Source organism: Patagioenas fasciata, chromosome 7, assembly GCF_037038585.1.
Source record: "Patagioenas fasciata isolate bPatFas1 chromosome 7, bPatFas1.hap1, whole genome shotgun sequence".
NCBI classification, from domain to species: Eukaryota; Metazoa; Chordata; class Aves; order Columbiformes; family Columbidae; genus Patagioenas; species Patagioenas fasciata.
The window spans coordinates 23,405,501-23,523,386 of record NC_092526.1 but is presented as its reverse complement, the minus strand read 5'-3'; the positions used below and the strand labels follow the sequence as shown (position 1 = coordinate 23,523,386).

The 117,886-nt window shown below is 41.5% G+C and overlaps 1 protein-coding gene across 2 annotated transcripts; it reads left to right on the top strand.

Moving 5' to 3' along the window:
* The first annotated feature begins 13,921 nt into the window (after positions 1-13,921).
* CHN1 (chimerin 1) lies at positions 13,922-114,239 on the top strand. 2 transcript variants are annotated; one of them, XM_065841197.2, is made up of 14 exons: positions 13,922-14,006; positions 14,213-14,328; positions 34,675-34,713; positions 38,871-38,926; positions 46,282-46,313; positions 47,160-47,273; positions 63,228-63,516; positions 84,661-84,738; positions 96,143-96,227; positions 107,584-107,757; positions 108,449-108,526; positions 109,686-109,823; positions 110,849-110,954; positions 113,306-114,239. In XM_065841197.2, the coding sequence occupies exons 2-14, from the start codon at positions 14,229-14,231 to the stop codon at positions 113,475-113,477; spliced, it is 1,461 nt and encodes a 486-aa protein (XP_065697269.1). In that variant the 5' UTR covers positions 13,922-14,006; positions 14,213-14,228; the 3' UTR covers positions 113,478-114,239. The 2 variants fall into 2 exon arrangements, with proteins under 2 accessions (XP_065697269.1, XP_071667214.1); XM_071811113.1 differs by lacking the exons at positions 13,922-14,006; positions 14,213-14,328; positions 34,675-34,713; ... (2 more) ...; positions 47,160-47,273; positions 63,228-63,516 and adding an exon at positions 75,289-75,405.
* Positions 114,240-117,886: the final 3,647 nt, after the last annotated feature.

Here is a 117,886-nt window from a genome sequence, read left to right as displayed (position 1 = left end):
TTTTCCATTACTGTTTTTATAATGATGATGTATGTTGTTCCAAGCATTTCTTTCCCATTCATTTTTAGGGAAGAAGGGTGAGGAAGGGAGAGAAGGTTCTTAAATTTTAAATAAGCTACCTATAACAGAATTTATTATGGGAATGAATACTTAACCAGAAACATGCTGTGGAATCATGCTGCAGACAAAATTATTATTTTTAATCCATAGGTAAAGAGACAGGAGCATAAGCTGCATAGACTGATTGGAAATGGTAACAAGCATAAAAGGTACAAACCAGCTTGAAGCATAGAAAAGGAGTCATGCTTCTAGGAATGCTTGGTTGGTTGGTTGGTTTTAATACCAGTATCGGAAACAGAGTAGGAAGTGAGCAGTATTTGTAATTCCTTTGGACAGCAGGGCCTGGTGATTCTGCAGTTTACAATTCGGAGTCGAAAGGACATGACTCGGCAGCCTGGGGAGATGTGTCAGTGCCGCACTGAGCAGATGAGCTTCAGGAACAGGCGCGCTGCTGTCACACAGAGAGCTGCAGAGAACAGCAGGGCAGGTAGCGGTCTTCCTCGCCCAACTCCTGCCTAGGGCCAGCTTAAAACATCAAAGTACAAACATGAGCTATAGCAATTCCATTTCACACCGTCTGTCCTCAGGTGGAATGAGTGCAATGAATGCAAGTCTGAGGGTGTATTTAACTACCTGTAAGACAAAAGTTAAGGTCTATTTTTTTTCCCCACTGCCTAAAAAGTCCTCGCTCTTGTTTCCCTGCAAGCTGGTATTGGCATATTACATAAATAGTATTTCTCTCCCTTTAGCAGAATTACTTGTTCTAGGCCATTACAGAAGACAAAAATACTGTCCTTGGTAAATCACTAGACTAATGCATTTTAGAAACTCAGTGATTTCAAAAAGCCTACTAATTTATGTTTAAAAATAAAATGGGAAATTACATCCACATCCTGCATCTAAGAACCTAATTGGGGAAAAGGGAGACAAAGAGAGTACGAGCACGCTGCTTCAGCAGCAAACAAAATAGATTGCCTTTCTGGATAAACTGAGAAAACAAAATGGAGACAAAAATAGTCTGTATCATTTGCTCACTATTTCCTCTGAACAAGAAGGTGCCATGTTTCATGTCTCAATCATTCCAGCCCTCTTTACTGACATGAAGATGTGTTTTGTGATGATCTATTTCTTCAGAATGTTTACAGGGATGTTAGAAATGTTTTGATCTCACTTGAGGTAAGTAGTGTAAACATCCTGTTATTCATCACTGCATATTGCAAAAGATACTCTTAAAGGCCATATAATGTATAGTACAGTCATTCCAGTTGTCCATAAAATGCCAATGAACTTTATAGTCAGCATGGTTATGATTTCAAAACAAGTTAAGGGCTAATATTTCCATTTTCTTATTTTCTGCCCTCTCTTTCAGCAGAATTGCTTTAAAGGGCTAATGATTTTTGCTGGAAAAAAAAAAAGATAATCCTTGTAAATGCTGAACAGATGCTGTATATTCCACTGGAAGAGAGGAATGTTTTGAACACTTGATAATTTTTTTCAATAGTTAATGAATCTCAAGCTAGTAAATTCACTATTTATGACTTTTGCATATGTGTGAATATATAAAAGATATTATTATTATGCTGTCTCTGCCAGTTCACCCAAATTTTTTAGAGGTCTGGTTCTAACAGGACTTAACGTTTTTTTTCCTGTACAAATTACGGAGCACTCTTGCGTGCTGTGCAAGGTGGCTGCTGGCCACAGGCCTTAGATCTTCGCTTCCCACTGTCACCCGGCTGGAATATTGGTTCTGAGTCGTCAGCACAGTTCTGTTTGTCACTTTTGCCTATCATATGGCACAGCATTTGTTTCCTTGGGATGGGAATGCATTATACTGACTTATATGCTTCCCTTCTATGGTCTCTTAAATCGTAAGTACCAGTTTGTTAGAAGCTCTGGCCTTTTGCTTGTTCCAAAGGTCTGACAAAGTCATTCTGTTTCAGGAAAGCAATGCATGATCTTTACCTTCTCTTGTAATTCACACCTAGTTCAGATTTTGTTGTTGTTTTCACTTCCCAGATAAGGGCAGACACCCCCACAGAATGTAACTGTCCTCTGTCACGTTCCAGGCACCCAGACATGTTCCTGAGGGTGCATAAAACCCCATGGGTCTTGTCTACTTAAGAAAATGTCACCCCTTTGGCAGAGTTAAATTCTTATAATCACGAACTTTTTGAGATGCTGAAGTTTTGTTTGGACATGGCTATTGATTTTTTCAGTCCAGCTCATGTTGCTGGAGAACAGCATTAAGCTAACTTTAAAAAAAAAAAAAAAGGCACATGTATACTCACTAAACCAATAAAAAGCCACTTAACATTTTACAGTGTAGCTGTTCTTACAATCTTTGATTTAAACCGAAGCAGTTTTTCTACAATGACAATTTCAGATAAACCTGTGCCTGTTTTATGAAGAGGTGAGGATTAATTTCACCCTGGTGAAGTTAGATTCCTTCTCTAATGAGGCTTTCCTGAGCAAGTATGAGAGCAAGCTGCTAGTCACCATCAGTGTTTCTGTCACTAAACTTAATTTAGACAGAGAACATGTGAGCGATGCACAGACATTCTCTGGATCGTGAGCCAGCAATTATATTTTTTTTTTCCTTTTAAATCAATATTACATTTCTTTCTAAGCCCCACAGTTACTTCTCAGAAGTCACTGTCATACCTAGAGCCTTACAGTAGCTTAGTATAAGCAGGGAAGCTTTTTTTCCTGGAAGTTTTCTCAATTCTACTCTTCAAGTGCTCAGAAATCAATGACATTAGTGTTTATGGGTTATTTGAATGCTGCCATAAGCCCCCACCCAGAAAGATTTTGATAGTTCGTCCATGCGGGCCTGCCCTGCCCAGCTCAGACCCGTCAACAGCCAGAGACCCCGGCGGGAGACCTGGGCTCCAGCTACAGCCAGTGTACATTAAAGAATGTGTGAAAGTGAAGTATTTCTGAGGCACGCTGCTATGCGGTTTCAGACCACACACACAAAAATCATTTTTCAAAGAGCATACTTGGAATATCTTTTGGGTTCTGTTTAGGGGTTTTTGATTATTCTTTTTTCTTTCAGAATCTGTGTGGAAAATAAAGGCATATCTATATTCTGATTGCTGAATTTTGCTGTGATGAACTGTTAAACAGGCTTCTGTATGCTCAGAGCAGCAGTACTTATGATGACCTGACAAAAAAAATCCTCGTAATATTGTATTTTTGCATACATGCAAGATTAAGTACATTTATTGAAGGTGTTTTGACTTCAGTAAGAGTTAGCTGTGCTTTAGTCTCTTTTAAGGAAAAAGTTACTAGTTGACTCCTCAGTCTTCTGTTTTGCTGCAGAGTGAGGGAAATCCTCTGGTTTTAATCAGGTATTGAGAGGCTTATGGACATGAAACAAATCACCTACATGTCACCCCTGGATGCTCCCAGCAGAACTTCATTGCGTTTCTGGGTATGATACATTGTACCCTGAAAATATTACGAATGGAAATGTCATCTAGTGCATCACAAGCTGAAATTAAAATGAACTGGCACAAAGTATAATATTAATAAGTGAATACTACGAAATTATTTTTTCATAATAATCAAATTGTGACCACTCTGTTAATGAATGGGAATTATTTCTTGTATTGAAATCTGTATTAAGGGCTTATCCAAAAATAACACAGGAAAAACTGTGCATAGTTACTGGAGCAAGGCATTTCTGGCAGATTTCCATGGCATCCTCAAAGTCTGTGCATTGGCCTACATTTGTCTTTCATTTAAAAATGTGGAAAATATTTTTGATAAGTGCTGACGACAGCAAAAGGCTCTGCCTTCTGAGTAGAGGGCTGAAGAACAGAGTCACAAGCTATACCTAAATAAAAGAGATTTTAAAATTTGCAAGAAAAAGGCTCTTATGTTAGTGATGTCTTGCTTATACAAGACAATGGATAATAAATTATTAACCGAATGAGGTAAGTAATTCCATTTCCTACTGTTTCCTGCCATCTGTAACAAGTAATTTGAAACCTGGGAGCTTCTAATTTCTCAGGAACAAAATGCCATCTAGTGGTAACCACTACGTAGTTTCAACCAGATACGTTCTTGATATTGTCACAAAGTTGTTCTCCCCCACCCCCCCGCCTTGATATTCTACATGTTACAGTGCATCAAGCTCTTGAGAGAGGAGGACAGAGGCTGGGACCAGCTTCCCCACTCGCAGGCTACCAGGGCTGGGATGCTGCACCACCTGTCCCAGGGCTGCCACCGCGGGCAGGGAGGGGACTTGGACCCTGCCAAGGGGTCGATAAACTGTCACACCAAGCTGGCACGCTTCACCTTCCTATACTTGGTAATGAAACACAAAAAATATTCATTTGGTTGGTGCTGTACGAAGAGAAGCTGAAAGGCACCTCTGTTTCACTGAGTCTTCATCTGTCTCCTTGTTCATCATTCTCCAAGGAGATAAGGGGAAACCATTCCCTCTGCTCTTCTGGGGAAATAACAGGGAATGAAACAAGCCTCTTCGTAGCACAGTGTGCCTGCCCAACTCCTTAGAGAAGAATGTAAGCTTTTAAAAAATATCAAAATTAAAATTTGGCCTCTATGATGGACTCTTGAACAAGTAACTGCCATAAACCAGCTTCTAGAATTGAAACTACAGGCTTCGCTTGTACAGCAAAACCAAAAAATTTTTAAAAATGCACTGAGACTATATTTTAAAGCATTCATCAATGTAATCTTTCTATATTTTTGCACTCTGCTGTGATAGGGGTGTTGTTCTTTATGGGTCTCTTTTTCTGTGCACTATTTGAATTTCTCCATCTCCTGCTCTAGGTTATCCTGTTCTACTGCAGGATGCTCACAGTAGCTGTCACCAGGGCTGGAATTAGGCCAAGGGTCACAAAGGCATTCTGTAGGCTGGTGCAGAAATCTAATCTGCCCTGCTGTTGTTATGGCAGAAGTCAATGAAGACGGCATGACATCGGTTTGATGGGCTGTGAAGGAGTCTGTGGATGGATAAAAAAATCCTTCATTTTGATTCTCGGTTTGTACATTGGAAGTAAACTGCAGCCAACTGAAGAGTCTGATGAGGAAGGGCACTGTCAGCACAGCTCGCTGAGAGTCACCCACGAGGTCGCACTGCTGTGGGCTCACGGCCCTTGCTGTGACGCCAACACCGGCACTCATGCCCTCACCTGGCCCTCTGGGACGCTGCTGTCACCGGCCCAGGCCATGGCATGACCAGCAACGGTCAACACAGCTGCAAAGATAGAGAAGGGAGCAGGAACGGGAGTGGAGCAGCACTGGATTAGGTGGGGGCAAATTGCCATGGAAGCACGTTTTGGGAGGCAGAGCAGGAAGACTTTTGGGAGTGTCAGCAAGCGCAGCCTTAAAGGCATCAAGAAACCTGTCTTGTTTGTTGTACCTAAAAATACATGAGGAAATCCCTAGATCTGGGACAATTTCTTAAAGCTAGAATAGCGGCTTCCTCTGAGTAACAACTGTGGTCTTACAGGTGATGTGGCTGCATCTGCCCTTCACTTGCAAGTTTTCAGAGCAGTAAGATGCTTTGAAGGGGATAAGATTCTTCACAGGCAGGAGGAGGGTGTTTTGTTGCATGCATAGGAAATAAAATAGATCTTAAAAGCAAATGGCCATGCCATCAAACCTTGAAATAGAGGGAAAAGAATAGTGAAAACAATCAGATTAGTAACGATCCATCTGAACTTTGCATCTATGTCTTCTGAAGTTATCTGGCTATCAAGCTAAATACAAATGTCAGTGAATCCATATATAGTGCTGAGACAACATTTTTCATTCTTTCAAAGGAACCAAATTTTGGAAGGATTAAACCAGGAATTAATTTCATATATACACACACACATATATATATATATATAGATGTTTGATTGGAGATCTCATGAGCTTGTAATTGAATGCACAAAGTTGAATTTCAGGTCTGAGGTTGGTGTGATGATGTGCAAGTCAGATTGTGAGATCAGTTGCGTGATCCCTGATCTTGTTTAAAACTAAACTGCTGAACGCACAGCTGAAAAGTTGCCAAGTCTTAGTAATTGTCTCTGGCATTGTCAATTTAGGACCTGGATATCTGCTAATTTAGTTTTGCTTTGTTGAGAGGCTTTCCACATGTCTTGGTTAACAATAAGGAAAATGTGCACAACCATGGGATGTAATGATTTTATTATTAAAGAAAGCGGAAATACCACTTTTTTCCTTCCTTTCCCTTTCCTCCTTCCCCAAGAAAAAACAGTGAGATCAGGTACAGAAATGAGAAATCTCTCTGTGGGGATCACATAATAGATTATGCTTTTTGGTACAGATTAAAGGGTTCAGAAGGGATCAGATAATTTTGTCCCTTCATGAGGAATCTTATTGTTGTAAATGTATAGTTCACTAAAACTACTGTGAGACTGACAGATCAATTAATGAATAGTGAAAATCTCAAATCCTAATTAAATCCCACTACTACTTTTAGGATTGGTTTATCTCCTCTCCAGGAATACTTGATTTAAACAGCTCATTTAACAGGAAAAGCTATTGATCCCTTCAATGACACTTCAGAATCATTAAGAAGAAAAACTTTAATCTCCTTCAGCTCTTTGAAGTTGCTTTGGTTAATGTCATCTTTCTGCAATCCTGAAAAACTAATGCTGGTCTTCAAAGATATTTCCAACATTATTCTGTGCTGCTTTTTGCACCCCGTGCCGTGACCTGCCTGCTTGCAGCGTCAGCTGCACTGAGCGCAGTGAAGCGGAGAGGTCCCACGAGTGCGTGTGCTTCCTTCCTCGCTTTGGGAGGTTTTATATTGTCTTCCAAAAGTATTCCTGGTTGAAGAAAACACACCACTCTCAGAGATTCATTGAGCTGCAAAGTAGTTATCCAGGGCTTCTGCTATCTCAACACTTTAAAACTGGACACATTAATAGCAGCATCTTCAGGTCATTAAAGTTCATTTTACAGAGGCACTTGATAGCTAGATTGGAAATGTTTTGAGAATTTCGTGCTGTACAGACAAACACAAAGTTCACTTCTTTTTCAGATAGTCCATTTTCTAAACTTAAAATTTGAGGCAGTTTGCCTTACCAAGGCCCATACATCCCTGTTCATATAAAGCACATTATTGAGCTTTAAAACACCCTTAAATGTTTCAAGTGCCCTAAACTTGGACATTCTTTCAATGAACCCTACGTGTCCTGGAAGATGCAACTCTGAGAAGCAAGTTGCACTGGATAACTAATAGCCTAATTTAAAAAAAAAAATGCTTTTGAATGCCTTCAGTAACATGTACATTGGCTTCTCTAAGAACGTATAAATCACTTCAAGGACTCTAGTATTAGAAAATGAAATAATCACACTAAGAGCATGTACATTCCATGTAGCACTTCAGAACTGCATGTTTAGGTTGCTTGTGAGAAGGTTTAATTTCTTTAGCAATTCCTCAAAGCTGTCTAGTAGATCTAGAGGGGGATCCACTGGATCTAGAAGTCTGGATTGCATGAAGAACCACTGCCAATTCTGTGGCACAGCTTATGGTTTCAAGTAGGAGATCATCTGCTCAGGGTTAAAGACATTTTGAAAGTTGGGACTAGAAGTATCTTTGCAGATCTTTTTTGCTGGATAGCTTGTTCTTAGTTTATAGGGGTTATAGATGAAATTATGCTCAGAACGGTTTATTCCTAAGACTATTTCGCCAATGGCTTGCCTTCTGTTTTTTTACTTGCAATTTCCAATTATTTTTTTTCAAATATATACAGGCACTACTTCAACTAATGCCTTAATATGTATTTCTAAGCATGGTATAAAAAAGGAAATATTATGAAAGTTAAATAGAAGCTGTAAGCTGCATTTTACAGCCAGTATAAACACACTTAGATGTTTTATAGCCATCAGTATTATCTCCTTTGACACTTGAGGCTTGTCCCTAGGAGACAGAAAGCAGAAACTTCCTGGAATTTCTTTAATTAGCCTGTTCATTTCACTCAATAAAACAAGCAATCAAAAACATATTGTGTTTCATATGCAGGACTCTTAAAAACGTAACTTAGACTAAGTAGCTCTTACATTTCGACAAGAGTGCAAGAAATGTTGAAATTTCCTAATATTTTAATAATTTTATTGATAGCTGATCTCACATTAGAAGTCTGTGCTGATGGAATATGCTAGTAAGTGTGCACATGAGCAATAAGAAAGCTCATAAAAACTCTGGTGTTAAAGTCTATTCAAATCATCTGCAAATAAAAATGCCGTTTCACAGTTATAAATAGTTTAGTCACTCACCTATCTTGATACTTCTCTCTCTAAACATCACTGGGAACCTGCTGTGAGAGGGAAGCTCCAAGTGTCAGCATAAGCCCCAACACGGTGAGCAACAACAAGCCACAGTGAACGTGAGGGCGACCAGCACCTTGTTTGTGTGCTCACACCCTGCAGGAAGGTAAGGCTCACTCCGTTGTGGTCAAATCTAGCAATTTCAGTGATTGTGATTATAAAAGGAATTTGGGTAGCTCTGGATTTCCCCTTTCCACGTAGCTCGCTTCATTTTCTAATCCTTTTCCAGCCTCCATCCCTAGACACGTGGGAGGCAGGAAGAACTGCCCTTCCTCCACACAACTCTAGTGCTGGAAGTAGCTGTAAATGTGTTTGAAGGTATTAGAGGAGCTCGTCAAGGTCTATTAAAGAAATAATAAAGGTGAAAGCTTGGAAGAAAATAGGAATGACGCAGTTCTTGACATGAAAGACAGGGCAGGATACCTGTCAGAAAACCTGAAAGTAGCCGGCTAATTCAGGTGGTGCGCCTCACAGGTACCTAGTCCAGAATCTTCTGTTCTCCAGCCCATGTACATGAGCAGAGTGAGAGCAGAGATGTTACTGAGGGGGACAAAGGTGGATGCTCTTGCAAAGTGCTGCTAGTTTTATTTGTGGCATGGGAAAAGCTGGCTGTGAAGAGTAATTCAGATGCAGGTTTTCTTTTCAATGGAAATTACATAAAAGATTAAGTTAATATGATTTTTGCCAAGATACACAGATAATATCCACTATACCCTACCCATAGTACCTGTTTGTGGTGTAATTCTCATCATGTTCAAGCGTACTTCTTGGTAATCTAATTAAGTGGGAGCCATAATGGAAAGTCCTGAGGAATCATTTTAGAAAGGACTTTACTCAGGAAACAGAGGCAAGATAAAGCTTTTTTCCTTCGATGCAGTTTCATTCAAAAATGGCATAATGTCTTATAACATCAGTCTAAACCCAGCAAATTCTTTAGATGTTAAGCAAACAGCTTTAGTTTAAGATTGTATTCCTGTGCTGCTTCCCCTTAGATCTTGTGGCATTCACTTCCTAGTGTAACCAGAAAAAAAATTGAGCTCTAAAGGTTGTCCTTGTTACGTCTGTCTCTTAAACATTTTTTCATGTCCTGGAGAGCCCAAAGCAGTCACGTTAAGCCCATATTTCCTTCCACTGATGTACATCACCTACTGCGTATTAAACTGCTCTGAGTTGTTTTGGGATATAGTGCAATTCCTATGACCAGGATAGGATGCCAAATGTGAGTTTATAACGGGGTAGCTGTGATTTAAAACAGAAGGTACGGTGGATATGTTACACGTATCTCACATTCTTTGGCAATTCTCATCAAACTCAACATCTAAGTTCCTCCTAGGAACTGTTACTTTGCTATTCTGTACCCTGTAGATAAATGAAAAAAAAAAAAAAATTAATTACCACCAAAACCTATGGACTGGCACAAATTCCAGTAAAACACTGGGTATGTCTGGTTTGCAAAGGCTGCTCATAGATGCTGTACTTGCTGCAGGGATTCTGTCTCCCTCTCTCCCTGTGCAGTGTTGGGTAACATTGTGGTTAAATGACTTTACCATTAATAATGAATAACAGCAGTGTCCAAAAGATGAGCTCAAATGACAGTTCTCTCATCAAAGGGAGAAAGATTATCCAAAAGCTGGTAATGTGCAATGACAATTCTGGGTTTGGTGATAGGCTTGATGTTATGTTCAAATAGCTGTCATCTCTATAAACAATAATTTTAACTAGCCAGTTTGGTAGTCAAGTCTTCAAACTTTTTATTGATGACTCTTAAGTGAGATAGAAAAATTGAATTTATCTTACTGGACAAGGTGTAGGAATCTGCCTTGCTGTTTTGCAAGGAATAAATGTTCTGTTGCAAATAGTGTGAATCTGCTCAGTAATGCAGCCCTTGCCCACCCCCCGCTTGTCCCACAAACCCCCACCAATTACACATTAGAAGCAAAATTAAATCCTGCACACGACAAGGCTTTGCCAGTGCTGCTTTCCTGCTGTCAGAGGGCTCTTTTGCAGGAAGACACTAACTGTGATAAGATGCTACCCCTATTCATCAGGTAGCATCTTAGCATGTCTTCACTTTTACTGCTTCCCATTAATACAGGACAGCTTTAATTTATGTTTGTTGTGGGGTTCTTTGTTTGCTTGTGGTGGTTTTGTTTGTTTGTTTTTCTTCACACATTATATTTACTAGCTGGGAATCTTTCTTTACAGTTGTGCATAAATCTTTAAAAATGTCAGTGATAAATTTAAAAATCTCATTTATCAATATATGACTACTGAATTATTTAAGGTTTGAAGAATAAATGTCAGGTAATTAGAAGCAATTTTGTACCACATCCTCAGACAAGGTAATGGATCAAAGAAAGGCCAGTGTGGAAAATGGGCCACTGCTCCCACAGTGCTCAGCACCCAGAGTGAGGGGGCAAAGGAGAGGGGCCAAAATAAAAAACAGAGCAAACAAAAAACATACACACACACTCACACACACAAAAAAAAAATCCCCAAAGCAACCCAAACAAAACTACCAACAAACAAAAAAACCCCATAACCTAACCACAGGAAACCAGCCCCAAAATTCCAAAATGAAATTTTACATGAAGAATTAATCAGTAATAACTGGCTTTAGTGTTTAAAGAGTCTGCAAGAAACTGAGGGACAATGAGTAGGCCAGAAAATAGCATTTTACGTACGTATTTATCTTCTGGAGACTTTATTCTTAGAGCACAGCTATCATGTGTCAAGTATAATAGTGTTTTTTCTACAGAATATGATGCTAATAGACCAATTTTGAAAAGGAAGACCTTTCAAGGGCTAAAGAGCCAGGGGAACAAGGCACCGAGCTCATCCTTGATGCCATTTAAATCAATGGCAAATGACCTCAGTCGTGCAGATGGGGTCTTCTTTTGTGCTCTCCCCTGCAAAAGAGCAAACGTACACGCTGGGGTCTCTCTGCAGAGCAGGGCCAGGCTGAGGCGATGGGCCAGCTGCTCCAGGACACCCCCCTTTCCTCCCCTCGCCCCTGCGCAACGTGACGGGGGTCAGTGCTCCACAGGCTCCAGCTCCCTTCTACCGGAATTCCCAGCGTTGCAGTTAAATCATTGTTATTGCTGGAGCGCTCAGATGTGCTGACCTGATAAGGCATTATGTAATTTTAAGATCACGCTGCTGTTAAACAGAAGGTGCCATGAGGACTTCAGGTCCTATCAAAACACAGGTGTGAGGGAAGGGATCTTTGCTGAGTGAACTTTGGGCTGTTTCTTTTTTCTTTCTGATTTGCAGCTTTGATTTCTTCCTGCTGTGTCAAGGCTCCCAGTGCTCGCAAAGCCAGAGGAGCCGCTGGGTAAGGCAGTACGTACCGTGTGCGGCCCCTCTCCTTGCCGCCCCCAGCACCTTTCTCGTACCCGTGCCTGCGAGGGCAGGTCAGGAGCTCTGGGTAGGAGCCCCTCAGTGAAATCCTTCCCAAAGCTACTGCTGCTGCTCTCTGCTGGCTGCTGGAGCCTGGGCCAAAAACACCCTCCCAAACCAAGCAAATAATCTAATCAGAAACAATGATTGAGCTCAATTTGTTTTGATAGCTCAGATCAGCTGCAGAACTCTTCCTGGCACAGTAAAATACAACTCTGGTAACTTGCTGTGAAATGGCCACCATGCTGCCCAAGGTTTTAGCCCTAACAGTGTTAACAGCAAAGGCATTAAGAGAGAAATTAAGTGACTAATCAAACCATTCAGACTGATCTTAACAACTCCAGCATTGATAATGCCTATAATGAAAAATAGTATTACTCGATCTGGACAGGAAAACATTTCTGATGTACACATGCAGTTCAGTAGATAGCAAAAAAGGCTTTGGAGTAGTGGAAAAGTAAAAGCTGGCTATTTAATTGAAGGAAATTGGAGTGAAAGCTTGGGATTTGATTCCAGGAAATGTAAGAGAAAAAAAAATCTGTATGAAGGTCCAAATTATTTCCAAAAAGCAAAGCAAAACCCTCTGTGCACACAAAGGTCAAACAATGTACGCAGATTTTCTGAAGTTGCTTTTTTTCAAACCGTTTTTCATCTAGTTCCAACTTCTTTTAGCCCTGCAATTAAAATATTATTTCTCAGGAGTCTAGCTGCTCAATCAACTTTTGCACTTTACACATGCAAAACGAAAATGCTTTGTGAAATCAGGTCCATCATGCTAGAATTCATTTGGGGAGGAATAAAATGGAGGAAATGATCACTCTGGGATAAAATGTTTATTTTTTTAACTTGCACAATAAGCAAAATGTATCAACATGAAACCCTGTGTTTTGCAATATTTGACAGACATAACAAACCCCCATGTTTTTCTTGTTGCATTAAACAAGATTTAAAGATACTGAAAACTTTCCCACACAATCTTTCCCCTTTGTTTTCTATAAAAAGACTAGGGAGAATTCAGAGTATAAAAAGCCATGTGCAACTAAATACATAAACCAGACAATTTTCAGACGGATCTTTACATTTTAGCTGCCTTGGTCAAAGAAATGTAATTTTTGTTCTTGCTGACCCTGACCTGTATTCACACAACTGGGACCTTTAAGTGCAGTGGCTGCAGATGCACTGTGTGTACACGATTTTCCTCCTTCAGACTCTCCTATAGCAAAAACCTTATCCCGAACACATTCCTCCCACTGCCACCCGCTGTGGGAGCCACCGCGGTGTCCCAGGTGCGGGTGGGACAGGCTGTGTGACGCTCAGAACAACACCTGCGCAATCTGCCTGCCCCAGCTCATGTCTCTGAAGCTCCTGCTGAAGGCTGTGAATTTGCACAGCTGTAATGGATTAAATCTGAGTAAACAATTTGTGTCAGTCGCGCTCAGGCTGGATTTGAATTCTCGGCACACACAGCTTGCATCTGAGAGGCAAAACAATGCTTGCAAGTAAGAAACTACTGTATCACTAAACAGAGCAGGTCTGATTAGCCTGTGTACACTGAGGAAGATTTGGTGAGTAGCAAATGACCTCTGCTTCAAATACCTATTTTCAGGTTAAAAATGTGAATTGCATAAATGAGTTACACCAGGCACAATGCTGGGGTTCTTTTCAATCAACTGCTTTTAGCTCCAAAATCTACAGTTCCAGACAGCAAAAATATAACAGCAGCTGGGCTGGCTGAAATTTCTCATATCGAAACGTTTTGAGGGGAATCCCACAGTTTTGCTCTCTTTGTGCTTGCTGGCATTCAAGCGGAAATTTTCACCTCGCTTTACAAAGTCATGTTTCTCCCGGGACCGGTGGTTCTCCTCCCGCACCAGGTATGCACAGCCCTGCCGCGGCTGAAGAGGCGCAGGCCGGCGCTCCGAGGCCGCTCCCCGGTACCTTGAGGGTGATCTCAGCGGAGAGGAGCCGTCCGGGCTGACCCTGGCGGGTGCCCGAGGGACGGGACGGGCGCGGCCGGTGCCTTGTACGTGTGAGGGGATAGGGGGCCAGGGCGGACGGCCGTGCTTCCCCCCCGCGGGAGGGGCCGGCCGCCCCACATGAGGAGACGGCGCGTCCCTTTGTGCCCCGGCGGGCCGGCCGCGTTGCCATGGGAACCGTCCCGCCGGCTGCGGCGGGAGGAAGGCGGGTCGTGTGGCGGCGCAAGATGGCTCCCCGAGGCGGCGGGCCGCAGCGTGAGCGCGGGCGGGGGGCGGGAGGAGCGGGAGCGGGGAGCTACCCGCCGCTACCGCGCGTCTCCGGCCGTCTCCCCCCACCCTGCCCGGGGCCCTGCCCTCCCTTCTGCCGCGGGCTGCGGCCGCCCCGCCCCGCGGCAGCAAGTGGCAGTGGCCGCCGGTGCCGCGGGGCGCCCTGACAGCCCCGCGCCCAACTTGTGTTGCAGGCGCGCCCCGCCGCTGATGCGAGAGCTGCCGCGCCAATGCCCGCCCCGCGCCGCCCGGCCAGCCCCCGCCGCCCCCCGGGCCCGCCCCGCCGCCGCGATGGCTCTGACCTTGTTCGGTGAGTAACCGCCGCCTCAGCCCGACGGGCGCGGGGCTGCCGGCCCTCATTGTCTGCCGCACGGCAGCGCCTGGGCGTGGGCGCCGGCCCGGAGCGCTGCCGCAGGCCGGGGCCGCCGCACCGCCCCGCGCCCGGGGTGGCGGGAGGATGAGGCGTCCCCGGGGGAGCCCCCGGTACTGGCCGCGGCTGCGGGGCGCGATGGGCGCGTGAAAGTTACGGTGTCTCCGCAAGCCCGAGGAGCAGCGCGGCGGAGCCGTGGGCCGGCGAACGAGAGACCCCCGGGAGCCTCGGGGTGTGGGGCTGGATTGCCTGTAGCCGTTAGATGCGTTCCTGTAATTGTGTTTAATAGCAGCAGTTAATGAAAGGACGGGTTTGGGAGAACGCGAGTGTTGGCTTCGGTTGGCTTCCCAGCCTGAGACGGCATAGTGGGAAGCAGCATGTGAAAACTGTAGTTTTAACTGTTGGAACATGTGGATTCTCTCAAGTAAGGTTATTAAGCTTGCTTATGCTTAGTATGCTTAATTTTACAGTGGGGAAAATAAAGCTACAAACTGCTTCAAGCATCATTAGGTAAATGCAACAAAGCAAAGGGAAGCAGAAATTAATATGACTAACATCAGTGCAGCATTGACTGGATAATCGAGAGACTTTCGTTTGAGAAGCTTGTACACCAGAAGTGATTTCTAGTGAATAAGTGATGATACGAAGTTTGTCTATTGTGTTTAGACTGTGGATTTTACTTCCTGTGTAAACAAATTATTTGCTTTCATTCGTCTCATGGATCTTAGGCTTGTACAATTTCCTAAAGAAATAAAAACTCTTTCCTGGGTTTTAATAAACTTTGACACCTGTTATATTATTGTGGCTTTTAAGCTCTGTCTAAAAACAAATTTAGCGTATGTTGCAAAATAGTTCTCTGTAGATAAAATCTATGTGGTATTGGATTTAGTTACAGTGCTGTCACTTAAGTTTATATTTCCTGCCTGAGTTTTTCAGGATGCAAAAAGTGGTAATTCATAGTTCACAGTGGAGTAAGCCGTCTGTCATTATAGGCCTGGTCTTGTCACTGAGTTTACGTGAACCCTTGGACTTCTGGAGGAGTTGGTGCAGGTGTGGGGGCCCTGCACGTTGCCAGGTGCAGGGTGGGCATTAAGCGCTTTAATTTACAACCACAAGTGAATATAGAGAGTGCTGAAATGGCAGATTGGCTTTTGTAAAATAGCCTACTGTGTATATTGTGTTGTAACATTGTAACTTCAGCTTGCTAAGAATGGTGCAGGTTGTTCCACAGGCACTGGAGATGGTAACCAAAAGTCAAAATATTAGGCTATTGAAAATACATGCTTTTTCCATGGTGAGTACATATTGTGTCATTACCAGCTTTGGCTGCAAAATTAAGAATATTTTAACTTAAGCTTTTAAATAAAGTGGCATTCCTAAGTCAGGCACCTGTATTTTAAACTCTTGACTTTCTCAGTTATTTTAATATTCTTTTCTTCATCTTGTCATGTTCTCCCAGTCATGACCTTCCAAGGTATCCTGTGCTGACTCTTGTCTGTTTGGAAGGTGGCGGGGGGCTGCCCATGTTCCCACAGCGCAGTCGTACAGCTGATGAGTCAGTGTGTGTTGTGGGTTATGAAGGAGGGGTGGTCAAGTGCTCCACAGAGATGTAGAGGAAGAACAGCCCCTGTCGGAAGCAATCAGGGATGGGAGAGCATGGAAGTTGTTGGCTGAAAACATACTTCTGTTACTTTTCAACCACTACCATGGGCAAGACTGTCATCCTGAAAGGGTTCATACTTACACAGAATTATGGTGGCAGAAATGGCCTGTTGTGACCATAGGCAGTCATTGGTATGTGACTTGGCATTTTGTGACACTAGTAGAAAGTAGGTTTTGCCTGTCCATTGAATTTATGTTCTAGTGGCCAAACACCTACAGTGTGGATTTGATTTAGCACAGGAAAGCAAGTTCTGTACTAGGACCACGTCAGTAGAAGACTGGAAGACAGTCAATGTATCTGAGAACTGAAAAAATGCTGGCTGAGCGTGTTTGTTGCAAATAATGGGTGTGATTAATTTTATATCCATATTCATGAATTACCTACCAAGAGCTGTCTGGGATTTTAAAAATGCCTTTGTCTACAAAACAGTGCAGACGTTCATAGCCAGTGTGTATAAATATCTGGAACTTGACCAGATGTCCGATTCTAGTGCTGGTTTTTGTCCTACAGCAGATTCACCTTCCCTTGCAGGAGGTGGTGGTGATTGACAGTGTAGCCTCTCTCCTCTCTAAGCATTTCTTCCTGCCCACTGCAGCAACTGGAATGGTGGATAAGCCGATGTCCTTCTCTGCTGTTTCAGCACAAAATCAGTGGCTTCGTGCCCAGCCTTGATGGAGCTGGGCTGAAGTGACTCGCCAGGTTTAGCAGGGAAGCAGCTCAAGGATACCCACTGATTCTGCTCTGCGTCCCTCTGAGGGGCAGCAGCTTCGCAGGGACAGGAAGAGCAATCAGTACTGTCTCTGTGGGTAGGCTTCCTAGAGCCCATCTGTTAATGTCCTGAGCTGTGAGATCTCCAGTGACAGGGCTGAGGTGTGTGCTGTCATTCCACTTGGATGACTCAAGTGCGGGGAAGATAACAAACAATATAGAGGAAAAAGGAGAGGAAATGTTAAGTTATCCCATTGCTGCTGCTGCTTGGTTGTGTCTCTGGATGTACTGAGAAGGGTTTCAGGAAAGTCAGTGCTGTACTTTGAAAGAAAAACATTTTTACGTTAAGTTTTAGTGCCATTGGGTTGTCTGTATGTTTTATGAATTCCCTTTGTGTTCATTTGTTTGCTCATCAACTGGTTTGTGTGAACAAAGGAAGACATTTCAAAACGGACAGGAGAATCTTCATGGACATATTTGTCATTAGTTATTCATGCCCTTGCCTTCTTGCTGAGAGCCTGCCAATGGATTAAAAGTCACCCTCCTGGATATTAGTGGTTAAGAAATAAGAAGTGAAGCAATTTTCTTTTAATCTTTGAAGTGCTTGCACTCTGATGAGGGGCTGCAGTTGAATGGGATTAGAGATAGAGCTGTAGTCAGCATGACAGATCTGGTTATTTAAGGAAATAATGAACAAGGGCAGTTTTTAGAGGAATATATAGGGAAAATATGAGATGAAACAAGCAAAACATTGCTACAGACAGGGAGGGTAGGGACAAAGAAACCAATTATACCTCCATTTCAGGTGTCCGTACATTGTTGAAAGAGCACGCAAATATTAATTTGCCCGCTTAACATAATTCCTTTCCACAGCTGTGAGCTCTGGTGTTGTAAATGCACAGGAGGAATTTTCTGTGAATTTATTTACCACTACAGGCATGAAGTAAACCTTTACAAATAAGTTCTTCCTTACTTGAAATGCTAATTAACAAATGACTGGTTTAAGTTCTACGCACTTGCAATTACTGTTTTCCATGCAAACTGTGCTTACTGTCTCACAGCTGCTTTGAAAGGTAGGGTGTGCTTATGTTGGTACAAGCACATATTTTCTAATGTGACAATTGTAAAGAGAGAAATGAAATCAGTTAATTGTTCGCTAAATAAAATGTTTTGTTGCTTAGGGAAGGCTTTTAAATTTTAGAGTGTTTGGTTAGCTTAGTCACAGGTGCATAGAAAGTGAATGTCTCTTTAAAAATGGTTCATAACATGTAATGCCTGTGGATTCCCTGCAGGATAGGAAATACTCAAAAATTAATCTGCTTTTTTCTTGTATTATGTGTGGAGCCTTATAGGAACAGGAAGTAAAGAGATCACCTACAATTCAAGTTGTTCTCCTCTGTATTTTTATACATGGCCCTGAACTACACTTAAAACTTGTGGCTAGCTCTGATGGTGTCAACTTTTGCTTACAGGCAGAGCCCCTTAACTGAAGAGTCACTTAGTGTCAGAAAAGTGCTCTTTGAATCTGTTCCTTAATTGAACTAGGTAATGGAAGTTTGTTCATGGAATTGAGGCATTTCGTCACTACAGGCAGCATAAATGCGAAGGGCTATAGGAATGGTACCCAGCACTGATGCTTCTAGGCAAACAAACAAACAAAACAACCAACCAACCAAACCCACCAAACGTAAAGAATTTCATTGCTCATCTTACACTCTTGAAGCAGTTTTCAGAGTGAACACAAACCGCACATTACACTGCCTATACTGGATTTTTCTCACCAGTAAAGCAGTGAATTCAAATTGGTCTTTTTAACGCAGTTACAGTAGATGCTCTTGAAGTGTTTAGCCCTTGTTTGAAACATGTAGACTTCATTCAATATAGACTGACACAGGCTAATTTTAAAGGAGATTAAAGCAATTCAGCATCTAGTCACAACAGGAAGTTCAAATAGTTTAATTAGACAAAACAATTTAGGGACATTAGTACAATGTTTGGTGGGGTTTTTTTAACAAGCTGTAAAACAGAAGGTGATTTGTTAAAAATGGAAACCATGTTAGAGAGAAACTCAGTCTTCCAACTCCCATTCATGTGTCTTGAGGGGAAAGTGTCCAAGTGCTGAGAATCATAAGATTATTTTCTACTTGGTGCTGTGCTAACCTTGTCTAATTTGTAGAACCTAATCAAGCAAATAAGGAGAGCAACCTTGAAAAGGTTTTGCTGGCAATTCATTCTCAAGAAAAAATTGAAAGGGAAACCTGCGTAGGAACTGGGAAAAGAAGATGGATCTATTAACTAGTAAATTGGTATCAATTGATCAGAATATCAGAGAAGTGACACTAACACTTATAAATGAGGATGAGAAAAAAATCAGTCATGACTCCTCAGCTTAGTGCTCAGAAGTGTGCTTCATGCACTGACTGGTATAAAATTGTATTTTCTATTAATTGTGAATTTGTGTAAGAATCTTAAAAAAATCAGAGGTTTGAGGACTGTTGCTGAAGCTGAAAAGGGCAGGTCCAGCTGTGTGCACAAGTAAATGAATTAAGATGAAATTCTGGAATCTTCTCCAGAGAAACTCTGTTGTGATACTGCCCAGCACTGAGCAGTGACATCCCTTTCCTCCTTGGCACCAAGCGACCTGCTGGGGAGCAGCGGCAGTCTGCACATCGCAGAATCTCCTCCGGCGGTGTTGAAATGAAATGCACTTGGATCTGAGGATCCAGGAAGAGTTCCCAGGCTTTGCTGGTGCACACTCCATGTCAGCCAAGGACTGATGTTTCAGGTGTAAATCTAGGTGGTGTTCTATTTGTTTTGGAATCAGCTGATCCTTTCCGCCTTGTTGGGTTTGGGGACTTTATTCTCTTAGTAACTTGCTCGAAGAGTTCTTGTTTTTTTCAGATGTACTAAAAGATTTCCATGTGATGGAAACCATATCTCAGTGTAAAGAAAAGAATGTGTTTACATACAGTGGCAGTACCACAGTTTCGACTTAAATGCTACGGTAATCAGTAAACCCAAGGCATAAACCTAATACAATCTTGTTGGAAGACTATGTTATTTTTGCCAAATAAAAGCACGTGAATCAGGATCCCCTAAAGGTGCAGGCATAGGTGACTGCTCTGTGCAGTCTAACAGTCAACTGTGCGTTGTTAGACAATTCATTTTCCTTTTTCTGAACCTGGGGCTTAGCATCCACATCTCAGGCTCCTTAGCTGCTCCACCTTGTGGATAGAGCTCGTACAGTTCTACAGGAACACGTCTTCAGATTAAACAAAACAGACCCAAGACTTGGTCAAGGGCAGTTTTGTAGTTTTTATCAGAATATGAGATGCTTCCTGCTACCTCATAAAATTATAATGTCTTAGTGGTCATTTCAGTGGGGTGGATTGTATCTGCCTTGTACATCTTCATAAACGATGGAAGAAAATTAAGAACCCTCTAGATTTTCCTTTTTTTGAGTCTGTCTTGAAACAAGAAAAAGTGTCACTTAAAGTCACTGAAAGATTTGGTCTTCTAAAGCATTTACCGATACTGTAATTGTATCGCATCTGGGTCTTGAGCACCCACGCTGGCCAGACCTGAGAAGATGCTGGGAGGAGTTCCCGCAGTTCTCCACACTGCTCCCAAGGGTTTAGCTGTACTGTGGAGTGGTGGGTCAATGTCCCAGTTCTCAATGGGGGAGGACGGTTGATCAGAGGAGTATTCGCTGTGTGTGCAACAGCCTCTATGAATCTAAAAGAGCTGATGGACATCTACCATTTCTAGCACTCAAAGTATTTGTTTATGCTCTGTCTGAATGAAAAAGGTGACATTCTGAAGTGATTTCATAGTTACTGGAAAATGTGCTCATAAAATCTTATTTATTCCTGCAGGAGTCTGATTTCCAAGATATATTTTGATACATTCATTCCCAAATGTATTTTCGTGACTTTGCTAGCAGCTTCGTGATGAGCATTGCGGAGAGACTGTCAGGGCTGATTAGCTTTTAGTTAAAATTTTTAGTGCTGATAGGATGTGATAATGTGGTCTGTTTTTTCACATGACCAAATCTTGGTCCCTGGGAGAATGCCTTAGGAAAACTGCATCCTCTGGTTGTGGACCATCATTGAAGTTGCAAGCTGGAGCTTGCTGCTCACAGTGAACAGGTGACTGTGCTTTCGGTCTTGCTCGTCTCTGTGAGGAAGCCCATGTCACATTTGTCTTTGGTGCAGGTGGCAGAATGTGGCTCTGTTGAATACAGAGTGTGGTTGGGATGAGTGTTCCTGGTGGCGATGGAGGGTGGGGGTTTCCACTCCCCTGCACTTCTGCCATTGCTGTTGTCTTCCTGATTCCTTGGTTGCAAGAGCAGCTGCTTATAGGTAGCCTTGCCCTTTAAGAAGCTGAAATGAAAACATGGCTTCTGACCTGGACCAGAAATGGAATGTCCTGGGGCAGCTTGTTTGCAGGGAAATTTCTTCTCCAAAAGTAAAGGTAAAACACTGTTTCCTACATGTTGGAATTGGTTTGTTGCCCACTGCATGGTGGTGTGTCACAGTGGCCAGCGGAGCTGCAGCTGTTAAAATTACAGTAAATGCAAGTACCACAGAGCATCATGTAGCAAAGTCTTTGAGTACCTGCTGCAGCAGTGGAGAAGGAGGTATGGAATTATTCCTTGAGCAGAGTAAATGGGGCACTGTGAAAAATGCAATAATAGTACAGTTCTGAAAAACAAACCCAGTGCTTTAGTACAGTAACTAACCATTCCTTGTTCTCACATTGTCAGGGTACGAGTCAGTGTCCTCAGTGCTGAAATAGTATCTGATAAGTATACAATCCAGAGCAGACTATAAAAGTAGCTGATAATTATTTGGTAGGGCCAGTCTTCCATACTTTTTCATCTGCATTTTATGGTTTCCATATGAATCTGGACACAATGCTTCAGTGCAATCTTGGATCACTTTTTATTAAAAAACAAACAAACAACCTGCAAAAACCCCTCCATACAGGATGTAGCTCTTCCTCACCTCTGCCTTACTGGCAGAACATGCACAGATGGGTGTATCCTTCCAATAAACGAAGCATGGTTTTGACACGGCAATTAATTTTACTGATTTCCTTTTCAGGTTTTTCAAAGAGTATATTTATAAATGGAACTTGAAAGTGCTGAAAAAATCAACACCAGAAAAGCAGGGAGGCATTTGAAGAATAAAATAGTGATTCTCCTTCCTCATGAGAAAGCATTCAGAAACTTGATGTTACATATTATCTCAATGCCAACATTTACGTGGTAGAGAGATTATGTCAGGTACTTCCTTATTGAGAAATAACATTTGTAGTATATCAAGGTAAATATTTGCATGTATGTAAAGGAAAATTACCACCCCAAAAATACAAGAGAAGGAGGGGAAACTGATCCTGGCATTTCCAACAGTGAGCTCATGTGCATATAGCGGTGCTGCTGCTTTACTGTGGTTCTCAGGGAGCTCCTGGCTGCACTGCATATCTGCCCACTTCCACATGGTGTCAAAGCAAGCTGTGCTCACAGCCCTGGCCCAGCACCCTGCCCTGCCCATCTGGGGTGGCAGAGCAGCAACCTCATCAGTAACTCCATGGAGCATCTCTGACTCCTTAGCTTCTACTGAAACTGTGCTATATAGAAAGAAGAAGACTCTGATCCACATCTGACTGTATCAGACCGAAGCAAGGGGATGGTTCTGTCCTGACTTGCTCTGCTGCAGGTTTAGAATTTGCAGGAGGTGAAATGCAGCCCCAGTGTCACTGCTGCTCTCCTGCATGGTGAGCTCCGGTATGGGACAGTGTGCTGCACTCCTGGGCTGGTAACTCAGGGAGATGCCTTCAAAAAATGCCCGAGATGAGTGAGCTGCAGACTGCTTTGTCTGAGGGAGAGCTCACACTGGCTAACTCAGCTGCTGAGCTTGTTGGCATTTTTTTCTACTTAGTAGAAAGGTCTATGAGAAGCAGGAAGAGCTTTTTTTCTGCTTAGATGCTTTGTTGGTGGGGTAGCTCCACTGCTAGTCATGACTCTCAAATGTAAAAACTCTGCCTTTTTTGGCAGGCATCTTCCTTCTCCCATGGCTGTGCAAGAGCAGCTGTGGAAGACACAGGCAGGGCTTGCCGTGTCTCAGAACTGTATTAGCATCTTCCCTCATTTCTGTATGGAAATCCTGTGTATCACAATCTCTGACAGTTGCTTGCAGCATTCTGCTTCCTGGCAGTTCCCATCTAGCCACCTAGATAGGCCAGGATCATTTTAAAACTATGAAGTGGATTTTTGATCTCTCACATCCTACAGCTCTCCCTGTGTCTGGGTGTGTTTTCCCATGCTGCCAGTTTCCATTATAGGGTTCTTTTTATAAAGTGGAGCTAAAGACACCAAAAAGGCTGTTATCCAGAGAGGCAGCGCTGACTGGGAGGTTATTGCGTTGTCAAGACTTAGGAATAGAGATACGGATCTTTTCTCTGTAGGATGACTTCATCTACATGGATCTCTGCTGCTCTCTCCAGCAACTGTTCCTATTTTCTGTTCATATGTCATGTTTTGTAGGACAAAGTCTGCTTTTCACTTGTGGACATTCCTGCAGGGTCTTAGTTCCAGTAAGGATGCATCAGTATCCCAGAAATGCAGCTAATAATTGTTGAAAACCTGTTTAACACAGTGCCATGATAAAGTGAGAGGTAATAAACCTAAGTTTCCATTATTTGCAGACCAATTTGTCTGTCTTGTAATTAGTGGAAAAAAGGAGAAAGAACTTCAAAACAGAGACAAGAAAACCATCTGAATTGATTTCCTGGACAGGGCAAAAAAAATGTATGGAGTTACCCAGGAACGGACATGGAGGTTATCTCTGAGCACTGATCATATCGAGCTTTCTGGCCAACTCTCCTGTTCCTGCTGGGCAGTGGCAAACCCTTGTGTTCAGTTCTCTTTCCAGCAGCCCACTCCCAGCCCCCACCTGCCAAGCTCTGCTGTCATCCTCCCAAAGAGAGGGAACTGAGAACAAATGGTGGGCCTCTGCAGAAAAACCTCTCAGTGTTGGCAGAGCTGCTAAACTGCCTTTGAGATGGTCATTTGGTGTTGCTCCAGCCTGACAACGTGCTCGGTGGCACAGGAGTAGACCCAGAGCACAGCTTCTCCACAGACTGGGCCTCACACCTGCTCTCTCTCCTTGCGTTGGTTCTTGCTAGCACAGGAGATGAACCTGCAGAGGAGGAAGAGAGTTATGAAAAAAGATGGTTTTAATGCTATAGACAAGGAGAGGCTGATGGGTAAATATTTTTGCCATGGTTCTTTGACTACAGTTATAATGTTGAACTATGGAATTGCCTAAAAAGAACGCAGTTTTCGGCTTTCCTACCTGTAGCCTCCTACTTTGTGCCTTTGGAGGCCTTGTGGAGGTTTTATATGAGAACAAGAAGAAGTAAGGAATGACACTTCCAGCTCTCAGATTGGAGAAAAGCTCACAGCAACTGGAGTAAAAGCCTAGTTCCAATTCAAGAAAAGGCATCTCACCACATTGTGTCGATTTCCCTTTCTCTGACCCTGCCAATAATGTTTTTTAGGAGTTTCCTTCATTGCACTATATAAAACAATCATGGTTTCAGGCAAGGGTACTTTATGTGGTAGTTTGTTCTCCTCCTTCCAACTGCGAATGTTGATGTATTGCATCTGTTCTGGAAACAGGGGCGTAAATACAAGACATATTTTTGCATGAGCAATGGCGCGTGTTACTGACGACTACTTCAGAAAATTAAAAATCTGTTTGTAATAAGAATCTTAATAGGTTTGTTATAACTGATGGTCTAGGAATTTACATGGGTCAAGTTTGGGGAAGGAGAGGCAACAGCATCTATTGGACCACCTGACATAGTTAAAGAGAGAGCCATGCTTTGGAACATGTGAGTCTGGCTTGAGGCCGGTTAAAACAGCAGTGAGAAATCAGATCTGCTCTTAATTTTCTCCGGGTGACTATGATTTTTGCCTGGGCTGCGAATGGGTGGGTTGGATTGTTTGTTTGTTGTTTTCCCCAGGAGGCTAATGAATGCACAGCAGCTATTTCAGTCTAAAATGCCAGGGAGGACAAGTTCTCGGCAGGTTTTCACCAACAGATAGGGAGACAGGGTCGGTGTTGTGCTCTTTTGTTGTGGTTCAGCTTTTGGTAAAACCACAACGGTCTATTTAAAAGTGGATTTTGGAGCAGGAAGGTGAATTTAAGTTTGTTATCTCAGTGCTGGGGGGGGGGGGGGGGGGGAAATCAAAGCAACCAAGCAAATTGTGGTAAAACATGCCTCCCCATTCAGCAAATTAGGGCATTATGCAGTGGATGGAGGAGTTGTATTTCAAAAGTGCCTGAAAGCTTGACCTTTATCTAGGGTCTCTTCTGTCCAACCTCGACCAGGCTTCTTACTCAGGGGAAGGGATCAATTTACAGCTAGAAGACACTTTTATGCCATATCATATTGTTCTTTTTCATTATTAGGCTGACTGCTCAGAATATTTGTGTAATCAAGTTCTAATGAATATTCCCTGTTGGATATGTTAGAGAAATCCAGACAAAAAGTATTTTCGTGAATGCCTTGAGGCTGTGGCTGTAACACTTGTCACTGGCTAGAAGTTATAGCAAAACTGATGTGCCCTTGTTGATGCTAATTAGGTTTGGAAGAAACAAAACAAGTGATGGGAAATGAATTTGGTCTCTGTGCAGGTAGACTTTTAAAATAGGAGACAAAGAAGGATTTGTGGCAAAAAAAATAGGAAAGGAAATGTCGAAGGGCTTTTTCTTCTGTATAATCTTTTGCCATGCTTGGAATGGGAGCAGTGTGAGACCAATAGCCTCAACAGGTATTTCTCTTGGCTTCCAAACGAACTTTACCAACCATAATCAAAACAGTATCTCCAATGAAGATTAGTCTGGCATTAAACTAGGGCAGTTTGATTACAGCGTTCAAGCTTATGTTTACCTGATATTACTCTGAATTGCTCCAAGACTTTACTGTACTGATATAGAAGATACTTGGACAAATTAACTGCCAAATCTAAAAGATGCAATTCATCCAATAAAGGTATATTTCTGTCAATTTTGAACTTTTAAAATAAGTTTGCAAAAGATGTTCCCAATAACCCTGAGGGAGGATGGGAAATTCCCTAACTCACTGATGCAGCACTTTGAGGCTGCAGCCAGCCTTGGTCAGTTTTGCCATAATTAGTTTAAAAAAAAAATGACAGATTGCTTTCCTTTGAAATAGATAAATTAAAGAGGAATATTTGATTTTGACAGCATTTTTGGTTGGAAGTTGTTTACTGTGTAAACCAGACATTTTGGGATACCCATAGAGCTGTGGAGCCATCCTAGCTCCTATGGCGAGATAAATCAGAGGGTTACAGCCAGCTGACAGCCTGGCTCTTGTTGCACCTACAGGCAGCCAGCAGAGCCGCGTCAGGTGGCAATTCCCATCGTGTCTGTCTTTTCTCAGGAAGCAAAGATGGTATTCCCAGAAATGCTGAAAATTGGCTGCAGGCTGTTGTCTGGAGGCTGAGATACCCTGCTAGAAACAGAAAGCAACATTAAATTCTTCATTAAATGCCCACAAGGTGGCACTTGTGGCATCTTTTTACCTCTCTGAGGTCTAAATTTTTATACTTGCAGCAACACTAAGAAATAATTTTGGAGGTTTTGAAACTTTTCTTAAACAGTAAGCTAACTGTGCTTTCATGGGAGGGGTATTGCCCACCTCTCCATTAAACTACACTCAAGAGAAAGAGGACCACAGCTGTGTTTTGCTTATCATTACACATGTGCAAATTCCAGTGTAAAATGAATCTTTTTTGTTGTTATAAGGGATTTTAAAAAATTTTATTTGTCATCATCTCATAGTCAGATGCCACTATTTATCTGGCAAAGAGCAGGAAAAATGAGTACTTGCTTCCCTTGGTTTGGTTAAATGAAAATGTAGAAACAGATCATTTGCAACCTAGTCTAATCACTTAGATGAATTTATTTAGCAGCAGTAGTGCCTGTGATACACGAAATATTGCTCATTAGAGTTTTCCCATCATTCATACAGAAGCAGTAATAGACCTGGTAATAAAAGGCATTGATCTCTAGCTGGTTTTGGTGGGTCTCTCATTCAACCCCATTAGAATCATTCCCGACGAATTTTTTATTGCCAGATCAGACATTTGTAGAAACCAGGATGGCAGAGTGGTCTTTTTTTCTCCTCTCTCCCTCAAGACCAATGCAGTTATTCAGAGCATGCCCTTATTTAAGCCTTTTCACTTTTGCTGAGAATACTCTCTTGTCTCCCACTTGGTTACATCAGAGAAATGGCAGCAGCCCTTGCAGCTTTCTGGGGCACGCTGGCTTTCTCTTACTCATTTTTGCTCTAGTATGAATTAGAAACCTAATTGTACTTGTTTGGAGGGGTATAAGCAAGACTACATGAGGACAAAAGAGCAGGCAAAAATAAGTTTTGCCCCATTAAAAAATTCCTGGGGCACAGTGTGTGTGATGTGGCATCCTGCAGCCAAAGGGATGCTTTCCTTTTCAGTGCCAGCTTTCGCTGATTTGCATCTTTCCCTTGGATTGTTTTGTACTCTTATTCTCCTCCTAGGTGGGAATGCCTTTGGAAAATGTGAAGAAAATACATTCAACTGGTTTTGTTTTCTGTTTAAGTACAGCAAATATGGTTTAATGGTAAAAGTCTGAGGCTGCCTGGGTGTATGGGGTTTATGTGCATTAGAGAGTGTAGCTACCTGCACCAAAGGTCACAGTAGAACTTTGTGTAAGGAATCACAGAATGTTAGGGATTGGAAGGGACCTCAAAGATCATCCAGTCCATTCCCCCCGCCGGAGCCGGAACACCCAGATGAGGTTACGCAGGAATGTGTCCAGGTGGGCACAGTGGCACAGTGCTGGCTCATGGTCATTCTGCTGTCCACCATGACCCCCAGGTCCCTTTCCCCTACACTGCTCTCTAATAGGTCATTCCCCAACCTATACTGGAACCTGGGGTTGTTCCTACCCAGATGCAAGACCCTATGCTTTCCCTTGTTATATTTCATCAAATTTTTCCCCGCCCAACTCTCTAGCCTGTCCAGGTCTCGCTGGATGGTAGCACAGCCTTCTGGCGTGTCAGCCACTCCTCCCAGTTTGGTGTCATCAGGAAACTTGCTGATAGTACACTCTAGTCCCTCATCCAAATCATCGATGAATATATTGAATCAAACCGGCCCCTGAGGCACTCCGCTAGATACAGGCCTACAGCTAGACTCTGCCCCATTGACCATGACTCTCTGGCTTCTTCCCTTCAGCCAGTTTGCAGTCCGCCTCACTACCCGATTGTCCAGACCACGCTCCCTCAGTTTAGGAGAGCTGCATTTGATGACTGTCCCCTCTGTCCACAGGCTCGGGCATGTCCCTGTAGATGGATGGCTTTCGCCATGGAGTGACTTTCTGGTGCACCAGCTTCTCCAGGGCTGGCCTGGCCACAGCTGGGCGCAGTCAGGCTGGCAACCTCTGCCTGTCAGCTGCCCTTCCTGGGCATGAAGTGGCTGCCTAAGCTGGTGACAGGACCTCTTTCCACCTATAAATGGTTTGTGTTTGATCAGACGGGGCTTTAGTTCACACTGAGCAGGTTGTGTGGGCAGCACAGCAGGCTCTGAGCAGGGGACGCTCTGCCATCCACATGCAGCCAGACACGTGCCGAGCTCTTACAGCTGCCCACATGTTGAAGCAGATGCCTGTCTGGTGTCTTTACTCGGAGAAGGTGGTGGTTTGTTTGGTGGCTTTTTTACTGAAGCACCTTGCAGCATGTAGTGGTGTCTGCCTGCCTGAGGAAGAGCCTTGACGTGTCTAAAAGTTTTGAAAGCTTTTTCTTTTTTCTTAATTCAGAGGAAATCATGTGTCAAGGATAACATTAAAGTAGCATTAAACACTTGATTACAGTCTAGAAGTATCAGTCATTGTTGCTGAGTATCATACAGTATATTGCATATTTGGGAATTGGGAGAAAACACGGTGCTCGCTGCCTGGGGTGTTCTCAGCCCTGCAGGTATCTTGCCATAAACAAAGGAAATTTTGTGATGCCCTACTTGTGAAACCCCACATGTTTTCCACGTGGGCCCAGGCCATGTGTGCCATCAGGTCCTTGTCATTAATCTCTTTGTTTTCAGGAACTAACAGAACAATATTATTTTTGGATTAACATTTATTCATTACTTTTAAACTCCAATGTTTTTTGTAATGTAAAAGTAAAATAGTTTTTATTAAAGAGAAAGGGAATATACCCCAAAAATGATATCTTTAAAAAATGTGATGTAAGCCCGTGCAAGGTATTTTGGTCAGAAATGATTTGTTACCCTTGTGCTATTGAATGGCAAAGACAAGACTAAGCCAGAGGATCATTTCCCTTTTTATATTCAAGTGGAGGACCCAAATGCTGAAGAAGTGTTTGTTCCCAAGAAAACATTTCATGCAAGGCAAGAAAGGTTGACCACGGCTTTCTCTTTTGTTTACCACGCACCGGCTGAAATGAGCTTCCCTGCAGGCTTTGTCCGCAGTGTGCGCGGTGCCGGGCCTGCCGGGGCAGGGCGGCGGTGGCTGCTGCAGGACCTGCTGTGAGGGGCAGTGACCGTGCACAGCGCTTCTTGCTCTTCACATCAAGACTCTGCCCACGACCCTTTTCCAGTTTCCATTTAACTTCCTGGCTGCTGATGGCAGAGGTGTAGCAGAGAAGGGGAGAGAGGCTTTGTGGAAAAAATGTGACTCCCAAGGTCTCACCTAGGAGTGACAAAGAACCTTCTGGTGGGGTAAAGGGGGAGTGTGGCCTTCCTACTGCAGAGCATGTGCAATAGACAGGAATATTTTGGCTGTTCTCTGCACCCTCCGCCCTGTCTCTTGGGAGCCGTCTGCCATCACCATCCCCTCCTCCTGCCATCACCGGCAGCACAGGGACTTCCCACGCTGCTGGGTGCTGCCGTGGCCAGGAATCAGCTGTTTACCCTGAAACCACAGGATTGTGGCCCATCTGTTTTACTGCCGCTGCCTAGGGCAGTGACTGGATTCATCCTCTAATTACCTTAATGCTGTTTGAGTTTTATTTTGGTTGGAGTGTACAAAAGCCCTCACTTCTAAGCCCTGCTTGGCTGATGCTTAAAATGGTTTGTGATGGCTTGAGCTTAGTTTCTGAAATGCTGTTGGCACTTGTACTCTGAAAAACAGAGATGAAATAACGTTTTTCTGTTCAACTGCACTGTTTTTGTGGCTCGAGAATCTCGCCAGCAAATAAATTGTGGCTTTATTTCTGTGAGTCGAGTGATTTTTATGTGCATCCTTTGGGCACAGAGAAAATGCTAATAAGGAAGATTTTGAGACTGAGGAGGAATTTTCTAGAAGTTGTTTTTCGGGCACAAAAAGGAGTCTGTTGTATGGGTCAGCAAATGGTCACATCCACTTGTGCATCTCTCTAGGAGTTAAATTTTGACACATGCTGCTGCCAAAGCAAGCAAGATTAGCATCTTAAAACACATGCTAATGCTTAGTGGTTAGTACTTAGGCCTTAGCTTACAGAAGAATGTTTTATATTTTCTTGCATCTTTTAATATTTATGGTTTAGACTGTTCTTTGGTCATAGATCACTTCAGAAAACACAAAAATATATATTTTATTTTCCTTATGCTGTTGATGGTTGGTCCACATGGCCAAGAGCTGGCCTCATCTGCAAGGTTTACCACCTGAGGCCTCACCTGCATTCAATGGGGCTATTGCCAAATAAAATCGAAGTTTGGGGCAAGAGCTGCTATGTCAGCAGATAGCTGATTGTTTCCTCCCAGGCGGTGTTAAACTAATCTCCAGCATGATGTTACAGATCATTGTGCTGCAGGGAGTGACATACAGTAAAAGAAAAACAAAACTGAATTCTCAGTTAGTGCTAAATTGCTTTATGGAGTTACCATGTGTAGTTAAGCTGCCGCTGCTCTGTGCTAGACATGGCTTATCTTCAGTGGCAAGAGAGAAGGAACCATTTCAAGCAAAGGTAAACATTTTTATTCTTTCTATAAAAGGAATACACAGAGACAAGCAGTCTAAACAGTTTGAGGCAATAGTAACAGTTCTCGTATCTGCAGTTAAAATGTACACTCTGGAAGTACTACAGTTGTCCAGATTTATATAAGGGATAAAATCGAAATGGGCGAGAAAGAAGGAAAATAACCAAGGGAAATGCTGTGTTGTAATGTCACAATTAGTCACGTTTGTGTTTGTGGAAAAATCTGAGATGCTCTTGTGGCGCTTGTGTTTGTGTCTGAGCTTCTCTTAAATGGCTGCTTGACTTTCTGTTGGCAGAGCCCTCTTCCGTGCAAGCATATATTTCTGACGATCACTCTGTGCTTGTCACTTAATTGCAGATGGTTCATGCCCAAGTAGGTCCGTGCCTGGACTAGAGGCGCTAGCTGTTATGGGCCTGTTGTAAGGTGCTTGCTTTGAAGAGGAGTTTGATTTTTACTATTGGTTCAGGGGCAAAAAACTGATTCTACTGGATGAAGGACTGTAAATGTATTTTCACATGTCCTGGATTCCTCCCACCCCTTTACTTTGCGTATAATTTTTGGTCTCAAGTGATGTGTAAGTTTAAGATATTCTTCATGTTTTCCTTACACGTACATATTTATACTATGACAGGTCCATTTAGGAGCTTAAAAGTACAGTTTTGGGCATGCAGCTGTTTCTTTTCTAATCTATTCCAGGCTGGAAAGTTATTAGATATCTGTATGGATTCAGGGTAGAGAATTTGAATAAGTCACATTTTACTGTGAAAAAAATAAAATCTTAAACATGTACCCTTCCAACCAGATCAAAATTCTGAAGAATGAAAAAACTGTCATTGCCTGGAATAGTGGGACATTACCGAACATTTTCACTTTTAAAGGTTAGGAAGAGTATTCAGCACCAGCATCTGTCAGTTTGAAACTGGACTGAGTTTGAAATTGCAATTTGTGAGCATGGACAGTGCACTTGATCTAAACTGCACCTACCGAGGAGGTGCCTTCGTGCTGGCGAAAGGCTCACCAACACTGATAGGATCAGTTTATGGATTTATGTTTTCTGTAGTGCTCCAGACCTTTGGAGAAGAGCAGCTTTAAGCTGAATTGCATCTCATTTAAGCAGAAAATAATAGTTAAGATAAAACATGATGCACAGATTGTAGAAAATTATTTTATCATGGAAACAGCAGAGCCGAGATACTGCGCTGATGGGAACTGTAGAAAATCTGAGAACTGACAGCATAGAGTTTATTGCATTAATTAGAAAGTGGTGCAGTGTTAGTGAGAAAATGTATTTTGGGTTCAGCATTTTCTGTGGGTTTTTTATCATGCCTTACAGTGCTTTTTGAGTGCTTTGGATGCCTGATTGGAGATGCTGTATGTGGAAGCCCACGTTATCCAAAAGTCCAGCCCTTTTCCTAATAATGCATCTCAAAATACTGATGATATGTTAAATGGGACCACATTGATTAGTCCTTAAAAAGAGATAACTAAAAGACCAGTGTGATATTTAGCTCATTCTATTTTGTCTTTGTGTAGTGGAGTGGTTTTAGCAGCAGAAACGTTCTCCCACAGAAACAAGCACTGCAGACGCTCTGATTCACCGTTGTTACTGTGCTGTACTTGCTGCTACAGTGTTTTGTATCAGATAACTTTTTTTTTTTTAATCATAATAGAAATGACCTTTTGTTTTTTCATTACCTCATGTGGGATGGCCGGAGGGTATTCTCACAGTGTAAAGGCAGTAAAACTCACTGACAGATTTTTTTCTAACAAAAACCTTTTGCACAGCTGCGTAACATAAATCATTCCTTCCAATTTCTGAAAGTTAAATGTTTGTTGTATGAAAGTTACTGCTGTTCTTGCCTGACTTTAACAAGGCTTGGAGTTTTTTGTTTTTCACTTTTACAATCATACTGCCCTTAGTTGTAACAATTATATGTCTTGAGTGTGAGCAAGTATAGGTTAGGCTGCCAAGATATTTGTATTTTCATAACAGTCAGCTCATAGTTTGCAAATACAGTGTGTTGTCAATTTACAAATTACTTATTTGTAAATTCAACTGGTGCATATGTTGCCAAAAAAACAGACCATAGCAAAAGAAAATTCAGCGAGTGGGGTAAGAGTTGTCTTCTGGAATTGAGCTCATTAGTTTTACTTACAGTTTTGTCCTTTGTCCAAGTGACATTGCAGTGCTAAGGATCACATTACAATGCTTCTGGAATGAATCGACTTGCACTGCCTTAATTAAAGGCATCAAAGTAGGAATGAATAACCATTGCTGCATCTGTTGCTGCTGATTTTCTTTCAGCGCCGTAGTGCAGTGCAGCCTGGGCTGCTGAAGGTCTGTGTGCAGATTTGAGGGGCTCTGGCCGATCCGCAGGACATGGTAGTGCATCTGCAGAACCTTTCAAAGATCAAACCCCATCATATTCTGGGGCATGGTAGTTGGAATAAGTGCTGCTTTAATAATAGAGTCATAATGAATCGTGTTTATAAAACCTGCTAGCACCGAGGTAGTCCGTAAGAACTGCGCTGTCTGCATGCGTAGTGCTAAAGTACAGGGTGAAAAACTGAGCAAAATGATAGCTCAGGCAGGGCAGGGAGCCTGCTGGGTGGGTCTGGCCAGTCTGTGCCAATTAGGCTAGAAAATATCTCATTCCACTAAGCTCTAATTTAGGAGATATTTTGACATGACTGTAGGTGGCAGAGATGGACTAAAGCAAATGTCTGAAGGAGGCAGATTGCTTATCATAAGGGGAGGCAAAACATAATCCTTTCTCAGCTTCAGGCTTGGTTTTGGAGGCCTTAAGGACTCTCAAGTGGAGATGCCGCACAGGCCAAAATTGAAGGAACAGGTTCCCAGATTGCTTGAATTTGACATAACCTCATAATAAAAACTAGAAATGAGGGATTTGCTGGGTGCAGCACGTAGTTCCAGTGAGCAGACAACTGCAAACGGAGCTCAGAAATGGATGCTGCGCTGCGAAGCAGCTTCAGACAGCAAGGTTGGCTGTGCAGCTGCCTGGGCATCCCGGCTCGTCACCCTGCGGGGTGAGGAGTCCTGAGCCCCTCACCAGCTCCGGCGCGGGTCAGCACGGCACCTTGCAGAGCACCGCGGTGCCCGGCAGCGTCAGAACTGGCGCTGGTCAGAGTGGAAAAGCAGGGGATCAGAGATGACGTTTGCAACAGAGCCCTGAGCTCAAAATGTCAGATCAGTTGTCAGCAAGTCATAAGGGAGACAGTACTTAGAATACGTTTGGATTATTTATCTATTTATTTTCTTTGATAATTAAAATTTGAAATTAGAAATATGCTGTTGCTTTTAATACATACTGACTACTTCCAAGCAGAGGTTGTACTCAGTATGAAAAACCCCTTGCTTTCCTACAAAATATTTCACAGTACTTTCATACTCTGATTTTATTTTAGGAGTTGTTAATTGCTATCCTGAAGAGGAAAAAGCTAATGGCAGGAATAAATTGGATGAAAGCTGATTTATCGCTGTATAAATTGACATTAAAAAAAAAAAAAAAAATCCTTGTAGTGTAATTTAAAAGGGAACTTACAGATACATACATAGTAAAATAATATACCTTTCCCCACCCCAGGTATTTGGGCTTCTAATTTGCATGTTTGCTATTTTGCAATTGTATCTCTATAGTTTTTATTCTATCTAGCTAAAGAAAATACTTTTTCATATTTTCAGTTTAAGTAAAGGGAGAACTTTTAACAGTTTGTTCTATACTGTGATAAAAAAAATAATTTGGAGTCTAGCTGCAATATTTATCTTAATCTGCAAATGCTTCTGCAGGGTTATTTCTGTGTTAAAATGTTTCCAACAGAACATTAAGATTTGTCATTTTTCTTTCAGATACTGATGAATACAGACCACCTGTTTGGAAATCTTACTGTAAGTATCTCAATGGATTTTTTTTTTTTTTTTCGAAGTCAGAGCTGAAAATGTTTCATTTGGGTGCTTTAAAAGACTAATTTTTCTTTTCATCAGAATGTGAGTTAAGAAGCGTCAAGGGGTCCATTACTCTTCAGAGACAGGTACAGTTGTTTATCCTCAAGGACAAGTGAATGCAGATTATTTAGAGAAGTAGCTTCTCTGCACTTTACTCTAACTTAAGTGCTCCCACTCCGATGTGGGTCTGGCTTATGTTGGTTTGGCTGCCTAGACTGGGGGTTGCATAAACTCTGTGCCTTAAAGCTGGTATCACTTGCACAATTTTAGGGCTCCTGTGCATCACTGGAGCTGAGACTTGAGCTGGTTAGAAAAACTCAAAATAAATAGTTTCCCTCCAGAATTTTCTGATGTAGTAAAATGAGAGCATTTGTTTGGCCTGGCATGCCAAATCACAAATAGGTTTTTTTGCAGCCCTAACTAGAAGGAGCTGGTTTCCTGCCAGCCTGCCCAGGCTCTGCAGCTCTTTGGTGTCAGTGATGTGCAGGGCAGCGATCCCGGCCCCGTGCCCTGAGATCGGGGTGCCACTCCCTTGGGCATTTCATCACTTGCTGGTTTTCATTCCTAATTAAAAACAAACAAACACACACAAAAAAAACACAAAACCAAAACAAATGAAGCAACAAACAACAACAACAAAAAAGCCAGAACACGACACACAAAACCAACACCACCACTACAAACAACAACCACCACCATACTTACACGGACATTTTTTGTATTTCAAAATTTAAAGGGATAACCTGTTGTCTGTAATTGTTGATGGAGGTTCAGGGAGATTGAATGGAACAAGAGACAAACGACACCATGACAAAGCATCGTAGCTTCCCACAGTGTCTCATTTCTAAATTCTAATTTGTTGTGGAGAGAAGAGCTAAGGTGCAAGACATTTTGAGGCTTAAGGAACCACAGAAAGGAGACAACTCTTCTGTTAAAAGCAGATTTTGAAAGCAGAATGTTTGTGTATTTAACACTCTTAACAGTTTAGGGATGTCAAACTTACATTTGCATTTTCTTTTGTATATATTCCCAGGCTTGGTGTCTTCAGGCTGGCTAAAGGGATTTGCCCAAGCAGCATTTCACATGATGAAACTGTGGCTCTACAAAGTTTGTGGAGAATTAGCAGCTGAATAAAATATAATTATTTCAGAATGTTTTCCATCCTTCATGTGGATATTCTTTACAATTAGAGACACTGGGTTTGTCTTAAAGTCTTGGTGAAAACGAGGGTTAGAAAGAAAGTACGTATAAAAGAGCAGATTAAATTGTTTTTTTCAGCTAAAGCATATATAGTAGAATTAAATGAGCACTAGAAAAACAGCTTTTCTATCAGCTACTTTTCTGGTAATAGCTCACAGAGGTTGGTTGTTTCTGTTCTGTCCCTGCCATTGCCAACCTGACATGTTAAAAAATCAGTGTTAGGCCTTACAACTCATAAGTCAGCCTTGTTTGGGTTAGGTTTCCAATTTTTGAGTTGTTAAAGTAATCGTGAGTTACACGATTCTGTGATCTTCTGTGCAATATGACCATTAGATAACTTCTGTAAATGAGAACATCTCATAATAAATTTCAGAAAGCTTAGGCTGTAAGTGAATAGTCAGATATTGTAAAATTTGTAGGAAAAATTACAGGAGTTGGCAAAACCGTATGTGCCTTAACAGTCTAGGAATGTCAGTGTTTCTTAAAATACAGTTATGTTAACTGAAGAAAATAGAAAGGCAACAAGTCTAAAAAAAGGCTGAGGACTTTTAATTTGTCCGCCTTCAGTGTTTTCTTTAAATGGATGATTTCGAACAGTTTCTAACAATTGCCAACATATGCAATTGCTGTCATGTAATTGAGATGGTTGGGACCTTGGTCTGCTTGTGGATCTGGTGGCAAAGCCTGTCTGTGCCTTTTGAGTCATCACTTATTTTGCCAGTAGCTTGTCATGTGCCAAGTCAGACACTTACTATTAAAGAATTTTCACACAGAATGATTTGAACAAACTTTTTTCTTGCAGCAGAGGGCTAAAAGATAAAACTGAGACCATTTGGTCCTCGGTATTAAACATTGTTAGTCATTATTGCAATACTTGTTACTGAGATCTGTGCATTTTGCTCTCAGTTGTCAGCATTGCAAGTAAATCACAGCTCTGTACCTTCTGTGAACTCGGGGAAAGCTGATGCTTTGTTCAGTTTATTCCGTGCCACCATATATAACAGGGCGATCTAACCTCTCCAATGCCAAATGCTTGTTGCAGCTTGCCAGGAGCTGAAGGCTCAGCTGCATGCAAATGTACGTGTGGCCTCTGCACCATCACGGGTCACCATGGTGAACCCTTCCCATGGGTCAGAATTAAGCACAGGGTCATGGGGTTTGATTATTATATATTTCTGTCTCATGGCAGATGAAGAAGGATGTCTTGTTTAACTTCCTTGGCAATAATTACAGCACGGAAACTGGTGTGAACAGTTTGAATTGTATGCATCAATTAGAGGAGGAGGAATAGGCATCCTGGTTTGTAACTTAATTAGTCTGCCTGCTGTGCTTTTGACTGGAAGAGGAGAAAGATGCTGCCTTTGGAGAAGAGGAACTGCCTTCCAGAAAGTCTTTTCAACCTAGCCTGAAGTAAGGTGGGAGGCAGTCTTGGTTTTTAGCCATTTCTGCAGAGCATGCTGATTGCAAGTCACCACTGATCTTCCGTGAAATTCAGAGAAATCCTTATTTGCTATGTAATTTGTTTTTCTTCTTTCGAAGTTGACTCTACAGTTCTCAGACTTAGACATGGACAAGGCCCAGTGCCATCAAATGTGACTTTTACAGCAGAAGCTAGGGAGTCTGTATGCTGGTGAAATAAATGGTCATGCAATGCTTGAAATGAAAATTATTGTTTTATATACTAGCGTGCGATTCTTCATCACTTGCAAAAATCATTTTTGTAGTACCAATACAGAAAGGTAAGGATTGATTTTAGTAATGTCAGGAAAAAAACATTAGTTTTTTTTCTTTGGAACAAAGGGAGTGAATTTTTCCATTTTTATCTTATGATTGCCATATCATTGAGCATCTCGCTATTTTCTCTATTCCCATGTAACTTAGCATATAAATACAGCATTTGTCAATAGAACAGGCTCATGATCAAAGAATAAGTGTAATGAAGTCAAATCTTACAGGTTAAATCAATGTATGGTTTTATAACCTGAAGAAGGTGACAGCACATGTTATTAGACCTTGGTGTTTAGTACTAATGATTGAAACGTAATTTAATTTTAACACATTACAATTCAAAATGTCCATTTGTTTCAGTTCTGAAGTACTTTTCAAATACTAACTTAGTGTTGATAGTCTCATTTTGAAGGTGACTTGCCAAACCAAACTCCTTTTGGGATAGAAATTGAGAATCACTCCTTTGGTATTATATTAGAATGTCTGCACATTAGTACCACTAAATTTGCAACTGACTCCTTAAATTTATTCTGACTTGATGAGGCTAATTTTAAAGAAAGAAAAAAAGGAGAAGGGAAAGTGCTAGTAAGTGTGTGTGTGTCATAACTTGGACCTTAACTGTTACACTCTGCTGCACAACTCCTGATGTCTTTAGATCCGCAAATGCAGAGACCATTTTTCTCCTTGTTCAGAAAGGTCATCGCTGACCTTCTGCAAAAGCAGGGGGTTTGATTCTGCAAAGTTCTGAATGATTCTTGTAAAGTCTTGACATGTTTCAGGTGACCGAATGTGTGCCCTGCATAGTAGTGTGGGACTCCATCTGCTTACTGAAGGAAGTCTGAAAGCAGCCTGATTTGACATACAATAAAGTTTAATTTGCATTTATCATTAATCCTTTTCTGATCTGCCTGATGGAAACTTGACTGGTCTCACCTAGTTCCTCCCTTGTACTTGCTCGATTAATTGTAAAGATAATCAATAATTCTGTTTTAGCTAGCAACATTCTTTTTCGTGATCTCTTGTAAGTAATTTTTGAGACCTTGACATATGTATTCTTGCACTGTCTTACAGAAAGTCATCTTTAAACAGCAATATTTAATGTTAAAATGCGTAACTTCTAACTTATACAATGATTCTGTATTAATCAGAATTTAACTTCTGCCTTCTCCCAGTGTACCAGTTGCAACAGGAAGCTCCCCATCCCAGAAGGATAACCTGCACTCGTGAGGTGGGTATTATAAAGGTTCAATTTTATAGAGTCCAGTAATTCGAAGTCTGTACTTCATAGTGTGCAACCCAGTCTGTGGTTCCTTGGGACACTTGGTGCTGTGATTGTAGTAAGTAACCTTGGGGGCACTGGTACCTGGAAATCCCTTTGATCTAAAAGATTAATTAAAAAGCATTTTGTGTACAGTGTTTTCACCTGAGGATCATTTATTGGCTAAATTTTCTTAGATACACAGAAACATGCCTTTTCTCCTCCTTTTTGGGTCATAAATTCACAGAAGGAAGAGCAGAGCTGGAGAGGGGAACTGTGCACCTGTTTGTACACGTTGCTGCTTAGATGCGTGCAATAAATCCACAGAGGCAAGGCTGAAACCTTCCTTGGTGCTGTTATTGGTATTGTAGTACTTAAGACTCATTAATACTAGCAGCTAAGCTATGCAAAGCCACAGATTTTTAATGACTCAAAGAGTAACAATGGGATCCCATTGATACACAGTGATACAGAAGCGCCTGCTCACAGGGTTGGTTGTTGAGGCACTGAATTGCCAGCATGCCCTGAGCTGCCGTCCAGCCGAGCAGCACCTCTCCAGAGCTGCCGTGCTGCAGGTTTCACTGATACCAAACGTCCCTGCCAGCAAGACTTTACTCATGACTGCATCTCTCTTGCAGCTTTGGTTAGGAACCTGGGAAACATTAATTTCAATTTCAAAAATGCTGAAATGTTAAGCTTGTCTTACAAAACACAGCTCTTGCTGAATAACCACTGAAAGTTATGACATTGCTGCAATAAAACTTCAGCATTTTTATCATGTGCCAAGAGAAAGGAAATTAATCTTTGAAGTATGTTAGTCACTTTGACATAGTATTAAATACAGAGGGACGTAGCACTGTCAGGAACATTAATAGCTTACAGTCTAGATCACAAGGAGAATTACTTTACAGAATTAAACAGATGTTTCTCTGTCGTCTTTTCAAATGCCCAGTTGTGATTCTGCAAAGTAGTCTGTCAAGTTTTAAGATAAAAAGTAGAGATTTAACACAAGTGAAATATTGCATTTAGTGGAAGCACCCTTGTTTTCCTTTGTTAATCCGATAGATTTGTATTTTTATTAAAGGTATAGCTGTAGCTGGTTGCACTTAAGCAAGACATAGCTGCAGGAAAGAACAATACATGAATTTTTCAAGAAGCATACTAGCAAAAGGTTTTAACCAGTGTTTCTACTGTTAATGAGTGTCCAAGCAGGGGTATTCTTGTTAAGGTTGTTGTGCATATATCTTGTGTATATCAAAGAAGGTGGGATGGAGATTTGCAGAAGAGATCGATAGAAGATCTGAGCTGTGAAAAATTGGGAGGTTTTCCAATTTTTTATCCCCATTGCAGCATTATTAGGAAGATTCTCTTCTATGTTGTGTGTTCTCTTCCATTAGATTAATATACAAAATATCTGAAGTCTTGTAGGAGCTTAGTCTTTTAATAGAGGTTTGTGATTTTACGGCAATTGTACAGAGTGCTCATCTGGATTGGATGAAGTATTTTATTCCATGCCTCCAGTGAATTGTGTTTATTGTTGTTAATTGCTGTTGAATAGTTGTTTTTTCCTTCCTCTCCTCAAAAGTGTTTCACTGGTGGAAGAAGTGCTAGCATGTGTGTGGGTATATGTGTATATTGTGGAATGTGTGTGGGGGTTTTGGTAGCATTCTGACACTGTTTGCTGAGGTGCTGACACTGCCTGTACAATCACTGTAGTCTTTTATTTGCTGGGTCTCATCTGAGAGCCCTGCTATGGTTTACTTTTGTAATGACAGACTTTCTGATGTTGTGTGCTTATAAAGTTGCTTGGCAGTTGTGGTGATGTGTGACAATTCTTCAGTTTCTTCAGTTAGATACTTCAAGAACCTCAGTTGTGAATGTTTGTCACCATTTAATTGCACTAAGAAAAGGCAACAGGAGAGCAAAGAGAGGCAAAGAGAGGACTTGCAAGTTGGAAAAAGTTAAAAATGTTTTACTAATGCTACTAATAAAATAGAGAAAATAGTATAAAATATACAAAACCAATATTGAATTTTCCAGGCTGCACTGCTCCAGCAGCTGCAGGGTAGGCACCCAGAAGTCCTGAGTTGCACTCTACAGCAAACTGGAACTGGATTCAAGGATCCAGGGTCTGTCACTAGGCCTTCAGATTGCAGGGACTGCAGGCAGAGTCCTCCCCAGATGCCGGCCATAGTTGAAGAGAGCGAGACCCTTGTGATCTCCCACCTTTATATGATGTATGACATGGATGGGATGGAATACTTAGTTGGTCAGTTTTAATCACCTGTTCAGTTTGCTCCTCCTTGCAAATACGTGACGTGTATTCTTATCAGCGACCTTGCATTCCCTTGCTATGTCTACCAAAATATGTATCCAACTTCAGAAAAGGGCAGTTACTAAGAAGAACTTAGCTGAAAGGAAAATTCACTGAAAGAGAAACTTGTCTTGTTTTTAGCAAAACCAGGACAATGTTTTAGTTCTTATAGAATTAGAACCTTCATTTTTTCTATTTACCTTTTGGTTTCTTTAAACAACAACAACAACCACAACAGAACATAACAGAAATGAACAGAAATGTAAGGAGTGGGAAAGTACCAGCACAGTTAAGGAAATCCTACAGCAGATAACATAATGATTGTTGACTACACAGTGCATAGGTACCCTGTAGCCAGGGAGAAACTGTAAACTGATAAAGGGGTCCAACTTAGTCAGTAAGATCTGTTGGCATTATATGTCGTGCTAGTTTAACTGCAGAGAAGTGCTTTGGGGTCTTTTTGCCCCAGGTGGTAAGAAGTCACAAGCAAATTTTATACTAAGTTCTCCTTTGTTGTATTTCTCAGAATACCATTAGCCTATCCAGTCATATAAAGCAGAGATATAAAGGTGTATACAGTATCTGAAAATGGAAAATGTCTCCTGCCTCTGGAACGCTGGTAATTCTTCAGCTATTGATCAGATCCAGATTGCATTCTCTTTAGAACCAGAGACCTACTTTTGCCAGCCAAATGTAAAAACATTTGTGTAAAACTGCTTCAAATACAAATCACACTGGCCACTATAATTTTCTTATCCTTGTTATCACTGAATTTTAATACTGATAATTATAGACTTTTATTAGCTATTATACAGGTGGCAAATTGAAAAGTTGGACTGTTTTAGGGAAGAAAATTTGCTGTGGGTGAGTGGTGTGTCCTGCATGAACTTATCATTTAAGAACTTTGGGAGGGTACCTGAGCGTATTGCATCTCTATAGAGAGAGGTGCTCCTCTGTCTGTTAATGGGGGATTGGCAAAAGTACCACAAGCTATCAAAACACTCTGCTATGTTCTGTCATCATTGAAGAAAGAAATGAAACACATTAGTGCCTATAACATCATATTTCTATGAATTTATTCCAAAACAAGATTATAACAGATGACAAACTTTAAGTATAAAACTTTCCCTGTGCCAGAGGGAACAAAAAAAGAAGAGAGAAATTCTGGGTTTTAAAATAGCTTCATTCCAGCCTCTGAGCTGCAGAATAAACCTGTTTCTGCACCATGAAACTTTGTTGTAGAAACTGAGAAATAAAATCTGCAGGTTTTAGAAACTAGTGAGAATTGAACTAAATAAAATAGAGCTATGAAAGAATCGGTTAGTTGCAGGTATTTAGCTGTGGAACAGAACATATTAAATACACATTTTCTCATTAAAGAATCCATTTGCCCAAGAAAACCTCTTTGAAGCGTATTTTTACCTAATAAAGGTAGAATTGAAAGAATACATTATCAGTGTGCATTTTCCTGCTTCTGCATTAATTCATTATAATGCAGGTAAGTGTTTTTCATTCTGAGTATTGAACAACTCATGCAGCTGAGCCAGTTTTAAAGTGAAAATACATTCAGCAGGCAGTAACATGTTTAACCTTTCTCTCTGATCTCAGCCTCTTCTGCTATTGTTGAGCTTTGTGATCTGCTCACTCTCAGCTGGGTTTCTATTAGCAGCCGTGCGTGAGTCAGTGGGGAGCAAAATCTTTTCCTAAGTGGTTGAATTATTCAGCTGTATAAACAAATTCATAAATATTAGGAAGAGGATTTTGGTCCACAGGACATCAGAGAGGTCAGTAGGAGGGAACAACATGTAATTCAGTAAGGTATTAGCACGTAATGTGCTCCTCTTGCCTTGTTAAATTCCACTTGTTGACATAAGCAAGAGTGATGATTAGGGGAGAAAGCACTTGTTAAAGAATAATTGGAAATCACACTGTAAAAAACCCAACCTTTTATTTGAGGTGCAAAGGCACGTGTTGTACAAGTTCTGATACTGAGAGGTGTATTCAACACAATGACCTACTTAACATGAAATGCTTCTCAAATACAGAGAATTTCTGCTCTGTTACACTAGTTTCATATCAGAGCAACGCACAAATTAGTGAAGCTACCCTGATGTAAAAAAAGTGTTGCATTCATTCGGGATTTTTTTATTGTGAAGGTGCAGCAGAGCCGAGGTTTTTAACACTGTTATGATGTTCATTTGTAAAGCTGATGATTCCATAACATTTTAAGGATGTTTGACTTCTGCATGAGGCTTAGGTTAAAATTGTAATATTGTTTGTCCGATTTTATTGTATTACCTTCCTGGAATTTGTATTTGTTGTGCACATAATCTTTTATATACGCATGTGCACATGCAGGCATGTTTAGGGCATCCTTGACTGCTATATGAAGGCACTCAATGATAAATTTGAAATAACTGTGTATGAAAAATATCAAACAGACATATGATGGAGATATTTAAAATCACGGGCCTTTTCTGTCCTGTTACAAAATTTCATCCTAATGCAGTGCTAGCCGTTAACAAGCCTGTTAACGACCTCTCTCTGTAGTCTTGTGAAAATGGCCTCTGTGAGTGGCCAAGAAACAGAGCATGGACTGGGCACATAGAATGCATGTCCTTGTTAGAGCTGTTGTCAAAGATGGCTTTATCTGTATGATATTCAACCAGAATGATTTCACAACTTCCATTGTAAATAACCTCTTTTCTGAAGGAATAGCTACAGTAAGGCACTTGCCACCTCTGTCCCATTTATCTCTTTGTAAATTTGGTTTCATTGGCTTCACACCTTAGTTTGAAAAAAATCGGAAATGAAGTAACGGTGCATATCTCACTGACTTTTGTGTTTCTTGCAGATGTAATAGTGACACCTGAATCTTTCCTGTGGCCTCTCCATAAGTGCTATACAAATAAGAACATTGAAAACAAATACCTCACAATTATTTTTCTTTTTTTTTTTCTTTTTCTAAGTTAAAAACGGTTTTAAAACTGAGCCAAACATAGGCTAAACAAACAGCAACAGGAAATTTTTCCCTTAAATAAAAAGTCCTGGGAAGTCACAAGACAGCATTCAGCTGATCTTTGCTTGATATAGAGAATATGAAGTAACTAAGGCTGCCTTTACTCGTACTCAACGATACTTTGGTCCAAAAATACTGCCAGATCAGAAAGACACAAGCAAACGGTGTTACACATTGACGTTAATACTGAAGTATTGTGAGTTGGCAAAACTGATCAGTAGAGACTCAGTGTTAACAGAAGTGGTTATTTTCCTCTCTAACTCCACGTCCACTGAGATGAGCTGCAAACCCAGTTACAACTGCCTGAAAGTCCAGCAGAGCTTTTCTTTGAAGCTTTGCTTGAGTCATCTGCCAATTCACATTTTCAAATATTTGCACACAGAATATAATATTATAATTTGGTTTAGGATTTTTAAGTACTCTGAAGATGCGCTATCACAATACTAATGCATTTCTGAAGTGGAATGCTTTTGCCTATGTAAGTTTTCCAGTTCTGTCATATGTAAATTCACTGAGATAAACATAAAATCTCAGTAGACAGACAACAAAATCTTATTCATGACAGGATTCTTTTTTTAACAACTGCCTGAGAGTGGTGTCTTGTCTTGAGGGTTTTAGATACGAATTGTTGCAAATTTCTGTAATAACAACAATGAAATGTTTTCACTTTTTCTCCATTCACTTTGATATCTTCCTATTGAAGAAATACCCTACATTTAACAAAAAAAAATGTAAGACTGTTCTTAATTTTTTTTTTTATTCAGCCTCTTTAGGCCCTTTGAAAACAGTTATCACACCAGTCAACTTTCAATTGCTGTTATGTAGGAAAAGGAAATACTTTAGAACATTATTAATCTTGACAGCAATTGTATGGTTTTTCAGAAGTGATTAATGATTGGAGTAGCTTTTTATTTGCTGGGAATGGGAAAGAGTTGTCATTAGACTGTACACTGGGGTGTATTTTTGTTGTTTTGGACATCTGAAATCCTTATTTATACTCCACTGAGCTAACTGCAGAGTGTGAATTTTTTTTTTTTTTCCCCTGAAAAGATGGAAAAAAGAAACCAAAGTGGCAGCTTAGTGCGAGTATTTTGTGGTTTGAGATTACTGGATCATTTTATACTCTTGTAGTTCAGGTTTGTATAGTTGTTGATTTTTACTCCCCAAAGGGTTTCCTCCTTTAAATTTACCAAGGAGGGATAATCTGGTGGTTTATTATAGATGATTGAGCTGGTTTCTGGTCTGCAGTTCCTCACTTGTCTATAAACTTTCTGGACAACTGCAGATAAGCTACTTTTTACTTTGAAATACTTGACAGGCAGGTCGTGTTCTGACACCCTTGCACGTTGTGTGCGTTTGCACTGTGCGGTCTCTGGGCACAGATGAGCTTGCGTTACCCAGTGTGACACCTGCAGACCTGCTGGTGAGTCCTTCAGGTGACACTACAGGTCACACAGGTCAGTGAAGTCAAAGGGTGCAGGACTTGGGCACTTGATGATGGTTTAATCTACCACTTGCCCTCTCAGGGTGTATGGTAGCAGCGTAATTTCTTGCAGCAGTGGCACTGACAGCTTTGGGATGGAAGATAACTTGTAAACGTATGAGTTTTAGAGATGTTTCACTGCATTTGCATGCTTAACAATATAGTACACTTACACCCATGAAATTAATCTTTTGTTTCCCCTTTTTGGCAGTTTGTACAAGCAATACTTAATGCCATCAGTTTGTATTAGCAGAGCTCCAAGGATGATGTGATCCAAACAGCTCATTCTTTTTCACTCCAAGCCATTCAGAAGTGCAGTGTGTTTCCTAAAGGCCTGCCTTTGGTTTCCCTGTATTCCACCCACAGGGAAGATCCTGGGATGGTAAATGATTTTTGTCTGTACTTTTGCATTATATCCCTTTCTATTTTTAATACCATATTTTGGACACTGTGCATACTGTATGGATTCACTTGTTATGAAACATTACAGTTTCTGTTGTTTTTTCTAGGTAGAGAACAGACCCAAATATTACGGAAGAGAGTAAGTAACATACACCTCTGAAAGTGGTTTATCTGAACATGTTAGTTGATGATAGTTACAGAAAAGATTGTGAGCGTTTGCTCTGGGTGCTTTGTTTCTTCTGTGTTTTACAGCAATCTGTCTTGTTCACCATCAGATTATAATTGCAATACTGTCACTTTTGTCTGCCTGAAATTATAACTACATTTTCTGATGGATAGGGATGTCATTGAGTGCTACCTGAAGTAGGAAAAACATGTTTCTGTACTTTAAAAGGGTTGTCATTTGTACCCCCACCTCCAGTTGGCTTTTGCCAATGCAATATAAGTCTACAGTATACATATGAGTCTTCTGTTTCAGACTGCTAAGGTGAATTTGGATAGATTTAACATGAGGAAACAAAGCAGATCTTACTTGTGGTTATTTTGGTAAAAGATGTGTAGTATTGCTAGGTTATTACATCATTAATTGATGAGATTATTTGCAAACCCCAAGATTTTAGCAAATTGTCATCATATTCCTGAAAGCTGCAAAATGTTGCATTGCATGCCGCTGGCATGAAACATGTGAAGCCAGTAGGAGAAAATGGGTTTGTTTCCACATATTAAATTGATACAGGGAAATTTTAAAAGCAATGTGTTTTGGTTTTTTTCATAGATATTGTTTCATCAAAATTTTTAAAACCATTTAAAGTGACTTCAAATGCAGGCATAAAGGGGGATTAATTTGAGCTGTAGATTCCTGCAAATCAGTCATTTTTATGTTTTGTTCTTTTTTTAATTACTGTGGTTGGTGGCTTTTAAAAGAAGAGGAAAAGGTAATTTAAAAGTGGAAAGGCACGTGTTTCAGGAAGTCTTTGTTCCTTAGATTCCATGGGATGATCTCAAGGGAGGAAGCTGACCAATTATTAAGTGTTGCAGAGGGAAGTTACCTCATTCGTGAAAGCCAACGGCAACCTGGAACCTACACTTTGGCATTAAGGTTGGTAATTAATATTTCATCTTAAAATTTATAAAATATTCAAAAGATTGTACTGTATTGTTGACCTTAGTAATAAATGCCCTTGTGATTGTCTTAATTTTTTTAAAAGATCAAGGTCAGCATTTAATGAACTGGTACTTTTTTACCCTAGTTGCAGATTGGTATCTTTAGCCTTATCTAACCCTTTCTGAAGTGCTAACATTCATTATTGTTTGCACCACCAGGATAATACCAATTCTGTTTTAGCTCGTGGTGCTTTATTTTGCTCTTCTGCTGTTACAGATGTGACCCCACATAGACATTGGCGGAGCAGGCAGTCAAGAATTAAAAGGCATCTTATGAGTTCACATGATGAGTGTACTGTGTGGGTTACTTACTAGCTAACTGTTGCTGGAGAGCAGTTAATTCTCTCCAGTCCCTCTGTGGGATGGCCATGAAATCAGGAGTTGTTTTTAGTCAGCACACCTGTTAGCTAACAATGTTTGCAGATCTGTTTTCCTTGCTCTGCAAAATTCTGGCAAGTGGATCAGTTATAAATTTAAAAACATAAATAAAAACCAAAATTAAAAAAAGAACTTAAATAGTTGTAAGTTTTAAATAGTTGGATTGCTTTTAAGGTAATGGAGGTTATGTTGGCCTGAGCTCTGCACCTAAGTACTTAGATGGGAGATAGTAATTATTAGCAATGTTTTAAATATAAGTGGGACAGAAGAACACTGAAGGAGAAGATGCAGTTACTGAAAGTTTTAGATGGGTAAAATAAGATTACAATTAAAATAGGAATATAATGGAATAATAGGTTGTGATGAATTAGTTTTCTTTTTTGGGGAGTGGAAGGGAATGTGTTTTATTGAGATATTTGTTTCTGTAGTATATTCCAGATAGAATAAATTGGTGTGGCATATTAGGGTCTAATACTTTATTTCATCTACTTCTGCTCTTGCAATATTCATTTAAAACTAAAAAGAAAACAGCTGTCTTAACCCCTGGCTTGAAGACAGAGCACTCCTGCCCCAGATGGATTTTTATACCCAGTAGACAAGAAAATGGATACTGTTCATGATCAATTCGGGCAACAGTTTCAAATTATAGCAAAGCTGTTATCATTGATTTATTTTGCTTAAATTCTGTGTTTGGTAAAACACCTCAGAATCCAAAACTGCAGCATATTGCAGCCATTTTATTCTGTTTAAGCGCTAGCTGGATGACTTGTTCATTAAGGACAGTGGCCTTGGTTGCTGCTCGCCATCCCACAGCAAGTAACGCTGTGTCATCTTGCTGTTGGCCTTTCAAGTGTATGAATGAGTGTCTTCGCTGTTGTGCCTTAGCTGAAAGCTCTCAGTGAACTGCAGCACTGTGTTTTCCACACAAGGGAATTTTACCACTGAGATTTCTTTTTCTCTCTACTGGGAAGTGTAGCAGAAATATCCATTGACTGGAGCCACAGTTTTACCCTGTTTCCATTTTTACCCTCCCTGGAATATGTATGCAGAATATACCTATTGGCCAATATTCCCACTGAGTGTGTTGCTGACATGGTAGCATCTCTTAAAGACTGGATAATTTCTGTGGTCTGTTTGTTCATCCTGACTGCAAGAAGTTTGCTGTGGTTGCGATGATGAGTTTATGTGATTTTACCTGGAATTTATAGAATTTTTTTGAGACCATCATTTGCATTTGTGTCGCTACACTGCCAGACAGCAAAGGTAGCTCTGCTTCCAACTTAGGTAATCCCAGTAGGAATTCAGAACATCATCTCCATGGCCAGAAATGGAGCTTGTCAGTAGGGTGGTTTGTATGGGCAAAACTTTTCCAAGTTCGATGGAAGACTTTGATTCACTTCAGGGTCCCTGATTTCACCCCTACTTTTCTAACTGTGTGGATCAGTTGATCTTTCCATACTAAGCTTAAATGCCACTCTGTAATTCAAGCAGTCATTAAGTTTAAGATCACTTCTGTATCATTTTCACATTGCCTTCTTTACCTTTGTTTTACCCTTTAGAAGGTGTGGGAGGAAGGGAAATTTGGTCAGCTGTTAGTTCTTTTATAAAGAAATAGATGCAAAACAAGTTTCACAGGATTTTACAAAGTTAACCCAGCAATGCTGAAGAGGTGCTCTGATCCTGCAGTAACAGAATGACAAACATAAAATGGAATATCTGTGTTTTCTGTTGGTTTTTCAGACATGCTTTGGAAAGCAAATGGAAAATGTTGAGTAAAATTTAGATGCTTGAGGGCACCCATTGACTGTTGACATAAATACTTGTTTCCTTCTGTATATCCCCTCAGTCTGTATCTCACTGTATGTGTTTGTTGCCTGACTTGTCTGTCTTTGGCAGTCTTGTCAATTGTGATTAGGACAAATTGGAAACTACACGTGAAGTGTGATTGCATTGTAAAATCCCAGTCCATCGAGACCTAAATGCCTTGTGGAAGGAGAGGGTAAGGTGAGCTGCTGTTGAGATTGAGACAGGATTGTTGCCTGTCTTGTAGTTACTGGTCCTTCTGCTCAGGGCAGACAATTCGGTGGCACAGAGGGCTCAGCAGCCCCAGCTCTGGCAGATGTCACCTTCCTATGTTTGTGCCAGTGTGGCTGGGAACCCTGAAAACCCAGTGCATCCAGTTGTGAAGTGCAGTTTAGTGAAACAGGATCATAACCCTTTCTGTGGCAAGGTATGGTGTCTCTGTAATGAAATATTTCCAGTCTGCAATGGAAAAAACAAGCTTACTGTGCTTTGTCCTGAGTACCCAAACCAGCCAGTTCCTCAAATCGTCATGGAATGCTACATTTGATTGCACCAGCTATTGTAGCTGATGTCTAAAATGTCAGTGTTATATTCACATCAGACATTGAAAGTTGTTTTGAATTTAGTTCCAATTGTAGTTCTGTTTTGTCTAATATTTTGGTTTGGTGTTAGTGTTTGGTTTGGTGTTCCAGGCCCCATCCCTGGAAACGCTCCAGATCAGGCTGGATGGGGCTCTGAGCAACCTGATCTAGTTGAAGATGTCCCTGCCCATGGCAGAGGGGTTTGACTAGATGACCTCAGAAGGTCCCTTCCAACCTGAACAATTCTATGATTCTATGAGGCTCTGCGTTCTCAGAATTCAAAAAGTAAGATATCCTGGTGTTAGTGTGATTTATTTTATATTGCAGTTTATTTAATCAACTTCAACATCAGGTATCTGCTGTGTTGGTAAAATTTCTAACATAGTTAAATTGGAAGTTAGGAAAAACACTAAGATAAAAAAGTTTGACTACAAAGCAAGCTAAGTGAGAGATAAAGGTAGAACTCAGATGATTTATCACGACTGCCCCAACATTGTATAATATTCGTGAATATATAATTTTCTATGCTGCAAATCTGATAGAGATTTTTGAATCCTAGCTCAACTTTGTAAAGTATTCATCTTTTTCTGGACTTACTAAAGATCACTTCATGGAGGGTTGTATTATAAGTGGAAAACAACCACATTCTCTAATTCTGTTTCTATCCTCATTGCTTATTCCCTTCTAGAGTGTACTTACATTGAGCATCTTCTGGAGATATTCAGATTGTCTTTGTCTTGCACTGAAGATTTCCACTTGTTAAATGACTTTATCTTTCTAGAAGATAAAGATTAAAATGTTAACATGACAAATCATAACTCCTTTGTAGGCAGACAGAATTCACAGTTATAAAAACATGTTTTTGTGAAATCTGGAACAGATTGGACAATCACACTAGGCTACAGACTTCAACTACAGCCAAAATGCACAGAATGCAAATGCAGTTGGTGCATGAAGGTTCTTTTATGGACAGTTCTAACATAGCTCTTCTGCATCTCACTTCTTTTTAGTTTATTCTAAGGGATGTCTTAAGTTATAATAAATTGGGCAGATCTGAGAAGAGATCTGGGTAATTGTTTGCAAAGAGTTTCTCCCAGGTTTTATATCTGTTATTGTGTTAGCAAGTTCTCTGACTATGAACACACTGGGTCAGATCAAAGGACCTATTCATAGTCCAGTATTCACCCTTTGGTAGCTATTAATAGCAGACATTGAAAAAAAAGTGTAAGAACAAGATGAACATGTAGTAGTAGTTCTCTGGTGTGCTCTTTCAGCCTCTGAAAATTTGCAGTTCAGGGACTACTGAGCAGAATTTGTTACCTTTGCTATTTTTTCAAGTTTTGGAGGGAGAGATTTTTGAATTTTTTTTTTTTTTTTTTAGTGACTTTCTGAGCACATTTTTGAACCCTTGTAGACTTTGCTGTCTGCAACTGTAGCGTGAGTTCTGTACCTTAACTAGGTTTTACGGGAAGCAGTGTCCCCTTTTGGAAGGTTCCATCTCACAATTTTATTTGGTGCTCCTTAGTTTTGTGTTCTGAGAAACAGTGAACAATTGATCTCCATTTACCTTTTCTATGCCACTCATGTCCCCCTTATTGTTCTCTTCACAGGTCGATGAGTCCTAGGCCATACATTCAGGTTTTGTAATGAGGCTGTTCCATACCCCTCATCATCTCTGTCATCTTTCTCACTGCCTTTCTCTAACTCTGTGATGATCTTTTGGAGATGAGGGGGCCAGGACTGCACATCCTGTTCAGGATGAAGTGGCCCATGGAGTTTTCTTTCTTTGTTCTCTGAACCTTTATAAATTATTTTTGACCACTGTGGAGCATTAGGCTCTGATGCTTTTAGAGACCTAGCTTTAGTAAATCTAAAAGTCTGTCCTTGAGCTGCACTAGCTACAGACACAGCCTAACACCAATTAAATGACCAAATATAGGACAGGACAAATAATAGCTTTTGTAGGCTTTACCAAGGCAGTTAAATATTCTTAGTGCAATGCTATAGAATAGTTAACCGAGTTCAAAGAGAAGATTTTGAATATTTCCTTTTCTTTAATAAGGTAGAAAAAGTGATTCTTACCCACAAAAACTTTTCAGTTATTAAGGTTGTCGGTGAGTTGCTATAAAATCTACTTTCAACTTACATAAGAAGCTGCATTTTGATCATCATCTGATGAACTATTTTTGTCTACTTTCATCCGTTATTGTGCAATTAATTTGCATCATTGCTCTTTTTAAGATATATTACCTTTTAAATCTAAATTTGAAACAAAAGAGGTTTTGTGTTCAGAAAACAAATTTCTCTGAATTTGTTAAAGAGTAGAAGTATGTTCTCAGGGAAAAAGGAAATGATAATTTAAATGTCGTTTTAAGTGTATGAGTTTGGCTAAATATTCAGAGCTGTCCTTCAAATAAAGTTGATGTTCAGAGCCCAAGAAGGCCTGTGAAATTGTATCAGTTCAGATACCGGATAAAAGAGAATGAAGCATGAACACAAATGAGAGCGGTAAATCGCACCCTACTATATTTAATGCCTATACTTAATCATGGATATGGTTTCTCATAGCTTATTAAAAAATATTAAAAAAAAGAAAGAGCGTAGCAGAATTCACAGATGTTTACTAACTGATTAATCAGAGAATTCCACTGAAATTTTTTTGCAATCATGAGATTTAAAAAAAATTGCTAACAGGAATAATTTTTTGTAGGTATACATGTGTGTCCATACATGTCAGCAAGTCTCTGTGACAATAAAAATATATCAAATACATTGTAATGTTAATTAGATGTTCCAAACAGATGAAAAGAACTGACAATTCCTAATTAATTCCTGGAGGTATTAGATCTGCTTTTAAATTGGGCAAAACAGTGATAAAGCGCTTAATGCTGGGACCTATAGCAAATGACAGGACCAATAAGACATGGCTTGAGATGTAGCCTTTTGTGGTTGAGAGCTTGTTGAATAATTAGGATGAGGATAAAGAGGAAATGGGTAGAGATTGTACCAGTGGTAGGCGTTGAAGTGTGATGGTACTGCATGTTCTTTTGAGTAGATATCTGCTTTAGCAGGTTTAGTTGGTTACCATGGTTTCCCTTCCTGCAAATTCTATTGTTGTGATATTGAATTGAAACAAGGTTCTGCAGCATGATTAAAAAAAAAAAAAAGGTAATAATGTTAGCTGTGATTATGAGTCATGTTTTCTCTATGTTTGGGGGTTAGGACACAAGATTGTGGCATCAGGAGAGAATTCTTGAGGCGAAATAAATGTCAAAAATTCGTAATCCTTGGTTTAGTCAACCAACTACATGTATTGTGAAAGAAATTGATACACATGTTCTCTGTCCCTAAATTATGAAATTGTGTTAAGAAACCAGCCACTGGTATTTTAAAAGGAGCCATAACTGGTAGCCTGATAGAACGTAACACTGCAAAGGAACCTCTTTAATTTCAGGGGACAGTTGCTTTGGTAGCCGAATACTGTTAACTTTCAGTGGGCTCTTTTGGGGCACATGTGCAGTGTTCTTCCTGAACATGCATTGATCACTATAGGATTACATACGCATGTAAAATTCAACATCTGCAAAAGGCTTCTTGAATTCAAACAGTACATCTGCATTCTGCTGGAAAGCCTCATTGTACAGGGTGGGTCATGGGAGAGGAATTGGGGAAAGAATTGTTTAAAACCACTTTTTATGTGATAATACCTGAATTTCATTCTTTTTATTATGAACGTATCAAAATTTGGTCATAGTTTATCCTGAATCTGCAGCTGATCTATAAGTAGTCAGAAGGAGCCCAGCAAAACAGTAGTTGACTGCATCCCTTCACTTTACCATGGTAACGATATTCTGACGTCATATCATTTGGGAGGAAAAATGATAAAGATCATTTTAAAGACTGAACTTTGCATATCTTTCTGTTTGTGGGGGTTTGTTTCTTTGTTTTGTAAGGGTTTTTTGTTTTGTTTGGGGGGGTTTGTTCGTTGGTTGGTTGATTTTTGCCTGATTTGCAAATGCAGCAATTGGCAGTAGCAAGGGCTGAATTAAGTTTCCAGAAACCTTTCTAAAATATTTATGCAATATTTCTTGGTTACTAGCTGAAAAACCTGGGAAGCTATATATACATGTGTGTATACACACAGAGGCACATACATGAACTTTAAAGCTTAGCTGGGTTAAACAGAATTGCTCCAGAATGTGATCAAATCTATCTGTGGGGTAAATATGTTTCAGCCTGACACACTTTGATCAGTTTTCTTTATTCTGTGTGAAATGGCAAGAGTGGCCATTCTCTTCCTCTGTGGCTGGCTGAAACTCCTGGGGAGGGACTTTTCCTTCTCCTCCAGGCTTAGCCTGTCACACTTCCATCAGAGCAGAATTCAGGTGAGTTTCAAAAATTGGCCGCTAGATGCCTGCAGCTTCTTTTAGAGGAAAGAAATTGTTTATGCTTAAGGCTATTTTAATAGCCTAACACAACAGGTATACCAGCTAATATGTTGAGCTTTTTTTTTTCTTGTGAAGAGACAAGTATTTCTTTTTTTGAAGACTTAAATTCTGCTGAAACTATAATAAAGCTGTTATTCTGTTGGCTGGGTACATCACACGAGCTAAGGTTAGCCCCAGGGGAAAGTGTGCTGGTAAATTTTGGGGCTTGTATTTCTGCTCTAAAGTAAAACAATTGGACCTCTATTTAGAGGAGTTTCCATGTCAAAGAAGTTTGTTTTCCTGTGTAAAATTTCATACTAAATAATATAGTCTCTTACTTCGTCAATAACGTGGAAGGTTCAGCTACCAGTCAACAGCATTGCTGTCCTGCATGTCGTCTGCCTTATGTAAGCATTCCTGGGCATGACTGAGGTGGCTTGGCTTAAGTATTTATAATAATAATAAATAGCTACTAACCTTAATGAGTAATTAACTGGCTACCTAGGCCCTCCCACAGACTAGAATGCTTTTTCCTTATGGTTCACATCAACTTTCTGTGTTCCTGTTCTCCTTCCCTCCTCTTCCCATCTGTTGTTGTTGTCAGCTCTGTTTTCTTTTGGCTGGAGCATCTCATTTCTCTTTGGCAATTCAGTTTGCTGCAGTCTTGCTCATGGAAGTTCAGCACTTTTCAGAGGAATATTCTCTGCTTTGGTGGTGGTGTGAACTGTTTGGTAACTTGTCCAAGAGCTGTCTGTGCTCAGTGCCTGTAGCTCATGTTCATTTTATGCCATGTCCTTCACCTCTGACTGTAGCTCCTGTGGTGCCAAAGATCCACTGTGATCTGGTGGCCAGGAGAGGCGCTGGGCCGTCGTGGGGCACTGGCGTGGAGCCCACATCACCTGGGCTCGCTTCTTAGCTTCGCATGTGACTTGGCTTGAGGCTTTTAAGTTTTCTATGCCTCATTTCTCCGTTAGAGAGGTCATTTTCTTTCCCATATTGTCTCACATGTCTGTTCAGTACGAAAGTCGAAGATCTCTTAAAAATGGCCCAGACAAACTGGAAGCTGCACCCTGTCTCTCAGACTACTCCCTGTCACAGCTCCTGAGCAGGAATCTGGCTGGCACTGTGCTATTTTCGTGGTGCATAATGTCTGCCTGGTTTGAATCCTCTAGGCACTGTTGGAGTTGAAGTAGTAAAAAGTCAAATTACAAGGCAATCAGTTGATAATTAAATTGTGTATACATGTACACAGCATACATTGTGCTCTGCTTTTCTCCCCCGGTCTCTTCTCTGTCAAAAGGATACCTATCGTTTCTGCCTTCTGCAGGTTCTATTGCAATGCCTTTTTGCTCCATTGCTTTTAGAAAATGCTAGTTAGGAATATATCTTCAAGTTAGTCCTTTTTGTTGGCCTCTTCTATGCTTTTGAAATATGATTTATAAATTTTTGTGTTTTGAGAAACAGCTTTTATTCTGTGCTTCATCAATAAGCAAAGTCATCCTTTAGCTGTAGGTACTATGGAAGCTTTATAAATACGTTTTCAAAATAACATACAATAACCTCATATTGTTGTTTAATCTCATAATTGTTTTCATCAAAACATTTATGAATTATTCAAACACTAACACAACTGACAGCAATGTCTGTTATCTGGCCCAGTTTTCCTTCTCTCTCTTCCATACTTGGTGTAGCTCAGCTGACTTAAGTACAGTTCCTCCTGATTTGATAAGTGCTAGGAAGATAATTAAGCTTTTTTTTTTCTTTTATAACTTGAAATGAATAAATGAATTCTAACAGTTTCAGTAATAAATTGAGATCTGATCCACCTATTGTTGCACTTGCACAAAGGAAGAAATTGCATTCTCGAAAAACAGAATATAATAATAGTAAAGCTATTGATCTTCATTGATGAGCTGTTTAGCCCTCAAAATTCTATCAGTGCATATTGCATTTGCAGGAACCATTTCATTGTGCATAACCATGCTTGTTTACTGTTAAGGAATGCAGCTTTGCAGAAAAAAGAAACCATTTTAGAGAGCAGGATGAGTATATTGGCGAATCTCACTGTTCTCAAAAAAGTGGTGAGTGATTACTAGAAGATCAGAGGTAGAATACATTGAGAAAACAATTTAAGTAGTAAATTGTGTAAAGCTATTGCTTTAAATAAGTAAACCTGCATTGAAAGGTTGGGATTAACAGTGGCTTAAAGCAAATCACATTTGACAACATCATCTCTGTGGGACAGAAATCTTACTGTAGCTGTTTTTAATCTAAGGAAAATTATTAGGTTGGTTGGTTGTTTTAATATAAACAACCACCATGTAGAGTAGAGTGTACATTAAAAACAAACAAACAAAACAAAATAGGAACAACAAAAGAACCCCATGATGTTTCTCCATTCTGCACTACAAAAACCCTTTTTGCACTTGCAAAACTCTTTTATGATAAGGACATTTCTTTTGGGTTTTCACTTGATGTCTTCCACTCAGGTTTCCTTGATATACTGCATTAAAAGCAAGTTGCTTTTAGTGTGAGAAAACCTGTAGAAGCAAAAAAGAAATGTGATAGTCATGAGTAACTGAAAGCCTGTGGGAAAAGCTGCTGTAAGTGAAACAAAAATGAACATGTTTGAGCGTTATGCTGTGGCTGTTCTCTCTCCATAGTACGCATGATTGCAGTGGAATTTATGTTACAGATCTGATGCTGTTCTACTTCCAAATTTACCAGAAAAGCAGTGTCATATATGACCTAAAATGAAAATGTTCCAAACAGGCAGAGTGAAATTTGCATGCACGTTTTAAAGTTTGCTGAGCAGACACTGGTGAGGGTTGATACCTTAGCTTAGAAGAATTAAAACACAGTTCTACTTTAAAGTAATATGAAAGTTGTCAGTAGCATGAAGTCGCGCTGTAAAATAAACTCTTAGAGAATGTTTCTTTGAAATTTTTGGTAAAGAAACATAACTATTTGCTTAATATGAAACTGTGGAAGTTAGTATACTAACATTCCTGCAATAACATTCCCAGATGGTGTTTATTCCAGGCATGCTGATGTAGGTTTCCAAATACTGCTTTCATTTAAAGAGAAGATATCAGGCTTTTACTACTTTCCCATGTCTATATAGACTTCAAATGTGTCTTAATCACTAACCACAGTGACTCTTTTCCCAGAAAGCACAAAGGTGTTATCAGGTAGATAAAGCAGTAAAACATTGCCCAAAACATTGGTATTGATTATGATTCAACCATCGAATCAGTTCCAGAGACTTATATCAAATGGAATAGGACATGGAAGCACAGTACTAAGAAGAGGTAATACATCTGTACAAGAGCTGCTTTTCCCAAACATTATTTTCAAATGATCTCACTGATCAAGAACGTTGAGACTGATCTTAAGTGTTCAGTGATCTTAGTGCATATATTAATAGCATACATAGTCCTTTATCAGCTGACATTTGTTCAGAGCTTGAGACGGTGAAAATCAGCTGTTAAAAACTGTAAAACGTAAAATAAGACATTGAGACAAAAGAGGACTTTTCGTATTTATTTTGTTAGTTTTATTTGTGAAACACACTAGTACAGGTACCAAGGGCTGATAACACTTTTAGTCTTCATGGTTTTCAGCAGCTGATACCTCCTGCCAATGCCCCAGAGCAGTTGTCTCTCTCTCACTTACGTTGTCCCTGACAGTGCTCATGAGCCATAGGAAGGTGCCATTGCCCTGGTCCTCACTGCTTGCTGTTTGCAGGACGCTGTTTGCACAATATTGCTTCCCTCTTGAACAAGGAAGTCTGGCCTGTGATGCAGGGAAACAGCCTTCAGTCTCAGTGGAGAGAGGCTGCTGGGAGGCTGTTGTCAGTGATGCAGCACCAGTTCTGAATTTTTGTATGTGATCCCAATTAGAGTGAGTTGAAGGTTGTCTGCATTGGTGTGGGGTAGACACATCCTATTTTCAGCTCTGGGATTTGTTTTCTTTTCTGAAGGATGCCACGCTTTTTCCATGATAGTAAACTGTCGTGCATTCAGCCAGCACGTGGGTCTGATCAGGTTTTAAGGATAACTCTATACCTCGTTAATGTTCATTAACAACACTCAGCCAGCCAAGCTGCCCTTCCAAATGGCACAGGAAAACTATCTGTAGTGACTGTACTCTGCCACTTTTCCCAGCCATACCAGACAATGAGGATTTTTTGTCTTCACTTGAAGAAAATGCGTCTTTACTTTCAATCCCTGATGCATTTGATTTACGTGTATTGTGTTCTTGTAAACTACTGCTGAGGTTTTGGACATGATGCTATTTGTCAGGCAGGTACTCTGGGAAGATGGCAAGTTCCACAGTTCCCTGGCCATCCTCAGAAATGTTGTTGCCAACAAATAATACAAAACTCCAAAAATGAGCTTCCCTTGGGAGTTGGATACCTTCTACAAAACCTGTGTAGAAGAGGTTTTGGCAGCATGCAAGACTTGTGTTTCTTTGACAAGGAAATGGGCCAAAAAAAGGATCTGTGGAATAATTTGTTTTCTTTCACATGAACACAGCATGATTAGGAGACATTCCTGATTGCAAGATTGCTTATATTTCTTTGACTTTTTATGGAGTGTCAAGACTCTAGTCTTAAATGTTGGTTGAGAGTTTTCAAAGCTGGATCTGAAATTCTGGCACCTAATTTTAAGTGAGATGTCTACCTTCTGGTGACAAAGCATGTTAAGTCACTTTTTCTCCACTGAAAGATTAAGTCCAAGTGACCTTCAGGCACATGTACAGAACTTAAGATTTCCCAGCTCAGTGTATGAAGATGCTTGAAGCAAATGAAGACACGAGTAGCCTCGAGGGACATTAACTTTGCAGTCTGGTTGCAGCTACACATTTTAAATAATGCCTTTGTCCAGATTCTTTTTTCATCATAAAGTAGTCTGTGAAAGAAGTGAATAGCTACTGTATCATTCTGGAGGTGGACTGTAAAATCCATCTTCTTAGATGGTAAGAACGTGTGGATGGGCTCTCAATCCTTCACTTCTTTTATTTCATCAGCGAATGCTGCATACAGAGTACGTGGCTGAGTCTGAAGCTGGTCTCTCTCATGCTAGGATACTTCATTCAGCTCCTCAGTCCTTTATTACCAGCCACATTTGCTCTGCCATTTAATCCATTTTCCCACGTTGTTATCCACTCTGCCCCACTAGCAACCAAAGGGACTAGACAGAGTGATTGCTTTTCAGACAACTTGGAATAAAAAAGTCTTTTATCTGTAGTCCTGCTGCTTGCAAACAAATGCACAACAGGCACAATGAGACTGTTTGACATGTCAGAGGTCTAGTTCTTTTTCTTGGAAAAACATCTAATGTTCCCCTGTTTAAACCAAAAGAGAACATATATTATCTCTGTCCTGCTTTCTATTTCTTAAACAGAAAACAGCTGGTACTAGTGTTAGCCTCTAGGAAGAGACCATCAGGAAGTTGAAATATCAAATCTTGGCTCTACTGTGTTGCCACGGTGATGTATAATTAACCAGGCTGCAGTAAAATTCTAGAAAGTAAATATAAGGAACTATTCTTGGTAATGAAAAAATTTAAACCATAGTTTTAAGTAAGACTGAAGGCACTGAAGATCATGTTCTAACTGATCATTTGCAGTTGGACATGTATGTTTGGATTTAATTTTATCAAAATAGTATCATTGTATGGGTAGAAAGAAATTTAATTGAGTTTGAAGGAAATGAAACAGGATTCTGAGACACATTATTGATGATACAGTCTTTGTAAGAGATTGGTGTTTCATTGATTTGCGGGGATTTGTTTTTTTCTTCTTGTTGCTAGTAGGATTCTATTTGAAAACCAATACATTTCCCAACAATATATCTAATAAGAAATTAATAGAAAAAAAGTTTGATTTAGAGCAAATGGGAAGTCAAATAAAGGCAGACCATTCCATGTTGACCTCTTGCAGCTGATACGCAAGCACCTTTTCCAAGTGCTTATGACATTAATGCACAGTAATTACTTTGTCTAGATTCCTTCCTTTAAGTGGTAATTGTTAAATTATCCTAATGTATTTTAAACCGAGCAAATCGAGTATATGTTTGGAAGGCCACACATACTAAAAGAAATTGATGTGCAGTTCTCTGAATCCATGCAGGAGGAAGTTCCAGTCTGTTTGTGAGGTTTATCAGAGAGATAAGTTTGTCAGGTGCTTTTAAAGAATTAAAACACTGGAATGTTGCCTATGGGATACTTCTGTGCTGAAATGTGGGTCAGGAGCAGTAGGACAAAGATTATGGACTTTTGGGAATCCTATTCCTTGTAGTGTCTCTCAAAGACAGGCTTTCTGTGCAGCAGTCTGAACAAATGCACAGCGTAGGGGCTGCTCCGTAAAACACAGCTGGGGTAGAACCAGGCACCTGCTGATCCTGATGGGAAGAGGATTAATCCTGTTAGAACTTTTGTTCATTCTCTGCATTTGGCCATCTTGTTCTTCTGAACTTTGTTTTCACTCGGAAGGATGTTATTAAAATCCAGACACTGTGTGTACTTAGTAGTAGGCCATGAGAAGCTTTTCTGTGCCTTATCTTCTCCTGATAAGATTAGCGTAATACTTTCTCTTCTAGAAAGCTAAGAGCAGTAAGTGACCTTCAGCTTGTTTAAAACTCTGCTCTAAGTACTGCCAGAGCATATGTTACTGATTAGAGCAGTGCTTCACCTGCTACATCTCTTAATAAAAATAATTCTATTGCATATTGTCATTTGAGGCCCATTATTCTTCACCTTCAAACTTATTCGGTTGTCCTGCCAAATTTTTAACATCGTAGTGCTTGTCTGTGCTCCATGCGCATTATTTCTGCTGACTTAGTCGGGAGCCAGTGAAGGTTCCTCACTTTGGCACTGCGAAGTGCTGAGCTCTCTTGGCTTGTGTTGACTTCTCTGACAGTGGAGGGGACGTGAGGAGTATGTCTCCTGGTCAAAGCTTGTTTGCCAAATGCTGCGTTGGGTAGGAAGATGCTCTGAAGAAGACCCTGAAGGTGTTCTTACCCCTTCTGCTGTAACTTAGGACATCATAGCTCTTTTTTCTGAATGACTTGTATTCACTCAGAATTGCATCTTGTGATGAAATTAGCCTTGGGTAAAAATGTGCTTCTTTCTATCACGTTGTAATTTCTTGCTTTTCCCTTAGATTCTGTGAACTTTTAGTTTGTGTGGCATAAAAATATGCATGGATTTACCAATTCATTTCCACTAAAATGCCCAGATAGTTCTAATGCATTGTGTCCTCTTTTCCTCTTTTCTCATCTTTTCTTACTGAGCAGGATGTGGATTCCTGAGGAGCCCCTCGCGTTTGAGCATTGTGTAAAAATAGCAGCTCCTGAAGTTACAGTCACTGTCAGATTATTGATAGGGAGATGGGAGGGTTTGGCATTTTGATTCAGAGCACAAGAAAAGAAAAACACAGATATCACAGAACAAGTGGTTTTGCCCATATTTGCAAGAAGAATGCAATATTTCACCTGAGGCAAAGTCTAAAATTATGCTTTCCTCTGTTTGGCAAGGACCCATTGAAAAGGAGCCACTTGAGCAAAGCACCAGTGTTTACTTTATTCCTTAACATCTCCTGTGAAGCATTTGATTGTAAAATGAAAGCAATCCATCCTTTCAGATTTAGTTTTTAATATATATTTGGCAGATCCGAGCTCGCAAGGAGGCCCAATACCCTGAGCAGCCACCCTTGCTGCTGTCTGACCAAGGAATAACACAGGAGTGAGCTGTGAAAGCAGCTCTTGGCCTCCATCTTCTCCGCAGGAAATGCGCTGGCTGCTGCCAAGTGCAAACACTGGTGTTTTCACATGTTTAGATTGCTTTGAGGCAGAAAATCGTTGCAGATTCAAAGTACAGTTTTTGCAAATATGCTAATATTCAGGTGAAATTGGCATTCTTATGGTTGCTAAGAGCCCGTATTTAAATCCTATTCCACCCCAACTGCAGAATTGCTAACATTAGATAGCTTGTGTGTTATATATCCTGTATATTACAAAGATTTGGTTGAGGCTCAGAGCTTAACAAGCATAACACAGAAGGACTTTTGTACAAAGCTTGAAGAGTTAGTCCTTGGCCTCTGGCCAGGAATAAAGAATGCTTGCCCTTGTGCCATTCTGTCCTGTGCCGCCCGGCTCTGGCAGCGGCTCTGCTGCAGTGTAGCTGTTGGCACCGAAGCTCGGCTGGACCCGGAATGGCCCCTTCCTGCGGGCACACAGGGGCACGGGGTGCCGGGCAGCATCAAACCTCCATATTGATCAGCTCTAATAGAGGGCTCTACTAGGAGAACTCTTCATATCAGAGCCAAGCAAACTGACTGCAGCAATGCAGTAGTAAAGGACTAAAAAAACCCATAAAGAGTGTGAAATAATTTTCAGTTTTTCCAGGGGATAATGGAGGGACTAAAAGACTAAGAGAACTAACAGCTCCTTCTGGGACACTCCCTGTTTTGGCAGTCTGTCTGCAGTTGTTGTTGAGCTCTCCTTCCTATCTGTGATAGGTGGTAGCTGAGTTTTTCATTCTTGTCTGGACCAGACACAGACCATAGTCACAGCTTTAAGTGATAAAGTGTTTTTTATTGTTTGCAAAGGCTTGCTTACTCTTCTTTATTCTGCTTACTGTTCTTAAAAAAAAAAAAAAACAACCAAAAAACAACTTTCCCATTTCATTGAGGCAGATTTGGAAGTCAAACCAGAAACTTCAGACTCTACTACGATGGAAAGCACTTTGTTGGGGAGAAACGTTTTGAGTCCATCCACGACCTGGCGACAGATGGATTGATTACTCTTTATATTGAAACGAAAGCAGCTGAATACATTGCCAAGATGACAATAAATCCAATTTATGAACACATAGGATATACAACTTTAAACAGAGAGCCAGCACACAAAAAACATATGCCAACCCTGAGAGATGAACATGATGGCAAAGAGTCGACAGGAGAGGATGAGGTAGCAGAAAAGAGGGTAAGCAATTGTTAACCCACACTCTTTTTTCTGTTAGACTTTTTATTTTGTACTTTTAACCCTCGTCCTCTACTATAAAGTGCTAAAGGTATCTGTAGATATTTAGTCTACATATTTATTTCCAGTATTATGCTAATAGTAGCATTTAAAGTGGTTATAAGAGGTTTTAAACGGTGATTTTTGCATATTGCAAATTTCTGTGATTTGGATCTTAGTTATTTATCGTTGAGAGGTTTTAGAAGTTGTCGTTAAGCAACTCGTTTATTTCAAATGGGCTAAGAGTATTTAATCATAAAATTGTTTACAGCATCTAAGACAACTACCTTTTGGTCAAAAAGTATAATTCTTAATCTATTCAGCATTCCCCAAACAAATACATTCCATAATCTATTCAGCAGGCTGCATACAATGACAGTAAAGTTGTCCACATTATAAATAAGCCTGTTCATTAAGATGATAAAATGTTAAAACATTTCACTTGGCTAAGTTCAGCCTGTCAGAAGCTGACAGAGCTATTTTTGGCCTCTGCCAGATTTATGAAGAAGGATTGCTCTCTTCAGAGAGCTGCAGTATCAGCTGAGAACTAACTGCGTCCTGGATTATAAAAGAAAAACGAACAACAAAAAAATCTTAGAACTGGTAAAAACAGAAATATTAAAGGAGGTTGGGAATGTATCAGGCAGACAAAGCAGCTGCCTGAAACTTCATTTGTGTGACAGAGACTAAACTTAAAAAGAAAACATAATGTAAACTCCATCATGTTAAACTAAATACTTTGTTTGTTGAAAAGCTGACATACTAAAGTCTTTTTCAAGTGTATTTTTACGTATGTGTAGGTGTAATGCATGTATATTAGTCTGATGTGCTCCCCTGTTTCACAGACTTCAGAATGACATTGGGAACATCTGTTATAATATGCTTGTATTGCTTAGAAGAGATGCTAACCTTAGTTGGGATCATCTGTTTGTCTTTCCAGTCAGAAATATGTTTGTTATTTCAGTTTTTCTTGAGGTGAAGGAAAGGTCTCACTGACAATTTCCAGCATACATGACTATTACAGTGAAACTAAGCTCCATACAGAGTCCACAGAGAGAGGGAGGCTCATAGCTCTGGTCCTTCAAGTCCTTCTCCGTCAGTTTGTCATCCTGCACTGAATGTGCTGAGAGATGAAGCACCCAACTTAGCTTAAATTATGAATCTTCACTGTTATCGGATCATTTTGACAAAAGAAATACTGGTGGAGATATTGATTCTGGATGACCACTTCAGAGATCCAATTTCTTGCCTATTGGCTCCCAGTAATAGAGGGGTGAGTTGTAAGTTACGATTCCTGACAGCCACTGACTTGCAGTGTGCTGGTTTTTTTGCATCTTATGATAAAGAGTTCATTATAATGCAAAGCCTGGGTAAAAATCTTTCGTAAGAGTTCTGGAAGTCACCGCTTTGGGTTTCTTTGTTAAAATTAACTCTTCCTGCAGTTAGCAACTTTCAAGTGACAACAGATCTCTGTTCTGTCACAATATTTTTAAACTGACGAAAACGTTCTCATAGTAAAGGGATTTCAATGATTGTTCCGTAGATAACATGGTGTCATGTCAGATTCATCAACAAGGTATGCCTATTGTTTTGAAACATTTTTCAGTAAATAGCTCAAGAACTATTAAATGTTTCTCACATATGGAAATTTCAGGTGAAAAACCTTTAGAGAGTTTAGTCATGTAATTGTAACATCTCACCCTGTTTGTCTGGAAGTTATAAGCAACTAAAGGGGCATCATATGCACCATGGTTCAACAGCAGTGGTGTTTACTGACCTGAAGCCCAACTTGGGAACCTTTTCTCTTTGTTTGTCTTGGAGCGATGTTGGTGTGGACACAAGCACACAGATATCACAGTACAGTTCAGTGTGGAGACTTCAGTTTGATTTTCAAGTCATTATCCAGTTGGGATTACCACTCATGGTTGCACAGGGAAGGCACAGGTACCGTGGAGTGGCACACAGGTGACATCTTTGCTGCTTTTACACCTCTCAGGGCCTTTGCTGGAAGATGACAGAGTCCTGAGTGTCGCTTCACTCAGCAAATCTCCAAGCAGGGAATAAGGCATTCAGCCCCACAGCCAACACCCCATCCCAGTATCAACCTCAGCATTTGGAACAAGCCCCAGCCAAGGCTTGCCAAATCCTTTCTCCCTCCTCTGTAAGTCACAGGCTGTGGGGAGCATGGGAAGGGGCAGAGATATGGTTGTGGCCTCACAGAATGTCTCATGGGTAGTGGTCGCTTTGGCAATTTAGGAGTAGTGGGGACCTCAGAGGACTTTTCCAGTGTCCTTGTCACTGTCTGGGGGACTCAACTACTTGCAGACCTGCTCAGCTGTCACCTTGTCAGCCTGGGAGAACTGTTGAAGGTTCGGTGCGGTGAACATAACTGACTGGCTACAGATGGGTGACCGAACCACATCTGGTGGTTAATTTTGTAAAGAAAAAACATTGAAATAATGAGATAGATACTTGTTTGACAAATAATTTGCATTTAAAGCATGAGTACTGGATGACAAGAAATGTTTCTCTGGCTTTTTCAAAACCCTACCTACTACAAAAAGTTAACATGCTAGCACTAGGCACAATGGAGAGATTACATCTCCATTTAAAGTGAACACCCAGTCTCTCTTCTAGTTCACAGGCTTGCTTTGGTAAAATAATAATAAAGCAATAAGAAAAATATACATATCCTCTATTAAATTGCTCAGAAGGTCTTTTTACTCTTTTTGTGCAGGCTCCTGCTTCTTAATGAAATTTACTTGAAAACTTCAATTAATAAGAACATAGTATTTACCTTATTATTAATAATTTAATCATGATATAAGGAAGCTTTCTTATAGGACATTTATAAATAAGTCATTTTTCTTTCTCTTTGGTGAGAGGGATGGCAGTGTGATTCCTGTTGTCCAATATAAAGAGAATGCCACTGAATTGGTATTGACAGTTCTAACAAAGAACACAAAGAAAATTGTCCAAAATCCAATGGGAAAAAAGATTTGTCCCATATCCAAACAGCAAAATCTGTGTGCTACAGTCTTAGCCCATTAGCCCCATGGTGCAGATGAAAATTTCTGTAGGGTACAGTGTTTGGCAACTAATACATCTTTATCAGTTTTATACTGTAGCCACACAGCTTCTCCCTGAACTGTGTTCTTCCTCCTCTGTAAAGACAGGGAGAAGTCTGGATCTTGAACCCTAAGCTAAAATACGTTCCTGGATTTGCGGACTATGAGGCTGTTCAGATCCAAATCTAAACTTTGCACCTGCGACTGTTGGCCAGTCCTGTGTGGGTGGTGCATGAAAGACAGATCCTTGAGAAGGAGGAAAAGACAGACACACAGGCTCTGACCTGGGAACAGCTGGTGGGAACCAAGTTTTGCTTTCTGCCATAAAATCAAGTGGAGGAAATTGGGCAGGCAGAGAGCGCACCCCAAACTTGAGAATGAAATATTGAAGAGCACTTCACGGAGTTGTGAAGTCAGTATGGGGCAGTAGCAGTGTCAAGAGTTAAGATTGTGAGGTGACAATAAAACCCTGGCAGATGTATTGTTAACCTCCTCTTCCCCCTTTCCCCCTTTTGGCCCTCCCTCTCCCCGCTTTCCCACTAAGGACAGGTGATCGGGAGGGAAAGAAGGACAGAGAGAAGAGAGTTGGAAAAATTAACAATGTTTTACTAATGCTACTAATAAGAATAGAGAAAATAATACAAAATATATACAAAACCAATCTTGAAAGTCTCAGCAACTGCAGAGTCGGCACACAAAGTCCTGGATTGGACTCTGCAGCCAACCGGAGCTGGATTCAGTCTGTCACTAGGCCTCAGTTCGCAGGGACGACCAGCAAGGTCCTCTCCTAATGTCAGCCATAAGCAGAAGGGAAAGGGACGAGATCCTCGTGATCTCCCACTTATATATGAAGTATTCACATGAATGGAATGTTATACACCATTGGTCGGTTTCTTGGTCACCAGTTTCTCGTTGCCCCTCTCACGAGATGCCCATCCGTGCTTATCAATAAGTTTGCATTCCATTGCTATGTTTACCAAAACATGTATCTGGTTCTCCAGGAAAATGCAGCTAATATGAAGGCTTTAGCTGACAGGCAAATTTACTAAAAGAGAAACTTGTTTTTAACAAAACCAGGACAAGCAGGGAATGCCTCAGATTTCTGTTAGATGCCTCCCAGCATGCACTAATAATCCTTTGTTTGTTCCCCATTCTTTTCAGCAATTAATTTACATTAGAAGAATTTGGCGTATGTTGGATGACTTGTCAGATGCAATACATTAAAAATGAGCCACAGTAAAGGGGAAGGATTTAAAGACCATAAAAGATGAAAACACAAAAATTATGCAATCGTTAGATGAGGATTGTGAGGCACAAATCACAGTACTCCCAAGTAGTGAGTCCTGCAAGAGGCTATATTGTGGTGTGATTTAAGATGAAGTTTTTAATAGGAAAAGCATGAGAATATAATCCACTGAACAGCGTGTGCTTCACTGATTATGAGAAGGAATTTGGCTGCTTACCATATACAAGTATATATTAAAAATTAAAATTAAAATTCATGGTTAATGATTTATGATTTTCATAACCTATGAAAGAATTAATAAATAGTCAGAGATAACTGGAGGAGTGGAGATTGAAAACAGGAGAGTGCTTGTCGTGCTTGAATGCCCTGAACAGGTATTTTAGCTGTTGTGCTAAAAAGGTAACAGTCACTCCCAAAACAGTCTGCAGATTGTTCAGAACTCCATTGTGCAGCCATTGTGGTCTGTGGGTTACCAGGGGGCTAAGATGTGTTTGAAAAGGGGCTTCCCATGTGGCTTCAGTCTGTATGGCCTAGTGTGGAAGTGGAAATACTGCCCAATGTCACAAGATTTACTGTTCCTCCCATGCCTTGAATACTGATGGATCTCTGAACATTCTCTGCTCTCAAAGGTAATTATGGCCTTGGAGCAGATGGCTTGATTCAGTGAAATACCTTCTAGAAATAGTAGCTCTCAGAAATTAAAAAATACCGAGATACATATATCAAAGTCCTCCTTGAAAGCCCTACAAACATGATCTTGTTTTCATTTTGATGTGCTTTTGAGATGTTAATGTAAGAAGTTGTATGAGTTATTTATTCAAGATTTAAGATTTGTTATGAGAAAATAAAATATTTAGTTATGAGTTATCCCATCTTTCAGAATAAAATGCTGAGGTTAATGTTAGGATAGCAACTGAATCCCATTTATTCATGTTCACTTTGGTGAGAAGTGCTATTTCTTCAAGAAACTTCAGTGGCTGCAAATCAATCAAAGACCCCTTCTAGACTGTACAACATTCAGTTCAATTACTACACATGGGAAGAATTGAGATAAGGTTTGCGGGAGCAGCCACCCAACAAAATCCCTCTTTTGCTTTATTTTTAATGACCTTAGTGGTGATGCCATTTTCTCCTCCATAGTGATGAAGGCTGATTGTCTGCAACCCTGTGCAAGGAGATCTGGAAGTGTAAATCTGTGTTGTTTTAGTAGGAAACATGCTTTTAAGCCTGCCTCCAAAGATAATTCAGATTGCAAAGTTAACTGCAATCTCTGTGCAGAATTCAAATGGATTCCTAACAGCCTCCATGTGCAAAATCAAGGGTCATACATCTGGGTGTTTTCAGAAGGACCAGCCTCACTTTCCAACCTTGAACTGACACTGATATTTTCATTAATGACACTGCTACTTCTCTATTTTTGCTCTCAGACAAATCTGTTAGTAAGATCTGCTAAAGCCTTATTTTATCTTCAGTGTAAGGACATCGGAAAATGTAGCTGAGGAAGTCACAACAGGCTGTCACAGAAGCACAAGCCCCCTTAACAATGTGTGTGATGGAGGGAGACAGCTCTAAATAACACTGTTCAGTGCCTAGTAAAGCCAATGCTGGGACCAATAGGAACTAAAAAGAAAGCACGGTCTTAATAATCAGGGAGGAGAGTGTGCCTCCAGAGTAAAGAAATCTTCATGCTGGAAGTTGTATATTTCCATTTACTTGAATTAACTTAATTGTATCAGATAAGATGGCTGTATAATGTACAAAACTCTAGGTGAGGCATAGCTGTTACAAGGGTAGCAACAAGGCAATAACTTTTCTTTTTTAAAGTACATCTAATAAATGTTTACCTTAAAGTACATTTAAAGACACAGGAGACTGAGCACTGAAGAATCCCATGGGTTAACTTGAAGAGATTGTCAACTCTTTTCTCACAAATGTTCCTTTCCATTCCCTGTGCGGGTGTCCATGACAATCACTCTGTAAGTTTAATGTAATTTATAAATAAAACATAATTCTGTGGAAGGCAAAAACTTCTATTTATTTCTTCTGGGTTTAGCCCATCTTTCAGCAGAGACTTCAAAGCACGACAATTTTGTCAATACCAAGTTTCTAGCAGGATGAAAGACAAGACTGCTCTTTAGGTAGCTGCTCCAGCATATTGGTAGCATCACACTCTGCAGAGATTGCCCCAGCCTCAGTTGTCTTCATCTCCCCTTTCTGTGCGTTAGCATTTATGGCAGTAGGGATCTGGTGCCGTATATGTCATTGTATATGGCACGTACAGTTCAGACTAAGACTGCACGTGGTTATGATGCCTTTTTATAAGCATTTACATTTTTACTTAACTGTATGTTTTCTAAGATCTGAGAAAGGTGAGCTACCAACATGTGTTGTCTAGTATGCAGACATCAGCACAAAGAAAATTATTTTCTTCAGATTTCAGGGTGCTTTTGCTACTCATAATCACCGAGAGTAACCTAAGCCCTTATTTATGTTCAGTGTGGCAGTAAAATTGATACACTAAAAAGATTATATAAACTGGTCTTGTTTTAAGATTTAGGAATTCCAAATGCAGCATAAACTTTGCTAATTTAATATCTGGGACACAGAATATCTAGTTCTTTTCTTGTCAGTATCTCGTGCTTATAAAGGATAAATTTGCAAGCCAGATTTGTTTTTTAAGGGATTCTTACTAGGCCTGTAGCTCAGCTCCAGTGCTAAACATGGTCCCATAACTCTCCTGTTTTTCCCAGGCCAAATTATTTCTTCCTCTCTCCCTGCCAGCTCTGGTCAGTGCTCAGCTGTGCTCTATTAGTTCCTGCGGGTTACAAATGGCATCCCAGCTGATTCCAGTTAGCCTTGCAAGACCTCACCTGCCTGCCTCTGCATGTGTGCCTGTGCCTCCACAGCACATTAATTTAATGCTCATACAGTAATGTGTGGGCTTAACGTGAAATGAAAGTTGCATGCTTGTGTTGGCAGCCTGATTGCATATTGCTGCTCTGATATTACAAGGTTCAAAACAAATAAGGTGCCACAAACTTCAGACAATGATGAGTGGCTTAGGTCAGGTGCTATTGCAAATACACAACGCACCTCCCGTCATGATGCTTCTCCTGTATAGAGGTTTCCTTCGTTTTGTAGGTAAGCACAGTAGAGAATCAGCATCATGCTTCAGCCTTTTGTCGCGGATACAAGTCACTTGAGTGCTCCCAGAGGTGACTTTTCATGTAAACTTTTTGCTTTTTCACATGTGTGGCTCTTTTATGGTCTGGTGTGTGAGATGTGTACACAAAGATACAGTCTTCAGGAAGTCCACTGTCTAATTATACTGAGACAAGCAGCTGCTGTGTGAAATCGGGGGGGTCTGGTCTCTCAGACTCACAGACCAGACCCTCAGAAGTGTGGAGAGTAATTACCCTCAGCGGATGCCCTGTGCCTGATCAATCCTTTGTAAAATGAATAGTGTACATAACTGTTTAAAAGGCTGTAAAGCGGTACAGTTGCTGTGCAATTAAATCTGAAGAATACTGGTTACGTTGTTACTGATAAAATGAAACCAGTAGCAATGAATAAGCTGTTATTATTTTCCTGTGTTTCTCAGTGTTGTGAGGTCAGTGTGAAGTCTTCCCCTGCAGTTCTTTCCAGGGTTTCTAATGTTTGGTGGTTTAGATCTGGTTACGTTTTAAATGCCTTTCAAAAAGTACCATATAGCCTCAACTTCTCTTACATGTACTGGCAGAAATTTCCTTCTTTTTTAACTGGGATAAGCCAGCACAAGAAGGATCACAGGGAGGGAGGAAAGAATCTCTCTTAGCTCTTGAAGAACCAAAGAGGACAGCTTGCTTTGGGCACTCTGCAGGGGAAGGGAGGTTTTTCCCATCCTGATGGACCTTAGTCAATGTGACACAGAAGTGCAGAGGTCCAGCTCAACTCCTGATGAGCAGTGGAGAGCTGTCATGGCTTTAGTCCTAGCATGCTGTAGGAGTCTGTTGCTTACCTTCCATATGGGCCTTATATTTGAGGTTTCCAAAAAGGCTGCCTAGATATATAGTGGGGAAGCCTCATAGCCATATATAAGGAAATTTTTTTTTACTAAAAAACCCTGTGGTTTCACCTTGACTTTTTATGCCTTCTCACAGCTGAAAAATCCAGGCAGTGGCTACAGAAAGGAGAAGGTGGGTTTCTGTCAGAGCGGTCTCTAAAGCAGGCTGTGGTTGTCACTTACTGCTTATGCAGAGAGCCTCTGGGATGGTGAGGGACTGCAGTGGGTTGCTAGCTGGCAGCTCCCTCGTTTGTTGTTCTCCTTCCTTAGCTGTGTGAGTTTTGGTTGTTTTTTTTTTTTTTTTTTAACTCCTCCTCCCATCTGGCATCTCCTAATTATTTTCTATTACTAATCACTTCTACAGGAAACAGACTGGAGTGTTGAATTAAGAGCCCTATAAAAGGATAATTTTGTTATTTACAAGTTTCTTACCCCACTTAGACTTTATAACGTGACACTGTATAGCTGGTGATAATCACCTCGGGCTACAATTGTGTCTAATCTCATAAATTGGGCAAGGTCGGGTCTGGTCACCAGTTGAACAGGAAAGACCCAAGGAAAAGCCAGGGCTGTGGGAAGTGGAGTTGGTAGCACCTTTGCTGTGAACTAGTATCTGACATGTCTCGTGGTTTATACCGTCTGCAACTCTGTCTAGCCTGTGTAAATCTGTGCCAGGGATTTTCTCTACTTACCTCTATCATTATTCAGATAAGCTCCTTTTTCTCCTTACTGTTTGCAATGGAGAGGGTGTTTTTTATTTAGATGGGAGTGGGGGAAAGCATTTTACATTTGTCACTGTTTAGATGTTCGCAAGTACAAATACACGTCATTTGGCTTCTGTGCAAAGATGGAAAGGATGCGGAGCTGTGGCAGTCTGGTGTGTTGCCCCCCATGTGGTTAGAGAATCCCCTGACAGGCAAGCACGTCTGCTCCAGTAATTGCCCACTCATAATGGTTACCAAACCCTTAAGACCCATGAAGAGTGAAATGCTTGTTTTAGAAGAGGTGGCAGAAAGAGAAGTAGAGGTGCCTACCTGAAGTATATTAGACTGTGAAAGAAGAAAAGAACAACCATTTATCCTGCAGTTAAAGCCATAGAGGCTCATCTGTTCTAGCCCTTATTTCTTTCCTTTCAGTCCTTCACAAGAAAGAAGGTATTTTCAGATAAAACTTCTCATACCTAGGTGCAGTCTCTATCTGAATGTTTTCTGCATTTGAACAAAGTAAGGAGAGCAGTTTTGTTACCAAGCTCAATAAATTGCTTGCTCTTATTACTTCAAACCTGTCACACTTGTCAGCAGTGAAGACAGCAACTCTTGACAGTTTTGCAAAGTCTTTCTTTGATCATTAACTTTTAGAACACTAAACTTTTCCATATTTAACCGTTTTTCTGCATGGCATCAGCAGTTAGAAACAGTGTTGCTTCTGGCACTTGCTGTTCCTACAGCCCTAATATTTGAGCAAGGTAAGAATCATCATGCTGAAGAATCGGATTCTCAGTTGATGAGATGAGTTGATGAGTTGATCTAATCCTTGCGCATCATCTTAGCATCGATATTCCTCACATCCATACAGCTTCCAAGATAACTACAGGAGGTTGTGTTTCTAATAGTGAAGTTAATATTATAATAGACTTAAACTGTATTGCTCTTTAGTGGGGATTATTATTGCAATGGTTAGAGGTAAAGCAGTTGGAAATAGTTTGCCTAAGGAACATTAGAGCTAGTATCACAAAGTATACTGTCCTCTGTTAAACCTCAGTGTATATGATTTAGTAATTTTTTGTTTATGATTTCCAATTTGTAAATTAGATTAGTAGCAGTTAGAGGCAACTAGCTTTTCCCCTTCCTAAGAGCAGAGTGGAAGAATACTGTGAAAATATGATAGGAATTTGCATTTTGCTTGTAATAATAAAATATTTTAAAAGCTCTGTGCTTTATATAATGTATCAAATGCTTTATTGGTTGAAGATTTCTGATGACTTTACATTGCTGGAAAAGTCTTGAAGCATTTACCAAAGTTAATAGGATAGTGAATTACATTTGCATTCAGGCATTTCTGTGAATTGGCTGATGATTAGAGTAACGATGTGTTTAATACAAATGCACAAAAATTGCAAAAAGCATCATGTGTTGTTATCTTTCACAGAATTTGAAGTGCTCAGTCTCTTAAGTCACAGCTTCTCATCCACTCCAGGCTCCAAATCCTTGCAGAGCATTTGTCGCAGCGCTGCAGCCTGTGCCTGGCAGCTGCCAATCACCTTTCTCAAACACTGGAGTTTGTAAGGCGGTTGATAATGCTGAGAGCTTACTGGATAATATTTAATGGATCTTATGGGTTAATTCACAGGCTATTTTTACTGTTGAAAATTCAGACTACCTCAGCATTAGAAATCTTATGAGCAGTGTCACTTAAAGCCCTAGTAGATGGTGGCAGTAAAAATTAAAAAATGCCCTATGAGATGAGATGGAAAATGTGACTAAGAAGAAAGTAGTTGTGCTGGATAAACATTTTGTTCATTGCTGATAATTTCATTCATTGCCAGTGAATTTAAGAAATGGAACTATAGCCCAAACTTAGTCTTTTAACTTTGATGTGCCCTATACTCACAATCAGAGCTTCTGTCTGAAGATTGTATGCCTCTGAAATCCAAATGTCAGACCTTTGAGTTACTGATTGAAATACACTAGCTCGAAATCCCAACAGAAAACAGGCATCAACTAAACAGACTTGCTGACAAAAAAAATGTTAAAAAGTCCGTCCTGTGTAACAGAAGTTGTCTAAGCTGTCCCCATGCCAGTGCCTGCTTCTCCTCCAAAAGGTAAATAATCTGCATAGCCCAAATTTCTGATGGGGAGTTGCATTGCCAGCCCCATTTTGATTCATTCAAAATGATTCAGTTTTCAAATCAAGACATTATTTAAATCTGTTTCAAAGATGCTGGGTTTGGTTATTTGAGACAATGGTTTCTTGCGTGCCTGTGTCAGGTAAGAGTTGTTAGCAGTTACAGCTTCCTCTAGAGAAAAGGGATGCTTCCTGCCCCTACCGGAAAATTTTCATGACAGAGGGATTTTAAAATGTTAATTAGGAAGCTAAGACGGAATAAACAGGAAAGATGAACTATATGTGGAAACGGAGAAATGAGAAAATTTGAATGCTGGTCAACAGAATGTAGAACAAGGCTTTTCTGAGAATGTGATCAGGGATTAGAAGATTTTATGGGTGCCAATAAATGGATCATTTGACTTTGGGAGCAGAGTGTAATTCCACTGCCAATTCCACTCTGGTTTCATTCATTGCAGGTTTCAGATCAGTCCTGATTTAAATAGAGATTTATGCAAGGATAGTGGGAGCCCACATGAGAGACTCATTTGAAGGATGATCAGCCTACCTCATTTTCTGAGTCTGCCTAGTTGCATTGTGTAAAATGAATGTAGAGCCCGACCCACAGCGCTGATACATCTATGACCGTGGACACACGTACGCCCGGAAAACTGGTAATCGGGGTCTGCAAGGGGTGCTGATGGACACTGAGGGTTACCCTGTTTTGTAATTTTTCTGCAGTGAGGTGGTCCCTAAGCAAGTTTTCACCATTACACGCTTTGCAAGAATGTTGCGTGTTCATGTCACAACTCTAGTATTCCTTCAGGTAAAAATTGTTTCCACCTTGTGATAATTAAGGAAGGATTAGGAGACTTTGCACTCTGGGTCTTGTTTATGCTAAGTAAGTGTGAATATGGACTGGAAGTATGTAGAAGAAAGAAACTGTGACAGCACATGTATCGTAGCAACGTAGCTTATTCAGGAAGAAGTGGATGGATTCAAAATAGACCATGTGCCAAAGGAGCAGGTGTAGACTGAAATACAAAGAGTGTTTAGAAGTTAATGAGCTGCAGTTTTCAATTATAACATACATTGAATTACTCTAAATTTAATTACTGCATAGAACAAAAAGGGCTAATATGAGATTCATTATACTGCCAGACAAGACTGATGTGAAATGAATATTACACATTAGGTAAGAAAATATTAATGAAACATAAAAAGACAGTTTCCCATGTTATGCCAGTAGCCAAATGTCCTATTTCAAGGGGATTAAATGAAAAAAACTAATAAATATAATACTAGAAAGACCCTTGTGGACTGCATGATTGTATTTATCCCTAAGTGTATGCATTTTCAGTTACAAAAAGACATAGAGGTTTATTGTAAAAACAGTTTTTATCAATGTGATTCTTAAATACATAACATAAAGGAAGTGTTATAAATTATTTATTTAATGAAGTTTGACCACCATTAACACTTCCTTGCCAGGAGACGAGTGAAGTTCTTCATCAAAGGGTATGGTTAAGCTTCTTGATAGGCCACCTTTTTTATTTTTATTTTTTCTTTTATTTGAGGTAATAATAATGCGGGTGAGATCAGAAATAAACTATGACCACTACCTTGTGGTTTCAGAAGATCAGTCTAACAGCCTGTTTTCTCTTATGATACATGAATGTGGTATAGTAGTAACAAAGAGCGTTTGCCAAAAGAGTAGCATTCACACAGCTGCCAATTTGCAGTACGTTTTGACTGTTACCACTCCTGTGGAGTACATTGTCCTGTGGCATTTATAAATTACTCTGAAGGTCTCTTTTTGGAATACAGCCTGCCTCGACATGTCACAAGTCAGGAGGCTTTTGCTGGAGTGACCCCTTGCTGTGATGGGCATCACCGGTGCCTGGTCACACTGGCACAGCTCCCTGCAAGCCAGTGAGGAGACACCGCAGAGCAGGGATGGGAACAAAAGGTGATGCTGTCAGCTGAAATAGCAACTGCTGACTGAATGGGAGTGGATGGAGCAGCTGCAGAGGAGCAGTCTCTGTGTGCTATGGCCAGCATGAGGGTTGCTACCTTGGGCAGTCCTCCTTGCTCCATCAGCTCCTCTTCCCATAGGTCTCATAACTGCCAGACAGACCTCTTTAGCCCTGATTTACCAATGCATAGTGGTAAAATGGTTACCTTGAACTATGTGAATAGTCCTCCCAGTCTCTGTGCTCCTGCATTTCCCCAGAAGAGGACTGCCTGGAACAGGTAGCTGCTTTATTCCCTGTTTAGCTTACTGCCTCCATGGCCCAGGCTCCTGGCAGGGGGAGAAGATAGGATGGGCCAAAACCAAAGCTGTGAAGGATGGCAGCGTGGGTGGAAAGGACTGAAAGCAAAGCTGTGACAGATAGGAGTTGTCTGAAGGGTTCACTGGAGACAAATTCTGGTGGTTTGTGATGCTTCTGTCCTTGCTCATGAACTGTCTTGCACACTTTCCATGGGGAATGGTGATGCTGCCAGCCCCTGAGGCTCTGCCACCTCTTGATCCCCTTCTGTACTTACCAAGTTTGGCTGGGGCTGGGCCTCTTTTTAATGCAGCTTGTTTTCCAAAGGAATGAATGGGGTTGAGGTAATGAGCTGCTGCAAAGCACAGAGAGAATTGCTGAAGCTGATATATCAGCTTGAACTCATGGCTGTGGGTGACTGCTTCTCTCGCCACAGTCAGAGTTAGGAGGGAAAAGAGCTAATTTCTTAACTTTCTGGTTAGCTCTTATCATGTTTTTTGATTGGCATATCCTGCCTTAGTGTCACACAGCTTGGTAGCAGCGCTGCATTTGTTGTGCAGTCACATCTTGGCCCTCACGAGTCTGCTGGCAGCCTCTGTCTGTAAGGGGAGGGCTGGAGCAGTTGGTCATTTTAACAGAGGCAGCCAGGGCCATGGCGATGTCCTGCGTTGGTGTCTGTAGGGAAGAGCCCTGTGGTTTTGGCCGGCTCAGGACCAAACTGGGACAAGGCAGGAGCTCCGTGAACAGGGCAGGACTGTGCTGTCTTCCCAGAACATGATCCTGTGAGGAAGGATATTATTATTTATGCAGCATAAATGAAGTTGTAGCTATTGCTTGTAAAACCCACTTAGCACCATTATTGATTGCAACATCCACGTCCCTGCCTGTGTGCATTCCCATGTGCCCACATGCACCCCTGTAGTGGTGGCTGTACCTGTGGAATGTGAAGGAGATCCCCAGAATTACCTCCCCTCCTGCAGAAGACACAGCAAGCCAGTTGCTAACCTCGCTAAAGTTGCTTGGTGTTAGCGAAGTCTTCCAGAACCAGAATAAAAGTATATCTTTTCACTGCAGGTACCATGAGGTTTTGTTTGTTTCTGTTTGTTTGTGTGTTTGTTTGTTTTTTGCTAGTGGTTAGGTCCATGGTTATATACCAAAACAGCCCCCTCCCTAAGAAAATAAATGTTTGCCTCTGAAAAGTGCTGTGCTTTTGTGCCACTATCCAGAATAGCAAATGCTAAAAGGTCTTGTTGGTTGTTGAAAGAGAGAAATACAGTGGATGCTTTTTGCCAATGCACAGTTTTGACTTGTCCTTTCCAAAGGCTCATACTGGTAATGGCCAGGAGCAAATCTACAACTCGTCATGCCACTAGGAACAACATAAGCTTGCTGACCTAGATCCGAATCAGCTGCAGTGACCGTGAGCTTATAGGACTAAATCTACAGAAAAACAACTTTTCTGTTGGCCTCCCCTAAGATCTCTCTGCTTTTTTATGGGTGTGCTCCCTTGTTATGAAAACAGGGGTACTTCAGGGTATTTCTGGTAAGCACATCAGCACAAAGATAAAATCTTCCCAAATGATGATAATACACTCTAACTGTATTGCACAATACAGTACCAAATTAACTCGCTTTTTATGTAGCAATTTCTAGTAGCAATATTGGGCAACTTTTTTTCCATCATTTAAACTTTGATCTAGATTAATTTTTTAAATTTAACAAGCGTGCTTTAAACCAAGCCAACACTTTGGCTGAATTTGTTTAACTAAGGTTTTAATTAAAACATTTTTTTAAAACTTCTTTTTAAATTCTAGATATAAGAATGTGATTACCTACTGTGGAAATCACATGCACCTTTATCAGAAATAAAAATTCAAAAATATAAATAGCCATTTATTTAGCTTTTTCAATAAGTATTTCACTGAAGGAGAGGGGTGGGAAGGTCTGATTTAGTTAGAAGCCAGTCCATTTGGAAAATTTTGTTGTTAAAAATAGAACTTTTCTCAGCAGAAAGCTTTCATCATTCAACTGTGTCTTCAACCCCAACTCCCCTGCGGGTAACTGTGGACTCAAAGCGGGGTTGTGTGTTGCCTTTGGATCCCAGTACACACTGGGGACTGTGTGAGCCTGATGCTGTCCCTGTGCCAGGTAAATGTGGCTGTGTTGGGGTGGCAGGAGGACAAGTCTTACCCTGGTGGCTGAGACTGCGTGATGGTCCTTCCCATCCAGCTCCTGAAATGTCACCTTTCAGGTTGAACTTTTTGATCAGCATTCCTACCCTACAGATCTGTGGACAAAGGCTACATCTGTTATCAGTGTGTCCACAGGTGAAGAAAATGAAATTAAAAGAGCTTATCACCAGTTTTAAATAAAAATTAAAATTTGGGTCTCCCCTTTGTCCTGGGAACAATTAGGTGAAAAATATGACTAGGAAAACTATATTTAGCATGGAACAATCTTCCACCAAGAACTGCACTGAGGAAATTGGGCTCAGTTTCACAATCTGATTAGATTTTGAAAACCATGTACTGAGCCCATAAGATATGTTCATAAAGTGTTCAGGCAAGGAGGGATTTTCTGAGCATATAGATTTGGCTAAGTTTGCTATACGGTGAAACAGAACCCAATAAAATATACAGTGGCTAACCACATAGCAATCAAAATATCTTGTTTCTTCAGATGGGTACAATAGGGTATCATCTTTGATTTTTAAAAAAATGCGTGCAATATAACTGCTGGTTATTACTATTATTATAAATTCTTTAGAGGGAAGCGATCATATTATATGTGAAGTCTGAAACAATTAAGGCATATTTAGTCATAACAACATGAAAATACCATATGAGAATGAAAAGCCTGCAGTGCATTCCCGAGACTGAAGAAAACACGATAACTGTGTTTGAGAGAGGAGCCAGGTGATCATGAAACTGAGCACTTCATCATGCTGGACATGCATGTGGCCTTCAGGAGGTACGACTGAGTCTAATCTGGGCATTTTAGGACTGATGAGCTTAACATGACTCTTGAATTTTCTGTTTTGATAGGGTTTTTTTCAGAAATTATTTTGGTTTATTACTCAACAAATGGGAAATGCATCTATTTGCCTTCTTAGTCAACATCAGACAAATTATCTTTCTGAATTCTGTGACTGGATTAAACTTAAATAATGTGTCTTTCAGAGGGTAACTAATTGGAATTTACTGCAAGCCAAGGATGACTTTAAAAATCAGGTCTGTAGAGTCTTCGTAATCAGACTTACTGATTGTGAGATTTGTATCAGCAAATATGCATACCTTATCCAGCTAACACTGAGAGCAAACAGTGCTCAAGAAAACAGCTGTTTTCCCTGTGCCCTGGAGGACTTCTTCAGGGGGAAGTAAGAAAAGTAGAGTCCTGGTAGGACTTAGGCTGAACCACCCTTATGGATGAGGTTTTAGAACAAATGAGAACATTTGAAATAGCAGGTTACAGTCTTTCTTTTTTTTTTTTTTTCCTGTTTGTGGTTTTGGTTTTTGTTCTTTTTTTTTTTTTTCCTTTAGTCCATATGTACAATGTAGAACCTCTAAACAGATGTCTTGGCTTAAAGGTTGTCATGTTGCTGTGTTTGGTATTTTAGTGCTCATTTTAGTCACTAAAATGTACTGTACCAGAGGCTGCTCTGGCTGCGTGCTCTGCTGAGAGGTTGCTCAGCTATTGCTCCCTGTCGTTCCATTTTCAGTTCACCTCAATCCTGTGAAATCAAGTCCTTAAATAAAATTTTAAGAAGACAGCCCTGCAGTTTTCTTCCTCCTGGAGTCTGCATGGCACGTGGCTCCCTACACATGCGATGATTGCAAATGTCTGTTACAAACAATTAATAAAAAAATAAAATAAAGACTTAGAAAATAGAAGGGAGAAGACTTTCCTTCTCAGGTTTCTACCTCTTTTTCATCCAGTATGTAGCAAACAGTATCTAATAATTGTCTCGGTTACGGTAGACTTCAGGCAGAGCCAGTTATAAAGACAGCTGTTGGACAAGGAAGAGGCTGTGGAGAGGAGGCTGCTGGCGGGTGGGAGCGCAGGAGCCACTGATGAAGAGCAGGTGTTGAATCAAGGGCAGCCAAGGGTGTACGACAGAAAAGCAGGACTGGCAGGCTTGCAGGTTGGGAATAGAGACAGCACAGAGCACCTGTCAGGAGAGAACAGCTTTCCTGCAGGGTTTGAGTTGAACCCCCGCATGTGTGGCTTCATGTGTTTGCTCGCAGGGATGGTGACTCACTTCTGCTATGACTGTGGCTACCTGAGTGGGTTCCTCTCTCTTGCTGTGTTATCTCACTTACTGATAAGCTAAAGATCTGGACCTGCTGATGACCCAAACTGTGGTCAGGAAGGTGTGTAGAACAGAAATTCCATTCTTCATTCTGATTTACAAAAGGAGGAAAGTGGGCTGGATTAAGAAGAACACTTGCAAGGCCAAACTCCCTAAATTAGGCAATAGCAGAATTATAGAATTGTGTCATCTGATAGCAGTTGTGTGAATTTTAATTACAACACTACTTTATATTGGGGAAATGTATTTGTTGTCTATTTCTTACATACATTTTTTGTAATTTTTCAGTTTCTAGCTCGATGGCTTTAGTTTAATCCAATCTAGGCTTCTGGTGTGCACAGCTGTAGTGCATATAGCACATGTGAAGGGCTGCGAGCGTGGATGAGCCCAGTATTCCTATATTTGTAAACAGCAGAAAGTGCTTTGCACTGAACAATGGGAAGCTGATTTATGTAAAACCAATAAGCAATCTGAGTTAGATTACTGTAACACGAAGTAATGTTAGAATTAAAATTCATAATCTTATAATTATTTTCTAGATTATAATGTGTTTTCATAATTACAGCCATGAGGTAGGACCTTTCCCTGTTGGGTAGTTTTGCTTACCTTTTTATTGGCATTCTTAAGATCTAATTTTCCAGGATCCAGAGATCAGTTTCTACTAATGTGACTCTATAGTGCAATTGAAAATAAATCAGTTCTTCAGAATCAGGAAAAAGAAAACTGACAATTAAGGAATAAGTATGTCAAAAGACAAACATGCACTCTACCAATGATTGAAAGGAAAAATCACAATGCATTACCTTGCTTCTTAAGAGGAAGTATACAGCATAATAAGGCTTGATTCTGATAATAAATGCCAGGTTATTTCCAACAAAATCAGTTTTCAAAGAGTTTATTTCCTAATATGAAGTTTTGGTGATTTATTTTTCCCTTTAAAAAATAAGAGGAATTTTGGTTTCCAAGGAAGCATGTAACAAAAATGTTTTCAGAACACCACAATTTGCTTCCTGAGCTTGTCACTCAAAGCTGTTTGGAGAGGAGTGGCAGGTTTAGGTGCACCTTCTTCCATGAGGACTGTTACCTTATGTAGTCCTTGGGAATGAACCTGTGAAGTGGCTTTACTAGAAAGGAAGGAGAGAATGAGTTAGAAAGCCTGTCTACTTCCTCCACCCCTGAGTGCCCACTGTCCTCACACTTCACACAGATGAGGTGGTCAGGTTTTGCTATCTCTTAGTCCTCACCTTGTTTGGTTTTTTTGATCTCCTATTGCTGTGGAGTGTTACACTTAGAAGGATGTGCAGAAAAATGTGAGAAGGGCATTTATTCACCTGCAGCAGAAATGAGCAGTTAAAAGCAAGAGAGGCAGATTGAAGTAGCTATTGGAAAAGTATTTCTCAATAGGACGGATCAACCAGCCTCCTGTTTGTATTGAAACTGGGAACTCAGCCAGATACTCGCAAGACCCCTGTATGAGCCGCTAATGCCCTACAGCTTCATCCCGTACAAGCTATAGCCAGTGTTTCGATTATTAGCTATTAACTTGCATTGCAGATTAGTGTCTGGTGAAGCACATGTGTTGATCCTTAATCTCTGCAACCTGATCCTATGCTGAAACCCAGCAGATTTTAAAAACCTGTAGAGAAGGTACTGGTGGCCTCGCAACGGAGCAGAGGAGGGCTCATGGCGAGCATCACTCTCAGCTGTGTTGGCAGGATTGAGCTAAATGGTAGCGCTGTGATCCAGCTGCAAAACACACACCAATTCCACCCAGAAGACTGCGACAAACTGTGTTCGTCTTTGGTTGTTACTGAGTCATGAGAGATAAAAATACCTCTGCTGCAGAAGGGAGAGTGGCTGTGGAGCTGCAGCCGGTGGCGAGGGCTGGGCGGGCTGCGCTGGGGCTGCCTGCAGGGACAGGCTGTGTGCCGGGAGAGCTCCTCTTGCACCCTCGCTGTCGGGAGGGTGGTCAGCCCCGTGCTGTGAATCACTGCTGTAGTGAGTCAGACCAAAGGTCCGTTTTTGCAGTCTCTGACAAAGACTGTTTGCAAGCGCTTGGAGAGCACTAGAAGAAAAAGGGCTGGAGTTGAGTGGCCGTGGTGGTGTCCCCTCCCAGCTGTCAGCGTGCAGCTGATGTGAGCCCCCAGGGCTGGGCTGCCTGGGTGAGCAGCTCTGGGTAGGTGTGCATGGGCTGCCCTGGTCCTTTGAGTGCCCCTCACACTTTGCTGCGTCCTGTGACAACGTCTTCATGATGCTGGTGTGAAGTGCTGTTTCCTTGGGTTGTGTGAGGGGTAGCGAGGACCTGATTGTCCTGGGCACGTTTCATCATCTGTGTCATCTGTCTAATCAGCAGGGTTCAGTCTGATGCGAGACCGTGTGTCACTCAGCTTCTGTTAATGTTCACAAATCACTAATGAGAGGCACCACAGCAATTTGGGGTTTAGGTCCTTGGTGGAAGGGGTGGTGCAATGAACTTCTGGTGGCATTTGTATTCACACCAGTGCTAGCAGAGGCCGTTATGATGTGAGTTTGACGAGCCTCTTTTTATATCAAAGGCATCGAAGAAATGTCATTTTAGGGAAAGAGTGATGAGCATCAAGGGTCACATTAACTGCTCCCTGCCATGCCTGTCGGTGCCCAGCTGTGTCACAAGGGACCGGGGGAGCTCTCACGTCCCCTGGAGCTGCCGTTTCCTGTTCGCACCTGAGGGTGCCCTGACGCCCCCCACACCCCTCAAGGGCGAAGAGGTGCCATTTCGTAGGGGCGCCGGCCTCACTCCTGGCTGGCAGCCCTCCCGGAGCCAGCGCGGGGAGCGGCGCTGCCCGCCCCGCCGGGGCTCCATTGGCTGCGGCCCCGGGGCCCGCGGGGCCGCCCCCGCCCCGGGGGCGGGGCCGCCCCGCCCCGCGCGCTGCAGCGTCGCCCCGCGAGCCGAGCGCGAGGCGGTGTCCACGCATGGCGCGGGAGCGACTGCGGGACACCCCCCCCCCGCACCCCCAGCTCGGCCGGAGCGCAGCCCAGCCCGCCGCGCTGAGTTAGCCAGCAGCTGCCCGGCCATGGCCGCGCCGCCCCTCCCAGCGGTTTAGGTCCCCGAAATGGTCCTTTTCGGGTTTTCCCCTCGAGTCTGATCCGCGCAGAGCGGTCCGGGGGGCCGTGTCCCCTCCCCGCCAGCCCCGGCTATGCCTTCCCGAGAGTCCTGGCACGGGCACAGGGCCGGCAGCGCTGCGGTGCACAACTCGCCGCAGGAGAGCCGGCAGCGAGATCTACTGCTGGCAGCCCTGGGGATGAAACTGGGCGCTCGGAAGTCATCGGTGACAATCTGGCAACCTCTGAAACTCTTTGCTTATTCACAGCTGACATCGCTTGTCCGAAGAGCAACTCTGAAAGAAAATGAACATATTCCAAAATACGAGAAGATTCATAACTTCAAGGTAAGGAATGCTGTTACTTATTTCTTTTTAAGGCACAGGGACTATAATTCTGGTTTTAAAATGGGCCCAGTATTGCAAGAAAATACTATATATGCAGACTCTTGACTTTCTGGGCACTTAAATGTGTCTATTAAATCTCGTTGCCCCTTAAATCTATTAGACATCTTTACAACATATCAGCAGTAGAATGAGGATTTTGTTGTTGACTGCTTGTGTGCATGTATTGTTTCAATATTACTTGCTGTATCTAGGTTATCTCTTTTAATTAGAATTTTTGTATACCAACAGGGATGCTAAAGGTGAGAAAAACTGGCAAAGTTTTCTTTCATTTCAAATGAGTGTACTTCAGTTCTACTTATGATGGTGTGTGTCAAAAAAGTCTTTTAGATCTGTGATTAGTGGATTAAACTGATCTTATCTCAGTTTATCGCTGGTAAATAGCTTTGGAGGTAAGAAGCATGTTCTACTGCATCTGGATTGAGCAGATGGTCAGCATTTCCCTTACTTTCTGGCTTTTCTCCTGCATTAATGAATTGAGTGTGTTGAAAGCAGCGTGGCACATACCATGGGGCTATTGGAGCTGCTGACTTTAGTAATTACCTTGTGTTATAATAAAATTTACTTAGTCTTCCATGTAGCGTCTAGTTATTGTTTTAATTAGTTTAAATAAACTATGCTCTTTGGCAAAAGCCGCACGTGTCAATACAACATATGTGTGTTTTGTGTCAGGATCCGTAGTAAGTGTCCAGTAAGGATTTAGTAATTTTAACCTTTTGGTAGTCAAATGCGTTGCAGCACAGGCAGTCTTTATTTGTGAGACCAAGTGAATTGACGTTATACTGAAGTCCTGTAGATGACGGTACAAACTTCATATACAGTACCTGAAGCCCAGATTTTATCTTTAATGTGTGCAGGTTTTTTTCCACATGTAGCTTTTGCGTTTACTTATTTTAGGAGAAGAAGAAATCATAAATATAATACAGGTATCTGATGATATAATGATCTGTTAATTGTTTCTTGTTTTCAGTTTTGATTTCCATTTCCATCATATGCATGTGCATGTATGAAAGTACACATATGTGCACATACATATATTTACCTGTCATCCATCTGATTTCATTTGAACCACCTTCTGGCTTTTGAGTTCAGATAATCACTGAAATTGGAAACTTATACGATCAGGATGTTTGTTTGACCTGAGTTCTTCAATAAAGCATGAATTTGAAAACAATGTACAAGGTGTTATATAAAAAAGTGTTTGAATATGAATGCTTGGCATAAAATAATCCTGGTGGCTGTCAGTTAAATGCAGAGCTTTTTACACAGACTCCTGAAATGTCCTAGAGATCTGAAATGTCTTGCAACTTTCATTTGTTCATTAGAGTTTGAATGTAATTATTGTAGATGCCAGAAGATAGTGATTTTCCATGTACTACACCATATGTAGGATAATATGTATTTAATTTTGCACACGTCTGAATTCATCAGTTGTTTTCCTTTAACGACCTGAAACACATCCACTAACCTGATTTTCATTCATTTGCATTTATTTGTTGTGGGTTTATTGGTTGGTTGTTTTTTGTTGTGTGGGGGGTTTTGTTTGTTTTCTAGTAACTGTTTCTGAGAAGTTTGGAAGCTGTGGGTTTTCCAGTTGTTTTTCAAAAACAAACTGTGTGTCTGATCCAAGGTCGTAGCTATAGCACAAACTTTCCACGTAGATTGTTTTCTTTATAATAGTCCTACTGTAGTTCTTTTATATGTACAGTTGCCAGAAAAATATACCTTGAGGAGTAACTCTTTCTCAAGTCAGTGAAATGGAGTCACCTTACACAGATAATGTTGCTGTTAAAAAGTAGAACAAACCCCTCAGTCCTTAAAGGGTACGCAGCAACCAGCCTACCCACTCAAGGAATGCTGCTGGTGCTCACGAGCTCTAAAAGTGGCTGCTGGCCTGTTTTTAATAAAATAACCATAAGTCCTTCATAATAATTGCATTGTGGATCTGAAATGAATGGTCATCATTATTTCATGCACTTCTCTCTTTTATAATCCCTTGCATCCATCAAATTTTTCTTTTCACGTGTACAGACATCATCATTTAAAATGTCTACAGAAGTCTCCCATGTTCCTGGCCAAGCAGCAAATGTGCTACCTGTGTGGGCAGGAAGGAAATGTCAGTCCCATAGTCTTGGAGGCTGATGTTTGAAACAACACTAGAAAAAAGCAGCCAAGAAATTAAATAAATATATATAGTTAAGCTAACCAATAGTGACTGCTGTCCCCAGGGGCTTCACCAGCAAAAAAAGAGGACACACGCTGCGTTGTACCTCTGCGGCTAATCTTCTCTTCGTTATACAGGAATGAGGCAACAGAGAGGGACCCCTGACCCTTTCCCAGCTGCTTCTTTGGTCAAGCACATTACCAGTCACACAAATGCAAGGGTCTCAGAAATGCTTTTATATTGGAAATGCTGTAACATCCCAGCAGAGGGAGGAGAAGTGGAGAATCATTAATGCACAGCAGCTCCTGCCGTTGACTTAGCAAAGGGAAGAAGGGAGCAGCAGCTGCTCCAGGGGCAGGCTGGGCTTGGCCACAGGTTGGGAGACCTCAGTTCCCCCTCCCCCCTGCACCTCCTGTGGTGGGGACACAGGTGGAGGTTGGACCTTCACATTCTGTTGTCTCCAGCAAAGCTCAGGTAGCGGAACAGTGGCAGAGGAGCAGTGTGGTAGTGGTCCTTACAGGGGTGCAGATGCTGAAGGAAGGGGTAGACATGAAAGCTGGTTTTAACTCTTAAATCACCAAGAGGTCTCCTGAATAAACCCGTTAATCTGTGTTTTGCTCCAAGGGTTGTTTGAAAGCAGAATGTAAAGACAGTTCTGCTAGGAGTGCTGACACAGCCGGGTTTTCTCTTGTTTAAATCTGCTGGAATGTGAGTTGTCTCCTGGGTGAAGTGAGCAGGCTGACCAGCCAGGTGGTGTGGATTTCTGTGGACAGAGCTGGCCGGTCATGGTCTCCATGGAATGTATATATACATGTAATGAGGTACCTTCTGCCTTGAATTCATCCCTACCTGACATGGACCATCTTCTGCACCTCGTCTCCATCTGGTGCCATGCTTTGGACTTGGGCACTGACCTCTCTCCTTTGCCTGCTGTTTGTGTGGGGTTGAAGAAAACAGTAGAAATATGCTTGAAAAATGGTAATAGCAAGGAGGGCAGTCCTGGAAGAGGAGCATTAGCTGGGAGTTATGGAATGGTAGCTTAAAGGGAAGAGAAAAGGGAAAATTTGATATTAACAGCAAGAAGTCTCCTGGGTAGTGAAACTTGTTAGTCACTCCCCAGTCACTTAGCAAATTTAGAATAAGCCCAGACAAAACACCTTAAAGGTCTTCACTCCCCTCCAGCTTTGGTGACTCACGGGCCCTGGGGAATTTTTAGCTCCCTTGGCTGGTTACATGTCTCCCTCCAGACCCCTCCTGATGATGAGCTGGCCAAGCACTCTGCAGGTGTTCTGTAGCTGCGGACAGTGGAAGACATAAAACCACTCTTCTGCCGAGATTAGTGCTGTGGTGCTTCACTGAAGCAAGAAGGTGTCTGTGCCTGTCAGAGCTGGACTGAAATCTGTGTTTCCATGCGTCATTTTCCCTAGGATATTGTCTCATTTCTCTCTTACTTTTCACAAAATAGATATGTCTCCACAATACTCTTTTTTTGCTGTCTTTCTGTGCAGTTTTTAGTACTGTCATGCTGTTTCTTAGTCACTGTCTTACTAATGAACAGGCACAGTCAGTTAATTGTAATTAACAGTTGCAAGGCTGCTTGGTGGGTCAGTGAACATTCAGAACTTAACTCCCTTTCAAGTGAACACTTCTTCCAGAGAGGAGTGATGTTTTTCCACAGCCTCTTAAGCCAAGTCACCAGAGATGCTGGTGGGTCTTGCTTGTTGAGATTCCTCGTCGCCATCCTTGACTGAAGCAGCATCCTGGCTTTCTCTTTGAGGATGACCCATTTCAAAGGCCAATCAGGGAGCTCCAGAGCAGAGACAATGTGCTTTTCCAGAAATAACTGTGGGTAGAATATAGCCTTAAATGTGCACAAAAAGTGAAAGCTCAGGTGAGGACCAGTCTCTATGGGAAGGGCTTTGGCAGTATAGACAGACTCAAGCATCGCTTTAATGGAGAGGCTGTTGATTTTAACAACAGTTACTCTGCTGGTTAGATTTGTTCTGCTGCTTTGAAACAAATAAGATAACCTGGTCTGAGTTTTACTGGTATAATTTCATCTGTGCTAGTTGTTGTTTTGCTAGTGTAAAAAATCATAGTAGTTCTATGTCAAATCTTATTATTCAGATATGAGCCACTCAGCTAAGCGGTGCCTAAACACTGGGAACAGGGAGATGGAAAGTGCAGAATAAGTGCTGAGAAATGGCCAGAAACTATAACAAAGTCTTACTAGATTAAGCAGAACCATTTTTCTGTGACTTCTAACATGAACTCATTTCTATTTCTGATCTCCTGAAAACTGGGGCAGATGCCGATTCGGGGTAAATTGGTCTGGCTCCACTGAAAAGAGGATGCTGATATTTTATTAGGTACAGACCTGGCACTGAACATGCTTTCAAAGCGTCTTTAAGTGAGTCACTGTGCTCAAATGAATATTCAGAAAGAGAGCTTGGGTGCCTCCTGCACAGTTCCCAGGGAAAGTCTCTGCGCCTTCTCACAGATGAAAAAACCTCAGGAAATTTGATGTTTCTTTTAGACTCCTAGTACTTGGGGGAAAAAAGCATTTAAAGGCAGGGAAAATATCTGGAGAACAAAACTGGAAAAAAACTTCCACAAAACTTCTGAGATCTCATCAGTTCTCTGTTGTTGCTTCTGAACCTCACAGTGTATTTTAAGACAGTTCAAGCCAGAAAAGCTTTCAGATATTGATGGATTTTAGTCTCCTAAGCTATTTACTTAATGTTACTTCTACTTTTTTACTTTTTTGGAAAAGCCAGAGCTTTTCCAAAGCAGATTCCAAAGAGCACAGTATCATTTAACCCTTTCTGGTTTCATAGTGCTAGTCCCTGAATTCAAGCTTTGCCTCTGTTTGTGGGGGGGGCGGGGAAGGCACCAGCCTTTTTTTTCTAAATCTTTTATTTTATCTCTAATCCCTTCCTACTGCACCAGTATTTTTAGAAGTCCCTAGATGTGGATCCTGCGAGTCTCCCATGTGCACAGCCCCAAGAACGGAGCAGCTCGTGCCAGTGGTGAAGCTGGGAAGCGGCTCTGCTGGGCAAGACTGGGAGTTTGCTTCAAGGAGCTCGTAGTACATGTCATGCTCTCTCATCATCAACAGCTTTTCCTCCAGAATAGCCTTAGCATCATTGCAAAAGCATTTAGGAATTTCTTATGGGCTTATAGTCTACTTATATAATTGCATAGATTATATTTACATCATCATATATAACATATATGGTATGTATTTATATGCAATTTCAATTCTAAGGTTTTTATTAAATTTTCACTTCTAGTTTCAGATTTTTTTGTATGGACACAGCTATTAAATAACTCGGGTTTGGAATAAAATGGATAATGTTCCAGTTTCTAGATATAAATTTAAAGAAAATCTGCTATTCCATCCTGAAAGAAAGACAGCCATTTTAATTGAATTTACAAGTGAAAAAGCCTGCTACTCTCCATTTTCTTTTTGCTTTAGCTCTCATAGAACATGACATAACCACAATTTCCAGTTGTTCCCATCTCTGCTGACATGATCAGCACAAACCAGTAAGTAAACAAGACGTGACAGCGCTTCTGGCTCCAAGTGGGTGAGGACCTGGAGGAGGGATTGCCTGCTCAGTGTTCGTCTCAGTGCACCCACCGGTGATAGCGATGCTATTTATACTCTGCGCTGAACCACGCAGCGTTCCGCCAGCATCTGGACAGTCCTTGGGGTGGTCCCAGATTGGCCCCCATGTTACACCCCAGCTGGTCTGGGCAAAGTCAGCTCTCTGACTCTGTTCCAGTGGCCTCAGTTACTGTCGTTTCTGTTGCACCTTTGCATGCGTGTGATTCTCTTGCAGATATAGCTCTGCCATGTGGGTTGTCATGGCAGTCTTCACTTCTCAGATTACTCATCAACAGCAATATTTGACTCACAGGAGGAATGTCACATGCTGGAATATTGGGAGTGATCAGACCCTTGTTTTAGAAGCACCATCTAATCATCATTATGTATGCAAGGGTTAATTTGAAGCATTGACCAAGCTCGGAGTTAAGTCAGTTGGCTTCCTCACTGTCATCTCTTCTGTACCCTTCACATCCAGCAACCTCTGCCTGGACCAGGGATGGATGAGAAGGTCATGCCTGTTGGGTGCCAGTGTGGGCATGCTCAGTGCCTGATAAAATCAACTGTGACAGGGCAGACAGACATCAATAATACAGGCCGAGTTCATTGTATTAATTGAGACTTATGCTATCTCCCTTACCCAATTAAAAGCTTAGTAAAGTCCCAACAGGCAGAAGTGAGTTGATGGAATTGCAAATCAGCCAGGACCACTGAGCTGGCAGCCTAGATCAGCAGTGTCCTGTCATCCTTGGGAGCTGAGAGATAGTATGGCCAGCAGAACTGCACCTTTGGACCACCGCATGGTACAAATGCTGGATGTGTGCCGTTTATTCAGTCCCTGATCAGTTTGGTCTCCTCCTCAAATAACAACAAGGCATCTAGCCAGGGCGTAGGACTGGTAGCCTAAGAGGGTAGATCAGCAATTATTTTTCTGTCGTTTTTCAAGTTGATGTGTTTTGTCCCAACACAGGTGGTAGTACCTGGATTTTCCAAACCCCATTATTCTCACCAGCAGAGTGTCACGGAGGGCCGTGGAAGAGGCTGTGCTCCTCGGTACGGAGCAGGGGTCCTGCGGGTGCTCAGGGAGATCATGGCAGCAGCCTCTCCTCAGGGAAGGCTTTTTTGTACACTGTCGCAAGGACTTTTGTTTTCAGTGTTGATTTTGCATCTCTATAGTTTGTCAGATCCAGCCTTGCTTTCTTCCCAGGACTGGCTTTGCTAAAGCTCTGCTGATCCATCATGTTCTTTCACATCATGTTTGCACAGCACTTTGCTGATATTTCCTCCTCCTCTTCCTCCCTGCCTTGACAAGTGATACAATATGAGTCTCCCCGTTATGAATACTAATTATCTGCTGGCTCATTCTTGTTTTTTAGACAGCAATCAAGGCTAGCAGAACAACTGCCTTATAAAAACCAAAAGCATAAAAAATAACTGGAGTTACAAGATACATGGGTAACTAACTTGAGCAGTGACCTTTATAGAGCCTGAGAAATAATGGTGGTAGATCTGCTTGAGGAGTTCACAGCTGGTGGTGTAATCTGTTGTCAGAGCCACCGGATCATTTTTTATTTGATTCTTCTAAAACTTTGTCTCTTTTTTTAATAAATATTTTCCTTAAAAGCAAAACAAAAATAAATTGCATTCTGGGACACTTATAGTTATTAATCACAGGAGTGAAGCTATTTTTCTCTGTGCAAAAGAAAATGGCTTTCAAGCGTAAGCAAAAAACTCTCCTTTTATGTAAGATCACAGAAGTTAAATGTTTATTATACTTTGCTGATATTGTGGGAGAGTTCAAAATAGAAATGCCTAAGTGTAAGCCCAACATGAGGCTCTCCTCTTACCTCAGACTCACAGGACCGCGTAGTTATAGGATTTTATCTGGTTTCTGAAGCAAGTATTTTTCTTTACAATTATCTAGATTTTCCTTTTAAATTTCATATTATAATACTGAATTTTACAAATTAGGATTGAAACCAGTTTATGTTGCTCTCCTGCTAACCTGTTTTCCACATTCTTAAAAAATCACTGGCAGTTGAAACCTTATGGAAGGAGACAAAAAAAGGATTTTTGGGGTGAGAGTGAGAATGGAAGGGTTGGGAGATATAAAACCACAGTTGGCAATCCTGCTGTCTCACATTTTATAAGACAATAAAATCTGCATATGGCAGATGCTCTTTTTATAAGGGGAAAGAAACCCCTTGTAATTTAAGTCAGGATCTCTGGGATTCTGCTGGGTGTGTTTTCAGAAATGTTTCTGGAAAGCATGCTTTAGTTTTGAAAACAAGCAAGTTGCTTGGCAGGTTTTAGAATGGGGAATTAAAAATAAATATCAGAACAGTGTCATGTAATAAATGCAGTATTGTTTGCAGGTGCTGGCTCTTGAACTAGCAAAGGGATGCAAACGTGTTTCTTTCTAGCATGCTGCCAGGTCCCCCTCTGCAGGATGAAACAGGACTAGAGGCTGTTCAGACCTCAGAAGACAAATTTTTCACTTTTTTCTGGCATCGCTTACTGTGTCTGATTTCATTTCCAGAGATGGTGCCTATTCAGACCAGCGCGGGGTCAGATGTCCAGTTCCGCTCTGTGGTACGGGAGGATTAGTGCTCCGGCACCGCCGAGCTCTGGGGACGGACAGCAACGCTTAGAAACCCCGAAAAGGCTTCTGAGCTGCTCCTGCTGGGTTGTGTGCACCGGGGACAGGAGGACATGGTAGCTTCTGGGCCTCCTAATTAATGTAGCCAGGAAACCTCCCTAAGGCGCGTCCGATAAAGGACGAAGCAAGGTAGAACATTATGGAATGTCAAAAAACATGTACTCAGCTTTTAATGTATTTTGAGTTTGCCATTGGACTAATGGATAAGAAAGAGTAATTTGATGGAGCAGTGTAAAGGTGAGCAGGCTCTAGATAAATCTTCTAACAGAGAAGTTTGTTTCTTAACTGATGATATGGGAAGGCATTTCAGTATTTGGATGAAGCCTGGATGCAGAGGACAAGAAAGCGGTGCTAATGGTGCTGAGACAGTGATCCTGAAGGACAGAGTCAATCTTGATCTTGTGAAGGGTGACGGACACATGCAGCGTTGGTAGGGAACAGCAAAAGTCTGTTTTGTCCTTGTCATTTTCGAGTTGATGAGTCAGGTAAGCTTCTCTGAGGGGTGAGCTGAGAGCCAGGATGATGTCAGGGGAACTGGCTGTAGTAGAAGGGTATTTTTTGTAATCTAGGTTAAATCTAATCTAATTGTTATTAGAAACATAAGAGACATAATAAAAATGAAGGGAGGCAAAAGGTTGGAGTGGCATTTTTGGGGTGTGGTGGACCCCATGGAAGAGTTCCTGTGGAGGTGGAAACTGTGGTGGGGGCAAGATGCCAAGCAGGAGGGATGATCACTGCTGAAGCAATGGCTGGTTAGAGACGGGGCACCTGAGGTTTGGTATCAGCCCTGGAGACAGTGCTGGGCAGGCCAGGGTAGGACTCGAGCACCCAGGAAAAGAATTAGAAATGCTTCAGCAAATGGCACATTCGGAGGATTTGATGGGTTGAAATCAATGAGTGGAGACGCATGGGATAGTATTTTTCTTCTTATTTAGCAAGAAATATTACAGTGTCAGAATTTGTTCCTGTTCTGCCTAAAGAAAGAAGTTAAAGTGTCAGCATTTCAGGGAACAAGGCAAAATTCTCTCTCTTTTACAATAAGAAATACTAAAAAAAAAAACTTGAGAAAACTGAAAAGTATTCTGGAAAAGATTATTTTTTGCTCACACTTTTGAACTGTCATTTTTGTTTCTATTTTCCCCAACAGGAATTTTCAGAGATATTTTTAATAAGTGGGTTTTTTTGAGGAATATTGCTTTGACAGAAAAAAAAAAGTAACAGAAAGGAAGCTTGGTTTATTGGTTTTTAGTTTTGTTTTTTCCTCAAGAAAGTTCTGCTAGTCCTGCAGGCATTAAAGCACAGCATTTTGCTTGAGGATATTAAAATATGCATATTCTGGGTAGGGAAAACTGCCAAAGATCTGGAAAAAAAACAAAGCTGAGGAAGAAAGCCAAGGGGATGTGGGTAATGCAGGTGCGTAACAGAGAAGAAGGTGTGAAAAATCTCTCTGTGGTGCAAGCAAAAAAGAAAATGGAGATTACAGCTGCGACAGCCCTGTCATTGTGTGCGGTATGGAGTCGGCTGGAGCTGCAGGGGCCACGGGAGGCAGCCGGTGCCAGTGCTGGGGGCACCTGAGCTTCCCCCGCTAGCCTTACTCCTGGGATGCTCAGCAGCACAGGGCTGGAGGCAATTGTAAGCCCAGCTTAGCACAGACACACACACAAATTACTGGGTGAATTCAAGAGTAACTTTCCAGACTAGTACAGCGGTTTACCTCCCTACTGCTTTGTGGGCAGCAAATGCCGGAGAGGCTGCAGACCCTCCTGTAGCCAAAACTGAAATGTGATCTGAATTGCTGGGTGCTGCTCTGGGTTGTCACTTGTTTGAGGTAAGTGTCGCCGGTGATCCAGCTGCTGGTGAAGCCCGTGGTGCAGGGGATGCTTGCAGCCTTGGTCAGGCCACCTCACGTTCTGCCGTGTACGACCAGAGCTCTGCGTGGGTGTCGGGCACGTGAGGCTGCTGCCTGCTCTGGTGCCCGCTCAGTAACTCTGGGGAACTGAGTGAGTTAAGCCTAAAGCATTTTTATTACATTTCACTACAAATTTCATTTCTTTCTGATCACCAGTTACTGATTCTTTTTGTCAGCCTGTCTATTCTGTGTAGAGGCTCAAAGCCTTTTATGCTGGCTGAGGAAGTAATGATTTTCTCTGCAAAGAATCCTGTGGTTTGCTACAGCAGGAACTTTATCAGAATAAAATCAGAAGCAGCTAATGGTGGCTGCAGGATTTGTAACAAGCATGTGAGGTGGGATTGAAAGCAGCATTGGTTTTTTTCTTCCTTAGCTTTGAATTTTTTTCCTGGTTCAGTGGATTCTTGTTTCCATTTACGAGATTCGTTTGAATTTTCAATATGTAGCATTAGTCTGAAGAGAGTAATTTCCTTTTGGAGTTGTTCTGAACTGGAAAACCCCTAAGTGCATTTGCAGTGTTTCTGTGTAGCACTGGTATTTTTGCCTGGCAGGACTCCCTCCGCCTGAGGCGAAATCTTGCAGCCCCCTACGCATTTCACACAGTACCTTGTGGAGAGGAGGACAAAGCTGAAGACATTTTTAATTGAGGGGTGAGCTCTTGCACCATCGTCACAAAAGCCTTGCCTTGTGGCTAAAATCCTGCTCTGATGCCGAGAGGTGGGACTCATGCCCCGTGTGGGGTGGGAGCAGATCCCCACAGAACTGAGTCTGCTGCTGCGGACGGCTGGGGATGGAGAGCTCACCTTCCCACAGGGCTGCCGGAGTCCTGACACTTAAATCTTTCTGACTTTTCTTTCTTCCTCTCCTGCAGTGATACAGGGAAGCTTCCAGCGACTGCATGTGTTGCCTTCGAAGGAGAGGAGTTCTGCCTTGTTTAGACACATTGATGTCTGTGAAACAGTTGGGTCATTTTCTGTAATTTTCCTTTCTGCTGCTGTCTTGCAGGTGCACACGTTCAGGGGCCCACACTGGTGTGAATACTGCGCCAACTTCATGTGGGGCCTCATCGCTCAGGGAGTAAAATGTGCAGGTAACACTCGTTCTCCTTTCTTTTCCTGAGACACTCCTAATGTTGTAAATGTTTCACATGTAACACCGCGTGGCAAGGCTCTGACCTGAGCCCTCTTGAAATGGAAGAAGGAAGCTTGTCCACTCTGCTGCTGCCTTTGGGTACCAGTTCCAGTAATGTCACTGCAGGGATGCTGAACACCTCTTGAGCGCTCATGGAGGGAAAATTATCGTTATCATTAAGGGCTGTTGGTTCCTCCTCCCCACACCCTGCTTTCAGAGTGGAGGGGAAAATAGCATGGTTAGCTTTATTTCTTTTATGACACTTGTATGTATTGGTAGCTGTACCCACGGAGGGTCTCGATGTGCAAGGGCGATCAGCAAATTTCCCACAGCTGCCATGAAACAGGCATTTGGGTTAATTGTACATATAAACCAGCAGACTCCCAGTGTGCCGTAGACCCCAAGTCATGTCTCCTACTTGCGAACTGAAACCAAGAAAAGGGATGATGAATAAGGGATGCGTACTGAAATGTTACATAAACATTCAGGTGCTGGCAGAAATGTATTACACGCATGGGTGTCACTGCAGGCATTTCTGGGATAAAACCTCTCTGAAGTAAAACAACTTGACAGTTTTATTGATATGATTCTTCTGAAAAGAAAGGACAGTGAGCTGTCTTCAAAGGCCAAAAGAAAAGGATCAAAGTGATCAAAATAGTTTACTGTATTTAAAAAAGTATTTTATGGCATTCTAGCAAGCAACCACATTTTTTGAAATGGTGCAAAGAAATGTTGATGTATGAAGACCCACGTATGTTGCCCTGGAAACTGCATTTTCAAGCTAATTTAAGAAAATCTTCTCTGTCTAAAGCTTTCTCGAGTCTTGTCTCGAGCAAATAAGAGGGCTTTTTATCACAGAACTGCAAAATAGTGTAAAACTTAATTTGTTGACAAATAGGATTTAAATATTTTAAAATACTTCCCTCATAATTTTTGGAATGCAATATTCTGTTGTTATCAATAGACTCTGTGCTATCACGGATGTGTTAGAGAGTGCAACTCTGTTTCAAGAAATGTTTATGTAATGGTGTTTTCTCAGTATTTTCCCCCTCCTAAGCATTTAGGGTTGCAGCCACACCCTTCACTTATAAATGGAGATTGCTAGATTGTTTGTCCCTTTTACTGCTGTTGATTTTGCACAGGCTGTACAGTGCTAGAAGAGAAAGAGGAAACCTGATTTTGTTCTTAAATTATCATGTTTTGATGACACGTGAGCCAGTAAGTGTGCCATCTTCTTTGCCTGAAGTAGATTCCTCAGTTTTGGCATTTAGGAGAAATATCAAGTATTTTTCATGTGTCTCTTAAGTAACTTTGATCCAGAAAATCAACAAAAACAAACAAAACGAAGGCTCACAATGCTGCATGACACTGTGGAATGGACAAATATTATTGCTTTTATAATTAAATCCAATGTTCTTATGATTTTGTACTGCCCTTTTTTTTTAAAAAAAAAGCTAAAATAGAGCTGATTTTCTGGTTTAATGCAGATTTTTCTGAAATATGAATTTCAAAAGCTTCTGAAGACTGGTTTTCTCTCCTCCTTATGAGGATGGTAATAAGTACAGCACGTCTCCTTTTTTCCTCCTTGCAGTGCAAAGGAACATATGCGTATTAGATGACTTCATAGGTTCAGAAACTATAATTAGGGCTTTCCGTCTTGTGTGAAGTTTCATATTGGTGTTGATAGCTTCCAGTAATTTTTATGATCTTGTTTATATTTTAAAATCTCATGTTGTATAACCTCACTTGCTGAAGCGGCAGCAAGGGATTGGGGTTGGGGCAGGCGGAGTGTGAGGGATTTTGGTCCATGCTCGAGGTCCTTGGGCACAGCCAGGTGAATAGGGGATGTGCAGTGTGGTCCGTCAGGGTGGAGGGAGGTGCCAGACAGCTCTGCTCGCTGTCTGTGTCCTGCCTACTCGCTGCCTGTGTCGTGTCCTGCCTGGTTGAGGAGCAGAAGAATCAAGGCTCTCACAAGGACATGGCTTGTAGCCGACCCACCTCACTTGTCCTCCCCTCCCCACAAGGCTGGCTTGTAGCCACTTGCCAACTCAGCAGTGACTGACAGGGAAGTGGGGGCTTCCCAGAGGATTTTATTCTCATAAACTTAATAGAAATCAGCAGCTGGGTAAAGGAGAGGAACTCTAGGCAGAGCCTCGCAGGGACAGCGATGGCAGGACAGGCTCAGCATTCCCCACGCTGCCTTGTGCTGTCGGAAGTTTGGGGTTCATGTCCGGGGGCAATGGGGAGCTGGAGCTGCTGCAGCGGAGGCATGTGTAGCCATCGGAAATGGGAGCTAGGTATGAAACAGCTGTTCACAGTAGAATTGTTTGCTTTGGGATTGTTTTGTCTTTCTGCAAACCAGCAGAGGAGGGCTCATGTATCAGTGTGGCCCATTGCGGGGTTGGAATGTTGTTTTGGAGGTGGCTTCATTTGGCTGGATCTTTTAATTTGGTTTAGTCCTGTTTTGTTTCATCCAAACAGCTGAGCTTCTGGGTTCCTTTCTGAGGCAGTGTCTACCTGCTGCTGTCAGCTGAGGCTGTACCAGCCATCAGAGAGAGAAGCTGTACAGATCTGGGCAAATCAGAGGCAGGTTGGAGGTGCACAGGTACACTGAGGGTCTGTGTAACATATTTGCATGCAAGAACCCAGACTTGAGCGCCACGGGTTTGGCTGAGTTTACATGGGTCTTAGGTTTTTATTTTTTTTTAAAAAGGTAATAATTTTGCTTCCAAACTGAGCCATTTTAATATGGAAATAATGAGACACAGTAAACAAGGAGCTGCATGAGGCCATTGCTTTTCAGAGTGGGTTTGTGATTCAGAAAAATTACAGCTTTTAGCAGGAGGCAGCCCGCTTGCATTCAAATGGGGTTCGATGCCACCCCAGGGAAATCCACAAAATCTGTTTTGTGGTCTGTATGATCCTTTTATTGAAAATACCTATGAGCAAAGCTGCACTGATCGTATGTAATTTTACACTTTCTAAAGCATTTGCTTTTTATAGGAAACAGTTGCACATCTCAAGAGGACTCTATTTGCTGTACAGAAGTGATGAGTTTAACAAATACAAATGGGTTACTGTGCGGGCAACTCTCAACCATTTTAAATCCACTTCTCTGCAGAGGCACAAAAACATTAAAGAAGGGAGGTGTGGGACAGTCCGAGACTGGACAACAAAGATAAATGTCATCCATTTCAGAAAAGAGAAGGGGGAGCTGGAGGAGAAAGTGCAGCTTATTTCTAATGGCTGATAGATCTGTTTTTGTTACATAAATAAGCCGATCCTTTGAAAAATAATAAACCAGAACCAAACATTTTTAACAGTATGCATGCCATAGCAACCGGCAAGGATGCCTTAGCAACTTGAAGTGCCTGGACTTGTGTTTTGTTGCAGTCCGGCATGACTGAACGTGTCCTTCTCTGCCAAAATACAGCCCTGGGTGTGTCCAGGATCTTGTCAGGTGCAGTCCTGGATGATTAGCCCTGGAAGATTGTTTCTCCTTATCTTATCCTTGTTCAGGTTTTATGGCAGACAAAGAAGTACATCTCTTTCCTCCATAAAGATGAGAGGTAAATGTAGGCACCATGTTTGGCACCTGAAGGGTGGTTATTGGTTGAGGAAAGAGGTTGAATGTCAACTTGGCTACAAAGGTTACGGGATTACTGCAAACCACCAAACATGGGAAGACTTTATTTTCTTCCAAAATTAAGACTTACAGTGATATCCAGGATTTGGATCCTGTAGGAAATGAGTTGGTGGACCTAGCCTCACTTCTGCAGGAGGCATATCCAGGAGAATATAGGAATAATTTGTTTTTCCGTGAATATTATTCTCTCAAATTTGGGGTTTTTTTTCATCAGTTTCTTTAAAGTCAGATTTGCTTCCTTGGAGTAAATCCTTACAATAGGCACCTGCCCTACTGCCTTGGAGGGTCGTGCTTCCAATTTTCGCATCCCTTAAAATTTTTGTGCGATGAAGACTCATCTGTATGCAAGGAATCTGCCTTTTCTGACGGCATGCTCCATCTCCAGCGTGCTTTCCTGCAGGCTTTTGCCATAAGTAGAAATGACTGCAGAAGTGTTTGAAATTGTAATGCCACCAGCTTGTGTAAACATTGAAGCTAAGCAGAAGCTAATGAAGATGTAAGAGTTTACCTCAGCTCAAAATCCAATGCATGAACTTAAAAAACAGCATTCTTAATTACATTCCTCCTATGAAAGGCTCCCCTGTGCTCACAGGGCTAATCCCATTGCCCAGAAAGTATTCAGGAGAGAAACTATAACAATATGCAAAGAAAATGTGTGGATAAGCACCAGGGAGTTCAGTGTGTGTTATCAGAGATGAGAGCATGGCGTTAATGATGCTGTTGGTGCACTACCCGAGCAGACTAGTAGACGTGTCAAGCTGCTGCGTGTGTCCTCTCCCCTACCCCAGGCCATCAGAACCGTTTAGGTTACTGTATAATCTGCTCCTTCCCCTGTACTATTTTTCTCATTGTTTTTAATGAATCAGTGATTTAATCAGATTTTTTTGAATCGGCTAGTTTAAATGCATTGATTATCTTAAAGGGAAGATATTTTTTTTTAACTGTATTTCACCAGATGCTTTTGATAGTGTTTTTGGCAGCCCCTTTTTAACACCAGGCAGCACCACACTCTGAGGCTGTATGTGAAGCACCATTCCTGCTGCCGTGATGGATCTGCTCTGAACTATCTCAGCCTGCCACCCATGTGGCAGTGGCCTGTCTTTTGCTTTCCTTGGAGCAGGTAGCTGCTCTCTGAAAGACTGATAGACATGAACTTGCAGCTGAACTATCAGTGTGGGGGCAACCAGCTGCCACTGGCTGAGCCCAAGCAGGATTGCTGATGGCCCTGACCGCAGTAAACCGCAACAGTTCCTTTTCAGAGAAGTTTAAGTACAGTCTCAACACAGCATTGTTTTGTGAATTACTGCTTGAGTCTTTAATTTCCCAACTTCATCCGTTTCCTCCTGCAGCAATTGAAAAACATAAAACTGCCCCATTTCCTTTGCCATTTTGTTTTGCCTTGCTATTAAATCCCTTGTGTTGGACAGCCCTGTGTTTCTCCACTGGTGTGTAAGGATGGAGGAGACCACGAAGGAGCCTGCTCATCCTCAGGCATTAGTTGTGCAGGTAAAATACTTGTGCTTTTAGTACATGGAAGAACGGCTAATACTCTTGTGACAGTAACTCAGCAAAGGGGAAGACAAGGTGTGCTCATCGTGTTACCCACTCTCAAGATATTTTGCAGACCTCACTCACGATAAGGTCCCATTCTGGCCACACCTGTACCTTAAAAACACATCCAAGCTTGTGAGATGTGCACCCGGATTCTGCTGGTTTCCCTGGCTGTGTAGGGCATGGACAGTCAGCCTGAAAACTGAGCAGGAGCAAAGCAAAGCCACACCTCAGGCAGGTGATGCTGTTGGAGATGCATGCTGCCTGACAGGCTGCTCTGCCAGCTCAGGATCTGGTGGTGTTCCTGCAAGGAACACTTTCTGAAATTTTGAAATGCTAATCAGCCAGCAGAGCCTTGCTTCAGAGCCATTCCCATGGGGAAGCTATTCTGGAGCTATATATTCTTGAAACTGTAAGTCCTAAAAGCAGCTTTATCTCCAAGCCCACACAGACCTGGAAGCCTTGAGCAAGCCAGCGGCCCGTCAGGAGCTGTTGAGGAGGTAGGCAGGTGTCAGGGAAGGAAGCCAGGGAAGTTTTTGAACAAACTGTCTGTAATCATTCAAAACTTGCATAAAATCAAACCATCACCACCAAACGTGTTCTGCTGACAGAACATTTCACTTGTGTTTTCTAACCAGCTTTTGATTCTTTTGATTTGAGTTAAGGGGGGATTGGCTTGTTTGATGGGTTTTTTTTCTTTTTATTTCATAAGCCTTGATTTTTCTGCAGTATTCGAGAATTTTGTTGCCAAGTAACTAACTGCCCTCTAGAAATTCCTTCCTGAAGAATAATATACCCTACATCACATGAGATAGTAGTATGGATGATATGGAGGTTTGTGGGAGCATACACATACATTTGGAAGCAATTTTTGCCATGGCACTGCAAGACTCTGGCAGGACCAGGATTGCTTCCAGATCTGTATGGCACAAATGGCACACACGTGAGGTGGTGCAGCAGCTTGAGTGTTGCCATCCAGGCTGGAACAGCTCTGCTGAGGAGGAGGAGGAGGACAGACCCTCACGGCACTCCGCTGATAGCGTTTGGAAGCACCAAGTGCAGCATGTGGGGCTGGTGGGGTTGCTACGTTCATGTGCTTGTTGGCGCACACTGCATCCAAGGGAGCAGAAAACGTTGCTTCCTCTGTACAGAAAGAGCATTGAATTATTAAAAGGAATCTACTAGCTTGTGATTCATTTATGAGAGCAAATTCCTTTCTAACCTTTTCACCCTTGCAAAAGTAATGATGCAAATTCTTTGTCCTTGCATAGAACCCGTCATCTTCACGTGCTGACTTGCCAAAGATGAGGGTGTTGTCCTGCCTGGCAGGTACCGCAGTGGAGCCACCCGAGGCAACACACCGTGCTGGTGTCCCAGCACTGTCCTTCCCACCCTCTCACGCTCACTGTACTCCTCTGAGGAGTGAGTCCTTCAGAAGCTTTTGCAGATAATGCAAATCTACCTTTTAGCTCCTAAAGCTGCTCCTCAAAGTGACAAAATGCATAAATTTTCTTTAGGATAATTCAAAAATACAATTAGAGTGATGGATGTAGCATACTGTATCATTCCAATGGAGCGTGATCAGCAGCCATGTTAGCCAGTAAATAATAAAGCAAAGCAAATCTAAAACTGACTAAAATCAAATCAGCGTTATAACAAAAAGTGACAGCTAAGTATATTTTAGTCTCTGCAAATATTTATAATGTGTGCTCATGGGTGGTATTAACATACATGTATCTTTTGGCTCTCCTCATGCATTAATATGAACATGTTATTTGTTCTTTCAGCCCAGTGGACTAACATCAGTATTAGCTGTTTCTAAAACATTACCAAACCTTTTTGTAGGCATCATAGGAAAGTATTTTCAGGCTGGTTTTGAATTTAAGACCTCTCATAGAAGTAATGTCACAGCCTCCTATGTGAACTCTTTGATCAATATGCTATTAAAGTCAGGGCAGCTTATCAGAGACTTTTAAACCTGTCATCTAAAATTACTCCACTTTTTCTTTTTCCTAAATTTCCAAACTTCCTATAAACTCTTGAATTTATTACTGCATTTTTTTTTGTAACAGTTGGTATATTTGTAACGTGGCCACAGTTTGACAGCGCTGTAGAGAGGAATAGTATGCATGACTTACAATTCTAGTCCTGAGAAATCATGTCTGTATAAGGTGAAATTCTGATTAACTGAAGTCAGCAGAAGTTTTCCTATTGACCTGCAAGGGTTCATGACTGCATCTTTTAAATCTGTCCTGTATTATTATAGGATTTATCAGCAGATCCAATTGCTTTATGGAGATTTTTCTTTAGCTCCTCATAAATTTGTATAGCCAGCCAGTGGATAAGCTCTGATGAACTTCTGTAAGAAACAGACCAGGCTCCTAGTTACTTTAGATCCAGAGTGAAGCTGTTCCAGCTTTATTTTGATATAACCAAAAGTAAATAGTCCCTAAATGTGAAATCAAATGAATCCTCTTGGTCTTAATGAACCCAGCCAGAGCACAAAGCTCATCTGTGAACAAGACAAGCGCAGTCCTAAAGCTTCACCACGTGACAGCATGCAGACAGATTCAGGACTTGGCTTTCTTGTTCCTTCCTAGCTGGTTCTAAAATAATGGGTTTCAAAGTTTTTGTGAAGCATCTGCAATGAGAACAGAGGGCATTTTTATTTAATTGTATGCAATTTGCAGCATAAATCCTGTCTTTAGTGCTAACAAGTAAGCTGAGTATAGTTCAGGGCTGGCACATTCCAGTGCTCTATGGAGAGGAGGACTGACCTCTTGCCATTGTGCTTTTTACCTTGTTGGAGTTAGCAAGACATCATCCTTCATCCTGAGGTGCCAACCGCAGACTAGTGACTGAGACGTGGCTGTTCTACCTTTCACAAAGTGTTGCTGGCTGTGGAGAGGGGCCCAGCTTGGTAGGAAGCACAGTGCTGGTGAATTACAGCTTCCTGACTGGAAAAAAATATAATTTTTCCCTTGCAACTTGACTGAAATCTCCTAGAAGTATTTATTGATACAGACTTGCTAAAGTGAGGTGCACTGCTACACTTACTTAAGAGGTAAAGAGCTTTGATTGTTAGGAGGATACTACACAGCCCAGTAATATTGAACCTAGTGCTTGTGCATTTTCTAAGCATTAAGTATCTGAAATATTTCTAGGTTTTAAATGTTTCTCAGGAGTGTTTGTAAGCCCTTAAGCAGTGGGCTGGTACCTAAAGTCTAATCAAACACAAAGGAAGAACAAGTGAGAGAGGAGGAAGATTGACTTTTGCATTTGTAATTATTATTCTGGTATAATGAGGTCAGATCCAAAGCCCAATTTGAATCTGTGGGATCAGAAATAACACAGTTATTTTCAGAAGCAGGGTTTTCACATTGAAAACATCTCTGTAAATGAGATTAGATTTAATGAAATGAAACTTTCTTGTATATAAATACAATTAGGATTGTCTCTGTGAATGCAGTTGTTTTAAGTATAAGATACTTGAAAGCATGTTTTTCCTGGTTTTGTATATTCAAGTCTTAATCATCCTTGGATTCCCAGAAACATAACTCTGAGCTATATTGTTGTCTGTATGAAGTAGCTAATTTGCGCTCCTAAAATCACCAGTGAGTCCTCATGAGTGAGACGCTACCATTCCAGTCTCATAGACATCATTTTTGACAGATGTGCTACACTATTTCACGCATGTTGAACTAGGTGCTGCTTGCAGCAATTGTGAGAATTCTATATATAATTATATTTGCATTTTTAAATACCGTTATTGCAAAGTTGGAGTTTCAAAATAGAGGAAATCAAGAATTAAGATTTCCTGTGTGGTCTTAATTTGTTTCCCTTCTGTGTGCAGTCAGACATTGCCTCTAATTATTTGGCTACTTAATATTTTTACTCGGCAACTTCACCCTTATTCTGGAAGCAGAATGGATGGTACTTGCTTAATAACACTCGTTCAGCATTTTTCATCTGTTGTTGTTAAAAGTGTAGCCATTGGTCTTATTAATAGCACAGTATTCAAACCTTATGCCAAAGAGGAGTAATTTCTCCTCTGTATTTCCACAAACTTCTAATGAATTTTTTCTACAAGACCCAGAGGAGGGAAGAGCAACTTCTGCTTCCCCTGTCACAGTTCGAGCACTGAGACACTAAAGGGATCTGGGTCACATGTTTCCAATGAATTTGGGTTCCCTATTTAAAGCACAGAGGGACCTGATTTCTCAAAGTTCAGACAAAATGTAGTGCTGCTAATAGATACTTAAAGTGCAGGTGGAGCTGCCTGGTGTGCTCAGAGGTTCCTTATTCCATCACCCAGAACCACAGGTAGGGTGGGTGCTGGGCATGAGGAGGTGGTGTGGCCATGCACCTTCCAGCTGGAGGTCTTGGAGCACCAGATTAAATGTGGGATTTACAGAAATGCCCAAGGGAAGGCAAGACCTTGGGCTGTGGAGCAAGGTAAGTGAGGGGCTGAGCAGGGAGGACCCCATGGTACCCCCGCAGCGCTGTGTGTTTGGGGAGCTCACAGCACAAAATCCCACCCAGGTGGGAAATTCAGCATTTGCAGTTCCCTGTCTGGTGCGTTAACCACTCTGCACAGAATAGCTGAAGAGAATCTTAATCAGGTGTTTCATCTGGATTGGGATCTGTGCGACTTTTGACTGATTGGATTGAAGGTGACATGCCAAACTTTAATTGCAACCAGAAACTGGATGTTTTATAGAGGAACCTAAGTGACAAAGCTGGTTGATTTACAGGCTTGTTAAGTAAACAAAGTGCTTTTAGCAGCAGGCTCCAGCTGACTTTGTGGAAATTAAACTTAGTGTTGAATTCTGGGGTTTACTGTTTTGGAAAGAACAAAGTCAATCTATGGAGCATTAATGAAAATACAAGTATTGGCAATGTCAGCAGGAACGAAATACAAAGGGAATCTATATATACACTCAGTACTGTGGTGGGAGAGAAAAGTACAGCTTTTCATCAAGACATTGAACCTTCAAGATCCTGCATCTCTTAATTCTGCAGAAATCCAGGAGGCTCTGCGTGGCAATGCAGCGGTGTAGAGAAACACTGACATGGTGGTGAAAATGGAGTCACTGGGGGCTGCCCTGGGCACCATGGGATGCTGCCTGATGGTGTTAACTGCAGAGTGTGCTTAGCTTAAAGGGGACTGTCTTGCTCTTCCCATCATCACTGGATAATTGGTGGTGTTTTCCAAGCTTTTTCTTCCTAAACCCTGGGTATTATGTTTTTGAATGGCTTTGGGCAACACAAACATTTTTTTGTGACCTGACTTTAGTTAAGTTTCACTTAAACTCTCATTCTCTCTATGTTTACAATAAAGCTGTGAAGTTGTTTGTGTTAAAAACGACAACACAATGAATCTTCCCTAAGTAATTTTTAAAGTAAACAGAATTGGTTTGGTGCCTGCCAACACTTTGTTTCAGAAAGACCCTGTGAACAGCATCGGAATTGCAGCTGCTGTGACTTAGCAAAGTCCTTTGTAAACTGCTCAGTAGCGAGAAACCACCAGCCAGCTTGGTGACTCCTGCGTCTGCTTTTCAGTCCCCACCAAGCTGGGGGATTCGCCCTGTCGCTAAGCATGGGCTGTCATACCTGGCAAGATCATACGCATCCTTGAAGTGGTTCAGATCTCGGGGCTGCCTTGCCAGCATGTGCTGCAAAGGGTCTGTAGCCTTCTGAGACCCCAGCCCTGCCTTCATCTCTCCCAGGAGGTGTCCAAGTGACACAGTCCAGCACTATGTTAAAGCAGTAGGTGTTAAGAAATCCACAGCAACTTGCAAAGAAAGTTTAGATTGTGATTGCAACATACATAATAGTGGTGGGGAGCTTGATTCCCTATTCAAAAAATCATATGAAAAATTTGTCACTTTGTGATAGATCTTCTAGGGATAGAAGAAATTTCTTGGGTAGAAAATCTGTCTTACTGCAGGTCTGTCCCTATGTCGTGCATTTGATGGTTAAGAGGTCTCAATAGAAGTGTTATAGTAGTTGTGAGATCAGGCCAGAGCCTGCAGGAGCCGTACGTGCTCCACGGTACTGACCCCGGGATGCATTGTCACCAGACACCAGCCTAATTGTCTTTTCATTTTTCTCTCAGATTGCGGTTTAAATGTGCACAAGCAATGTTCCAAGATGGTCCCAAATGACTGCAAGCCAGACCTGAAGCATGTCAAAAAAGTGTACAGCTGTGACCTTACAACGCTAGTAAAAGCACACTTCACTAAGAGACCAATGGTAGTAGACATGTGCATTAGGGAAATTGAATCTAGAGGTAAGACATAGTTAATGGACTTGTGTTGCTTTACTGATAATCCATTTAGATTGATCTGGGTCATCTGGATTTCTGCTGAATGTATGATTGCTCAAAACAGATTTGCACAGGACATTTTATGACTGCCAATTATGCTGCACAGCTAATATTATATTTTACATTACTTCATGGTTCATACCCATTTGTAATTTTTATAGATTCTGCTCAAAATTGCTTAATGGATAATTACTGCTTTATAGTTATGTATTGGCACCTATCTTTCCAGTAAAATTAAGTGAATATGCTAAAACAAAGGCAGTTAGTATTGATGAGTTTCCTCTTGTTAGTTCCCCTAGCCCACACTGAGAATCCTGTTCTAGAATTAGTGTTTGCTTTCACTCTGAAATAATGACTGAACATCAAGTGTGCTAATCTCAGTTAATTTTAAAATCAGTTGTAATTGGCTTAATATGTTTCTTCAGCTCTGAAATAATTTGCATAAACATGATTTAGTGCTCATGTAACGAGGCAGCTAATGCAAGGGACAGGGTTAAAAGGCCAGGATAAGATTTCATTCCGAAAGAAAAGCCTGATAAGGCTTTTAAAACATGTCCTTTTCTGCCTTAAATGGAGAACTGATAAAGGAAGAACTGGATAGAAGGAAACTGTAGAATTAAAACTAACTTTAATCTTGTTAAAATGTTCATTGCAGGTCTTAATTCCGAAGGACTATACAGAGTCTCAGGATTTAGTGATCTTATTGAAGATGTCAAAATGGCGTTTGACAGAGGTACAGTCTTTCCTGCAGGCTGGGACTTTGTGCTGATGTAGTAAATACACACAATTACTCTACACAGCCTGTTTCATGCTCCTCTGCCTCAGTGTGCTGAAGGGGTCTGGCGGCTGCACTGGCAGAAGGGGACCCCCCCCTCCAAAAAAAAAAGTGTATCAGCTTCACTTTGGACTGTATTACCGAAATCTGCTTTTCTCCTTCCATCAGTATTTGTGCTTCAGTAATGATGTGCGTAGGAAAGGACAAAGCTTTCTGAACTACTGCCCTAGTTTTCAAGTAAAACTACGCTCAGGGTGGTGGGGGAGGAATAGAGGGCAAGTGGTAAAATGCCTTAAGAGGGCTGTGCAACTTAAATCCATCTTTCTGGATGAAAGCTCCAAAATAATAAGATGAATACAATAGTGCAAACAAAGTTTGAATTATTACAGTCTAAAAGAAGGTCAGTGAGAACAAACTCTTCTCTCTGAGAAAAGGCAGTGGGAAAATTAAAGGCTTTCCAGCTGCAGTCCCCCTATCCCAGTAGGAATCAAGGCCAAAATCCATGCTGGAAACTCTCTCTCCTGTTTCTCTGGAGGACTGGACCTATTCAGACACCATCTGCCTCTGCAGCGTTAGCAGGGCGGGGATGCGCTGGAGGAGCCAAGCTCTGGATCTGTGTCCACTGTGGTCAGGAGTAGGTAGTGTGCTGTAGCTGAACGGTGAACACATGTTTTTCTTATAAAATGGGGAGGCTGTGGACTAAGTTGGTTTTCTTTCTTTTACGTTTTTTCCCAGCCTCCCCTGATTTCTCATTCAGTGCTGACAAATGTGGTGTTTGGCAATGCAAAGTGCTCAGAAATAGCTGAACTTCCACACATTGCTACAATATAGATACTGCTAGATCGGGCAGACAGGTTTTTTCCCCAGAAAAACCCTGCATTTTTTGTAATCATTTGAAATGAAGAAAGTATAGGTTTCTTTATAAAATGCTTGAGGTTTTCACCCTGAAATGGTGAACTTCACAGCCCAGTAACTTTCTGGTTTGGTTATGAAAGCCAAAATTTGTACTTGTGTCCATTTTAATAATGTTTGCTTAAGCAAGTAATTTTTCTTTTGAATGCTGTTTTATATCTGTTTACATTTCCAAGGCTTTAATGTCAGTGCCTTCTCCACACAGATGGGGAAAAAGCTGATATTTCTGTGAATATGTATGAAGATATCAATATTATCACTGGTGCACTTAAACTGTACTTCAGGGATTTGCCAATTCCACTCATCACGTATGATGCCTACCCAAAGTTTATAGAGTCTGCAAGTAAGTGTAACGCATCTTCCTCCTGGTTTTCATTCTCAGCCTTTCTCCTTTTTGTGCAGTACTTGCCTGTTGATTTACTAGCTGTCCCATCAGCTCTTACCCTGCATGCCCTATTTAGTAAGGATTGCAGGAGTAAACGTGCACTGCACATTACGACATGACCGCGTGGTGCTGCGTGATCATGGTTACATTTTTCCTTGCCTTTGTCACCAGGAATGCTTCCTTTTCATCAGGCATTATGGATTACATTGGTTTGTATGCCTTGTGTGAATCCCTAGTACTTGACACTGACATCTAGATTCTGCTGGTTTTGTCTTGCCTTAAAGAAGGTGATTTATGAAAACGTTCAGAAATAAGAAGTAATTTTTTTCTAGAGCTGTCCATTTTGAGTGTTCTTACAAGCTGATAAGCACTCATTCTAAGGCTGCCTTCGAGGCTGGCCTTGCAGACGGTGAATCTGCAAGCACGGCAGCAAACCCAGCTGGAACGTTTCTCTCTGCCGAGCATCCTGGCTGCCTGAAGCATCTCTGCAATGTGGCACTCACACCAGCCACACCTGGAAACGTGTGAGGCAGCCGTGGGTAGGAAACAAGGGCCAGATGCTGAGCTGACTGCTCCACTGGAGAAGGTTCTTTCCAAGTAGCATGGACACAGCCAAAGACACGGATGGCAAAGTTCCCAGTACCTTCTGCTGTCCCAGGGTTGCACCTGTAGATGATTTGCGCAAAACTAGTCCAGTCAGCAAGGATTATCAGATTTTTTTTTTTTAGTAGGCTGCAGGGAATTTTCTGTCAGAGTGCAATTTGCTGTGGGGAGTTCTCTTTGTCCAAAACAATCACATCCTGACTGTGCTCTGAGCACGTCTCTGGACAGGCAAATAATACACTATGAGATTTGGGTGCATTCTGGAAGTAAGTAACCCAGCAGAAGTGTGGGTCCCTATGTGCTCTGTAGGCCACTGCTGCTGCCTTTCTGTGCATGAATTCTGGCTGTACGTGTGGTGCAGTTGAACATCTGTGTTTCAGAAACCACCGATCCGGATGAACAGCTGGAAATTCTCCATGAGGCGCTGAAGCTGCTGCCGCCTGCACACTGTGAAACACTACGGTATCTCATGGCGCATCTGAAGAGGTAGGCAGAAAGAACTCTAAGCCAAACTCATTTTTAGCACAGGCTAGAGACCTCCAGAAAGGTCTGGGTAAGGCCCACCAAATCCTGGAGACGGACTGTGGCGGGGAATATCTGTAGTCTGCACAACAGCGAATAGCCTGACACTGGGGTTTATCCCACTTAAAGCACTCACTAAGTACTTAAAGGAAATAAGTAAAAAAACCAGTTTTGAAGCACAAAAGTCATCTGCCTAACAAAGTTGCATTATATCTAAGGTTGCAGTGAATATTTATCTTAAGACTTTAGTACCTCTGGGAGGTAATAAGTTGCTCCCTGGGCAAAGAGCTAATACAACTTAATGGCTACAGACTGGTCTCTTTTTCTGCTAAGTCTTGTCTATGCTAGTCATCCCTGACACCCTGAAAAAGACAGCACACACTAGTCTTCAGCTGACACCAATTAGACACAGTGTTAATTGGCCCTCCAGCCACATATCTAGTGAGGTCTGCCAGCCATTCCTCATCAGCGTGGAGCCCCTTGTTCCACTTGCTGCCTTCTCAAAACTGTAGGAACATAAATTCTGTTTCTTCTTCTCCGTGGGATATGATTGAAGTTGGTCAGTAGGCTGAAAAATTACTAGAGAGAGACTGACAGATGAATATCTGGTACAACAGCACAGGTTCTGCTTCTTTCAGAAAAGCACGGAAAAAATCAATGTGATGTGTTAGGGTATCCATTTTAGTTTCTCAAGTAACATGAGCTTATCATCGGTATGTAAGAACCATTCCATTTCCTTAGAAAAATATTTTAAGCTTTCTTCTGCTTTTTTTTTCCTTTTGTAGTTCTACAAGTAGGAATATGTTGGGTCTGCTGAGTGCCTCGGGCAATATTTAGCTACAGAATTTCTGCTTGATTTGTCCATTTATTTCAGTGACATTTCTAATGGATGTTTTAGAACAGACACAGGGATGGAGAAACTTGGGAATGAAAAAAACACCTCACTGTTTGTGAAGTGTGAAGTTCATTTTTCCTTACACTGTTCAAGAGTAGCTGTTGCTGCTCCTAGTTAGCAAGTTGCTTTTGCGCATTGCATTTCTGGTATAGGTGAATGATAAGGTAGAAGGGTGGTAAAATTCACTCATTTTTAAACTTTGTTTTAATATATTTGCTAAAAAGAGCTGTGGTGCTCGACAGGCTGTTGTCTTGCTGCTGAATTCAGGTAATCAGACACAGCTCCTTTATCTGAAGTAATTACAGACTGAAGACACAGCAGCTTGGAAATATCGGTCTGATTTGTGTTAAAACAAAAATTAAGGCAGAAGGGAAAAAAAGGAAGAAAAATCTTGATTTTTTTTTTTCATGTGTACCGAAGGATTTGTTCATGCAATGCAAGATGCCACAGTGGTGAAAAGAGGAATAATTTAGCCACTCTTCAAGTTGCTATCCTGGGATTCTTAGTTTTTTCTGAGAATCTTTATGGATTCTTTAAACCTAAAACATTTGCATAATACAGACTTGTTTCCTTGAGCGAGGCAATTCACCAAGATAAATCAAGGCAGAAGCTTTGAGGCACATTTGTGTCTGTGGCCCCGGTTGCAGCTGCTGGGGACCCCAGGAGAGGGAAGGACGGAAGTGAGATTGTCAGAGCGCAGGTTTGGTGACCTGTCCAGCTTGCCATGCACACAACATTACAGCGAGACACTGGTGCTTTCAAAGCCACCGCAAAGTCATGGTTCCTGGGTTTTTTTAGTACACACCACAGGACATTATTTGTCTTGAAGAGGAACCAGGTATCCAGCTTAGTACGGTTACCCTGTACTGCCTAAATGCAGGGAGCTCAGACGTGATGTGCTTCTCCCCCATTGCTGTCGTATGCACAAGAGAGGAGCAGCGTGACCATGTGGAGCCATGGCACCAGGGGAACCTGGGCAGAACCCCACCTGGATGGGCACAGTAGCACATCTCTAGTGACCGTAAAACTGCTCACGTAATAACAAGCATGATCTGCTCCCCATAGGAATGGCCTCAAAACGTTGCTGCTGTGCAGAGCAAAAGCAAAATTGTTGTGATTTGTCTGAATTTACCCCTCAGCCCCCTCCCTCCCCACAGAGTGCCGACCCCTCCTGCAATTAAACACGATCTGGGTATGCAGTAGGAGGACAGAGACATCTGACCGTGAACCTGCACAGCATTAGCACTCGCTGACTTCTGAGGGTGTCACCCCACACCTCCAGGTCTGTCCTGCTGGAAACAGCAGCCTCTCCTGGCCTTTGGGGAAAGGCAGACATTTGTGTCCGGTTTTCTTGGTTTCCAAGCATATGCAGTCATGGTTTGGCATGGAATGAACTGAAAACCACTGTCCTGTTTTACAGAGTAACGCTCCATGAAAAGGAAAATCTCATGAGTGCAGAGAATCTGGGCATCGTTTTTGGACCAACTCTAATGAGAGCGCCAGAACTGGATGCGATGGCTGCGTTGAATGACATCCGTTATCAGAGACTTGTGGTGGAGATGCTTATTAAAAATGAAGACATTTTATTTTGAATATTCTGGGGTTTTGTAATAAAAAAGGAAGCAATGGTGTTCTATGGATGAAGGAATATTTTGAAGTAATTTAATGGCTCTTGTCGCTGAATTCCATATTTGCTAGAGCTTTTGATGTATTCAGGATAAAAATGAAGGAACTCTTTGTCATTTCTGTAGTGCCATTCAGCTGATGTTGAAAAAGGTTAACACATACTTTCCAGTACTAGTAATCCTGGGTGTTTATCATGTGGAAATAAAAAACAAAAAGCTTAAAGTTATTGCATGATTTGCTCCCTGTTCTCCCTGTTCTGGTGAGACTCATTCCATGAAGAAGACAACTGAACTGGTGCAGCATCTTTGTTCTGGATAGTTTGTGATTGTAATTCAGCATGTTTCTCCGTGTAAACCTGTTGTGAATTTGCTTTTATGTTCTATGTAATTGGTTTCTGATACTAAAAAGAAGGACGACTTACGTGAAATGGAGCCTCTGGCAGTTTATTGACATTTCATATCATTCTCTGCCACTTTTGGGGCTCATTTCTTCTTCCTGGGTTTCTTTCAGTTTTTTTCATCATATAGTAATTTGTTTTTTAACAGAAACAAAATGTGTACTTTAAATGTTACTTTAAGTAATTCTCCATGATGTTTATGGTGGTTGCAGCGAAATCTGCAATGCTGAGCAGTGTTCCTTTATTATTATTGCTATTTCAATTGTAATTTTGTATTTTTATCTGGCATGCATATATTAATTTATTAAATTTTGCTTTTAAAACTCTAAAATTAAGCTGTTTAGTTTTACTTAACAAACGTGTTTAAAAAATACTGTTTGTTTCATTGTTTCCGTTTGCACTTTAACCCTGGACACCCTCTGAATTCAGTGAGTTAGAGTTTTACCGGTTTTGAGAAGGGCGTTCTGGCCTAAAGGCTTCGGAACCTGACACTTCGCTAAGGTTCCCACAAATTCCTCTTGAATTTGAAAATTTCTTTCTTCGTTGTCCAAGATGCCTCTCAAGAATGCTTCAGAACCTTAAACCAAAAAAGTATTGTCAAGCCATTTACTACTTTGTGTTATATATATATATATATAGAGAGAGAGAGTTATAATTGGAACTGCAGTTTACCCTTAAAGAGTTGTAGCTGCCCCAGGTGAGATGGATACACCACTGAATTTCAAATGCAAATATATTACAGAACACTTACTTTGCGCTTAAAGTGCTCAGCTCTGGTGCAAGCGCTTTGGCCTGCCCTGCAGGCGTTCAGCCGGGACACTGTGCAAAGGGAATATGACCAAATCGTACCAGGGCGAGTGCACGACCAGTTTCACATCAAGCTGGTTTGCAGTCCGTACAAATGGCTATTTCTCAGTTTCAATTTCTGAACAAAAAATGGTATCCCCAGTGAGCGTGGTTTAGCGTTACTGGAATTCTCTGTGCTCTAATCATCCTAACTCTAAATGCTCCCTCTCCTGTTGGGGTTCCTGGTGGCACTGCTGCAGCTGGGAGTGGCAGACCAGGCACCAGCAGTGCTGGTGACCAAATGGTGTCTCCACGTCACCCCCTGGCTCTCCTTCTTCATTGCCTTGTGCACAGGAAAATACCAACATCAGAGAAGATCAATTGCAAATAGCACATTGGTTCAGTTCAAAGCTTTGGAGACTAATTATTTTGATGAATAGTGAAAATGTTTAATTATCAAGGAGAGCAGAGTGAGTTAGTGTGAGGCCTGCAGGGAAGACAGACATGATGAGATGCTTTGGTTGGGCACCTGACCTAACACCAGCCCCAAAGGAGAACAAGCAGGTGAAGCTGCTTGGGCAGCTTGGAGGTTCCACCCTTTTCCCTCCTCTCAGGCAGCCAACACCATCCAGAGGAGGAAAACTCCCCAGCAATTGCTGTCAGCTGTGCTCCCTTCTGTGAGCAACAAGGTGCCTCCCTGTAGTCTGTTCCTTTCCTTGCTGACCCAAGGCAGGAGCGGGGAGCAGGCAGCTCTTCTGGAGTTCCCCTGCAAGTGGGGAATGAAGGATCCCAGGAGGGAAAGGGTGAAGATGGGGGTTCATGCTGGTAAGCACATGGAGAGTGCTGTTTTATGCTTGGGGGGTAGTGAGGGGGCTGGAGAATGGGGGGAGATTTTGAAAGAATCTAAAATATCATCTTTTTTTCTTCTTTCTTTTTTTTTTTTTTCCAAATTTTCTGTAGTACTAAAAGTGACTTGCTGCTATAATTCCTGTATTAATTAATGCACATTATTGCTTTATTTATCCCAATGAACTGACCACAGCCTCCCTCAGCCCAAGAACAACCGCCCATGTTCTCCTCAGTCACATCTGCCTTGCGCTCTCCAGCAGCCACACACGTTCACTGCTACCTTGTTCCGAGCCAAGTCCTAAACACTCTGCGTTTCCCCTCACTGCCTTGACAGCAGCTGGTGCATTCCCTCACTCCTGTGTTGCCTAATGACCCTGAGTGTGCCAGTCCTCAGACTGTCCATCACTCCTGCTTTCCCTCGCAGAGTAATGTGCAGGGGCTCTGTGGCTCTGGTCCTCTCTCTGCAGGCAGTGCCTTCGCACAGCTCTCTCACATGGTTGTACTCCAGCATTACCAGGTCTGTGATGAGGAGGTGGGATGTTTTTGTATTAAATCATGCTGGCAAGCTTTTGCATGCATACGTTTCACCCACTTGTTGCACTCCTGTGTTTGCATTACTCGTTACATGCTTGTCCCTGAGATCTAATGCTGCTGCAGCTGTCCGTGGCAAATGCAGCCTTTTCTCAAAGCACATGGCAGCAGCACTTTGCAGCTGATGTGGGGTATGGCCAGAGAATGGCTGCTGTGGTGGCACCCCATGTCCTTTGGCAGCCTGGTGAGCCAGAGGAACACTTGGCTTACCTGAGCAAAAGGCATCTGTTGTTCCCCATTGCTGTGCAAGCAAACACAAACCAGGTAGTTGAAATGCCACTTCCAAAGCATATGGCAGGAAGAATGTAGTAAATGGGAGTTATTAGGATAATCGCTGTTTCTTCTTGTGTGGAACATCCAGCTCCTCTCTCGGTGCAGCAGTAGATGGGTGCTGCTGACAGTAGCGGCTGTTCCCCTTGCTTTTGAGGTGCTTTCAGCTGCCTTTAGAAGCACCAAGGCTGCTGAGAAGTACAAAGCTGGATCAGAGTCAGAGAAAAAAACACCCAAAATAGCAAGCCTAGATTCACCCTGGGGACACTCCATCCCCGCCTGGATGCCTTCCTGTGTAACATCATCTAGGCATTCCTGCTCCAGTGGGGGCATTGGACTAGATGATCTTTTGAGGTCCCTTCCAATCCCTAACATTCTGTGACTCTGTGATAGTCAATCTCTCCAATGCACACAGGGCAAACAAGGTTTGTGAGCTACTACCAAACGTCAGTCTCCTGCTGGAGATGCTGTTTTTCCAGCAAAGTTTAACAAGTGATTATGATCACAGCAAGTCCTGAAGGAAAGGAGAAAACCTGAATGGGGACCCCCTGCTGGGAGAAGAGCAATCAGTTTGCTGATTAACTAAAGGAAAAAAAGGCGGGGGCAAATAAAAGAAAAACACCCCAAAACAACCTCCCCCAAAAGCCCAGCTAAAGAAACATAACTTTTCCTTAATGCCCAGACACCCCTTCCCTGAGGGCTCCCTGATGAGGTTTACCACAGCCGGTAGGCATAGGACCCTAGAGGTCAGACAGGGAGCCCCTGCCATAACAAGCGCAGTGTATTTTCTGAGTCTCAAAGTCTGATGATATACGAAGGAAACTGCATGCCAGGCAATGATGAAACTTCAGAATGTGTTTATCATCAAATAATCTCAATATGCAAATAATTAAGGCTGGCAGAGACAAATGCACAGGTCGTCTGTTGTGTTAGGGACAGGAATGTGGGATGGAGGACCCAAATGGTCAATGAAGTACTTGCTTGACTTTGAATCACTGGAATCCGTATCCAATTACGGCTCTTTTTCCTTGAATAGTGATTTTTCATTAAGTGTGTAGGCAAAACCTCCATTTTAATCTTGTTTTTGTTACTATCCTAATGCAAATCTGATCTTTCTTGAGCGGTAACCATTAAAGCAGGTAGTGCAGAAATAAATTTTGTTTTTGCAGTGAGTTTGATACTTCTTTTTGCTAACCAGGAAGGTACTTTGCATAGGCATATAAGCAATTACATTGTTTAAGTTTCATTTAATCAAAATTTTAATTAAATGCAGAAACCCAGTATTTTTTGCATTTGTATTAGTTAAATGACAATACAATAAATAACCTAGGTCTATGAGAAGTAAGGGTTATCACTAAGTTGATTTGTTCTCCAGAGGAATTGATTTCCATGATGAATGCCTGTGATCTCTAGTTCAGGAGTTGACCTTACTGTCTCCAGTGCCATGGGGTACGTGTCTACAGCACAAGGCGGGGCTGGGCA

Excerpts from the sequence above, each read along its gene's own strand:
- CHN1 (XM_065841197.2), top strand. The coding sequence starts at position 14,229 with ATGCGAGAGCTGCCGCGCCAATGCCCGCCCCGCGCCGCCCGGCCAGCC. Across the intron at positions 47,274-63,227 it reads ACCTACACTTTGGCATTAAG|ATTTGGAAGTCAAACCAGAA; the intron begins GTTGGTAATTAA and ends TCATTGAGGCAG. Across the intron at positions 84,739-96,142 it reads AGAAGATTCATAACTTCAAG|GTGCACACGTTCAGGGGCCC; the intron begins GTAAGGAATGCT and ends GCTGTCTTGCAG.